The following is a 121915-nucleotide window of genomic DNA, read 5'->3' on the forward strand; positions in this document are numbered from 1 at the left end:
AGTAGTAGATCGTGGAAGGGAAAACATTACTTGAAAGTTGGCATATTTTTTACTCAACACCTCCGACAGGAAATACAATACTGTACAGTGTCTTCGGGTAATTGCATGAGCTATAATTTTAATACATCACTTGAGCATATGCATTGCTTGGAATTTCACATGTTACAAGTGTTTTCGCTTTTTAAAACGTATGTGTACACAACTTAAAAAATGAATTGCCTATGCTGTTCTGTATTGTAAAATATCAGGCATCAGTGGTGGTTGTGGTGCAAGGGTGAAATGGTTTTCGCTCTACTTGAGTGCCATGGTAAAGTGAGGTGGTGATATGTGTTGCAGGGTGCGGAATATGACCTTTGGTCATGAATGTGATGCGATGCAAAATAGGTTCAGAAGTTATGCTCTTGAATAAAAGTCCAATAATCTACTCCATGCCAAACTCTTTTACCCGTGCCTGTGTCCTGTATTGTGCAAAACAACTCCTTTCAGTTGTCTTAGTTACAAAGTATCGTTCTTACAGTATTATCATTCATGGCTCTGTATTTTTAATCGAGTTTCCTATTTGAAGTAGATGAGATTGTTCTAGATTTGAAGTTTTCGTGACTGCAAGGATCCATACTCTTTGGTTCTTTCGGTAAAGTCACGTAGGTGAAGAAATAAAAAAAATAGAAGTAACTAAATTAAATCACGACGTTTCGATTGCAACACAAGCAATCATCATCAGGTGTGACAACCACAGCAAGACATTTTTACTGAAGTGGGAGAGAAGCCGGAGTCAAGGGGTTTATACTGGGCAGGGTGAGAGGGCTACCATCAAAGATTTGTTCACGAAGCCATCCAGATATACAAACATTGACATAACTTCAACCGAGAAAATGGATACAAATTGAGCAATCATTGGAAGGATGTTATTAACCAAGTTAAACCTTAGCTGCTTTGTAGTTGACTTTCATATCCGCATCTCCAGTTTCTTCCTCCCAGCCCTGCTCACTCCCATCACTTGGAAATTTGCCGTGCATTGTTTCGAGCCTGCAGCTTTCCACAGACACATTTCCCCCCACCCTCATTTGGATCGTGTTGTTTGCCACTCTCCTCTGACCCATGCCCAGCCCCCTTGCCCCACCCCCCCTTCCTCAGCTATTTCCAGTAATCCCTTGTCACAATCAGCTCTTTTGCCTACTTCACCAATTGTTTCTTGCTGTGGTTGTCACCACCTGATGACGGACGGTTGTGTTGCGCCCGAAACATGATTTCATTTTTTGTATTTTTTTATTTTTTACCTACGTGACTTTACCGAAAGAGTATGTATCCACGATAATATTTTTTCTCCCAAAAGTTAATTGCAGAACTGATTCTTGTTAAAACTTGATTTGTAAAGATTCCTGTTGCTACTTCCTCCACATTCTGCCCTGGGACTGATGCCCGCTCCTTCCCACGCTCCCTGCCTGTTCGCTATCAAAAAACAATTATGTATTTTTATTATGAAAATTTATTATTTATTTTATTTTTTACCTACGTGACTTTACCGAAAAAACCTAAGAGTATGTTCGCTATCAAAAAACAATTATGTATTTTTATTATGTATTGTTATTATTAATTTTATAATTTATTTTTTCCCTACGTGACTTTACCAAAAAAACCTAAGAGTATGTTCGCTATCAGTCGCTGCCAATGCAATATTGGTGCCCCCTCCCCACCCTAACATTTCCCGCGGAACAAGAAGAGTTTCAGTTTACTTGCAAACACCGTAACAAACATCCCCAAAACAAAAAAAACGGCACGGTGCAAAACTCGCGCGCTCAAAAATGGGATGGGAATCCGGCGAAAAATTTCTCAAAAAACCAACACATCTCGGAAAATTCTGGTAAAGAAAAAAACCCACCGTGGATTTTGGCGTGACGGCTGCCACCGCCGCTGCCACTGCCTCCTCCTCCTCTCTATGCGTTCGCCCAACCCCCCAATGCCCGGCAACAGCGGCCGCCGGCGCAAGCGATGGGCGCGGCCTGAACGAGGGCACGGCACGCGCTGCGGCCCCTGTGACCAACAGGTGAGACCGCGCGCCACCCGTGTCAGGGGGTAGACGCGAACGTCGGGACGTCTCCTCTGGTTGTGAAAAAGAAGGTACCCTTTCGCATCGTTCATTTCATTATTTTTTTTTAAACTCCCTTCCCCTCACGCCACCCGCCCTTCCTTTCTCTGGGCTCAGGGAAATGGAGACGCAGCGCGGTCTGCTCGGCGCCATGTTACAGTGGGCGCTCGCGAGCAACGAAGCCTTTTCTCTTGTTTAAATGTTGTATTTCTTCTTGTTGTTGTGATCGTCGGAGGCTTACGCGGGGGGCGCAGGGGGGTTGCTTTTGAGGGAATTACGCGCGTTAAGGTAAGGTCTTATTTAGCGTTTTGTGATTTTTGTTTTGGCCGGCGTTTGAGAAAATGTGTGGTCAGGTTTAAGGCCTTGCTTAGGCCCCATGCGCTTTTGTTTTCGTTTAAAGGTTAAATTTTGTTTTTTTAAACTGTGCCGTCTTAAGCTGTGCAAAATGTACCCCGGAACATGAGGTGACTTGTTGTCATGAATGTTCGAAGTTGCGCGAACGAGCCGAAGTAAATACAATCGACGGGTGTTTTCGTGTCACCCCTGTTATGTAAACAAGCCGAGCGTTAATCGTTGTACAGTATCCGTACAAAGACGGTGAAATGTATCTGCGTACGAAACAAACTTTTAATTCCTTTTATTTTTCCCCACCACGTTTACGTACGTTTTAAAGAAAAACTAAACGCGTATGTTATGTATGTGATAGGCCCGATTGTAAACAATACAGCAACCACTTTCGATTTACAAATGCTGTGTATATATACATGCCGTGAAGGTGACGCCAAGGCCCTTATAAGTCGATTGAATGAAATAAAGTTTAACTTTTTAACTGGGACGAAATTAACGAAGGCAAATTGAACATGTAACAATGTGTAATCCTCTATGGACTGATAATCTGATAAGTACCGATGGTAATCTTAACCGTGGACCGATATGCTAAACGCATTATGTTAGGCAATTGGCATGCATTCTCTTTCACGCGCGTGGCGAATGTTGACTACAGACATTTACCGTGTTCTGCTCGGTGTGGATGTGACAAGCCGATCCATTGTTTTGACGATTTAGCGAATCCTTGAAAACTATCGTCGGCAAGCCACTTATTAAGACGCACATCATGTTTAATATACAAATAAATTACAGCCATTCTCAATTAACGATTGTATGAGAGCCACCCGATGCCCTGACGGTTTATTTATCCTTCGTTCACTCCAGTCCGTGTGGGTTGGTAAACGCGTGGAAATTGAAGAACCGGTTCACTTTGTTGATGTTCGCGTGACTTTGAATCGAACTCTGATCACGAGGTTCACAACGTCCCCCCTCCACTAACCACTGTGCATTCATCTCTTGGTTCTTTCGGTAAAGTCACGTAGAAGGGAAGTAATAACGAACCAAGAAGATGAATCCCTGCAGTCACGAAAGCTTTAAATCGAAATTTAACCGCCACTGTGCATTCGTGCCACCACCCATACATATCTGATTGTTTCTGTTGTTGTCGGTGGTGAAACAAACTCTTATATATCTAATAATCAATTTGTTTGTGTGTCTTTTTGTCTGTAGCCAGACACAATGTCGGCACCTGGAGATCAGGCCATGGGTGGCACCCCCCACCCAGGCCTCTCTCCAGGGCCCGGCCCGTCCCCCGGCACCATGATGGGTCCCAGCCCTGGCACCATGCTGGGCCACAGCCCTGGCCAGATGGTGGGGCCTAGTCCTGGTGGGGCCATGATGGGGCCTTCACCGGGACCCATAATGGGGCCCAGCCCAGGACCTGGACCCTCACCTGGCTCCATGCACGGAATGATGGGCCCAAGCCCCGGACCACCACCCAGTGGGCACCCCATGGGCATGCCAGGCGCTGCGGGCTACCCACAGGAGAGCATGTACCCCATGCACAAGGTGTGATGCTTATATTGGTCAATTTGAACGTTCGTTGATGTTTTCATAATTATTGTTTTTAAGGCACTTTGGGTCTTGAAGGTTGTTTTTGTAGGCATGTAACAATATGCTAATTTAGATTTTTAAGTATGCATCCAAATGTGCGCGTGAGAAGTATGTATGGTTATATATTACTAATGCACAGCACCTTGTCATTCTGCTGCTTGGATGTTATATGAAAATTCATATTTAGGGTAGTGTCACATGAGAACAATAGAATAAGACTATACAAATCAGACAAACACACTGGAGAAAAAATATATTGAAACAAATTGATCGTACTGTAGAAGACAGGAGATTGAATCATTACATTCCAAATGTCTTGTCACTGCCTTAAGATGCTGGTACTCCTACATTAAATATTAATGTTTCTACTCCCATCTGGACTTCCATCCTTTATGTACTAAATCGTAGCGTTGTGTTCCTATGCACTTCACATGATGTGTTTTAGAGTATGTTTAACTGCTGTTCTGCTGTATTTATGCATTTTTATATGTAAATGTTTGTATTTATCTTCCGTTTGCGTTTGACACGCAGTCAATGGAATCCATGCAGGACAAAGTCATGGTGGACGATCCGCGCTACGGACCGATGCGCCCGATGGGCATGAGGCCAACGATGTCGAGCCTGCCTCCACCGCACAGCCCCATGGATCAGCATTCCCAGGGTCAGACTCACTTGGCCTCGCAGCCGCTTAGCACAACACTTACTGCAGCCATACCATATCTAAGGAGTGTCCTTAAAATAACTTGAGCAGGTATATCGTGGTGTCTCCGACATGTAATGGGGTGGTTTTTTAGGGGGGTTCATGAGAGAGTGGGGGAAAAAAGGGACGGAACTTTTTTTTGGAATGTCGCACATGTGAAGCTCGAAAGTGTATCGTCACGCGAAGAAATTATCCCTTTACAATCTGTAAATTGGATAAATGTAGTCTTATTGGAAATAAGGGGGTTTTGGTAAGAATATGCCAGGACACATCACACCTTTGAATTAGTCCGTTGTTTTGAGGATACGCAGAATTACCGCTGATGTCATTGTTCCTTTGCAAATAATAGAAAGAAGGACATGTTTGACAGTTTGTGTGTAGCTGGCATACAGACACATCAAGACTAACTTGGAAACACTAACAATGTGATATTTTGTCATTTGTATGGGCAATAATGTAATGTTCACTTACAAGTAGACACATGCATCACTCATACTCTTAGGTTTTTTCGGTAAAGTCAAGTAGGTAAAAAATTTAAATTAATAAAAGTAAAATAAATAAAAATTTACCTACGTGACTTTACCGAAAAAACCTAAGAGTATGAATCCTTGCAGTCACGAAAGCTTCAAATCTAGACATGCATCACTGTTTTATATGGATATGCCAAAACATACCACTGTACAATTGTAAAAAGAAAAATATTTGCTCATTGTTGATGTGCTAATAGATAATATTTAAAATGTAAAAAGTTTTAGCTAGACCAATCAGTGGCCTGACCCTATATGTACCCTTATTACTCGTACATGGTTATGGCTCTTATCAATACCCACATTCCCATGCCACTTGATTCTCAAACTCATTTCTGATTGGTGTAAGTGGCAGTATTTTTCAGGGAATTATCTGTTCCCTACAGTGCCCTCCCACCAATTGTGACCAACTGAAAAGCGGCATTCCATTTAAAACTCTTCACGTTCCCCTTCCATGGCGGTTGGCGCAGGTTACCCGTCGCCACACCCGTCTCCGATGAGCGGTGCCGAGCACGCCTCCAGCCCCATGCAAGGCGGCATCGCACCTCCGCCAGCCGCTGGTCCGTCTGGGACGCCCGACCCAACACAGGGCGCCGTCGCAAGCAAGGGCACCTCGCCCTCCTTCAGCCCCCTCCAACTGCAGCAGCTGCGTGCTCAGATCCTGGCTTACAAGCTGCTTGCCCGGGGCCAACCCTTGCCCGAGAACCTGCAGCTGGCTGTCCAGGGCAAGCGGCCGCCGCCGGGACCACAGTCGTCCCACCAGGCGCCCCCGCCCGGTCCCCAGAACCTCCCGCCGCAGTTCAGCCGTCCACATGGTGAGAGAGCAGCAGAGCTGCGCCGTGAAGTGTTAGCAAGCGTGCATCAGCCGCCCGCATCCGTCTGTGTGCACGGACAGATTCACATGGACGCGTACAAAGGACAAAAGAAACATTAAGGGAGAGGCACGAGACAAGTAGTGTAGATATACATGAGACAAGACACGGGGTAGGGGGGAAATGTAAGGAGAGATAGAAAAGGAAAGACATCGGAAAAGGCACCTAACTTCACGTGAGGTGAGAGAAAGAAACAAGATTAGAGACATGAGAGACGCGTGTGGAGATTTAACAGATGAGGATATGAGAGGAAACGCGAGAGGCACAGGTATTGAAATATAGGATAGATAGACATCGGTTGAGAGACAGGAGGTACAAGTATGTATGTTGAACTTTTGCACAGTATGTAGCCAAACGTGCTAATTGGAGATGTGGGGAAGGACAACTATCTAAATACAAAAAGCAGTTCTAAAGAAGTGAGTTTTCAATCTGTATTGAATGGATATGTGGGGCATTCCAGAGGTGAAAGTCACATTGTCAAGAAAAATAACAGAAACTCTAAGTCTTTACACACAAAGTAATACATGAAGGAAGCAAAGAAACAAAGAAGACGTGGAGCGCTTATGAGAGGATGATGTGAGAACATTTCGGGGAGAGACGTAAGAGAGGGAGAAACGAGGATGGAGATTCAAGAGGAAGGTAACTGATGGAGGAACACAGGAATAGATGGAGACATGGGAAAGAGTTCTTTGAGAAACACTGCTATTGTGTGTTTAACACGTAGGCTTTCGCGACCAATGTTATTCATAATCAACGTTTTTGGGTTTAGATCGCGTTATTTATAAATGTGTCGTGACCCTCCACCACCCGACACGGCCAGTCAGTAAAAAAGTGTCACGTTGACAAAAGACAAATAGTTCACTGCTTTAGCCCACCGGTGTGTTGAAGCCACAATTTGAGTACAAATTGTAAATGTTGTGGCTTCAACACACTGGTGGGCTAAAGCAGTGAACTATTTGTCTTTTGTCAACGTGACACTTTTTTACTGATTGGCCGTGTCGGGTGGTGGAGGGTTACGACACATTTATAAATAACGTGATCTAAACCCAAAAACGTTGATTATGAACTGCTATTGTGTACTAACTGTAAATACTATGAATGATGGTTATTAAAATCTGCAGGCTTTTGGCAAAATACACATTCAGTAAGACTAGAGTTATGGGAGCATGAGTTCACTTGACCGTTTTTAAAAATGGAAATCATATTGGTGGATGCTAGTTGAATGTTTCCGTATGGTTTTCGCTGCATTGCTGAAAGAAAGTTGTTCTTTATTATGCAGGTAATTACAATTTTCTCCTCGCTAATATTTGGCGATGTCAGAATTTATTTCTTTTTTCATTTTGCAGCAATGGGTATTTCCCCAATGCCTGGAGGTGCAGTACAAGGGCCTATGTCCACTGGCAGTAGCAAGCCGTGGTCTGAAGGTATTGTGATTCGTTTAACTTGCATCAGTTTGTAGCATCAAGTTAATGCTTGAGAATGTTACTTGTGATACATTGTATAGACTTAGCGTTTCTGTATTTTACTTGGCAATGTAAATTTCACCTCTGGAATACCCCACATCCATTATCTCCTCTCCTAAGGGCTTCGTGATCCATGGCACATCCACTCTTTAGTGTGGTCTCACTGCCTCTCTCTCTCCAGTTCCCTCTTGCCATGTGTTGGTGGTGGAGGCCATCGGCACGTGACCGCTGTCATTTTCTTGCACTCCTCTTCATGGGCCAAGACTTCTATGTTCTATGGTGCTCGAAGCTCAATTTGTAAATCACTGATTTGGATTCCCTTTTATTCAATTCGAACGTTAAAATACCTCTGGGTCCTGGTCTGACCTGCATGCAAAACGTACAGTCGGTGCACCTCAAAACAGCAATTATGCACGAGGAGTTTGAACTATACTACTAACGCCTTTTGTTACTGCTTGCTTAAATGCATAAGTTGATAATAACGCAAACACTGCGTGTAATTGTTCGTTGAAGGTCCCTCGCTGAGTTCGGTGGTGTCGAGCAGCACGCCCCAACGCCACCCGACAGCCGGCCGACCCTCTCCTGCCCCACCACCCTCCGTGCCCCCGACATCCGTGCCGGGCGGAGTGCCGGGTACCCCGCAGGGGCAGTCGGCCCCCCACCCACAGATGACGCCGCAGCCTTTAGGGCCCGGTCCAACGCCACACGGACCGATGGCCACACCGGGCCATGTTGGGTCGAGCGTGCCGCCTTTCCAGTTACGCCAGAACCTCATCACGCCAATCGCCAAGCCACAGGGCCTCGACCCTGTAGAAATCCTGCAGGAGAGGGAGTACAGGTAGAGCTTACAGACTGATGATGAGAGCGGCAGCACCTCAAATCTTTTGCATGGAATGGCTATGTTTTTCTTCATATTCATTGGAAATGAATTCATATTTAACATGTATCATTATTTTCTATAATACATTACTGTCACAGTTTATTACTTCCATCACAAGAAAATCCATGAGACCCTAGGATGTGCTATTCAAATTACTTTGCCATATTCACAATGATCACATTAAACTTGATACATTATTGTTTTTGGGTATATCATTATTTATACATTAAATGTAGTTACATGCTCACCGTGCCAGCCTTCGGCAGGTTATAAGGTTCTTGATTCTGACACTGAATGCAGGTGTATTGTTAATTAAGTTTGTGGTGGGGGGTACCTTGTGTGCAGGCTACAGGCTCGCATCGCCCACCGCATTGAGGAGCTAGAGAACCTGCCTGGATCACTGCCGGGCGACCTGCGCAACAAGGCCACCATCGAGATCAAGGCGCTGCGCCTCCTCAACTTCCAACGCCAGGTACCACCTGACGCACTGGGTGATCCATTTTTAAGTAACCCACTAAACTAATGGCGAGAAATAAAACACATTCCTGCGGAGGGAGCTGCTAGGAACGTTGTGGTTGCTCGGTCAATGGCCAGGGTCAACGGTGGCGTGGTGTATTCCGCAAATATGGCCGACTGTGAGGGCGGGCACAAGCCGGCGTTGAGTTTTATAAGGGCACCACGAGGTGACCAGCCCCTCCCCACCCAGCCCCACCCTCCCCACCCAGCCCCTCCCCACCCAGCCCCTCCCCACCCTCCCCTCCCCACCCAGCCCCACTTTCCCCACCCAGCTCCTCCCCACCCTCCCCTCCCAGCCCCTCCCTGCACGACGGACACAATAATCCCCTGTGGGCTGGTGTAACCAGGAGGTTCCTACCAGTATAAATCTTCATCATCATGATCCATGGGCAGATAGCCTGTCGGTGACCACTGCACATTTCGCCATTTGCCAATATGCTCAAGTATGGCCACATGTTTCTGGCACCAACCTCTTTTATGTCGTCAAGCCATTATCTGTTCAGTATTCCTCTCTTTCTGCTTCCTTCAATGTTTCTGAACAAATAAATACATTTACATTTCCACCTCCTGCGATTCTGAAGACACGTGTTTGCATATTTTAACACTCCGATGTAAGATATAGAGCTGTCGAATTCACGACATTCAACCACCTGCTGAGAAAGAAGAGTGTCGTTAGAGATGAGTGAATGTATCTATAAATTCATCACCTGATGTTATTCTGCATCCGAGGCTGTCTGAGTTGAAGTTTTGTTGGTAAAAAAAATAAAAACGCTCAGTTATTTTGAACCACATGATTGTGGGATATGGCTCACGACTTCCATTTTCTATGGTCCGTGGCCACATGAGGGCATAGCACTTTAATAAAACGCACAAATGATATTTTTCTTTCACCGCAAGCATCTTAGCCATACGATTCAGGCCTTGGGGTGGAATATTTACCATCTTTCAACAACATCGTTTATAATGTTTGTGCACTCGGTTGCTTCTGTCACCACAAGGGACCTCTTCCAGTAATAGAAATGACTAAGGTGGTGTGTGTTTAATTTGTTTCCCACCAAAGGAATTTCAAGGACTTATACGAAAAGGTTCCGCACCCCCCTCACTGAAGTTTGATGACGACGTTTTTTCTTCATTCCCAACAATGTCCTGGGGGGGGTGGGGGTGTGCAGCTACGGCAGGAGGTTGTTGCCTGCATGCGGCGCGACACGACGCTCGAGACGGCGCTCAACGCCAAGGCGTACAAGCGCAGCAAGCGGCAGACGCTGCGCGAGGCGCGCATCACCGAGAAGTTGGAGAAGCAGCAGAAGATCGAGCAGGAGCGCAAGCGCAAGCAGAAGCACCAGGTGCGGCACCCTCCAGCCCCCCCCCCCAAAGACCCACTCGTGTGTTGGGCCGGTGTTGGATTCTCTCCCCCCCCGAAGAGCTTCGTTGTAAATAGGACCGGTGGAACAAAAAATGGAATTCCATCAGGATGAATTTATTGCAACGTTGTCACGGGTCAGAACAGTGATGCCCAAAGTTAGTATTTACACATGTACGTGTGTGTGTGTACCACTCTGTTTGGTTAATTTTGGGTGAAGTCGAGTAACGTAGATGTAGGGGAATGGAAGCGTAGTATTGCAATGGATTTTGCTGTAATTTTGTCTGCTGCCCATGACATGTAATCTGTTTTATACACGGTCATCCAAGCACTATCTGACAACTCGGGTATGTAAAAAAATTTAGATTAGTTCCGTAAGTAAAATTGTTAAACATTGGGGGTAGGTTATATCGGGCAGGTTATGCTTGGTAGGGTAGGTGAGGTTTAGGTTTAGAATCATAATATTTATACTGGAGGAATCCAGTGAGCAGATGTCCAGTAGATGCATTCAAGAACGTTACAAGAACAAACAATAGAAAAACATGAAATAGTGCAAAGTATAGGAAAGGTAAACAAATTTAATTCAATCACGACGTTTCGGGCGCAACACGTCGTGATTTAATTAAATTTATTTTATTCTTATACCTACGTGACTTTACCGAAAGAACCAAAGAGTATGGATCCCTGCAGTCATGAAAACTTCAAATCTAGACTGTAAACAAATTACTTAAAAATATACAAATACAACTAAATGATTTTTATCTGACCAGGTAAAGCCCACAGGTATCAACTTATTTTTCAGAATTGACTTGGCCACAAATGATAGCGCAACAAGGTGGCCTATCATGTGGGCATAGCAGCTAAATAATCTAAATAATCTCAATGAATGTTTATCATCATCTCAATGCATAGAGGGAAGCAATGCATATTAGTGAGGGTCCCAAGAAGAGTGGCTACTAGGCGGTTATAGGGGCACCCGTGTCCTCTGCTATCCGCGAACATACTCGGCATCGAAATAAACTCACGCACACGTTTGCTTGCCTTCTCCACACGCAGGAGTACCTGAATAGCATCCTGCAGCATGCCAAGGACTTCAAGGAGTTCCACCGGACGATGACGGCCAAGGTGCAGAAAGTGACTCGCGCCGTGGCCACGTACCACGCCAACACAGAGCGCGAGCAGAAGAAAGAGAATGAGCGCATCGAGAAGGAGCGCATGCGGCGCCTCATGGTCAGTGATGCGCACACCCCCACACTTCTCTCTATAACTGCCCGCAAGGGGGGAGGAGGGTGTGGTTTAAAAGAGACAAGCAGAGCCTCGCGTATTCGTAATAACATGGGTGGTTCTCTTGTAAGCCCGCTTGTAGGGCCACCGGTTTGTTTTTGAAAGTCGAGGGCTAAAATGCCGATTTCGAGTCCGTTTTTTTGGCCATTTCTGAGGTTCTGAGGTTCTCTCGGACATAATTAGAGCCTGTTTAGACCCCAAATCTCTTCCAAGGGAGGACCTGGCTTTCAAAAACCAAACCAAGTACAAAATAGGTACAGCAAACACAGTGTAACAATTGCAGAAGACAAACGGTGTTAAAAGCCACGAATTCATCCCTTAAATTCAAAATTTGCTTAGTACTAGAATTGCAGTTAGTTGTTGGAGGGACTTATCCACACAAAGGTGGATCCATTCATTTGGATAACTAATTTCTTTCAATATGCTTTTCGTGTTTAGTTTGTTGTCTTTCCCCACACCTGACTAGCACGGTTGGCTACATACGGTGCGAAATAAGTTCAATCTACAGTACATTCCAGCAACCTACAGGGCCTCTATTTGCAACTTGACCAGATATACTGCTGGACACTGGATTTAGCATCGCCACACGTAGGTGTCCATGCACACAATTGACAGGGGCTACATAGGTATCCAGCACTGTCGCATCGCATATCCTCTTCAACCCCCTCGCCTCCTCACCACCTCCGCTCCCCGCAATTGCATCGCTGACCAGTTAACAAAAAATACTAATAACGTGACTGACGTTGGCGTTGGGGCGTGCAGGCAGAAGATGAGGAAGGCTACAGGAATCTTATCGACCAGAAGAAGGACAAGCGTCTGGCCTACCTGCTCATGCAGACGGACGAGTACATTGGTAATCTCACGGACCTGGTGCGCGAGCACAAGATTCAGCAGGCCGCCCGTGAAAAGAAGAAAAAGAAGAAAAGGAAGAAGAAGGTGAGACACTGCACACTCGAACATTCCGTTTGGGTCATTTTCCCCATTTACCAAGAAAAAGATTATTCTTTCGGTAAAGTCACGTAGAATGGACATAATAAAATAAAATTATTCTCACGACGTTTCGGCCACAATGCAAGCAGCCGTCCTCAGGTGAAGACCAGGTCTGTCGGGGAGACAGCGTCTGAATGAGCTTTAAATCGAAAAAAAGATTATTGTTTTTTTTGCAACAAAATAAGAGCCCAGTATAAGGCACAGACCACAACAATGGGGTGGTAAAATTTTGATTTAAAGCTTTCGTGACTGCAGGGATTCATATTCTTGGTTCTTTTGGTAAAGTCACGTAGAAGGGAAATAATAAAATAATACAAATCTAAAACGATAAAATTCTCACGACGTTTCGACTGCAACGCAAGCAATCATCATCAGGTCGAAACGTCGGGAGAATTTGATTGTTTTATATTTATTTTATTATTTCCCTTCGTGACTTTACCGAAAGAACCAATAATATAATGGGATGATAGCGTCGGTGGGAGGGGGGGGGGCGAGGACAAAAACCTCTGCCAACAGAGGCCCGGCCTCAATACTCCTGGGTCCATAGATGGGGGAGGAGATTGGGCTCACTGGCCCACAGGAGAATAATTTCTTTTTTACACGCTTTTTATTAACTCACTCTGTCTGTTGTTGTATCCTCAAATCTTGTAGCTCAATTTTAACCCACTTCCCAATGGGGTATCGACTGCAAACTTGGTATAATTATGTCATATTGATGACAATACTATATTCTATCATAAAAAATTTAAACCTTTTTTATATGTTATGCTTCGGCTTGGGTCTAATTGTCCACGCTCAACTGACGTTGGCTGTAATTGGCCACGGCCCCTTACGTTGTGGCAAGCTTCGGGGCCACTTCCTGGAGTCGTGGAGTTCTGCCATTACGAGTACGGTACATTTCATGAAAGCGTGTTTTAATAAAAGTTGTTTTAAATATTACTTAATATTTAGTTCCATTCCGTGTTCACATCGGGTTCTCAACTATGGTCTATTTGTTTTTTTTTTCCTTATGCACATTTAATCTCTGATGGTTCTGAGAAGGTGCATCGCACCTAGTTTTGATAGGGGGCATATGAAAGGATTTCAGAAGTAGTTCTGTCATTCTAGATTTGAAGCTTTCGTGACTGCAAGGATTCATACTCTTAGGTTTTTTCGGTAAAGTCACGTAGGTAAAAATAAAGAAATAATAAATCATTTAAATCACGACGTTTCGGAGGCAACACAAGTCTCCGTCTTCAGGTGGGACCGTCACAGCTAAAATTACTGTATCAAGTAAGAAAAAATCCAAGAGACAAGATCTTATATACAAGTTAAGGGGGAGGGGGGAGGGGCTTATCTGAATGTGGTAACCAGGAAATGGAACGGTGGGGGGGGCGGAGCTAGAAGGGAACAATTGGTGCACCTCAACTTGGGGTTACGGCCGATGTTAGCTGACAAATACAAAATAGCAGTACTGTTAAACGCTGGGGATGTCAACACTCGGTAAAGTAGACTAGTACTTGTCAAATAGGTTGGTACAAATATATGTAGAGAATAGTTCTGTTATGTCGTCTTCCAATGGCTGTTCCCTAACATGGGCGTGATTGTTAAAACTGATTTCCGTGAGGTTTCAGACTGTACATTTCCTTGTTCTAGAATGTAGCAATGATTACACTGTTGGAAATTAATTGTGACAAAACAAACCAAAAATTCAATCTGAACATTTGATAAAGGAGTTTGAGTGCGCACTTGTAAAACTTACATTTTTTCTCTACTGCACATAAGTTGGCTTTTTTTTTACAAACAGTGCATTGATAGCTCTTTTGACATTTCAGAAGCAGGAGGAGAATGGCGAGAATTCTAATTCAGGGATGGGTCCGGATGGAGAGGTACGTGCCAATTGGTTACTACTTCAGCAAACCACTGTGTTTGAGAGTAAACCCACAACATTTGCAATTTGAGTACAATGTTTCCCTGGTGATTACAGCCAGCTCCGTCAGGCAATCGACTGGGTGTATTTACCATAGTTACATGCCGTCTGCTTCACAGTGGACGTTAAAGATCCCGTGGCTTTGTTTGAAAAAGAGCAGGCCATATCTACTGGAATCAAGGTCCAAATTTGTCAAATTTGAATAATTACCCACTAATTACCTCATTTGGCGAACACATAGTAATCATCGCCCCTGCTGAAAAACTACTGCAGACTATGTGAAACATGGTGCCTTTGTGTGCGATAAATGGTGCACATACGAAAGGGGCTAATGATATGTTTTAAGGCACGTGAATTATCCTGGTATTTCGAGGACGGACACGATGTGTGGCGTTTTTACCAATGCACTTTAATTCAGCCGTCCGTTAGTACGGCTCACCGGAGCAGCCAGCAGTGGACCACGTTTGTCTCGTTGTTTTGATACCATGTCTTGTTTGTCACGTAGCCACTGGATGAGAGCAGTCAGATGAGCGACCTTCCGGTCAAGGTCATCCAGACGGAATCGGGCCGCATCCTCACAGGCCCGGAGGCCCCTAAAGCCAGCCAGCTGGACACCTGGCTTGAGATGAACCCTGGGTATTTCACGCATTGCACAAAACTACCAACCTACCTGTCTGCGATGTGATTTTTCACGATGCAATTCCACTATATGGCAATGATGACATTTTTTTTATTTAAAGCTTTCGTGACTGCAGGGATTCATATTCTTGATTCTTTCGGTAAAGTCACGTAGAAGGGAAAAAATAAAATAATATAAATATAAAACAATAAAAATTATCACGACGTTTCGACTGCAACACAAGCAATCATCACACCTGATGTTTTAAATTTATGTTTTTTAATTAGTTCCCTTCTACGTGACATTACCAAAAAAACCAAGAATAATGATGACATTATTTTGCCCTAACTTGGTAATTGTGTTTCACAATTTGTGTGTATTGGTTTAGCGCTTTACTGTAATTCTAATAAGAACAATGAGGGAAGAAGTTCTTCAGTTGCAGTTAATTTAACATAAGCTTTGCCATAAGTCGTATAATCTTTGCAAATTTATCATCTAAACTAATACTTCATGAGCTGTCGGCTACACAAAACTAAATAACGTAAAAATCTGAAAATAATGAAGTCTTACAATTGTCATACTGTAAATTCTTCTGCTAAAAGCGTTTTACAAAGCAACATTTAAATGGACAATTGCAATTTAGTTACTACTTTCATTATTTAATTAGTAACTTCATAAATTCATCATGAGAAATTCTAATATTTAACAACAGTAAAATGAGCATAAGAAATTAAGTATTTATGGCAGCCAAATACTCTGAAAGGATGTTGATTCTAAATGTGTAGGGAAACAATCGGAGGGCCTGGATAAAAAAAAGACACGCTACCACGGGGAGAACGTAGAAACTCCAAATATACAGCAGGCATCAGGGTCAGGATCGAACCCACAACCTCCTGCGTACCAGGCGAGGGAGTTAACATCTCGCCACGGTGGCACGATCTGTCATGCTATCTGTGGTGTACTCATTCTGTTGCTTCGACCGAGAGGGGTGTTATTTAAGAAGCTGTATCCCATTGTGTCAGCTGCCATGCTTATTGATTGAACTGATTGTATGTCCAGTGTGCTTTCCATTACACCTCGGTAACATCCCAGTTAATTGATGACTTCAGTTTAACACGTAGGCTTTCACGACCAATATTATTCATAATAAACGTTTTTGGATTAGATCGCGTTATTCATAAATGTGTCGTAACCCTTCACCACCCGACACGGCCAATCAGCAATTTGTAAATGTTATGGATTCACTCTTCAACACACCGGTGGGCTAAAGTAGTGAACTATTTCTCTTTTGTCAACGTGACACTTTTTTTTTTTGCTGATTGGCCGTGTCGGGTGGTGGAGGGTTACACACACTTATAAATAACGCTATCTAACCCAAAAACGTTTATTATGAATTTATGACTTGTTTATAATAAAATGTTTCTACCATTTCGATTTTGATGTGCGCAGGTATGAAGTTGCCCCGAGGTCGGATAGCGAAGAGAGTAGCTCTGAAGAGGATGACACGGTAAAAGAGACCTCATGCACCGACATTCAGACTGTTTTAATGAGTAAAGGAATACTGATATTTTACAGCGCTTTCTCAATCCTCTGCTGGATCACAGCTACCCCATGGTACGTCTTATCATGGGGGCTGTTTGACTATACTTCACCATGCTGGACAATTCAGGTTGTAGAAGTTGGGGGGATTCAAGACCGGTTTAGGACCAGTAACTTTCTGGCCTGCCCCTGCTGGACTAATGTAAAATGAGATTCGGAACTCATCGGATTCTTCCAAGCTAAATGAAGATTCTGATTCTGAGATATCGCTTGCCACTCATTAGCCGTGGCAGGGATTTGAAGTTGGATCACCTGGTTCAAATGCACCACAGCCTCACTTGAATTTCCATAAATATCCTCACAGATAGGCCATCTATTTGTTATACTGCCAACTGCTAACCAGTAGAAGTCCTCAAGGTTGTGTGATTTGGATGCGTAATATTATTTTCGCATTCCACCAAAACCTAGTTCCAAATCTCTCGCGGCTGATTGTAATTCAGTTCCATTGAAAGGGCAAATGCAAGCACAACCTGCATGGGAACCTTTTTACAAAACACGCTGTACACTCTTCAGTAACAAAATTGTTTACACACTGACTTGTTATAATTATGGACAATAAAATAGTAAAGAAAGGTTATCTTTCAACTCATTGGAGTTGCATTTGTCCCATAAGCCTGTGGGGCCCTTTTGCACCGTGGTTTATTTTTGCGGCTTTTTTTTTTTTTCTCTTTAGCCTTTTGTGTTTGACGGTGTGTTTTATCGTGTTGTGTTTGAAGGAATATGAGGATGAAGATCTGCCTCAGCCGCAGGTGCCTCCTCCCGGCGAGGAGACCACGAAGAAGGGAAAGCAGTTGCCACACCCCGAGACTGAGGACGTCTCTGAGGACGACGCAAAGCACATCATCGAGTAAGCTCCGGCGTTATGTTTTGCTCGCGCAATTAGCGACGAAAGTATTCGTCTGCGAAGTGTTTGTTTTTTGGTCACCGACAACTGTGTGGACAAAACTCCATCAAGCGTGATGATGACTACGACGACCCACTGAAGACCTAGGTATGACAGACTCTACTGGGATAACTCATAACTGGTCTAAATTAAGATGCGTACGAAGATAATACATGTAGTCCCCGACTTACGATGGTCCGACTTACGATATTTCGATCTTACGATGGCGATAGCGATATGACAAAATTGTAAAATATTTGACATTTCGTGTGGCAAGCAAACGCAGCAGCGTACGAGGTACGATACTGTACGTTGGGACGCTGCCGGGATGTACTGTACGCATCTCCTGCCTTGTGTGATGCTTCACTCTCACCAGCGGTCGACGGAGTTAAATTGTCTTGGTGTTCAATGCATGTTAACAGTTTATAAAGCAGATAGGATAGTTTCCTGAAAAAACTTTCTATGAAATTGCAGTTCATTGGTAGGCTAAGAATGTACCTTGGTTTTTTTTACTTTAAATTTTACTGTGCAATACAGTATTGTAATTAATAAATACATACAGTATATAGTTTATACAGTACGGTACTGTAAATTGCTCTATTTTGCTAAATTATCACCATTCTTTAAGACTCCTGGGTAGGCTAGGCCTTCTTCGACTTACGATATTTTCAACTTACGATGGGGTCGTCGTAACGCATCTCCATCGTAAGTCGAGGACTACCTGTATAGTAATGTTGACACTGGCATTGCCACTGAGGAAGACCAAGAATTATAAATGGCTCTCTGTCTATTTACAAGTTGACAAGAGTTCACTGGTCATCTGGCATGATGATGTTGAGCGAGGAAAACTTTGTGTACCCCTCACCAACATTTAATAACACATAGGGGATTATATTTTTCACTGCTTTAGGTCTACCAGACCATTAGATTTACTCGGTGAAATCCACACACTAAGACGTGTCTATAATATGCCATGGGTATTTGTCGGCTACACTAAGACTGATCAAAGTAACAAATGCTGCTAAATTCACACTTGTTGGCATGCCCTGGCAACCTTGCTCACTTGTTTTTTCTTAATTGAAAACTAATTTCAATCTAGATTTGAATGTGTTGGAGCTTGCACTTCTCCACTCCCCCTACCCCACACCCCCACCCTCTCTATCTCTCCTCCCTGGCTCCCCCCCCCCCCTCTCTCTTACTTATATAGCCTCTTGTTACAAGCAGCCCCCTTTTGCCCACTTCAGCAATTGTTTCTTGCTGTGGTTGTCCCACCAGATGACGGCCACTTGTGTTGCGCCCGAAACGTCGTGATTTAATTTATTTTATTTTATATTTTACCGAAAGAACCAACGAGTATGAAAACGAATTTCTTTAGAACTGCTTTTTGTGTTTAGTTTGTTGGCCTTCCCCCCCCCCGCACCTCTGATTAGCACGGTTGACCTATGTACGGTGCGAAAGAAGTTCAACATGCGTACGAATAAAACTCGACTTTATATTTTTTATGAAAATGGTGGTGGTGGTGGTGGTGTTGGAGAGCAGTAGTGTCGCGGTTAGTGTGCTGCACTATAAACCCAGTAACCCAGGTTCGATTCCGCTTAACATAAGTGACGATTATCTGAACCGGTCCTAGGTCGATTCAGCCTCAAATGAGTACATGATGCAGTGTGTGATCATCTCCACTTGGGAGAGACAAAGGTGCCTGGCATGGTGCTGGCCACCCACTCCCTTGTGTACGGTGCATTCATAGGTGCTACACCCTTAACAGCACTTGCCCCAATATTATGTTAAGACTATATGGGGGATCTTTGTTTTTGGTGGTGAAGAGTGATTCCACACGGTCTTTTGTCGTTGGACAGGCACGCCCGACAGGATGTAGATGATGAGTACCGCAGGCAGGAGGTGAGCGGATCGCAGTCCTACTACACCATGGCCCACGCTGTCTCCGAGAGGGTGGAGTGCCAGTCGTCCCTGCTTGTCAACGGCTCGCTCAAGATGTACCAGGTCTGCATCTTACCTATTGCCCCTCCTTATGCTTTGAACCTTGTCCGCATAAAACTCTCTGTTCTCTTCGTTAAATGCACAGTCCTCTGTCAGTCCCACTACAAGGTGAGGGCCTTTTGATCGCTGTCGAGGTCTTTGAGGTTATTATTTGTCCATATTCCACCATGCTGGTCGCTGCGGGTTGTTGAAGACAGGCAGCATAGACGTGAGCATGAAGTATAGTACAACAATGGATTTTGTCGCACTGCCCTCTTCTGTCGACAACGTAGACCCGCAGCCTTTATCGTTCTTTCTGTGCATGGCTTTCGCTCTGTCCAAAGTACTGCGCAGGCTCAAGTTTGCTTCGCTTCTGAGATCCGACGAGATTGGGGGGGCTGCATTTTGGGTGGGTTGGGTTATAGGGTGTTGTCTCATATGCCACAACCGTGTGTTAAACTGCCCCCCCCCCCTTCCCGGCTACAGGTACAAGGCCTCGAGTGGCTGGTGTCGCTCTACAACAACAACCTCAACGGCATCCTGGCTGACGAGATGGGGCTCGGCAAGACTATCCAGACCATAGCCCTCATCACCTACCTCATGGAGCACAAGCGACTCAATGGGCCCTTCCTCATCATCGTACCCCTCTCGTGAGATTCATCGATATACAATATATAAAATGGAAATTTGTGATTGTGTGTCTGTTTAAAATGTTTAGCGTGCTTCCCGACATGCAACAAACTTTAAATTTGCCATGTGGGTACTTTCCAGACTGTACACCATGCACAAATTATAAGAATAGACTCTTGTATTTTTGGGGGAGGGGGGCGCAATAATGCATATATTTTGCACGGCAAGTGAGCTGTGACGTCACATCTGTCATGTGACCCGTATGCGGAAGCGTAACGGAGTGTGCCTGCTGATCGCGGCTAAAGTGAAATACAAATGTGTTGCAGGTCTAAGGCGTTCTTCGCGCAGCATTGCCGCTTTATTATTTCAGTCGTTTACTGCCGTTCGCACCCTGAAAGTTGTGTGTAGTGGTTAGCGCGCTGCGCTACGAACCCGGCGACCCGAGTTCGATTCCCGCTCACGGCCACCACCGGTGACAATTATTTGAACCGGTCCTGGGCCTCCCCTAGATTGACTCAGGCTCAAATGAGTAACTGGTGTGGTGTGTAAACATCGCCACTGGGGAGACAAAGGTGGCCCGGCGTGGTGAATCCAATTCGAAGCCGGGTAGTAAAGCTAGTCAATTATAACCAGCATTGGCTTAATTGTAAAGCTCAATGATGCATAAGTTGGATGTACTGCATTCTCCCGATTTGTAAGATGCTCCGGAAAATCAAGACTCACCTCAGACTTTGCCGTCATTTTTAAATAAAGTTTATTTTTACTTGGGAAAATGTGCTGCTACAGAGAGCTATCTGCAAGCAGATGATTATGAATGTTTTTGTTAAATATGGTGAGGTGTCTTTTGGAAAATGATCCTCAACAGCTCCTGGTGTCCTTCCATCCTCTGGGTGGTCATATATTGCTGTGGAACAACTAAGATTCAAAAAACGCATTCGTAACTCTTGATTTAAAATACAAGGAGTTAAATGCATCTTTTAATTTGGAGTACAGTAAAACGTTGGCTGGCGAGCATAATTCGTTCCGGAAACGTGTTTGTAATCCAAATCACTCGTATATCAGTTGTGCTCACGTGACGCTCGGCAGACAAAGCGTATACACGCGCTACTCGTATTGCAAGAGCTCGCTCGTTTATCAAATTAATATTTATTTAAAAAATTTGCTCGTCTTGCAAAACACTCGCAGACCAAGTTACTCGCAATCCAAGGTTTTACTGTATATGGTAATAGTATTAATAATACGCTTGCGAAACGTGCACCCCCTAATGGAACATCTTCGCCGGTTAGAAACATTTAGGCTGGCCTGCTAACGATCCATCCTGGGTTTAACCATATATGTGTGTGCGTCTTAGTCGATGTGTTTCTATGTGTGTGGGAAAATGTCTGTGTGTAAGTCCATGTGTGTTTCTGCCTTTTTCACCCGAGCAACGCCAGGTACTTACCGCTAGTTAATAATAATTCACAGCCCTTTGTCAATCCAATGCTGGGTGAAGGCCTCCCCATGCTGTGTCAGTCACAGGGTTTGTTTGGCAAAACTTCACCATGCTGGTCAGTGTGTGGGTTGGTGCAGGAGGCATTGGGCAAGGACCATTTCAGATATTTTACCACTTGGCTGGGAATTTAATTCGGGAAACTGGGTTCATGTTGCAGTGCACTAACCACTCCACTACCGCTCCAACTCCATAACATTTTTGGGAAGCTGTAAAATTCTAATGACCCATTGCTGCTGATGGTCCATTGAGAGTTGCTTTTGTGTATATGCATGTGATTTTGCTTATTGCTCCACTTTTATATCTGAAGTTATGCGTAGTATGTGATATCTTCAACTTTTCACTAGGATGTAAATTGAACCTGTCATGCATATCACACTAATGTGGCCTTTTTAATCTATTTTACAATCTTTATATTTTTCAACAGGACCTTGTCAAACTGGATGCTGGAATTTGACAAATGGGGCCCATCCGTGGTGAAGATATCTTACAAGGTGGCTATTGCTGATGCAAAATATACATAAAAGTAATATGGCTGCCTCCTTCATATCAGACAAATGAGCCGTAGCACGTCCATGCATGTAATGAGTGTGTGTACGTATGTTCTTGATAACGGTGGCATAAATGTTTAGATGTTCTTGGTTTTTTCGGTAAAGTCACGTAGAAGGGAAATAATAAAATAATAAAAATAAAACAATAAAATTCTCACGAAGTTTCGACTGCAACACCTGATGATGATTGCTTGTGTTGCAGTCGAAACGTGAGAATTTAATTGTTTTATATTTATATTATTTTATCATTTCCTTTCTTCTTGACTTTACCGAAAGAACCAAGAATATGAATCCCTGCAGTCACGAAAGCTTTAAATAAAAAATATTTAGATGTTCTCTAATCATTGTCGAGCCTATTGAGATGCATTTTTATTTTAAAAAGGAGATCTGGAGAACTGCATAGACATGTTTTATTTTTATACTCGCAAAAATGCACAATTTTTTTTGTTAATATGCAAGAAGATAAAAATGACAGTGAGTTGGCTGTTGACTTGCTGTGAGGTGTTGTCCATACGACGGGGTGTAATATTTCACAAGTCCATGAACAAGAGGCAGAATTTTAAATGTGCTTTGCTCACAAAGATCGCTCCGCCAATTCCTGCAGGGTTCTCCTCTTGCGCGGCGAGCATTCATGCCACAGCTTCGCAGCGGAAAGTTCAACGTGCTGCTCACCACGTACGAGTACATCATCAAGGACAAGCACGTGCTGGCCAAGGTAGCCATCGCCTCGGACATGTGCTGACACAGCCTGCTGTTACCTTTGCTCTTTTTAAATCCTTTATATTAAGTTCGCTTGCTTGCTTGCTTGCGCGCTTACGACCGTTCAAATCTTTCGGTTTTTTTTTAACCCACTTCCCGTGATCCAATCGAGCTGACATTTTGCACACAGACTCGTTGTGCGTGACAATTTCTTTTCGTGAAATTTTTTTTCCAAAATTTTCCACTTTTTAGGAAATTTTTTTTTTCATATTTAATTTAAAATACCAATGTGATAAAAATTAAACTCTTACTCAAGAAAAACAGAAATGAATAATAAAATAAAACTGATGCCACGCATATAAAGGATTTATAGTGAAAAACTTTGTTTTTACGGGTTAATTTTTTCCCAGTCGTATTCCATTCGTGTGTTGGGGTGGCCTCCGCCAAGCTTCCTCGGTGTGCCTGGCAAAGGCGACATTGAATTATATCTTGCCAGGACTTTTCCCGGAACACTAGAAGAATATTTGTTCCAATTGTACCGCGGTTACACACAAGACACGTGCTGCCCCCCAAGGCTGCAATCGTAACAGTGCCAATGGTTCTTTTGGTAAAGTCACGTAGGTATAAAATAAAAAAACTTTTTTTCATAAAAAAAATAAATAAATGTCTTTTTTATTTTTTTTACTTTTTTTTATATAAAAAAAGGTTTTTTATTTTACTTTCATTTTATACGTACGTGACTTTACCGAAAGAACCAAAGAGTATGGAACATTGCAGTCACGAAAACTTCAAATCTAAACTAGTGCCAATGAAGGCTTCGAGTCAACTTGTCTGCTGTCGTTGTGTCCAAGCTATGAACACCTTTGTACCGGTGTGCCCACGCAGCTCCGCTGGAAGTACATGATTGTGGACGAAGGACACAGAATGAAGAACCACCACTGCAAGCTGACCCAGGTATATGAATTTTGGACACTTGCTCCTTTATTGCTGGACTGTGTTTTGTGGGATAACGTGTGTTCAGTCGTGCAGAAGCTTTTAGTTTGACTGCACTTCAAATACAATCATAAGTACGTATGGTATTTGCCCCATTATCGTGCAAGGCTATCATAATAACATTTGGGGGGACGAAATCTTCCATTTGAAAACTCATTTCCTGTTTAAAATTCACTAACACATGGGATGGACTTTTTATTAATTTTTTTACAATGTCTACTCTGTTTTTTAGTCTTTTCATTTTCTTGTTTCATTGTATGTAATGGCTGAGATTAGGGATTAATACAGTACAACCATAACCACAATAATCTAAACAGAAATCTATGCACTGTTATATGAAGACAAGTCCAGATATTGTGGCCAAGGTTTAGCGAATTGTTTTTATTTACATAGCATAGCAATTATTATTTTTAATATTTTTATAGCAATATATTGGGGGGGGGACATTTTGAGCATATTTGAATATTGAGGGGGGGGGGTGTGTGTGTGTGTGTGTGTCCCCCAATATATATTATAATTACGTCCTTGGTCTGCATTAGTTTAACAGTCAGGTGCAATACTTTATTTTATCCTTGTGGTAATTTTCTTAGTAATTTTTGCAAACTTTTGACCGTGACTCACACACATGGCGTACCCATTTTTTAATAACGCCACTGGATCTTCGTGTCCTCAGTGAAAGTGTAAAGCATTGGGTGTGCGTTTTTTGGGGGGTAAAGCACCCGAGATATTGACCAGGGTGGCTGGCAGGGCTCGAACCGTGATCCCCTGCAGCAAGTGGGCAAACGTGCTCCAGAAAAAAACGCCACTTTTTTTCAAATTGTCTTGATGTGGTTTTCACACTTGATGATGATTGCTTGTGTTGCAATCGAAACGTCGTGAGAATTGTATTGTTTTATATTTTTATTATTTATTGTTTCCCTCCTACGTGACTTTAACGAAAGAACCAAGAATATGAATCCCTGCAGTCACGAAAGCTTTAAATAAAAATTTAAAACGTGCTACTGCCCGGCCGTGTCTACTGATTGATTGACAGCACACGTGTCCTTCTTCCGTCTAGCCTAGGGGTCGGCAACCAAAATAATAAGAGCCATTCTGTTTCGAATTCAGTAAAGAAACTCAATATTTCAAGAGCCGAAATGCACTTGGTGAATATGGGATGGCCCTTAATAAATGATGTCAGGAAGCAGTCCTTAAAGAGCCGTATGCAGCTCTGTAGCTGCAGGTTTGCCGCCCTCTGGTTTAGCCTCCTCTTAACTCTTGACCCCCCTCCCCCACCCGGTTCCTGACTCTCCGAACGTTGCGCAGGTGCTGAACACGCACTACATCGCGCCACGACGCCTTCTGCTCACGGGGACGCCGCTGCAGAACAAGCTGCCCGAGCTGTGGGCCCTGCTCAACTTCCTGCTGCCCACCATCTTCAAGAGCTGCAGCACCTTTGAGCAGTGGTTCAACGCCCCCTTTGCCTTGACGGGAGAAAAGGTTCGTTGTTCAGCTCTCTGTAGGCGGATTGAGTAGTTTGGTACTGGTAGGAACCTCCTGGTTACACCAGCCCACAGGGGATTATTCTGTCTGTCCGTCCGTCCGTCGTGCAGGGAGGGGCTGGGTGTGGAGGGGGGGGCTGGGTGGGGTGGGGAGGGGCTGGGTGGGGAGGGTTGGGGAGGGTTGGGCTGGGTGGGGAGGGTGGGGCTGGGTGGGGGGTAGGAGGGGTGGGGAGGGGAGGGGCTGGTCACCCCGTGGTGCCCTTGTAAAACTCAACATTTAACCTACTCACGCCAGCTTGTGCCCGCCCTCACAGTCGGGCATATTTGCGGAATACACCACGCCACCGTTGACCCTGGCCATTGACCGAGCAACCCAACGTTCCTACCAGCTCCCTCCGCAGGAATGTGTTTTAACACGTAGGCTTTCGCGACCAATATCCAAAATAGATATGACTACATTAACCCCCTTCTCTGGTGTTTGCACCTGAGGCTCACAGTGATGACGTCACCTCTACTCTATTTAAGACCGAAACAGAAAGAAGACTTCACAATTCTGGCTAATCGCCCTATGATGCTGGTTGTAACCGCCAGTGAAACGTCACACTTGTAAATGTGGGTTTACCCAACACACAACCGTTGTGCTAAAGGTGGAACTGATTGGCACGTTTTGTTTACGTGACCATACTAATTGGCTGTTTCGGTTGGTGGCGAATTTAACGACATATTTATAATTACGCATTTTAACCCCAAAAAAAATATTTTTTATGGAGTGAGTAACGATTGTGCTTGTGGATTCGGGGCCAGATATGAACACGGCACACGTAGTCTCTGTATGGTTCGAGTTAAATGTTGGCAAAGGTCACACTTGTCCGATTTTTTTCATGACATTGTGCCAATGTAGCAAATAGAAACGATGGTGAAACGTCAAGGCAATATATATCCCAGCCAGTATGTGATTCTGGCCGACGGTCAAGTGTCATAGGAAGGTTACTAAACTGTTGTGGTGGAAAGCAGTTTCCATTACTATACCAACAATAATCACCCAGGAATGTCTGTCCTTGACGCTTGTGACGTCGCTCCACATCGACCAGCCCCCCTCATTAATAATCATGAGCAGGTGACGTAACTCCACATCGAACAGCCCCCCTCATTAATAATTAAAAACAGGTGACGTCCTCCAAATGGACACCCCTCCCCTCCATTCATAATAATTAGCGGGTGACGTCACTCCACATGGGGGGGGCCGAGGTGCCTCCTCCCCCCTCCTCGGCGGCAACTTACAACCCTCACTGCAAAGGCAGAAGCCTCACGTCACGCAATCTCCGTCACACTGTTGAGACATCGAAGTAAAAGTAATATTTAAAAAAACTTTTTTTTAAACACGCTTTAATGAAATGTACCGTACTAGTAATGGAAGAACTCCGCGACTCCAGGAAGTGGCCCCGAAGCTTGCCATAACGTAAGGGGCCGTGGTGATTTACAGCCAACATCAGTTGAGCGTAGACAATTAGACCCAAGCCGAAACATAACGTAAAAAAGAATGTTAAAAAAAATTTATTTTGAATGATAGAATATAGTATTGTCATCAGTATGACATAAGTATACCAAGTTTGTAGTCGATACCACATTGGGAAGTGGGTAAAAATTGAGTTACAAGATTTGAGGATACAACAACAGACAGAGTGAGTTAATGAAAAGCGTGTAAAAAGGACGTCATGATGAGCAATGGATTATAACCTTAAGATGAAATAAGTCTGTGTCACCGCGCCCTTACAAATTGCACACGCATTGATGCAATGACTATCACGTCGCCGTCTGCTTTTCGCTTGCAAGTTTCAGATTTACTGCGTCCTTGGACGGGCAAAAGGCTCGTTGATAATAATGTTTGTATTGTTGTCAGCAATATTGGACAACTCATAATGTAATACATTCTTTAAAAACAGGTGTGGTATTCCCAGGGTACTCACAAATCGTCAATTAAAATCAATTTTTATGGTTGAAATATATGCATTGAATTGTACATGTAAGAGTCCGTTTTTATTTTTACAATATTACCTTTCGGCTAATTGAACAAACTGCAAATCAAACAAGATATGTATGAGAGAGACAATATGAATAATGGAGTAAACTACTAAAAATAAATATTTTACCAGGTAAGGCCCACTGAGCTATATTGCTCTTTTTAAGAAGCAACCTAGCCACAAATGATAGGTCAACAGAGTGGCTTATCACGTGAAAATGTATTGCAACCAAATCTAAACGCATGTTGATTCTAAATGTGGAGGAGAAAACCCCAGAGAACCCGGAGTAGAATCCGCGCGACCACGGGGAGAACATGCAGTCTCCAAATATACAGGCGTCATGGTCAGGATGGAATTCGCGAACCCACAACCTCCTGCATATCAGGCGACAGTCATGGTGTGACCCAGTGAAGCATTGGAAGCCTAGTATACAGATAGTCCCCGAGTTACGATGGTCCGACTTCGATATTTCGATCTTACGATAGCGATACGACAAAATTGTCAACTATTTTAAATTTCACGCGGCAGGCAAATGCAGCAGCGTACGATACTGTACGTTCAATGCATGCATGATACGTAGCTTTAGCGATTTCATTTTAGGGTTACCACGATACGATACGTTCAATGCATGTTAAAAGTTTTTTTATAGCAGAATGGATTGTTTCCTAAAAAAAATTTCTATTAAATTGCAGTTCATATACGTAGGCTAAGTATTTACCTTGTTTATTTTTACTTTACATTTTACTGTGCAATACAGTATTGTAATTAAGAAATACATACAGTATATAGTTTATACAGTACGGTACTGTAAATCGCTCTGTTTTGCTAAATTATCACCATTCTTAAAGACTCCTGGGTAGGCTAGGCCATCTTCGACTTGCGATATTTTTGACTTACGATGGGGTCATCGTAACGCATCTCCATCGTAAGTAAAGGACTACCTGTATATAATAATGGTTCGGTCGTCTCCCCGCTGGCAGGACTGCCAAAAAGTGTTTGGAGCCATGCGGAAAAATGCTACACCTCCCTTCTTCTTCCTGTCCCATCTCTATCATCTCTTGGGCTCTGCCTGTTGTCCGGGTTGATCTGCGGTCGTCCTTTGATGGTTTGCGCGTGGCGTGTTGGCTGCACAACAGGTGGACCTCAACGAGGAGGAGACAATCCTCATTATTCCGCCGTCTGCACAAGGTGCTGCGCCCCTTCCTCCTGCGCCGCCTCAAGAAAGAGGTCGAGTCCCAGCTGCCCGAAAAGGTAATGCTCACACGAGAAGGTAGTGCTCACACGAGACGGTAGTGCCCACACGAGACGGTAGTGCTCACACGAGAAGGTAGTGCTCACACGAGAAGGTAGTGCTCACACGAGAAGGTAGTGCTCACACGAGAAGGTAGTGCTCACACGAGAAGGTAGCGCTCACACGAGACGGTAGTGCCCACACGAGAAGGTAGTGCTCACACGAGAAGGTAGTGCTCACACGAGAAGGTAGTGCTCACACGAGAAGGTAGTGCCCACACGAGAAGGTAGTGCTCACACGAGAAGGTAGTGCTCACACGAGAAGGTAGTGCTCACACGAGAAGGTAGTGCCCACACGAGAAGGTAGTGCTCACACGAGACGGTAGTGCTCACACGAGAAGGTAGTGCTCACACGAGAAGGTAGTGCTCACACGAGAAGGTAGTGCTCACACGAGAAGGTAGTGCTCACACGAGAAGGTAGTGCCCACACGAGAAGGTAGTGCCCACACGAGAAGGTAGTGCTCACACGAGACGGTAGTGCTCACACGAGAAGGTAGTGCTCACACGAGACGGTAGTGCTCGCACGAGAAGGTAGTGCTCGCACGAGAAGGTAGTGCTCACACGAGAAGGTAGTGCTCACACGAGAAGGTAGTGCTCGCACGAGAAGGTAGTGCTCACACGAGACGGTAGTGCCCACACGAGAAGGTAGTGCTCACACGGGAAGGTAGTGCCCACACGAGACGGTAGTGCCCACACGAGAAGGTAGTGCCCACACGAGACGGTAGTGCTCACACGAGAAGGTAGTGCTCGCACGAGAAGATAGTGCTCACACGAGACGGTAGTGCTCACACGAGAAGGTAGTGCCCACACGAGAAGGTAGTGCTCGCACGAGAAGGTAGTGCTCACACGAGACGGTAGTGCCCACACGAGACGGTAGTGCCCACACGAGACGGTAGTGCTCACACGAGAAGGTAGTGCTCACACGAGAAGGTAGTGCCCACACGAGAAGGTAGTGCCCACACGAGAAGGTAGTGCTCACACGAGACGGTAGTGCTCACACGAGAAGGTAGTGCTCACACGAGAAGGTAGTGCTCACACGAGAAGGTAGTGCTCACACGAGAAGGTAGTGCTCACACGAGAAGGTAGTGCCCACACGAGAAGGTAGTGCCCACACGAGAAGGTAGTGCTCACACGAGAAGGTAGTGCTCACAGGAAGGTAGTGCCACACGAGAAGGTAGTGCTCACACGAGACGGTAGTGCCCACACGAGAAGGTAGTGCTCACACGAGAAGGTAGTGCTCACACGGAAGGTAGTGCCCACACGAGAAGGTAGTGCTCACACGAGAAGGTAGTGCTCACACGAGGACGGTAGTGCTCACACGAGAAGGTAGTGCCCACACGAGAAGGTAGTGCTCACACGAGAAGGTAGTGCTCACACGAGACGGTAGTGCTCACACGAGAAGGTAGTGCTCACACGAGACGGTAGTGCTCACACGAGAAGGTAGTGCTCGCACGAGAAGGTAGTGCTCACACGAGACGGTAGTGCTCACACGAGAAGGTAGTGCCCACACGAGAAGGTAGTGCCCACACGAGAAGGTAGTGCTCGCACGAGAAGGTAGTGCTCACACGAGAAGGTAGTGCTCGCACGAGAAGGTAGTGCTCGCACGAGACGGTAGTGCCCACACGAGAAGGTAGTGCTCACACGGGAAGGTAGTGCCCACACGAGAAGGTAGTGCCCACACGAGACGGTAGTGCTCACACGAGAAGGTAGTGCTCACACGAGAAGGTAGTGCTCACACGAGACGGTAGTGCTCACACGAGAAGGTAGTGCTCACACGGGAAGGTAGTGCCCACACGAGAAGGTAGTGCTCACACGAGACGGTAGTGCCCACATGAGAAGGTAGTGCTCACACGAGAAGGTAGTGCTCACACGGGAAGGTAGTGCCCACACGAGAAGGTAGTGCTCACACGAGACGGTAGTGCCCACACGAAAAGGTAGTGCCCACACGAGAAGGTAGTGCTCACACGAGAAGGTAGTGCTCACACGAGAAGGTAGTGCCCGCACGAGAAGGTAGTGCTCACACGAGAAGGTAGTGCCCACACGAGAAGGTAGTGCTCACACGAGAAGGTAGTGCCCACACGAGAAGGTAGTGCCCACACGAGAAGGTAGTGCCCACACGAGAAGGTATTGCTCACACGAGAAGGTAGTGCTCACACGAGAAGTTAGTGCCCACACGAGAAGGTAGTGCTCACACGGGAAGGTAGTGCCCACACGAGAAGGTAGTACCCACACGAGAAGGTAGTGCTCACACGGGGGCGGGCGACGCCGAATCCAGGGTGGGCGCGCGCTACTAAACTAAACTTTTTTTTTACCAGGAAAGGCCCACTGAGCTATATATAGCTCGTAGTAGGTTTTTAACCTTTAAACTGGTACAAAAACTGACACCTTTATACAAGGCATCATGTTTGCAATAACCACAACACAAGCAGTCAAAATGCAAACAAAAAGAAAACAACTCTGATAATGATATGCACAGTCGTTGAAGTTGATTGGTCCACACCCGAGACAGCTTTTCTTAGAGCCTAGTCTCACATGGTGTTGGACCAGATGACTGGTAAAGGAGGTCTCAGTATATATAGCTCTTTTTCAGAAGCGACCTACGGGATGAGCGAGGAGAGGGGACCTACAGCGGGGTGTTGGGGGGGTGCTTGCACTTTGGGTATGCCAGGGAGTGCAGCTCAGTTGTCAGTCCACCACTGGGTGAGGGCTACCACCACGCCACGTGCGTTGTACTTTATGCTGGCCTTTGTGGGTTTGTTAAAGCGGGGGTGGAGTTAGAGTTGGTGACTTGAAGGGATGGGCTTAGCCGCTGTGCCCTCTGCTGACCAACAACATCATCTCGCAGCACCCCGTCACCCCTGTTTATATAAATATACATGCTGGCACACACAAGGAGGATGCGGGTGCATCATTTTCAGATTAATACAATAGAAGCCGATTTAAAATCAAATTCATAATTGCTTGTAGGCGTTTGCATTTATAATATGGATGAACGTTTATGTCTTTTTCCCTGCACACGGTATGTTAATGTTGGTGAAATACTCGCAAAGAATTTCGCTAGTGTGCGGTGCTGCCTGTAGCAGATTTCTCGTAATGTTCTTTTCACTGCCGATGACAAGTATCAAAGTGTAATCAAATTTTCTCGCGTGGCTCAAAAAGAACAAATTTTATTCTCACTGATGTGATTTCTGGTTGTACCGTGTATTTTTCTGAATGACATCGGAAGTTTCGCTGCATGTGCTGGGAGCTTCTTCAGGAACTGCGAACTGTTTAGCGTGTAGTCAGACGATTCATTTTGCATGCTTGGGAGCCTCTACAGTATCTGTGGTTCCCGAGGAAGCTACCAGAACGTGGAACAAAATGTCAGACATGCTGAACAACACAGCACAACCTAAATTCGATTTAAAACTAATTTATTTAGAACTGCTCGTTGTGTTTAATTTGTTGTCCTTCCCTCGCATCTCAGAATAGCACCGTTTGCTACGTAACGGTGCAAGAGAACACTCAAATTATGCATCTGGAGCTATACAGCGCCACTGTAAAAAAACCTGCACCCTTCCGTTGTTCGTTTATTAAAACTGTGTGCGTTCCTGCAGGTGGAGTACGTGGTCAAGTGCGACATGTCAGCGCTGCAGAAGGTGCTGTACCGACACATGCAGGCCAAGGGCGTGCTGCTCACCGATGGCTCAGAGAAGGACAAGAAGGTGCCGCACCATTATTGCACGGGCGTAGCGCACAGAAATCCCACCAACTTTTGCCTTCATCTCACAGTTTACCAAATCCCCGCTTGTGTAAGCCACAGGGTGTGTGCATGTGCGGGTTGGTGTAGAGGTCCCCAAGACGGATTGACATTTTACTTACCCCTGATGTCAGCTGTGGCAGGGAATCAAACACAGGTCGGCAAGGTCATTGCACAGGACTAGAACCACAATGCCACCACACCATCTGATAATAATTTACAGACCTTTTGTCAAATCAATGCCGGATAAATACCACCCATATGTTAATTGAGATTTTTTTTACCCTTTTATCTGGCAACAATACGCATTTTGGCGTCATCTGGTCCAACACCATGTGAAACTAGGCTCCAAGGAAAGCTGTCTCGGGTGTGGACCAATCAATTTCAAGGACAGTGCATACTTTATCAGAGTTGTGTTTTTTGTTTGCATTCCGACCGCAGGTATTGTGGTCAATGCAAACATGACTCCTTGTAAAAAAAGGTGTCAGTTTTGTTGCCAGATAAAAGGGTAAAAAAAACAATTATTGTTTTGCTACTGGCAAAGGAGGTTCCAATGGCACCCATATGTTCTATCGTTTATGGTGTTTTACCGTATTTCACATGTCAATGTGTATTGATGAAGTGGAGACTTGGGGAGTTATCCATCGATATTTCTCCAATTGGCACGTTGAATTGTGTGGCTGGAAGCAGTCGCTCGCATATCACTGTCCGTTTTGAAGCAAGACTTGGTGCCGACCTTTTAAAAATTGTGAAACTCCCAAACTTGCTGAACTGTGACCGTATTGTGTTCACATATGGATGAGTTTTCTTCGGTTGCTCTGGTTTTCTCCTCCATGAAGAACACTCGTGAAGGTCATTGATCTAACGTCCCCATAACAAGTCCTTTAGATTCAGTTCATGATTTCCTGGATAAGAGAGGGCATTGTAGATGTCACACTTGCACCACTTGCTTCCCCCTTCAGTCATCCTCATTTCACCCACTCATGGTTGTTTAAGTCTCAACAGGGGCCGATGTTAGCACTAATAATTCTATCTAAGAAAAATCTGTTAGGAAAAAAATGAATTTATCAATAAAATTATAATATTGCTAGGATGATGCCAGTTCCCAAAGCTGAGGTTCGAGCATTGCAGTAGACGCATAACGAGGTTTGTTTTTGACCAGCAACACGTGTTACCCCTAACCTACAGGGCAAGGGTGGTGCCAAGACTCTGATGAACACCATCGTACAGCTGAGGAAGATTGCAAACCATCCTTACATGTTCCAGCACATCGAGGTGAGCGCGGGCCTGCTGCAAAAGAGACTCGGGGTTGTTACTACGTTTAGTTTTGCTTTGTGGTTTAGCACCGGCACTTGTGTGCTGGTGTATATCACCCCTTGGAATTGCCTGATTAGCGATGTTTACGTCGCTTTTAATGAAATACGCAATTAAAACATCGTTTTTTATTTGCTGTTATTGCCATAGTTCGTCGCCATTTTCCATGCGCATTCTGGTAAATTTACCTCTGCAGTTGCCTCGACTGAAGGGCCTTCATCCAGACTTTGGCGAGAGAGAAAAATCTGCCAATCATTAATATGTTTGAGCAGGCTCTAGTGTTGATGATACTCAGCATTCAAATTAGTAGAGAGTTGGTCACCTGCTTAAGCAAATAGTGATATAAAACATTGCTCCAGAAGGCATTGTAGGCTGATAGAACAAAATCATATAAATCGGGACGCATTGTTTGATCGAGGAGTCCGGGAGGCGCCGGAGCAAAGGATCAAAGTTCCTTGTATGCAGCCTGAACCAGGTGAACCGTGAACTGCTGCTTGAAGGTGTTTTCTTGGTGAAAGTAGACTTGTCTGTTATTTTATTACCCGTCATTAAATAAATGTTTGGCTTCCGGTTGCTGAACGGAATACATTTTAAGGCCGCACTCGTTGCACACAAAGTGCTTGCCACAAACGAACCACAATACATCGCTGCTCTCATCAAGGAGCGTAAATTGTCGTGCAAACTCTGGTCATTCTCGCAGCAGCAGGTTTTGGCTAACCATCGACTAAAGACGGGTCACTGCATCGCACGCTTTGAGATGCGCTTTTGCGGCAGTCTGAAACGCTCTTCCGATATTAGGAAGCCACTGGAGCTATACGCTTTTAAATATAGATTGAAAACTAATTTCTATAAAGCGAATTGTTGTGTTTATTTTGTTGTCCTTCCCCCCACACACCCTCCGATTATCACAGTTGGCTACGTACAGTGCAAAAGATGTTCAACATACAATTTTTTTACTTAATTAAATCGTAATTAATCGATTGCTTAAAACTGGCATTCAAAGTAAATGTTCTTTTTCCATTCAATGGTTAAACGGCCTTGCAAGCTGCTTAATGAAAGCCAGGATGTTGATGTGGCGCCCTGCTGCGATTGATTCAAAATGTGCCACTGGTTCGCGGCAACTTGCAAGTTGTGCTCAGAGAGCACGTGCCACCATTGGATTTTAAACTCTTCCAGGAGCAAGCGTCGCAAATAGCGCATTGTCAGCTGAGTTGTCTTGATTCGTGTATTGAAAGGCAAATGAGTGAACGTGCTTTGGTGTGGGGATGCAGGAGTCGTTTGCGGAACATCTTGGCTTCCCCAACAGCATCGTGCAAGGGTGAGAGTGATATTAACATTATTACGAGCTTCATACAGTTGCAATTTTAAATGTATCTATTTTAAGGTTATTGTAAAGGTGCAAAGCATCGGAACTTTTTGTTGTGAAAACATTAAGATTCAATTGCACTACGGTTTTGCATGTTTTTCCAATTGTACAACTTGGGAACATTGGATGGTCCTGCTTGTGGATGCTTCCCAAAAGCGCCCTGCTGCACGGTTCAATGTGTTTCGCATTCTGGAATGTCTGTCGGTGACTTACATTCAAGACAGAAACAGGAAGAAGACTTCACAATTCTAGCTCATCGCCTGATGAAGCGGGTTGTAGTCGCCAGCGAAACGTCGTGCTCGAATTGTTAATGTTGTGGGTTGACCGGTGGTTCCTAGATTTGAAGCTTTCGTGACTGCAAAGATTCATATTCTTAGGTTTTTTCGGTAAAGTCACATAGGTAAAAAATTTACATTAATAAAAGTAAAATAAAATAAAAAATCACGACGTTTTTATTTTTTTACCTACGTGACTTTACCGAAAAAACATAAGAATACCACCGGTGGTGCTGAAGTCGTCACTCATTGGCACATTTTGTTTACGTCACAAACCTTACTAATTTGCTGTCGGGTGGTGGTAGGTTTAATGACACATAATAATAGGGTTTTTCCCCTTTTTTATGGCAACAAAACTGAAACCTTTTTACAAGGATTCATGTCTGCATTAACCACAATACTTGCAGTCAAAATGCAAAAAAAAAACCACACTGATAATATATGCATTCATCTTCTTGGTTCTTTCGGTAAAGTCACGTAGAAGGGAAATAATAAAATAATAAAAATAAAACATAAATAATTCTCACGACGTTTCGGCCACAACGCAAGCAGCCGTCCTCATGTGAAGAACAGGTCTGTCGGAAAGACAGCGTCTGAATGAGAGAATTCTTTGGCCAAAATGTCGTGAGAATTATTTTATTATGTTTTATTTTTATTATTTTATTATTTCCCTTCTACGTGACTTTACCGAAAGAACCAAAGAGTATAAATGTATTGTCTCTCGCACACACATTCATAAGTTGTGTGAAGGCACCTTACCGCTGTCATTATTTTATTGCTGTTGCGTAGCAGTTTGGCTTCCTCAGATTTCAATTGGTTGCACCTGCTCAAGGGGCATTTTGAAGTGACCATCTGTTCTATGTTGATGCTACTTCTGTGCTTACAAGGGCAGATGGGAAACTGATGTAATTGTCTCCAACCTAGCCGTCAGATTTGACTATTTACGGGAGGGAGTATTTTTTTAACCAACGGTGATCGAATTGAGAGCTTTTATGACGTGGCTCTACATTTTATTTGAAAACATACGCAACCAATTGCAAATGATGAGGTCGCAATATTATTGTTGAATTCCTTACATACGTTTACAGTTGTACCTGCTTGTACATTTTTAAGTTTTTGTTGAGAAAAATCGGAAGTTAAACTTAAAAATGGAATTCCTTGTCTGGAGTTGACTCAACCCATCATAATGCCGAGGTTGACAAAATGAGCATCACTTTGTGGGAAACGACCAGCGGTGATCCTGGCGCCCTACCATATGAATTCCACCATGAGCTCAAGCTCGGCAGAGATGACTACTGCCTATGACAGTGGCCCGTTTGAGTTGGGTACACACTTTGATTTTGTTTGTGTGCTAGTTTGTTGCCCTTCCATTGCACCTCCTATCAGCACGGTTTGGCTACGTATGGTGAGAAATAAGTTCAACGTAAAGTCACGTAGAAGGGAGATGATAAAATAATAAAAATATAACATAATAAAACGCTGTCTTTCCGACAGACCTGTTCTTCACCTGAGGACGGCTGCTTGCGTTGTGGCCGAAACGTCGTGAGAATTGTATTATTTTATTATGTTTTATTTTATTATTTTATTATCTCCCTTCTACGTGACTTTACCGAAAGAACCAAGAAGATGAATCGCTGCAGTCACGAAAGCTTTAAATCTAAATTTTAAGTTCAACGTACTTGCGTGCATTGACTTCGACTAACCAATGTCTTCATTAACTGCTATCAGGGCTGACCTATTCCGCGCATCTGGGAAGTTCGAGCTACTGGACCGCATCCTGCCCAAGCTGAGAGTCAGCAACCACCGAGTGCTGCTCTTCTGTCAGATGACCTCCCTCATGACCATCATGGAGGACTACTTTGCCTTCCGTAGCTTTCGCTACCTGCGCCTTGACGGTGAGCCATCAGCTACCTCGCGACAGATTCGCTTGGAGTGAATGCACGCGTGATTTAAATTTATAACTGATGAGGTGCCATCGTAGCGGTGCCAATCTGTGCCCCACACCCTCCCACATGGCCTTGTGGAAGCCTTGGAACCGAGAAAGTTATTTTAGTTTTTCTTTTGGTTCCTCTACGAACGGAATCTGAAGATAAACTGATGACGTACACGTACGTCATCGGAACGGGAAAGTGTAAAGGACTACGGGCTGAAATAGCTGCCGTGGTAATACAGGACAATGTCCATAGTGCGACAAAGTGCAACTGCATCTCAACACACTGTGCATCAGTATTGTGGCTTGTGCCTCCGTCTTTCCACGTTCCTGCTTGTGGTTGGGGCTGTGTTGGGTGGGCTCACGTGGATGTCGCATCCCACTACCCTCCCCCCACCATCTCCTCGTGTGCCCCCCTGTATCTTACATGACTACTGTGACTCATGAACACAATACTTCAACCATTATTCATCTGGTTGCACAATAATTTTCTCATTGTTATCCAGTTGAATCCATATGTAGTGGGTATGCAGCGCACCCATAAATATGAGCTAAACAAATGTTGCCTGTAAGAATAATAATCGTTTTCGGAAATATTAACGCTTTTCGTATCACACTGCGCTTAATTAGGGACCAGCTGCCAAAGCCACTTGGCCATATAACTAAACCAAGCGGTCATTCAGCAACTGTAAGTCACAGTTGCTTCATCAGCACATGTTTCAACGTTGAGCAGCGAGGGCATGTTGTGTCGTATATGCAACAGATGGGGACTTGATTAACCCACTCAGAAAAGTGACGGCAGCCCGAATGAGGGCAGTGTGAGAGCAGGTTGTGCAATAATATTTAACTAAACTTGTCCTTGACCGCTTCACTCGTCACCACCAAGGGAGGGTTATCGCTAGGGCCAAGGTCGGCTAGTTGTTGTTAGTCGAAGATATTTGATTTTCTGTGTGGTAAGAAGCACATTTTTTATGTAATAATCGAATCAACAAAGTCAAATGCTCATGATTCATGCATCTAATGGTGCATTCAAGAACCACCGTCAAAATGTATACAAATTATATTTAAATGTTATTCGGCTTATTGAATTAATGACTGAGGAAATTAATATGAGATGGTACAGTGAAAACAAAATCTATAAAATGTCCATTAAAAATGATGACCCTGGAATTGTGACAGGATTAAATCGTTACATTCTCTCATTATTTTACTATCATTAAGTGAATAAGTTAAACCAAAGATTTTGATGGCATTTTTTTTGTCTCTTTAAAGGGTTATAATTATATGTAAAGCTTCAGCTTAATAGGTTTATTGTCCACATGCATGAAATGTATAGCAATATAATTAATTTGTTATCGTGCATTTACTTTGAGTTTAATTCAATCACGGATAAAATCTATATTCATTGTTGAGTTATATTCCCAGATGGTTGTTGCTCATTTACATATTTTTTATATTAAGCTTTTTGTATGACCTGGTTTGGAGTTGTGGTCATGTCATTATATAATATTATACATTTGCACTGCAATGAGAATTAACAAAAAATATAAAAAATGTACTATATATACTGAGAGAAAAATCCTTGACCTTACCAGCATGTATTTGTTCAGTAGCCTTTACACACAGCTAGCAGCAGATTATCAAAGGCAATTCAGCTGGGTGCTTTGGCAGGAGGGCTGGCACATGTGCATCAGAGGAGAGGAGAGAGAGGGCGTATGTCACCCTTTGACCAATGCAAAGTCCAAATGACGGGCCATGTGCTGCACAGGGAACCGCGTGCATCTGACTTGTGCTTTCGCGACTGCTAAAGAACAACAGCTCGTTGATGGTTAACTAAACAAGACCAGTCAGCTCTAGAGAGTTTTATTTTGGCATATATCGAGCTGTTTTTGACAATTGCTGTTTTTCTGTGTGGACAATGTGAGCTCTTTCGATTTAAAGCTTTCGTGACTGCAGGGATTCATCTTCTTGGTTCTTTCGGTAAAGTCACGTACCGAAAGAACCAAGAAGATGAAAGTGAGCTCTTTAAGCTATTTAGTAGATGTACCTTGGTAAGAGAATCTACACCTTGGAGAAATGTGCTTTAATTGGCTCGGGAAGCCAGCCACCATAGAAGCAACTCATTAGTGATCTTGACTTCAACTTGGGTCAGCCTCTGAATGCAATAACTGAATTTGGCAGGGGAGAAAATACATTTGCTTTTATGTCTGCGATAATAGGCGATGCCTAAGTTGGAAAAGAGACTTGTTTATACGAGTTAGCTCTTCCTTGGTTACAAACCTCATCCAACTTTCACTTCGGACTGACCTTAATCACTTGTAAGATGTCATCGTATGGTTACTGTAAAACGTATTTGTTCAATTCATAAAGCATTGGTTGTAACCGATGCTTACTTACAAAGAGCATGGTACAGTTTTATTAATTTAATATTCTGCACGGCTCTACATTGCATACTACCTGATATGACACGGATCAGTAACATAGGACATTTATGTTGAAATTTGAAGAAAAAAAATTAATTGCACCAAAAAAGTGTGGAAAGATGCTCGCTTGGAGTTGGATTGAGAGACGGAGAGTGTAACACGGATTAAAGAACGCATGCTGGTTAAATACATCGTACCTGTTGAGAAAAGGAAGTGTGCCTGGGAAGGACACTTCATGAAGGTTTGATAACCGATGGGGGACAGTAATGATGCACCTGCAGCCAAGGCATGGAATGCATCCGAGTGGATGTTCACCATGGAGATGGAAGCAATACATCAGCTCCTGTCCAGTTGCTAGGGATGATTGCATCATGGCACCGTGAGAGATTGTGGTGGCTTGGGTGGTGGTCCTTAAACTCTGAAACTAAAGAACTATTAAACAATTTTTATTTTACCAGGTAAGGCCCACTGAGCTATGTTGCTCTTTTTCACAAGCGACCTGGCTACAAATGATAGCTTATGTGGAATTGCAGCCAAATACTCTCAAACATACGTTGATTCTAAATGTGGAGGGAATAACCAGAGGACCCGGAGAAAAACCCACATCACCACTGGGAGAGAGAGAGAGGCATGCAAACTCCAAATATGCATCGGGGTCGGGATTGAACCCACGACCTCCTGCATACCAAGCGAGGTAGTTAACATTCCGTCACTTTGGCATCCCTTCATCCAGCAGTGATGAGTGGATCACGGATGGATGCTTGATGCTGATGCCGCTTGTCCACGCATTCCTGTGAAGGCACCACGAAGTCGGAAGATCGCAGCAACTTGCTGAAGACGTTCAACGAGCCCAACTCTCCCTACTTCATCTTCCTGTTGAGCACGCGTGCCGGAGGGCTGGGTCTCAACCTGCAGGCCGCAGACACTGTCATCATATTCGACTCCGACTGGAACCCCCATCAGGTGAGCGTCTGCCGAAGGAGCATTTCCGAGTCGCGGGGAGTAGGAGAGACCGGTTAGCTAGTTGGGATTTTCACCAGAGGGGTGATGACCCTGATAAAAAATATATATGTATACGGATAATATAGAACATATCTTAAGTTATGCTATGAAATTGTATTTACTGTTTTACGTGCGTAGAATGGGCGTTAAAGGTGTATAATGTAATCTCTTTATTTTACAACTTGCTTGCAGTCACATGGACATTGGGGGGACTTATCTGTGAATAGTTAGGAGCAGCTGGTAATTCAACGAGCATGTATGTGTGTAAAAGGTGTGAATGAGCATGGTTAATCTGCAACCCAGACAACATACTTAACAATATTATTCTTAGCCACTAAAACCGATAATAAAATCATCTTGGCACTACGATGTCATCTGAACTGTCATCACATGACTGTATTATTAATCTGGCTGAAGGGGCATCTTAAAAGCCTTGTTTTATTTTCCGTACCCGTTAATACGACTGTACAGAGCACATATTCGGATAAAGTTGGAACACAAAAGCTCCTACCTCACTGTTCGCACCTGATATATTTAAAACTCAACACGTACGTCAGTGAGCACTTTGCCCACGAAGGAAACAATATGGGCAACATTTTGGTCAATTGCCCCCTCTTCAGAACAGAGAGAACTCTACAGTAAGATAGAACCATCTGCTGTGAAGAAGGGGCCATTGCCCACTTATATATTTATTCCTTTCAGGGGACGTGTTGTTGGCACACGTGTTGTGTATTTATTATTTGTGCTCGTGCACCATTGCCAATGCAGTTTCACAAATAAATATATTTGCTAGAATTCAAAGTGAAGGAGTCGGCTCGATTGACGATCACCATCTCTCGCCGATTCGCTCCCCCCACGGATTATTAAGCGTTAACCGAATACGGAAGCAAGGGTCGCTCCCTTTGCAACCTCCCCCCCAACGCCTGACCTTCATGCCCGCTCGCGTTCCTCCAGGATCTGCAAGCGCAGGACCGCGCCCACCGCATCGGGCAGCAGAACGAGGTGCGCGTGCTACGCCTCTGCACCGTCAACAGCGTGGAGGAGAAGATCCTGGCGGCCGCCAAGTACAAGCTCAACGTGGACCAGAAGGTCATTCAGGCCGGCATGTTCGACCAGAAGTCGTCCGGCCACGAGCGGAGGGCGTTCTTGCAGGCGGTGCTGGAACACGAGGAGCAGAATGAGGTGCGAGGGAGGTTGGGGTGGGCTGGGGGTGGACCCTGGGGCTTTACTGCCTTTTAAACCCTGTGTGTGTTTTTTTCTCAAGTCCGTTTGTAAAATTGTTGACTCTTTCACTTCGGTTTAATTGCAGGTGGTTCCTAACCTTTCTGGATCCTTGTTGGACCATTGTTATTCCTTCGAAATATAACAGAATCTGTCAAATATTAGTTAAAAAGCTATGCAAACAATTAACTTCCTTTTTATTGATTTATATTTTATGTACAATTTGTCATGTCGTTGTCATATCTACAACATTTCCGTGGGGAAAAAAATTGTGCCAACTGCAACAGTTCCAAAGGAACAACTTACCAGGGCATTGAGAATCACCAGTGGCCGATGGACCACAGTTTGGGGTACCAATGGTTTCGTGCATCATCATCATGAGCAGCATCAGCCTGGATCTGTCTAACGTTACATCAATAATAATTTTAACTTGTAACGTGCACAATATTCGCTGACTGTCGGAGAAAAGGAACCACTCGAAGGCACACGGAGTCACAGACAAGCGGAAAGGGTGACTAGGTGGTGAGCTTGTGCCACATTATTTTTCCAAGCTCTGCAGTTCTCTCTATGAAGGCGTTATCAGCCAATTGATGAGGGATGTGCGGGGGAAGGTGCAAAATTTTCATCTCAGACAGATGGAACAGGTGGAGTCCACATTTTACTTCACCGCCTTCTGGCGAGCCAGGGTTTGGCACCTCCTCAACGCCCCCACAGGATTGGAGTTTCACTAAATTTGTGCTGTCATCCACCAACCCTCGTTGCCTCCACAGTGCTGGATGACAGGCATGCGCCACCACCACCCGGCCAAAAAACATGAAGGCTTGCCATAGCCGCCATCACCTCAAGCAGTATATATACAAGGACTGTTTTCTTGGAATTTCTCTTACTTGATGCAGCAGTCGTGCTGTGACGGTTCCACCTGAAGACGGAGGCTTGTGTTGCCTCCGAAACGTCCGTGATTTTTATTTTATTTTTATTTTACTTTTATTAATTTGAATTTTTTAGCCTACTGTGACTTTGCCGAAAAAACCTAAGAATATGAATCCTTGCAGTCACGAAAGCTTCAAATCTAGAATCACCATGTTTCACTGCCCTGCAATGCAATATCCACTAGCTCCGACACTCGGTAGATGTCCTCGAAGACACGTTTCATTACTTCGTTGCTACGCTGTCATCAATCCTTTCTATGTATCCTGTCCTCACCCACCCTTCTTAACACTTGTATTTAATGTCACCGGCGTGTGTTCTCTAATCCATTGGTTTATCTTCTTGGTTCTTTCGGTAAAGTCACGTGGAAGGGAAATAATAAAATAATACAAATAAAACATAGTAAAATACAATTCTCACGACGTTTCGGCCACAACGCAAGCAGTCGTCCTCAGGTGAAGAACAGGTCTGTCGGAAAGACAGCATCTGAATGAGCACCACCATGCTTGGCAGCGTATATTTAAGCTGGGTTAGAGGAGGAAGGGTGCCTTGACAAAGGAATTTGCATATCAACAGAGGTTTATATTTCTCTAAATGTGATTCCAAACGTCCATCTCTCCATGTTTCTTTGCAAACTTTTCAATTGGTAATTTTTGTTGTTAAAATGGCTTTTTGGGCTGGTTTACTACCGCCAAATGTTAATATACTTTGTGGCATTGGGCTTATAGGAACGTGTGGCACTATACACAGCAACAGTCAAAGTGTAAAGCAAGCTCAAAGTGATATGAAGTCCCAAAGCTTCGTGATGAAGCTCAAGCAGAAGGTTTCGGGTTGGGGTCGCTGAGACGGCAAGTGCTTATGGCAGGATGGCCAATTTGTGGTTTTTGGTTGTCGTTGGGAGGGGTAGCGCTAATGACTCCTGGCTAATTGGGACACATTAGGGTTGGTGCTTGTAGTTACATTTTCTGGTTGGTTAGGAGTTGGCTAGTATTTTGTTGCGTGCTTTGCCCACCAACTGTTTTCTGCCCCCCCTCTTACCAGTTGCAATGTATTGTATGTAATTATCCATGACATTTTTTTTTTGGGTTAGATCGCGTAAATATAAATGTGTCGTTAAACCCGCCACCACCCGACACGGGCCATTAGTAAGGTTTGTAAACAAAACGTACCAATACTAATTCAGCACACTGGTGTGTTGGAGAGTAGACCCACAACATATGGAATTTTCAATGTTTGGCCACTGTTTCGTTTGTGGTGTTGACAGTGCCACTTGAGTGATTGATGTAGTCGGTGAGGTCTCTCTGCTCCAATGGACGCTTTATTTTATTTTATTTTTCTTGCCTCCGGGGGTCATACACCCGCGAGGCTAAATCAGGAATGTAAATAGTGTTAGTGTGCGTCAGACAAGTTCAAGTATTTTAGTCTTTTGTAGCAGGATTTGTGTCGAATTTTGTCTGAATAATACGTCGAGAAATTATCTCGTTAAGGTAACATTTTATTTAGACGAGAGTGCTGTTTTTCCTGCTCGAGGATTAAACAGCACACCCTGCATAATTTTAACTGTTGATGTGAACGGAAAACACATTCTTGTCTCTCTGAAAAGCTTATCCGATTAATCAAAGCAACAACATCCCCCTGTATGAAGCAGACAGAACAGCCCACTGAATATAAAACTAAAATCTGGTGGCTGGCTGCATAGAGGACATTTAATTCTTAAATGGAGTAAATAATTTAAGTGCAGTGCGGTATATGAACGAGAATAAACATTAATCGTATTTTAAAGGTCTCCGCATTTCCGGGATTTTCTCGGCGAAAGGCGGTAGTCGGCACAGCAGGAGTGATAATTCGGCGGGGAGGCTTTTTGTTGCGTTGATCTCGCTTCACAAAGACCACAGGCGCTGCAGTCTCCCTCTGGCCGCGACGCTTAGTGAACCAGGAGGACCAAAAAAAAACTGCATCGACCGTGCCCTCCCTGGGTAGGATGTGCTTGTCAAGAGAGAGATTTTATAAAAAAAATGTTTGGCTTGAATTGACCTTGAAGAGAATCTGGAAAATGATTTTCAGCCCAGAGATTACTCTCACTCTCTGTAAGCTGTAATGAGCTTCTGCTGCTGCTGCTGCTGCTGCTTTAAGCTGCTGTTATTGCATTTTGTAAGGATGGCAGTGGATGTTTTAATAATAATAATGGTGGTGCTGAATGTGATGATGGCGGATGCAGGAGGAGGATGAGGTTCCGGACGATGAGACGGTCAATCAGATGATCGCCCGGAGTGAGGAGGAGTTCGAGATGTTCATGGTGAGTTTCATCAATGCTCACATTTGCGTCTCATTGCATCCACTTGTTTTTAATCGTGTGGCATTTCAACGTGTAAAAAAAAATACAATGGGTAATCTTATACTTTCCTGGTAAATGTATGTTTGTTTACATTTAATATTTTCGAATTGGCTTCGTAACATAAGGATCGATGCCTGAACGTGTGTTATCCCATGGACCCCACAACAACAAGATGCTAACCATCTGACAGCTCCAAATAAAGAAAGAGCAATTATAAATTGCTGAACTGTAATGCTATTTGCGTTAGATCATTTAACTCTCAACTGTGTGACAGCTGTACTTGGATGTTTTGTTCTCAAACTCTCATTGGGGTTCAACGCTCTTGAGTACCATGTGTCGCACACAATACTGCCATTGTGGTCGTACATGCCACATAGTCCATGGAAATTGGATGATTTGTTTGTATTGGTAAAAAGCAATACATGTGTTTTTTATGGCAAATAATGATGGTACAATTTTTTTTCTGAAATGTATATCATGTAATAGCCAAAGTAATCATCCGCTCAATCAAATGTGTAGCTATGCTCAACTCCTAAGCCGGCGAACAACAACTGTGGAGTTAAATTTAGATTTTAAGCTTTCATGACTGCAGGGATTCATATTATTGGTTCTTTCGGTAAAGTCACGTAGAAGGGAAATAATAAAATAATATTAATATAAAACAATAAAAATTCTCACGACGTTTCGACTGCAACACAAGCAATCATCATCAGGTGTGAAATCCACAGCAATAATTTTTAATTTTTTTCAAATTTTCGTGCTGTGGATTTCACACCTGATGATGATTGCTTGTGTTGCAGTCGAAACGTCGTGATAATTTTTATTGATTTATTTTGTTATTTCCCTTCTACGTGACTTTACCGAAATAACCAAGAACAACAACTGTGGAGGTTCACCAAGTGGCCCTCTTATTATCATCCCTACAGGAGTTATAGTCTGAGTAGGCCTCCCTAACCAAGTTTTGAACACGCAAGACTCCCATGAGCCTCATGTTATATCTCTAGGTTAATGGAATACACGTGTGAGAATATAAGAGATGACAAACAAGCCAGATTACTAGCGGCGATAAAGTGCTAAATATTACCAATGATGCGCTGACCAGAGTGCGATCGGCACTTGCGTCCCACCCGTAAAACACGTTGCACCCTCTTCGCTTCTCCCATTTGCCATCTACAATCGTCATCGCCTCCACCGCCATCGTCGTCTCTGCTCACCCGCCCGCTCGCTCGCTCGCCAGCGCATGGACCTGGACCGGCGGCGAGAGGACGCACGCAACCCCCGGCGCCGGCCGCGTCTCATGGAGGAGGATGAGCTGCCCAACTGGATCATCAAGGACGACGCGGAGGTGGAACGGCTGACCTGCGAGGACGAGGAAGAGAAGCTGTTCGGCCGGGGTTCCCGGCAGCGCAAGGAGGTCGATTATAGCGACTCGCTCACCGAGAAGCAGTGGCTCAAGGTATGATCGGCTCGTGGAGGGTTTTTCCGCGGTTGTATATTGCGGCTCTCCGATGCGTTTTTGTCAGTGTGTGACCCCCGCGCGTTGATCGGCACTCGCTCACCGAGAAGCAGTGGCTCAAGGTATGATCGGCTCGCGGAGGATTTTTCCGCGGTTGTACATTGCGGCTCTCCGATGCGTTTTTGTCAGTGTGTGACCCCCGCGCGTTGATCGGCACTCGCTCACCGAGAAGCAGTGGCTCAAGGTATGATCGGCTCGCGGAGGGTTTTTCCGCGGTTGTACATTGCGGCTCTCCGATGCGTTTTTGTCAGTGTGTGACCCCCGCGCGTTGATCGGCACTCGCTCACCGAGAAGCAGTGGCTCAAGGTATGATCGGCTCGTGGAGGGTTTTTTCCGCGGTTGTACATTGCGGCTCTCCGATGCGTTTTTGTCAGTGTGTGACCCCCCGCGCGTTGATCGGCACGATGCCTGATGTCGCCGTAAACAGCGGTATGATCCGAAAACTGCTGGAGAGCTCAATGTACGCCAAGTCCTCACTTAACGCGTGCTGTTTACACACGGCGCGTTCTCCCGTAAGGGGACACTTTTCACACTACGCGGAACGCACGCCGTTCTAACGTGTTTTTTGAGCGGTCGACAACGAACTACTTTCTTGAGCTGCGCGGCTGAGCGGAAGGATACAGGATGTGGAATGTTGCAGTAACGCCGCGGCATACCCCAAGTTATTTATCCCGCCACCTCGCTGCGTGTGCGTGAATCGTATCTCGCCAAACTTTTATCGATACATTATTTATGGGGAAATTGTTTTTGCTGAACGTGGAAATTTTCACGAACGCAGCTTCCGCATTCAACGAAGACTTCCTGTAATGGTTTACGTTTGAGTACATTATGATTAGTCGATTTGTTGATTAAAATTGCTCGCTATGCTCTCAATGTTCGTTTCATCAATCTTCCGCGTTCAGTTCCGATTGGAGCAGAAGAGATGGGTAACATAAGAGATAACAAATGAGCCAGACACTGAAATTAGACATCTTTATCTTTTTACTTTAATCATGATGTTTCGTTGCATTCCTCGAGGGGTTATTCATTGGTTGACAAATGTTTTATATATACGTGCGATAGTCTTTATGCAAGCTACTAATCATACAAAATTGAGTGAATGTTGACGAACGTGGTCTCATTACATGAGGAATTAACAAGAGACGATAATGACAATGTAAGGGGTCAGTGGACTTTGACCTACTAAGAATAAAAATGTATGAAACGCATGGAGTTAACCATCTTAAAAAAATTAATGTTGGCACACCTTAGTATGACATTATGTAATTAATCACCACATTGACATGTTTAAATTAGCATATACGTGTCCCATATTGCGTATTTTTCCGATCCTGAGGCCAGGCATCCATCTAGTTTTAATTATAGTTATTTACCCTGGTGAAGCTCACGGAGTCTCAACACCTCTTTGCAGTGTCATCCTGCCTGGGATGTTTGACCGTGTCCTTTTTATGAGAGCACGGGATTTTCCATTGCCAACGCGTTTGTGTGTGTTCCCCATTGTCTTCCTCCTTCTTTGGATATCGTGGATGCAGTAATTTTAGCTGTGACGGTCCCACCTGATGACGGAGACTTGTGTTGCATCCGAAACGTCGTGATTTATTATTTTATTTCTATTATTGCTTCTATTAATTTTCTTTTTTACCTACGTGACTTTACCGAAAAAGCCTAAGAGTATCGTGGAGAAGAATGTGTGCCATTTGCATGCTGTCAACGTTAGCTACGTCACGTGCCTGCACGTTGATTTTGCAGCCTCTGCCGTTTGTCAAGCCTCCAACAGAAATTTTACATTCTGAATAATGCAGCTTAATGCAGGAGTCTGGAAGTTACAAGGGGTTTGACGTGTTTTTTTTTCATAGTACAGTGCTTGTGTAAATTGTATATTTGCATTAATTTACCATGCCAGAGGTGCATATGCTTATGGAACAAAGAGCTTGAGCGTTGATTAATTTTTCATGTTTACCATCTCAGCAGGAGGTATTAGCATGCATGCGATATTTTATGTTTCCATGCCGTGTGTCATAATCTTTCAGCAGCGCGCGGTATTTCAGGTTCCTTTTGTTAGAGAAGCATTTTGGAATGTGGATTGCATACAATTTTAACAAAGGCACATTCTGGTAACAAAAAAAAATCATGCCACAGAAATTATTCTGCAGAATATCTTGTGTATGTGTGTGGTTTTTATTATTTATATCCTGCCTCATTGTAGTATCGTTGAGCTTTGCGTGCTATAAATATAACACTAAACTGCATGCCCGGCATTGCACATTGCCGTGCACTATTTGACTAATTGTGTACAGTGCCTTTTAAAAAAAATCCTGCTCACTGCAATATGGCTCTCCTCAAGCAGCCTGCCTCTTGCCATCTCGGCACGCATGACTATGAATTCATGGACCAGCGCTGCCCGAAGTTAACCGTTTCTAAATTACAAATGAGCAGCCGGCTATGAATGCGCGCCAAAAAAAATAATTTAGCCCGATTTCTGTGGACTGTGCCGGATGTGGGAGCCCCTCGCCATGACCCTCGTTCCAGTCATCCCATCGGGGGCAAACGATCACCTGCAGGAGGCCCTCCGATCCTAATTGCGGTCGGTCATCGCGTGGCGCACCCCCCCCCCCCCCCCCCCCTCCTTCACAGGCGATTGAGGAGGGCAACTTGGACCTGCTGGAGGAGGAAGTGCGCATGAAGAAGGCGCGCAAGCGGAAGCGCGATCCCGACACGCCGGGGCCGAGCCGCGAGCGTGTGGGGGCGGCCCCCGAGCCGGAGGAGAAGGCGAAGAAGAAGCGTGGCCGCCCCCCCGTGGAGAAGCCCGTGCCCAACCCGCCCGCCCTCACACGCAAGATGAAGCGGATCATCGACACCGTCATCAAGTACCGTGACAGGTGGGTTATGCCCCCCTTCTCATGAGTTTTGACTGCTGGCGCAGTGTGATGTTAGCCGTGTGTATGTGTGTAACGATTAATGTTTAACGTGCTATGAATAAGGGCTTTCGCCCCAAATCGTCACCTATTATTATATACTGTAGATTTTTAAGGCAAGTGTTATCGATGAATGAGTTTTTCGCGTGTCAGTTAATGAGTGTGAAACGTTGTTTTTGTTTTGCCAAGAGTGATACTCTGTGCGCCTCGTGACGTGGCTCTTAAACGTGACGTGTCGCAAAGAAAGAAACGGCACGATTGGGACGATAAAGAAACCAATGCCATGGAGAATCTCATGGATCATAATAATTAAGTAAAAGTTAATGTATAAGCCCGCATCCACTGCTGGATAAAGGCCTGCCCATGCCTTAATGTCATGGGGATTGTTTAACCTTTCTTGTATAATACAGGTTTTTTGGGTTAGATCGTGTAAATATATGTGTCGTTAAAACCCGCCACCACCCGACACAGCCAACTAGTAAGGGTTGTCACCTAAACAGAACCTGCCAATTCGTCACTAGTACAGCACACCGGTGTGTTGGAGAGCCAAACCACAACATTTACAATCTGAGTACGATGTTTCACCAGTTATTACAACCAGCTTCATCAGGCGACAGACAGATTTGTGGAGAAGTCCTCCTGTTTCGTTCCTTATATAGAGGCGTAGACGTGGTGACCACGCTTCTGTGGTCTTAAGTCGACGTACATGATGCATGCGCATTATGCGAGCCCTTTGATCTTGTCTTTCCTGTCCATTGTGTGTATTAAAATAGCCGTAGCAACGGTAATCCCTTTTGAAGTATAGTGGCCTATATCGGCATGCATTTAAATAATGTATTATTTGATGATTCACTCCCACGCAGCACTAATTCGGTAGCTATCCGAACGGTTAAAATAATTTTTATTTATTTCGATAGATTCTCTAATTAGTCTTGGCCAGTAGTATCTAGTTTTTTCACAGAACTTCAACATTATCAAAATCAATTGAGTGTCCTTGTTGGCACGCGTGTTCTGCTACTGCTGACAATTGTATTTGGGAGTATTTAATATTTATCTGATGTTCTTTTAGTCTCGAGCTAATCATTCGTCCTGGTTGCCCAACATAGCATTTTCCACAAGTGCAGTTAATCCTGTTAACAACTTCTGTTGATAGCTTCGGTAATATATCTTTTGTACCAGATATTAAATTCTGTATTTTATGTACCGTGGCAAATCTGACTCGGATGTTTTGATTTTCCAAACATCTGGCTAGTTTATCAGTTACTCCCGCAGTGTACGCTATTTGATCGTTTTAATTACTTGGGCAGTTTCGATGCTCGTATTATTTTATTTGGTTTTGGCATTCAATTCCCTGTTGATTTGTGCATCCTTTTAACCGTTCATTTGCAGCGCTTCTTTAACATGTTTAATTTCACGTCTCAGACTGTCACCATCTGACACATTCTTAGCTCGATGAATGAGCATCTTGATAAGAGCAGATTTCTGTGTGCGGTGATGGTGTGACTGCATTCAAATATGTGTCAGTATGCGTTTTATTTCGGTAAACGCTGTGTTATTTTACCATTTCGACCCTGTCCGAGTTGAATGTCCAGAAATGGTTGACACACCGGTGTGCTGTACTATTGACGAATTGGCCACGTTCTGTTTCCGTGACGATCCTTACTAGTTGGCTGTGTCGGGTGATGGCGGATTTTAACGACACATTTATATATTTACGCGATCTAACCCAAAAAACCTCTATTATGGATGATATTGGTCGCAAAAGCCTCCGTGTTAAACTGACCTTACTTGTGTTTAGCTGGTTGCCCTTCCCCCTGCACCTCTGATTAGCACGGTTGGTTACGTACCGTGCGAAAGAAGTTCTACATACATATGTGCGTGCGTGTAATTTCCCTTCTTGTGTTCGCATGCGCAGCTGTGGCCGACAGCTGAGCGACGTGTTCATCCAGCTGCCATCACGGAAGGAGCTTCCGGAGTACTACGAGCTGATCCGCCGCCCTGTGGACTTCAACAAGATCAAGGCGAGACATCGCAACAACCGCACCCTCGTTCAGGATGCCCCACCTTGGCAAAATTAGTGGGGACGGCCTACAAAGTATTGCATTTGTATATTATTAACTAGCTTTACTACCCGGCTTTGCCCGGGACTTGGATTCTTGTCTTGGATTAATCCACGGCCTACACGGAGGGTGGGGGGGGGGGGTGACGTCAGCAGGCACACTGCGTGACGCTGCCGCATGCAGGTGACATCACAGATGTGATGTGATGTCACCGCTCACTTGCCGTGCAAAATATATCCATTATTGCGCCCCCCTCCAAAAAATACAAAAGTGTGTTTTTATAATTGTTGCATGGTGTACAGTCTAGAAAGTACCCACATGGCAAATTTCAAGTTTGTTGCATGTCGGGAAGTACGCTACACATTTTGAGCAGACGCACATATTCTCAAATTTCCCTTTTATATATAGAAGGTATGTACTTATGTTGAACTTTTTTTCGCGCTGTACGTAAGCCAACCGTGCTAATCGGACGTGCAAAGGTATAGCCCCTGCAATGTGGCCTACTCTCTTGCACTGGCCACACGTCTCAGAAGACGTGGGGGGGTACCCACACTTAATCTCACCACGTGCAACACATACTGTGGTGTACGTATTTATGCTGCTGGGTGTTTAGACACTTGCCCATTGTTACCACTGTCATGAGACTGATTGGAACTGGTGGCCACTGGATTGCAAGTCCAGTGTGTGCTAACCATTACAACAGGGCAGCATCCAATTTTCTTGAACTTTTATAGACTCGAATTTAAGTGATTTTTGGCACCATGATTATACGGACGAAAAATGCTGCATCTAATAGTATTTTTGGAACTACTGAACAGCGGCTGCTATCTACCATAAGATAAATGTATTCCAATGTATTGATAGGCTATACAGTTCAAACACGACCTTATTAAATGAACCAGCAACACATTTGTCTGGCTGGTGCCTGACAATCTCATCTGACACATTTCACTCTTTTGATGTTCGAAGGAAGCCATGCATTTTATTCTAAGAGGCAGATTGACATTTCGACAAAACAACTGTAACACCGTTGCCTTGGCCATTTTGCCCTATTTATTGGTTGGTGTTGGAGGCATTGGTGCATTTTTGCCAAAAATCGGAAATATGCCAGCAGTCGCATTGGGTTAATGTTAGTTTAGCCACCCTGCCTGCTGTAATTTAATTGGCAAGTGCAATTATATTTTTTGGTTTGTCTTATTGTTATTGTTTGTGACTTTTGGCCGGCTACGGTATCCTCAGGAGCGGATCCGAATCCACAAGTACCGAAGCATGGACGACCTGGAGAAAGATGTGATGCTGCTTTGTCACAATGCACAGACTTTCAACCTGGAGGGTTCCCTGGTAGGAGATCTCACGTCACCACACACGCTCACCATATCTGCTTGCCGCTCCTACTGCTGATGTTGCTGTTGCCGCTGATTCATGCTTGCTGTCCAATTAAACCTCCGGCACAGTGAAGAGAGAATCGCAAGCCACGATGAATCTGCCTTGCTCCTTTTATTGCCCGTAAGAGTTATAGGTGAGAACCCGAGGGAGCTCAGTGCGACGATTTGAACATATAATGGTTCACAATGACGGTTTTCAACTTGTCTAATACCGGACTTAACTGCAGCAAAGTATGCATTTTCTTGGTTCTTTCGGTAACATCACGTAGAAGGGAAATAATAAAATAATAACAATTCAACAATCAAATTCTCATGACACGTTTCGATTGCAACACAAGCAATCATCAGCAAGAATTGCTGTGGTTTTCACACCTCATGATGATTGCTTGTGTTGCAATCGAAACGTCGTGAGAATTTTATTGTTTTATTTTTATTATTTTATTATTTCCCTTCTACGTGACTTTCCCGAAAGAACCAAGAATATGAATCCCTGCAGTCACGAAAGCTTTAAATCGATAACTATGCATTGTTGAACTTCTTTCGCACCGTATGTAGCCAACCTCGCTAATCGGACGAGATTCAAAATGTATTGCAATGGTGCAGAGGATGTGCCATTTTTCTCCAGGGATAGTTTTTGTTTTTCAAAATGCAATTCCATCAGAGCCTTGAAAGGAAACGTATATAATAGTTGACATTTCAAGCAATTATTCTTTGGTTCTTTCGGTTAAGTCACGTCTAAAGATAAAATAATAAATTAAATAATAGCATACTACGACGTTTCGATTGCAACACAAGCAATCATCATCAGGCATAAAAGAAATAGCAACAAAAATCTAACTAGAAAACTATAGACAGACATACAAGCAGACAGACATCACAAGGACACACAGAGAGAGGACACATATCGGCACAAAGAGAGAGGTCGTTTCTGTGACGGTGCCTTAAATATAGAGAGGGGGGCGGGGGCGGAGAGAGGGAGGGGGCAGACAAAAAAATTAGCATATCAATGAGTGGACGGCAACGTGATGCTGCTGCAAGTAAGATGACGATGCGGCACGGCAGTCACGAAAGCTCCAAAATTAAGATTTCGAGCAATGGCCCTTCTTCAGAGCGCATAGCGAGAGAGGACGGATAAATAGAGTGAATAAGAATTGTATCCTGTACTATACACCATGCGGCCAGATGAAAATTACATTTCTAAAATGTTTCTTGAGGAAATCTGAAAAATTAACTTGTCCCATCATGCTCCATGGTGTAAAGAGCAGTCTCCAACTCGTGTCCACTCTCTGACCTCTTGTGTGCTATCAATAAAGGACCATTGCCCTTCTTGTTAGGAGTCCAGTACCCAACATCACCTACGATACAACTTTCCTGTTAAGGCAGTCTTGACGAATGTGCACCACTGCCAACGCAGTTATCGCCAAATAATGTGTTTAATCCCATCAAAGGCCTTGTTAATTTTTTTTTTTATAATCCTTATACGTTTCAAAAGATTATGAGCTAAACATTTTAGTGTTGCACACCTCTCCTGAGAGAAAAAAAAACTTTATTGTTATTATTTTGTTAGTCACCACATTAAAAAGGACTTTTCCAAACATCCCAACGTAGGAGCCATCCCTGAAAAAGAGACTTAAGTGAGGCTTTGGTCAATAGATATTGTACATGTACAGCACTTGTCAATCCACTGTTGAATGAGAGGCACCCCACACCCCCCGCTATTTGTTATAACTCTTATTTTCCCATACTTCACGCTGGTCAGTGGGCATTGGTGAAAGAATATTCCTTATTATTTACGGAAAAAAAACATGCCGTGTGCTCGTGCACAGCAGGTGCTTGACGTCAGAGGTCACGCCTGCAGCGCTGCCAGCGTGCGTGAGTCAGGTTTTCCAATCGCTCGTGCAGAACATCGACTTGAGCTGCGTGTGAAACGTAAGACCGGCCTCATGTAAGCGGTGTTGTTTGTGTACCGCTGTAGTCGGCAATCCAATTTTTTCCCAGTCCTGCCCAACAACAAATGTCCACCTTGCGCGCACAATTTTCTTAGCGGAATGAAACGCAAACTGGAAGATGATCTCTTGACGCTTTGATTGTGCCATTTTGATGACCGAGAGGAAAAGAAAAACACTTTTTAGTTTTTATTCTTGGTTCTTTCGGTAAAGTCACGTAGAAGGGAAATAATAAAATAATAAAAATATATTGTTTTATATTTGTATTACTTCATTATTTCCCTTCTACGTGACTTTACCGAAAGAACCAAGAATATGAATCCCTGCAGTCACGAAAGCTTTCAATCAAAACGTTTTAGTTTATTGTTTTTAGTTCTTTGTCCTTTCCCCGCACCTCCGATTAGCACGCTTGGCTTACGTACGGCGCAAAATAAGTCCACATACTTACGTGACGTCACGTCTCTTTCTCTCCGACCCCCATCCCCCCGTTCCTTCCAGATCTACGAGGACTCCAAGGTCCTGCAGGGAGTGTTCCGAAGCGAGCGCGAGAAGGAAGAGGAGAGCGAGGAGGAGAGCGACAGCGGCGAGGAGGACGAGGGTGACTCCGACAATGAAAGTCAGTTGCGACACAGCTCACGCGTTATCCGGGGATGGGGGGGAATGAAAACCATCGTTAGTAACGAGTGAAACACAAAGACAAACACCCCCTATTTCCACCTTGGACCGTGAAAGCAAGCCCTGTTGGCATGCACCAATTATCACGACTCACGCCGCACTCGAGGTTGTTGGGCAGTTAGCACCATGCCCAGCTGCTGTTAGCTCCCCATTGTTGATGTTTGTATTGTTTGCACACTAGAACATACATTTATTTAAGGCCGAGTTAACCTAGGGGCGGTCCAGAACAGGTTTAGGCACAACTTGCCACCAATGTTAGCTGTGATTGGAGAACATTGCACGTGTACCACTCATCGCTGTGACAGAGCTCGCCGCAATGTCGAAATGTACACGGGATGTGGTGAGGTCAAGTTGTGTGCATGTCAGCGTCGTTAAATCCAACTAGACAACACAGGAAATAAGGCTGAAGCCCCCCCAATTAAGGAAGGCCTGCATGCCAGCCGTCAATACTGATCATAAGGGCTGATGCCGTACCCATCCATACAATGGGATTTTATGGATGTATGTTGAACTTCTTTCGCACAGTACGTAATCAACTGTGCTAATTGGAGGTGCGGGGGAATGACAACACATTAAACACACAAGAGCAGTGCTCAAAGAAGATGTCAGCATATTCAGAAGTAATTCTGTAAGCCTCGCACAGAAAGATTTACCAGCCTATAACCATTATAGCAGACACTGTAACAATTACAGCAGCTTCAGCTTGGCATGGCAATTCGACGGTGTATCATTAATGTTTACTGCTTAAGGAAATAATGAGCCTATACAGAATAGCAACACCAGGGTTGTATCATTGATCACTGTTTGGTCGACATCTGAATGCCCTGTATTGATTCACGATAAAGAACGCAATCGAACAAAACAAATCAGCCTGCCAATTGTACTGTGTAGCGTCATTTAAAGTTTATCTGTGTAGTTTAACATATGTTGTTTATCTTCTTAGTTCTTTCGGTAAAGTGTGAGAATTATTTTATTTTATTATGTTTTATTTTTATTATTTTATTACTTCCCTTCTACGTGACTTTACCGAAAGAACTAAGAAGATGAATCCCTGCAGTCACGAAAGCTTTAAATCGAAAAATATGTTGTTTATCAGTATTTACTGTTGTTCATTGACAACCAGGGGAGAGCCTATTGAGGTTGACACAGCACTGCACACATGAAGACTTACCAGTAGAAAGATATTTCGCGCAACAGAGCTTGTGTATACAATACAGATGTAATGATTCACTTCGTGCAAGGGGGCTTGTGTTGACTACAGTAACGTAAGTGGTCGTGTTAAACGTTATAGCCATGTTGAAGGGCCTCTTGAGACTCAAGGTCCTCTGTTTCAAGGTAGATCTGGGTCTTGAAAGCTATACAAAGATTAAGTACAGTTATTATTGAATCCGATATCGGGTGAAGGCTTTCACGTGCTGCATCTGTCGTGGAGATTTCTGGAAATAGTCAAATACAGCACACAGTTTTAGATTTGAAGCTTTTGTGACTGCAAGGATTCATATTCTTAGGTTTTTTCGGTAAAGTCACGTAGGTAAAAAATTTTAATTAATAAAAGTAAAATAAAAAATCTTACTTGAAACAGCAATCGTGCTGTGACGGTTCCACCTGAAGACGGAGGCTTGTGTTGCTTCCGAAATGTCGTGATTTTTATTTTATTTTTATTCTACTTTTATTAATTTAAATGTTCTACCTACGTGACTTTACCGAAAAAACCTAAGAATAGCACACAGTTTACCAAAAACAGAATCCTTACGTTGCATATAACAGCATGACCATTACCTAGTTCTAATGAAGATAACTTGTCTTGAAATACCAATAACATTTCGTGAAAAAGTAGTGATGTTAAAAAGCACTTAGATTATTATTGCCTAAACATTAATGACTGGAAATGGTTGAACATAGAAACGGGTGCTAGACATAAAAAAAAGATGAGATTATGGCAAGACCAAGGAGTATCTTGATAAAAGGAATGGGTCTTTTGAAAGTGGCATTTGACTCGAGGTAAGAAAAAGGTTCCCCACTCTTTCATTGACAACTTGATATTTCCGTTGCGTCCCCGTGTACACAAACGCGAGTAAATCAGTGCACTGTGATGCAAAGCTACCCTCCGCCCACCTCCGCCCACCGCCCAGGTCACAGCGTGAAGGTGAAGATACGGCTGGGACGGCGGGACCGCGGGCGCGACAAGGGCAAAGCGCGCAAGCGGCCGAGCCGCCCCGCCAAGGTCAAGCCCGTGATCAGCGACGAGGAGTCCAACGAGTCTCAGGACAACCAGGTGGGGGCCGCGCACAACGCGCCGCCCGCCGGGAAACCTGGGCGAGCGTCGACTCCGTTAACGCCGCCCGCCTGTAACAATGACATGGACGATTTGAAAAATTAAGCTTCAAGCAAAGGTACTCGTTTGCCTGATAATGAAAGCCAGCTCGTGTCCCCCCCCCCCCCCCCCGCCGTGCCGCCCAGACCCTGCTTATTAGAGACTCTTCCCCCCCCCCTCCTCTATCAATGTGATGAAATGTGCGTTGCCGTTAGATAATTTTTCTCGGGAGTTAAATTTGACGCAGCGGTCTTTTGCTGCTGTTGTCGCCGTGGTCTGCCGGGCAAGTCGCCCTTAAAGAGCTTCTTAGATCAATGGGCTTTGCTCGGGAAATCAACTTCTGATTCTGACTGGATAAAAAACTAATTTGAAAATGTTTAACAGTGGGGGGGGGGGGGGTATGTTCCATATAGTGTAATGATAGCCTTGTAAGGATAATACATTAACACATGTTTTGTCATTTTCTGTCCATAAAAACCAATGGAGCAATACATTTTTTTGATGTCCCACTGAAGAGGTAAAAGTGATACCCTTCGTAGCGTGTGTTTTTGAAGTACAAATGTTATCGTCGTTCTGCCGTCATAAAAAAAACCATTGCGTAGGCTGTCCTCCTTTGTCTAGTTTTTGCATCCCTATAAAATAATATGCACTTGCAGCAAATGTGGTTTGATGAAGATGAATGTGATGCTCGACAAATTCGTTTCTTTGAAAATGTTTTTTTCTCCTACGGTCCAGGAACGTTCGGAGGGAAGCGGTGACACCGAGGAGGATTGAAATCGGCCGACAGTTGGATTGTGACCATCCCCCGGGCTTTGCAAACTTTGTGATAATGTACCACTTTCCTGGATGGCGTGGAAGGCCTATTAATGTGCATTTTAGAACACAAATACGATTTTCACGCCTCTGCTTATTTGCTTTTTTTATGCCCAAAGTGAGTGGCTTTCAATGCTTCATTTTTTCGTGTGCATGTGTTACAGTGAGTGTCCAAAAAAAATAGCTGTTGTTTTTTGGTTATGAGCAGCCTAGTCTAGCAACAATTACCCTTCGGTCGGATCTTGGCATTTGGGATGCGTCCTCTTTACCAGTGAACTTGAAAGGCATTGCAACAACTTTTTCGTGTACATGCTGACTCTGTGCAGACTTTGACAAAAATCAATTGATGCACCTCTGCAAGCTGCGGTATGATGATATCCCACCAGCAGTCGAACTTTCAACACGAGGCACTTTTTCACGTCATGTATCAACGCCCAACTTCGGAGCACATTTTCTAATCCACCGTGGCAATATAAGCATAGCTGATATGCTTTCTTTTGGGCTGGTTGCATAAGACACCTTTAAGTATAATGTTCCCAGTTTGTCAATATAGTAGTTTAAAGGGCAAAAACAACTTTAGGCGTTTTATGCAACTGGTCAGAGGGCATACAATGCACGGTGCGACTTTATGGAATAAAACCATAGTACTGTGGACAGCAGTTTGGTAGAAGTGTTGGTCAGCCAGCCATGCTGTGGTAGATTCATGTGCACTGTAGCATGACTTGAGCCTTATCATACTCGGCACGCCAAAGTGACATTAGTTTAATCCTGCAACCTTTGCAACCAGGTTAGAGTACATGAAGACAAACACGTCCTGCCGTGAATAGTAGACTTGATTTAAAATACGTGGCATAGGGTACCGTACACAAAAGAGAGGGGTGGGGGGGGGGGGCGGTTTGCATTGGAGCGATTCTACTGCAGCAACTTTTGTGCAACGACGATGGGAAAAAGACAACTGCAACGTAAATGTTAGTGCGTTGCTGCAAAACTGCTTGTACGGCATAGAATGTCAATGGATTTGACTCGTATAGCTACATTGGCCACACGGGACGTTGAAATCTTGAGAGGAGGGTTGAAGTAGCGAAATAAATAGGCTGAACAATCAAGACTGTACCAAGCTGTAGCCATATAGTAGGGTACGCAAGAATATTTGTTTTCTTTAATTGGGTCTGTATAGCATTTGTCGCTGTAGGAACGTAAGGTTTGAGAGCCGTCCGTTCGATCCTTTTTTAGTTCAGTGTGTTTCGTGAGAATGAACAGTTGGATGGTGTTAATGGGATCAACTGTGGATGAATGGGGACGATGTTTGGGTAACTCATTAAACTGTTCAGTAGCTCATCCTATTCTTTAGTCAAGCCATGTTATCTATTTACCATATCTCTGTAGCGTAACTTTCCAATACTTTGATGTATGGCACCAGTCATTTAATAAAAAATAATATTATATTTGACGTGTTTCTGACTTGTTATGTGACTGGCCCCAGTTGACATGACGTGTGCTTTTAATTTGCTTTGTGAACGAATTAAACCAGCCATCAATGCAATAACGTGACATTTATTTGTGATTGTCATTTGATTATGCACGCATCCGTGACGGTGAATTCTGGGCTAACAACGTAAATTTGGTTTAAAAATAAACCGTGTAAACGGCACCATGTCCTGTTTTGTATCTGCGCTAACGTTCACTGATGACATGCATACACATCAGTGACGTGCGATGTGGTCAATGTCTGGGGAGGCACTGGCTCGTGTCAGAGCCAGATTCACACACTGAGGGGGCGTGGCTTCACTGAGGGGGGCGTGTTAGACACGTCCCCCTCAGTGAGGCAGATGTGACAGCTGCCTCCCCTGGTGCTTTTTTATTGCAGTTTCATGACGAGACCAGCGAGCCTAAATATATTTATACACATACGTGAAATAAGTTACCTGGAGTATGGAAGACGAGGACATGAAATGAAGGGGTCTACAAACATCACATTGGTGACATACTGAGATAGTAACAGGCACGCGGTTATTGCCTGCGCTCCAGTTACTGAGAGGTTGCGCAATCAGAAGGGAGGCTGAGCTTGTCGCCGCCTCACTTCTCGTCTCTTCCTGTATTTGCTTCGGGGCTCTGCAAATTTGGCGATTTTGACTATAAAAATGATTGGAATCGTACAGAAATGACTTTTTATAACAGATCAGTGGGAAAATGTTAATATATTTTTTTACCTTTCGTAACAGCTATTTTCATTGGAGTATGGCAGGTGAGGCTCTGCCTCCCCTGACCGCACGTCCCTGATACACACAAAAGATAACGTCACATCAAGATATAGAAACGTCCAATGCCTTGGTCAGGATCCCTGAAATCATGAAATCTAACCAAAGCCCTGACCCATTGGTGTTTTCATCGGACTCGACCAGGTCAATAAAGCAGAGGTAGTTCCCGATTAAATTCCTCTACAACTCTGCTGTAGCAGACTGTTCAAAAACCACATCTGTGCCTGGCAAGGACACGCATATCGCATCGTTGCCCCTCGAGCGATGCAGGACATCTTATGCCAGTAGCCTCAGTTGTTGGCCCTCTGGGCCAGATTTCCCATCCTTGGCATATTGTCTGGTTTCCGCTGTACCAAAGTTACCCACGCCAATACTGTTGGCGAACCCTACTGCTGTGTCCTCTTTAAACTCAAGTCAGGTCGTCTGTGCGGTTGTGGACGCAGCACGCCATCAGGTGTGTGAGCTCGGCTCAAGGGACAAAAATAACAATCGTTTCTGAAAACGGCCAACTCCAAATTCAGCTTCTTTCATAGGCGGACCTCCATTGCCACATTTGGCCCGTCCAGGGAGTTTCCCCGCCGTTCGCCTTGAACTTGGGCTCATTGTTCTCATGAACGTCCTGCTTGATGCACTGCTTGAAGATTAACGGTGACTCGATGGTGTCTGCAACGTGTCGGGTAACCAATGAAGTGCGGCTGCCCTCAAATTCGATCGCCGGACCATCGGCGGACGTTCGACGCCGTCTCGATTGTGCGCAGCCGCTCCCGGGCGACGGCGCGAGCTTCGTGAAACTTTGGAATCACGTGGCACAAGTGTCACGTCCCCCGATCGTCCCTTGATCCTGACACCACGCGGTTGTAATTATAATATATTGTAATATATATGGACACATCCCCCCCCCCCCCCCACCAATATTAAAATATGCTCAAAATGTCCCGCCCAATATATTGCTATAAAATAGATTTATAAAATAATAATTGCTATGCTATGTAAATAAAAACAACAATTCGCTAAACCTTGGCCACAATATCTGGACTTGTCTTCATATAACAATGCATTGATTTCTGTTTAGATTATTGTGGTTATGGTTGTAATTTATTAATCCCTAATCTCTGCCATTACATACAATGAAACAAGAAAAGGTAAAAAAAACAGAGCAATATAATACAATACACTATTAGACATTGAAAAAAAATAACTAAGTCCATCCTATGTGTTGGTGAATTTTTTTACATTTTAGGCAGGAAATTCGTTTTCAAATTGAGATTTTTTTTTTCTGGGGGGAGTGGACCCCCAGACCCCCTGGATGATTTGGTCCCCCCAATGTTTCTCCATGGCTACGGCCTTGTATTCCCACCATCGTAGTCGTCATCTTGTCCGTGCTGTCGGCGGCCTCGATGAACGACCGTCGTATCTCCCTGAAGACACCGGAGTCTGTGGCTTGGCTGCGGTTTTTCCGAAGTCGCTCGCAGCGACGGCGAACGCAGATTCCGTCAACACCGCAACACGGGACACTCACTCCTCGCAAAGTCGGGGTTCGAATCGTCTCGGCGGATTTCTCGCCCCTTCTTCAAAGTTCATCACGGTGACGACGTACTATCGGGTGTCAGCCGGAGCACGAAGACGTCGCACATTCTGTTCCTCTTCCCTCGGTCCTTCCACTCTGTCCCGTCCTTCCCCTGCCCTTTCGTGAACCCCCATGTGTACTGTGCTGCAGTAACTCATTCCTCGGCACTTGCACATCCCCTGCGATCTAAATCACAGTTTTGTTGTTACCGCTTTTTAAACTACGTAAAGCACCTTCAGCTAAGGCGCTCTATATAAATATAAAACATGAGATGATCCAGTGGTCCTTCTTAATCGGGATCAGATCAGAATGTGTATTTATACTGCAGGAGAAATCTGATGACATTTACAACTCTTTTTCACAGATGTCCAGTAGGGGCGGGTCAGAAAGTTACAACAACAAACAATGCAAAAAACACGATAATAGTGCAAAGTATAGCAAAGGTAAGCAAATCACAAAAAAATATAAAATCCAACTCTTTTTTTATTTCACCAGGAAAAGCCCACAGCGATTCGCTTCCTTTTCAGAAGCGATCTGGCTATCACAAATGAGAGCTCAACGAAGTGGCTTATCACGTGGACATTTATAGCAGACAAACAATCCAAATACTCTCGCCAAAACGCATGTTTATGACTGTGATAATGATGAAGATGGAAGGAAACAATGGCACAACCATAAAAACAAGCACACAAAAAACTATACTCTTTAGTTCTTTCGGTAAAATCACGTAGGTAGAAAAATAAAATAAATTTTTTTTATTTTTCGGTAAAGTCACGTAGGGAGAAAAATAAAATAAAAATAGATTTAATTTTTCTACCTACGTGACTTTACCGAAAGAACCAAAGAGTATGGATTCCTGCAGTCACGAAAGCTTCAAATGGAGCACAAAAAAACTCTACAATGGCATTGCAGCACATAAAAAAGTGTAAAAATATGAAATGCAGTACCGAATTATAATTGAATTATAAAGAGCTAAGGGCTTCCGCCGAAAACGTTGAGTAATGAAATCATCTCGAACAGATGTGATCCCGTGGTGGCGAGATGTTAACATCCTCACCTGGTATACAGGAGGTCGTGGGTTCGACACCTTGAACCTCTGACGCCTGCTACTGTATATTTGGAGTTTGCGTGTTTGCCTCGTGGTCGCGTGGATTCTTATCCGGGTCCTCCGGTTTTTTTAAATCCTTAATATTAAGTTCACTTGCTTGCTTGCGCGCTTACGACCGTGCAAATCTTTCGGTCGTTTTTTAACCCACTTCCCGTGATCCAATCGAGCTGACATTTTGCACACAGACTCGTTGTGCGTGACAATTTATTTTCGTGAAATTTTTTTTCCAAAATTTACACTTTTTAGGAAAAAATTAATTATATTTAATTACCAATTGCTTAATGGTGGCAGGCAATCATCTGACCCATAGGTGGCAGCCATCTCAAGCCAGAGGACGAGAGGACTCTAGCCGCCACGCATATAAAGGATTTATAGTGAAAAACTTTGTTTTTACGGGTTAATTTTTTCCCTCCACATTTGGAAACGACATCACGCGTTTCGAGTATTTGACCGATATACATTTGCACATGGTAAGCTAACTTTGTGGCCAGATCGCTTCTGAACAATACAATTGTTTGGTTGAATGTTTATTTAAAAACTGGTATATCGCGAGAGACCTTCGAAAATTGGGGAAAAGGTGTATAAGCACAATTAATAAAAAAAAATTCTTTGGGTCTTTCAGTAAAGTCACGTAGATAGGTTCAAAGAAAATAACAACAAAAACTACGACGTTTCGATCGCAACACAAGCGTTCGTCTTCAGGAAGCGATCGAAACGTCGTAGTTTTTTGTTATTTTCCTTGAACCTATCTACGTGAATTTACCGAAAACTCCAAAGAATATGAATTCCTGCAGTCACGAAAGCTTTAAGTCAGGATTTAATAAAAACTCCACACATTTCTCAATACCACTGGCCTCAAAAGTAAAACATTTCAGCAGTCGACGTTTCGGGGAATGGCCCTTCGTCGTAGTTTTTGTTTATAAAAAATGTTTTAAGTCAACTGCCCGGGATTAGACAAAACTTAGTCCACTTTTCGCCCAGACAACTGGAGATCAGAGACTAATTGTTTCTAGCACATCAATGAAGGGTCATTTCCCGAAACGTCGCCTATTATATATATTTTCCCTTCAAATTCACCGTGTTATTGACGAATATGTTAATATTTTACAGTAAGTGGGTTGCTGTCAAATTTGTACGATTTGTTTTGTCTCCAACCGACCACAAATTCAAAATCAAATCTATCGTAATGTAACAAGCTAAATAAGAAGACAATTAATATTGCAAACCTGTACCATTATATGTCCCTCCACGTAAATGAAACAATGCTCTTTGACGTACGAATAAGTAAAAGTTCTAAAATGTAAAGGAACATTACGAGTAAGACACTGCTATACTGTACTCTATTAAAATGATGACAGTGACGTGGTAATATTGTTTTGACGTTACAATTTTAGTTGAAACGTTACGCTATCATTAGTCATTTCAGTAACTGTATAACTCAAATTTCTTCAGAAACCCGCACTGACTGGCGTGGTGAAGTATAGTCAATCTCCGTGACAAACAGGGCCACGTGGTTGCGGAGGTATCCATCGAGCAGCGTCTTGACACGGATTTTAAATTACATTACTAATATAATAAGCCAAGTATGTGTGTCCCGCGCGTGACGTCACTCCACATGAGAGCCCCCCCCCCCTCATTAATAATTATGAGCGGGTGACGTCACTCCACATGCCGCACCCCTCCCCAATAACCATGAGCGGATGACGTCACTCCACATGCCGCACCCCTCCCCAATAACCATTAGCGGGTGACGTCACTCCACATGCCGCACCCCTCCCCAATAACCATTAGCGGGTGACGTCACTCCACATGGGGCAACCCCCTCCCCCCATCATTAATCAGCATGAGCTGAACAATTTTTCTATTACATTTTTCAGATTTACTTCAATATACACCCGTCCTTGGGCAAAAAATCTAGTTATTGCTAATATTGCAAGTGAAATCGTTACAACTACTCCAATGGCTTCATATGTAACGATCAATAACGTCATGTAATCACTGTACTGTACTACTTAATTGTATCCGTCGTGATATATAATTGGAAACGTGTGCGCTGATCAGGCGTGTGAACTAATTCGCGTTAAAGAGCCTCTTTGGGCTAATTGTGTGCAATGTTAGAGGCGCTTTCACGGTGCATTCCGAGTCCTCCAATTATAGTGATTGGTTCACAGAGCCTCCCCTTCCCCTCCGCGACTGATTTACAATTATTGTACGCGCTTAATTTCGTCTCAAACAGGTCATTGGATAATTTTTAAAAGATGCGTTTAAGGTGCATTGAGATCGGTGAAAGACATCCCAGTAAACATGCCCAACGTTGAGCCAACGTTGCCATGTGGTAGAAACCATTTGTCTAACGTTGGCCCAAAGTGTTGCTGTGTTAGAGGCTTTGAAACAAATCAATACATTTTACTTTGTACTGCCGTATAAACATTTATCTCCGTGTATTTTAGTGGGGTATCTCTAAATGGATCACGCATTTATAATTTTCTTATCCGCTACAAACGTCGGTCGATGGCTCACTGATGGCCTCGAGTCTGCCTCTCCCGAGTGAGTGTGTGCATGTTTTGGTGACGTCTGGCTAATTGCTCGCTTGAAAGCGCGCGGCAACAAACACGATTTGGCGCGTGCATGAAGAGCGGCGCACGTGGTGAGCCCAGACACGTGGTGAGCCCTGGAACACGTGGTGCTACCTGGTCTCACGTCGCCTGGGTGGGGGGCGGATGGGATGGGGGTGGATGGGATGGAGGGCGGATGGGATGGGGGTGGATGGGATGGGGGGGTGGATGGGATGGGGGTGGATGGGAGGTGGATGGGATGGAGGTGGATGGGATGGGGTGGATGGGATGGAGGTGGATGGGATGGGGGGGGTGGATGGGAGGTGGATGAGATGGAGGTGGATGGGATGGGGGTGGATGGGATGGGGGTGGATGGATGGGGGGGTGGATGGGATGGGGGGTGGATGGGAGGTGGATGGGATGGAGGTGGATGGGATGGGGGTGGATGGGATGGAGGTGGATGGGATGGGGGTGGATGGGATGGGGGGGTGGATGGGAGGTGGATGGGATGGGGGTGGATGGGATGGGGGGGGTGGATGAGAGGTGGATGGGATGGGGGTGGATGGGATGGGGGTGGATGGGATGGGAGGTGGATGGGATGGGGGGTGGATGGGATGGGGGTGGATGGGATGGGGGTGGATGGGATGGGGGTGGATGGGATGGGGGGGTAGATGGGAGGTGGATGGGATGGGGGTGGATGGGATGAGGGTGGATGGGATGGGAGGTGGATGGGATGGGGGTGGATGGGATGGGAGGTGGATGGGATGGGGGTGGATGGATGGGGGTGGATGGGATGGGGGTGGATGGATGGGGGTGGATGGGGTGGGGGTGGATGGGATGGGGGTGGATGGGATGGGGGTGGATGGGATGGGGGGGTGAATGGGATGGTAGGTGGATGGGATGGGGGTGGATGGGATGGGGGTGGATGGGATGGGGGGGTGGATGGGAGGTGGATGGGATGGAGGTGGATGGGATGGGGGTGGATGGGATGGAGGTGGATGGGATGGGGGTGGATGGGATGGGGGGGGTGGATGGGAGGTGGATGGGATGGGGGTGGATGGGATGGGGGGGTGGATGAGAGGTGGATGGGATGGGGGTGGATGGGATGGGGGTGGATGGGGTGGGAGGTGGATGGGATGGGGGGGTGGATGGGGGTGGATGGGATGGGGGTGGATGGGATGGGGGGGTGGATGGGAGGTGGATGGGATGGGGGTGGATGGGATGAGGGTGGATGGGATGGGAGGTGGATGGGATGGGGGTGGATGGGATGGGAGGTGGATGGGATGAGGGTGGATGGGATGAGGGTGGATGGGATGAGGGTGGATGGGATGGGAGGTGGATGGGATGGGGGTGGATGGGATGGGAGGTGGATGGGATGGGGGTGGATGGATGGGGGTGGATGGGATGGGGGTGGATGGGATGGGGGGGGGTGAATGGGATGGGAGGTGGATGGGATGAGGGTGGGTGGATGGGGGTGGATGGGGTGGGGGTGGATGGGATGGGGGTGGATGGATGGGGGTGGATGGGGGTGGATGGATGGGGTGGATGGGGTGGGGGTGGATGGGATGGGGGCGGATGGGATGGGGGTGGATGGATGGGGGTGGATGGGATGGGGGTGGATGGATGGGGGTGGATGGATGGGGGGTGGATGGGATGGGGTGGATGGGGGTGGATGGGATGGAGGGTGGATGGATGGATGGGGGTGGATGGGATGGGGGTGGATGGATGGGGGTGGATGGGATGGGGGTGGATGGATGGGGGTGGATGGGGTGGGGGTGGATGGGACGGGGGTGGATGGGACTGGGGGTGGATGGGACGGGGGTGGATGGGGTGGGGGTGGATGGGGTGGGAGTGGATGGGACGGGGGTGGATGGGACGGGGGTGGATGGGATGGGGGTGGATGGATGGGGGTGGATGGGATGGGGGTGGATGGGATGGGGGTGGATGGGATGGGGGTGGATGGATGGGGGTGGATGGGGGTGGATGGATGGGGGTGGATGGGGTGGGGGGTGGATGGATGGGGGTGGATGGGATGGGGGTGGATGGATGGGGGTGGATGGGGTGGGGGTGGATGGATGGGGGTGGATGGGATGGGGGTGGATGGATGGGGGTGGATGGGATGGGGGAGTGGATGGGATGGGGGGTGTCTGGTTTCGCTTATCGAACTTCGAGTTCACTCTGATAAACGTTACGATGACAATTATCCACAATCATGAAATTCACCGGGTGTTGGAGTGGGACGGCTGTCACGCTGTACGGCGTACACGCGCGTGCCTGACACACACACACACAGAGTGAAAGCTCGTAGATTAATTGGCTCCCACTGAGTATAAATACGACTTCCATGAGCACGTGCAGGGCAGCGTTCCGCACACACCCCCCTCGTGACGTCAAGCCGGAGAGAGCCCGAGGGCTGCCGGAGCAGCTCATTGCTACGACGAAGAAGACAGCAGCAGGCGGCAAGCAGCAAGCACGCTGCCGCTTCTTGCCCCCCACCGCTCGTGTTCTAGTAGCAAGGCTTGGAGACAACAACAACAACACCACCACCACCAATTCATCGTGGTTCATTGATTCCGTCCTCCGGCTTGAGCGATTTGTCACGGCTGTCTCTCCAGCATTACTGGCCGGAACACGTGGGGGTTGACCACGCCGGGTGTGCGGCTGTGGGGTCTTGCTGCTGTTGTTGTTAATACCGATTTGGAAGCCTTTCACACACCCCCCCCCCCCATCTCTCCCCGCTACATGGAGAAGCATGCTTCGTCTACTCGGGATGCCCGGCAATGTTCGCCTGTCACTGCCGCCCGTGTCGTTGTTGTGTTCACGGCTTCGTCCCGGCGGCTGCTGATGATGATGCTGATGATGATGGCCGTGGCCTTGCCGGGGCTGCTCCCCTCGGCAGCCGCAGCGCCAGGTGAGTGCCTCGCAACACACACCACACACACAACGGGGTGAGCCACGGTGGGGTGTTAGTAGGTGACTGGTGTGTGTATGGTGTTAGTAGGTTATTGGTTCTGTGTGTGTAGGGTGGGTGGTAGGGGTTATTGGTTCTGTGTGTGCAGGGGTGGGGGGGGGGGTAGTGTGTGTGTGTGGTGTTGGTAGGTTATTGGTTCTGTGTGTGTGTGTGTGGTGTTGGTAGGTGATTTGGTGTGGGGGGGTGTCAGTAGGTGCTTGGGTATGTGTCGCTTGGTGTTGTGTTGGTAGTTGGTGTGGGGGGTGTTGGTAGGTGATTGGTGCAGTGTGTGCGGGGGGGGGGTGCGGTGTTTGTAGGTGATGGGTATGTGTCGCTTGGTGTGGTGATAGTAGGTAGTGTGTGTGGTGTTAGTAGGTGATTAGTGTGGTGTGTGTAGGGTATTGGTGCGGGGGGGGGGTGGTGTTAGGTAGTGTGCGGTGTTGATAGGTCGTGGGGGGGGGGGGATGTGTGGTGTTTGTAGGTCACTGGTGTGTGTGTGTGTGGGGGGCCGTGGTGGGTTGCGGGTTGCGCCCTGACCCCCCCCCCCACCACCGGCAGTGGCGATTATCGAAACCGGTTCTGGGCCTCTCCTTCCCTAGGTCGACTCGGCCTCAAATTGGTGTTCATCTCCTAGGGAGACGAAGGCGGCCGGGCGTGGTGCTCTCTAACAGCACTTGTGCCCCTACAGCCTGTTAAAGATACACGTGTGTGTGTGGGGGGGGGGGGGGTATTAGTCTTCGTTGTTTGTTAGGCAGATGCAGCATTGCTGGTGTTGGGCTTGCTATGGCAGGGTAGATCGGTAGTGAAGGCAGCTAGACGTGTGGGGTAGTGACTGTGGTGCTGGAGACACGCAGATGCGGAACTGCGCCTACCGGCATGAAGGTGACTGGGTAGGTGGTGACCTAAGGTCGCGTTTGCTGGTGGGTGGTGTATGGGGGGGGGGGGCATTTATTGGTAGTTTTGTGGGGTTTAAAGGTGGGGGGGGTATTTGCTGGTAATTTTGTGGGGTTTAAAAAGGTAGGTGGTGTATTGGCGGGGGTATTTGCTGGTAATTTTGTGGGTTTAAAGGTAGGTGGTGTATTGGCGGGGGGGTATTTGCTGGTAATTTTGTGGGGTTTAAAGGTAGGTGGTGTATTGGCGGGGGGGTATTGCTGGTAATTTGTGGGGTTAAGGTAGGTGTGTATTGGCGGGGGTAATTTGCTGGTAATTTTGTGGGGTTTAAAGGTAGGTGGTGTATTGGGGGGGGTATTTGCTGGTAATTTGTGGGGTTTAAAGGTAGGTGGTGTATTGGCGGGGGGGTATTTGCTGGTAATTTTGTGGGGTTTAAAGGTAGGTGGTGTATTGGGGGGGGGTATTTGCTGGTAATTTTGTGGGGTTTAAAAGGTAGGTGGTGTATTGGCGGGGGGTATTTGCTGGTAATTTTGTGGGGTTTAAAGGTAGGTGGGTATTGGCGGGGGGTATTTGCTGGTAATTTGTGGGGTTTAAAGGTAGGTGGTGTATTGGCGGGGGTATTTGCTGGTAATTTTGTGGGTTTAAAGGTAGGTGGTGTATTGGCGGGGGGGGTATTTGCTGGTAATTTTGTGGGGTTTAAAGGTAGGTGGTGTATTGGCGGGGGGGTATTTGCTGGTAATTTTGTGGGTTTAAAGGTAGGTGGTGTATTGGCGGGGGGGTATTTGCTGGTAATTTTGTGGGGTTTAAAAAGGTAGGTGGTGTATTGGCGGGGGGTATTTGCTGGTAATTTTGTGGGGTTTAAAGGTAGGTGGTGTATTGGCGGGGGGTATTTGCTGGTAATTTTGTGGGGTTTAAAGGTAGGTGGGTGGTGTGTGTTGGTAGTTTTCTCTGCGGTATTCTGTCGGGAGGCGAGAAACTTGTATGTGCAGTACAACATGTCTCAGGGTAGGGTGGCCAAGCACACGAATAAGCTGTAAGGTGGAGAGATGGGGTGTGATGGTGTTGGTGTCCAAATCCGTGCAGAGTTGTAATTGCAAGTCCACCATGTGCTTGGTGTGGGGTTTAAAGGGCCGTGTTGTGTTTTTCAATCGGTGGCGTTGAACGTGTGAAATTCTTTCGCACCGCACGTAGCCAACCTTGCTCGTCGGAGTGCGTGAAGGACGACCACAATCTGTGAACTTACGATGTTGTGTGTAAGTACACGTGTCGTACTATCCTATTGAATGGTGCATCCTTGCAGCTCGCGTTAACCACGTGGTGCTGGGGAGCGGTGGCGCAGTGGCCGGCGCACTGCGCTACTAACCGGTTCGAGCACGTGAACCGGTTCTTGGAACCCTCCTCGTAGGTTGCACTCTGCCTCCCCAGATGATTGACCTGGTATGGCAAGTGGGTCTCCCCAGTCTTCGTTTTACACGCACAAAGGCGGCCGATGCTGTGCCCTCTGCACTTGCCTCGGCAGTGTTACAGGCTATCTGGGGAGTCTTTGTAGTTGTCATTCATTTGCGTGTGTTTGTGTATACACTTGTGTTTATATAATGTGCCTTTAGCGTACGTTGCATTGGAATGTGTAACAATCTTAATTCGTATACTGACATTTGAGTACTGTATATACAGTCTGCGTATCTGTACAAAGTGTGTCGTGGGGAGCGGTGGCGCGGTGGTTGGCGCACTGGGGGAGCGGTGACGCAGTGGTTAGCACACCCGCGTTCAAATCGTCTCGGCCACGACCAGCAGTGACGAGAGCTATATCTGGGGACCGGTCATTTAACCCCAAACTCTTCTCCCCAGATCAACTTTACTCTTTAATTGACACTCACCTGCCCAGGGTGTTGTGTAATAAACATTGGCACATGGGGAGAGACAAAGGCGGTGTTCGGCCATCCGTTTTACACAGCCGCGCCTGTAGTACAGTCTGTACAGAGTTAGACTGATGGCCTTAATCTAAGTTGTCTTGTGGTTGTTGTTTGACTTGCATCCCACTGGGATTTTTGCAGTCTTGGTGTACGGTGGCTTTTTCTGCAATATTTTGCGGTCTTTTCTTGGATTTTCTGTTTGCACAGTCACTTTTAAGATGTTTTCTTGTTCATGTTTTAGTTTTGCGGTTGCACCCGATTCAAGAGCCGAATGGCTCGCAGGGATATACCTAATATATATAAACTTGAACTAATAGGTGCTCGCTAACTGTTCCAAGCTGCAGTGCTTTGCCCCAATGTGAACCACGTGTGGACAAGCAGTCTTAGTGGGATTCTCAGGGTCAAATTAATGTTAATTATAATTTCGCAGCCACGAGTGCGTGCGACTTTAACTTCTGTTCTTGCTGTGTAGTATTGTTTATTATACGATAAAAACCGGCCGCCTTTGTCTTCAACACCGGGAAGACAAAGACGTCCGGGTGTAGTTGATGTTGGCTGCTCTCTAACGGCCCCTTGCCCCGCCACTTTTGCAGGCTACACGGGGGATCTTTACCTTTGTTCTGTGGTGAGGGTGATTTAGTTGCCGGGTGTTTACTGAGAGTGGATTAAGTGCCGATGTACACTGAATGAGGTCTGTGTCCTTGAGTGTTTGCTTGAATGAAGAAAGACTGCATCTTTGTACGTGTACTGGTTGGTGTAGTTAAGTTGTGAATATACCCTTTGAGGCGTATACTGAATGGGTGTTCTGTATGTACGTTTGTGTTTTGTGAGTATTGGTGTGATACATGCTGCGTTGTGTACAGTGCACTGTACACGCACGTGGTTTGTGTGTCCTTGAAACGCCACGTGTGCGGTGTACAGTGCCTGCATGTAATGCAATCGCGAACAATAATCGCACCCATTGTGTTTATAACACTACGGCACACAATTAATACTGACATGCAATCTGTACAACAGCGCATGGTGATGAATACGTTAGATGATCCATTACTGCTGTAACTGCGATGTGGTTGATGGTGTAACAACCATTGCGGCTGTGGTCATGCATTTAAGCCTGCTCGGATGTTTTATTCATGAGCTGTAATGAATTATGACGAGTTATAATAATGATTATCGGCGCTGGTGTTAGTTATTGTACCACAGAATTTCGTGATGCTGACTATACGGTGTACAGTACTTTGTGATGTAATTGTGGCATTGTAATGGTCCAAACCTAATTTAAACGCTACCATATTAACTCTATAATGCAATGATCCTTTCAAGGCCATGGTCCATGTAATACAGGCTGTGATTTGTCACCAGACCTAGACCGGAATACTCTACTGAAATTAGTGACCTTGTACTGTATTGTTTAGACTAGCTTCACTTACAATGTATTCGTAAAATACCAAATGGTCAATATAACTGCATGTAGCAGTGCCCAATGTGATGCATTGACTTGTAAGAAGAGACCCGCTACGTTAGGGGCTGGCCAGATTAACTAACCAGAATCTCACACCACGTGTGTGGCTAGATAATGGTTGCAAGTTGACCCATTAAAAACAAAACCGAACGGCGTTTAATGTACAGAGTGTCTTTCGGTAAAGTCACTTGGATGGGAAAATAAAGACATGATAGATCACGATGTTTCGATCGCAACAACAAGCATTCGTCTTCGGGTGAAAGAAACATGCCTCTAACGAGGCAATTGTATAGAGGGGGGGGCGAGAGAGGGTTGGGATAGAATTCAAAGAGGGCTTTGGTGAAAGAAGAAATGTGACCAAGGAAGCTTTGATATCAAACTTAACCAAATTTAGAAATGTGTCTATGTGACTTTACCGAAAACCTAAGTGAAATCCTGCCTTCACGAAAGCTTCTAGTCAAGATTGGTGTGTAATATATGCACCGTGTAAATATTCGTGTCACTCCTCTGCCGGGATGAGTGACATGGGGTAAGTTTTAAAGCTAAGAGTAGGTGAAATGCATGTGCAAAACATCTTAATTACTAAACTTTTATTGTCTTCAAAAGGACTTCCATTATATGCTGTTGCTGGAAATGGCTACAATGCTTGTCTTCCAAATACACAAGGTATATCAATGGCCCTAATATCCACGTTTCCCACATTTGTGGCATGTCTTTGCTAAAAACATGTGCATGGACATGTCATTACCGCATTCATCTTACTGTTTTTATTCGAAACTGTGCTAAATCAAACTTATCATTTCTCTACACACCCCCCCCCCCCCCCCCCCATCAATGCGGTGAAGAAGCCGTGTCTTGTACTGCAAATACGTCCCTGGGTAGTAAGTGTTTATTTCCCAATTGCTTATGCCTCGATGCACAGAAAATGGCTACTCCCTGCAAGCTTTGCTTTTGTGACCAGGACTGTAATATTTTAAAAATTACCTAGTTTCCAGATTCGGTGTGAGGTAAACGTGGCATAACTTCGAGAACTTTCCAGTAATATAAATACAGGGGCCTTAAGGCCCACAAGTTCATTTTAGTTCCAGCTGCCCAAGTGGATACAAATCTGCATTTTTCTGAGATGGCATCAAGTGGCTGCAAGCATCCGGCAGACGCATGTCTGCGGCCAATTTATCAAGACAAGAGCGAAAAAGTATTCTGTGGAAGCATCTGCTAAGGTGTGAGGCCAAGAAGGTAAGATGGACAATTGTTGCTTGGCATTTTGTTCTAAAATTTGTTTTAGAACTTTTATTTTCAAATGTTTTACAATTTTCAATGTTATTGAGAAAAATATATGACAATGTTGCGAGAATCTTACACGTCATGGGTAAAAAAAAAAAAATTGTAGGATGGTAGAGGGTAAGAACCATGAAGTTCACTATCCCGATTAATTTGGAAACTCGCTGACCACTCGAGCAACTGCTACTTTGACGTTTGGAAGGGTCCATGCAAGACTGGCAAGAATGCAGCTGCTATAGTGTATCAACCTTCCTTCATCCATTGCCCCGGTGCCACACTGCCATGAGTGTCTTGTACCCACTCTGGAGAGAGCAGCTGTCTTTTAGAGGACAGCAAGTCGGAGTGAGGAAGACTTGGATCCAGATGACAATTACAGAGGTGGAGCTGAGGAGAACCCAAAATACCTAGACTTAATCAGATCTTGGTCTCACAAAGTCCAATGCCGAGCTTTTGACATTTAGGCTCAAGCAGTGGAACTTGTTGGATGAAAGTGCAAGTCGCAGATCTGAAGCATCGCCAATCTTTTTGCAGCTTCTTTACCCGTCAAGATTGGCTCTGCTTCTGCCACAATGTGACCAGTCTGTTCGAGGCAATAGGAATCGTCTGTAACCAGAATGAGTGGCGCATCTTCATTGACAGCTCATCCAGGAGCCTCAAAGCCGTGCTGCTCCATAATGGTAACAAGTACCTGGCTCACTGGGTGCACCTCAAAGGATTACAACAGACCTTGCTTGGACGCCTTGAAGTATGATGAGCGCAGCTGGGAGGTCATCGGACTTCAAAATGGTGGCATTCCTTCTTGATTTGAAGCTTTCACTGCAGTAATCCATACTCTTTGGTTCTTTCAGTAAAGTGATGTCGGTAGAAAAAATAATAGATCACAACACGCGCAATCCTCGTCAGGTGAGACAACTACTCGCCTACTTTGGCAGAGTTCTTGCTGTCATCTCACCTGATTGCTTGTTACGATCAATGTCGTGAGCTCTTGTTTTTTTCTACTTGCATGACTTGCTGAAAGGAACCAAAGTATGGTGGTATTCCTGATGGGTCTCCAAGGCAATTTTGCACTACCACAGCTGGGGACTGGCCACAGCGGACTGAGTTCTCTGTGGGCAAGAACAACGTCAAGTGGGAGCCCACTAGTGGACCCCTGGAAGGTGCTGATGCCGCCACTGCACATCCAATTTGGCCTTGTGAAACAATTTGTCGGAGCTGTAGATAAGGAGTCGGCAGCCTTCAAGTACCTTCAAGACTTCTTCCCTAAGCTGTCTGAGGCAAAGGTCAAAACTGCTGTCTTTGTTGAACCACAGAGATGAAGAATATCCTGGAGTGCAATGAAGTCCCCAAGAAGCTCACTCATAAGGAGAAAGCGGCTTGGAACAGCTTTGTCGCAGTGGCTCGTGGCTTCCTGGGCAATCACAAGGTCGACAACTATGTGGAGCTGGTTGAGACTGAAGAGCTACGGCACAATGGGCTGTAGGATGTCCCTCAAAGTTCATATCCTTGATGCTCATCTTGATAAATTCAAGGAGAACATGGGAGTGTACTCGTTCGGAGCAAGGCGAGCGCTTCCACCAGGATATACTGGACTTTGAATGCCGCTACCAAGGACAATATTACGAGAACATGATGGGAGACTACATTTTGGGGGCTGATTCGTGAAAGTTATTTACAGTATAATCGTAAATCTCAAACTACTCTTCTAAATCTTTCGTAGTAATTTTTGTATTACTTTAGTATAAAACATGTTACTTTTCGTTTGTAGGTTCCGTACTATGACTAAACAGACAATTTACCCGTTTTTGCCATTTGAAAATAAGTACATTTTAAAATGTCACAAGCAAAGTTTGTGGGGAATAATAGCCATGTTCTTTACTTTTTGAGACATCGCTATTGAAAAAATAACTTGCTACCCAGGGACAAATTGTGTTTTACTATAATCTATTGCCCACTGCTTATTGTATCGTCATTTTACAACTTTGCCACAGTTAATTTGCAGCTCCCCCAGATGACCTCTGCCGTCTGTCCAAAACAAACCCTGGACTTTGTGCGTGGCATCGAGTCTGAGGGGCATTGGTGGATCGCCAAGAGCTTTTGAGTGACATCCATGTTACAGGGCAATGAGAAGCCGCCCCCCCCCCCCCCCCCCGTGTCATATGGCAGGGTCTCTATGGGCCCCATTTTTAGGGTTCATCCTGGGACGAGGTTGGTGTGGCTGGCACTGGACTGAAGTCGTATGACCAAGGACAAAGAGCTTCCCTGTATAGCCTTTAACATGCTTTTAGGGCAAATGCTGGTATTGAGCACCGACTAAAGGCTGGCACACTACAGCTGGGTGGCCTAACACCACGCCTGGCCGCAATTCTCCCCCAGTGGCAATGTTTACACACCACCAGGTACTCATTTGAGGCAGTCGGCACCAGTAAAGGCCCTGGACCAGTAATGCAGTGTGCTCGCATCTATGCCACCACTCGCCACAACCGTGAGCCCTCTGTGCTACCCATCTGTCTTTGTGCTAATCGTGTACTGATGTGCTGGTGGTCTGTTTGAAATTAATTGAGAATGAAGTGCTTTGTTGCACTGGGTCTAAGGCCATGCCTGCTGTCAAGTGGATCGTTTTTTTACTTTCCACTGCGCCTGTTGCCTATGGCCGTTTTTGAAATGGTTTAACGTGCAATAACGTTTGTCTTTAAAAATAATAGATGTTATTTTGCTCTCTTACACGGTGCATCCACTTATCCTGCCCATTACTCTTCGTGGAGGCCTGTTGGCTGATTTGCATTGACAGTTTGGATTTTTATGTGATGTGGCGCAGGCATGTAGTTTGGCGCAGTGGTCTGAACCCAGTGGAGGAGGTGAGTTTGTCCTAGTCGTGGCTGAGTATTTTAATTGGTCGGTGTATGCCGGGCCTCCTCCAGCTTGTGCTGACCATTGGGGTACAATGTGGTCCACTGGTTGGAAATGTGCCGGAGCCACATGCGGCTCTTTAAGGACTGCTTTGGTGTTGGCTTCCTCGCCTGGTATGAACAAGGCCGGGGGTTAGATCCCAACCCAGACTCTTGTCTATTGGGATTTGCATGTTCTCTCTGGTCGTGTGGGTTTTATTTCTCCTGGGTCGTCTGGGGGTGTTTTTTTTCCCCCTCCATTTTAGAACCCACATGCATTGATTTTTATTAGCTGCTGCACATGTCCACCTAAGCCACTTCGTTGCGCTGTCATCGGTGGCAGGTCTCTTGACTCGAGTTGATATAACTTGGTGGGCTTTACCTAGTAGGATGGCTTATTTTGGAATGTTCGGTTTGTTTACCTTGTGCTTTGGTTTTCCTGTGCTTTTGTATTTGTAACATTTTTAGCTGCCCCCACTAGACATCTGTTTACAAAGCTTTAGCTCCAAGTTGACCTCCAACATAAATTGTTTTATTACAGGCCAGTCTTATTTGGGTGCATTGCAACTCTTACTATTTTTAGTTTACCAAATTCGAAATAAAATGGGTTTTTTTTGACAAACCCCCATGACTCTCCCACAGAGCCCTTGGAGCACGAGTTATTTTCACAACTGCCGTATTGTCCCCAGCTATTTGACTAACACTGGCTCGTAACAAATAGTGTTCTGTATTAGGTTAACGATTTGGGCTAATGGCCCCTTGAGATACTACAGATCAACTGGCTGAAGTCACTGCACATCACCAATCTTGTGCCATGGAAAATAATCATGCTTCGAATTTGACCGATGTTTTGCCATGTTGGTGTAGGGGGGGGAGAGCTTCGTGTAGCAGTGGATTGATGCAGGGTTTTAAATTGCATTACATTTGCCTTCCCCCCCATGATTTTTGTCACTACTGACCAGCATTGTACAATTGCCAGTAAATTGGACTGCCCAGCTTTGCTTGCAATGCTGTTGATTAAACATTCGGAATGCAGTATGAAGGCTATAATTTCATGTAAATTCTGTTGGACTGCTGTGAGGCTTTTATTAGTTTTGCCCTTGTGCTTATGATCAGCCGTTAAAATAATGCCGTTTTCACTGCTGTGACAATTTTATTACAGGTGTGGCATTTAAGTGGTGCTGGAAACACTCTAAAATGTAGAATTGCTTCAACCGCATTCTGCCTTGGGACATTTGGTTGAAGACCATTTTCGTTTTGAACTTTATTTTCTGCTTCAAGTTTTTAAAGGGTGTGGTTGCAGACCTCGGCTATTATGACTAATATACACAATGCTCTTTTCAATTCATAAAATCCTTTCAAAGGATTGCCCCCCCCCCCCCCACACATTGCTCATTTTGAAGGCAAATCATTTGTGGCTAATATGGTATTAAAAGTAAATATGAATTAGATTATTATTAAATTTATTTCTACGTGACTTTACCGAAAGAACCAAAGCATAATTACTTTGATTATTTGACGATTGAGATCTTTCCTGAAATATTTGGCGCTAAAATTCGCAACTGTTCTACTATGATCATGTCTTTATGAAAACGGTATCGTGCCTGGAATACAGTAATTGTGATGCGTTTACATTTTTAGAATGGATGGTTTTTGATATGTGACCCCATCCAATGGGTATGCTCTGAAAGTTTGAAGTCAAATTACTTTACCGTACCATTTGCATCCTTCATGTTGGCTTGACTTTTGTCTCAATGAGTGTATCTTGTAAAAAAGGGGCTGAAGTTTGTGCTGAAATACGTACAGCTTGTCACACGCTTGATCGACTCTTACGTTTTCCCTTGCCCCCCCCTTCACTGAAACAATTTCCCATCCGTATTAGTCACCTTTTTGCTCAACGCATTTTCCCTTCCACCACCCCTTAACCTCCCCCCTCAACTGCCACCGTTTTCCCTCATTCTTACATAGCTTTCACTCAATCAATTTCGCTTTCAATTCACGCATCGATTTGCCCATAGCGTGTCCTATTTCACGCGCCGCCTCTCCACCATTTACATTAATGTACTATTAATTCTGTGTAAAGCACCTTAAGGCACTATAGAAATACTTTATAAGAATGGGATGCGTCAAATCTTTCCCACCCATACAGACAACGTAGTAATCAGTCTGGGGGTTGAATGGCAGATTTGGTTTACCTTGACCACTTCAGTTTGGGCTGCTGAAGAGTGGTGAGGTGGGCACGGCATCGGTTTCATTATCTACTTCTGACGTTGGCCATTGTGGGCAATGGAGCTCTGGTCACCCAGGTTCATCGTGCAGTCCACACCCACTGCGCACCGCCTGCTCTAATGTTGCACTTTTCTCGACCGTTCGGACAAGTTTTTGTTTTGTCCCCTTTATCACCACCAATTCATTGCTTTGGGTGGAGACTCTTCCCCAGGCACACTCGTGGTTCTTTATGGTTGCTGCAATATTTTTTTCATGATGTGACACAATTATTACTGCTATGATTGTCGTTTGCTTTCCCCCCCCTATTTTTAGTAATCTGTACCGGAAGTACAAGTTCACCTCCCAATTCATTCGTCTTGTCTGCCATGAATATTATAATTGTGACCTATTTACAATTGCAATCCACCTACAGATTAACACGGTTGGCCATGTATAATGCAAAAAAAAAAAATCTGTTTTGCAACCCTGATTTTAAATTCAGGAAAATACTGGAAGTTGCAAAACCACCATTGTCTGGAAAAAAATTCAAATGCACCAATTTCATGGGCAAATTACTATTTCGAACCTTGATTCAAAAATAAGGCCAGTTTTTATTGCTTTGCACAACTTGTCTTACGAGTGTTCTTGTCCTAGGAAAACCTCACCCCCCCCCCCCCCCCCCAATTGTTCTGTTGCTGCAGGCGAGTGGACTGCTTGCTTGGATACTCAGTTCCAGTGCCGTAATGGCCGGTGCGTGACTCTCGCCTGGCGCTGTGATGGTGACCTTGACTGCCCGGACAACAGTGACGAGGAAAACTGCCGTGAGTTTACGCTGCGTGGTTGGAACACGGCCTTCTACAAAGGGGGGTGTGGAGTATGTGGGAGGGGGGGGTGCGATGCAAAAGTGCCTACGAGGACGGATTTTTGCTGGGCCTCTTAAATTTGTACCTGTGGCCAACATCTATGCTGGAATGTGTGCATGTTGAACTTTTTACAACGTACTTGGGCAATGGTGCTAATTCAAGATGTGGTCTGAACTTGGCCTGCATTGAGGCATTTGGTTGGTTACACTGCTTTGTGAACCACCCCAGGTGTCTTAACGCCCACCTACTGATACCGTAAGTGCAGCGTAATCCTGAAGCTGTCCGTCCTCCCCTAGGTCGGCTCGGCCTTAAAAATGGCTGAACATCTGCGCTACGGTTGGGTGCTAGCCACATTGCCTTTTACGTGCCATCCTGGCCTTTCCAGGTTCCTCCAACGGCACTTCCCCCAAATATGTTGGCCTATGTGGCAGACCTTTGAAATGGCACAACCTTTTTGGGGTGTAACAGTGCTTGCCTCCTATAAAAACTCTAAGTTTCATTTTGTGGTCATTTCGGTTGTAAGTGAAGCTACCATGAGCCTACCCTAGGTAGTATTTATCTTGTCTAATTGCTTCATGGTGTGCATTTGTAGTGGATTCAACAGTCGCGGATGTACTCTTTGGAGGCAACACATTTATTAACACCAACACACGGTAACTACCCCTTGACACTATCAACCTGTGGTGGTGTACCACGAGGCTAACTGCACTAATTACACTAGCTACAACTGACCGGACCACAGCTTGGGTCCAGGTCCACGTGTTGGCGATTCTGTAGGACTTAAAACGTAGATTGTTCAGGATGAACAGCAGCTGGTCCCTTCTGGGACCCAGCTTGTATCCTCTGGCGTGGCTGGCTCTGCCCTTAGCCATGCCCACCTTCGAACCCTCGAGCAGGATCTTGGCCCTGACACATGACCACCCCTAGCCCCCACTTGGGGGGGGGGGGGGGGCCCTGTGTAGACTTGACTGCTCACGTGTCCTCTGGGGTCAACCAGAGTGCCACGGCCTATAGTAACCCCATTCTCCGAGGCTGACACTCGCACCCTATCCTGTAGGGGTTAGCACTGCACGCAGAGTGGTACCATCCGGTGCTGTTGGTCAGCGCTCGCCACGCCGCTCCAGGGCCAGTACTGCACCCACGAGTGGTGCCCGCGCTGTTAATACACCGCACGCCGTGCCCGTCTAGGGCTGGCATTGCAGTGACATCCGCAATGTCACCACATTTAAGAATGGTATTACAAAGTCGGCCTAGCGTATAATGCTACTTGGTCAACCCCATGCGTTATGCAGCTTTCCATTTACTGTGTAAAAAGGTCAAATGGGATGTCTTTTTGTGGTAAGTTGGTCAATTAATAATGCCCCTTTTGGGTTTCATAAGGAAGTCTTCAAAGCTACATGTTGGCATTGCTCTAAATGATAAATATTTGATTATTCAGACTTTAATTATTCCTAGCAGTGGTGCATGAACCCCACAACTTGGCATCAGCTGGCTGTCTGGACGTGGCTAAAGATATCGTGCCCCCCCTCCCCACACTGCCAGGGTTTATTCTGGGTTTTGGTGACGCGTGACTGCGTGTCTGAGCCCAAAGCACATGTGACAGCAGAAGCTGCCGCTGTCCTTTTAGTGAAATCTGGCACTCGGTGGGTTGCACTCGTGTTGAGGGCATCTGAACATTGGCGTGGATTTAAAGGTTGGCCATGATTTTACAGCTGCCTTTTGTGCTCCTGAAGCACTTTTAGTTTTACGCCTGATCTTTCGGTTCCAAAGTACATACCCAAGGGCCCAAAATTCCAAGTAGCCACAAACAAATTTTAGAGGTATCGTGTTCGTGGTGATATCGGACACTGCGCCCTGTGCTGGGAGTTTAAAACTCGACTCCTGTGGGGAGTTACTGGTGCTTGATTATTCTCCCTAAATTTAAAGTTGGTTCTGTTATGAAAGAAACGTCCATCCAGAACTTTCACAATGGGATCGTATTTGTATAATGTTACATTGTTGGGAAATGGGTCCTGGGTGGTGCATGGCTTCTGGGGTCACACGAGTTGGCCATTTCTAATCCCAACACTGTAGGGGCGTGCTTGATGACAGTAGTTGGCACCAGATTTTTATTAAGTGTGCACTAGATAATTTTCCAACCTGCATTTGCAAGGACATTGAAACCTTTGGGCTTGTGTGAATTTTAACCAATTTGTGCCACCATCACCTGGCCACTTCATATTTCCCAAGTAGCTTTGGGGATTTCACGAATCTGTATGATCCCACTGTCCTTGAGGGCTCTTTCACAGGCCATGTACGATGTGTCTGATGTGACTTGAGCAAGAGTCCATTTTACTGACAATTCTGCAGAAATGCCACTCGATTGAACCTCCTAGGGCACCCAAAGTCTTTTTCCACAGAAAATGTCCTCTGCTTGTTTGCACTGTTGCCTTGGATTTTTAGTGTAACTTGCACTAGTGTGCTTGGTTAAGTAGGAATGAACAGCATACTTGCCCAAAGGGAAATGTACTATAACAGAGGAGGTTGGTGTTTTAAATGGATCGATTTAACCATGTTTTTAGTTCCTCGATGGATGCATGGACTTGTGCCAATAACCACTTTACAACAGGTGACCCAGTGGATTAAAATCCCTAGGCACTAGTGTACCAGAATGGGGGTTGGGGATTAACAAAGTTTCTCCCTAGAACACGACCTTGAACTGGAACGGCTTGTAAATAACCAGTGCATTATTATAGCCCTGCCCCTCAATGCCTCACCCATTAACCTCCCGCTTCTTGGTCTCTCGAGGCTTTGGAAGGTGTTATGGTGTTTAACCAGTGGTTTGTGAAATGGCTGTGGCTTCTGGCAAGATGCAATGTTACCTGGCAGAAACTAAACACTGCAAAAGTGGTTTCGGATCCAAACTAAAGTACATTGGTGAGGGATTACATCCATTTCTGTATTGCCATCTCCTGGCCTACCTCGCATCACCTGTTTTTATTCCTGGGTAGCCTCGCATCTGAACCCAGCCGAGTCTTGTTATAAATGTCTGAGCCAACAATTAGGCAGATCTGGCTGCAAACTAATTGTGGTCTCCTTATTACATTGCGATTATTCCATGAGTGACAACTTACTGACGTGCTTTTTTTAGTGCGAGTGTAGCATTTGTTATTGCCTTACGATGGACGACTAGGGGTTATCCTTTACAGACTTCTATGGAATGTCAATGATACTTGGTGATTGTACATCTTAACACCGGTTTCATTTCCAGAAAGGGGTAAATGCCTATTTTTATTGTTTGCAAAAAGGTCCCATTAATGTTAATGCTGTGTGGTACTTGACAAATGTTGACGGTTTCAGATCGTTCGAAGGGGAAATCTTGCAGGTGTAGGAGTCTTTGCATTTAAGTCGCTGCGACTGGGCTTTACTCTGGCATATCTTGCCCAGCAAGGCCACAGTTTGGCTTTAACCATGGCAGTGATATGATGTTCAGTTGAAGTAAAGCAAGAGAAAGGTCTAAAAGGTCCTTTAAAAAAAAATCTCATTACCTGGCTTTTTATTTCAATGCTTAAAAAACAGTTACGTATTCGAATGTATGCTTTGTGGTGGTGTTGCACATTTTATTCGAGCATCTGCTGTCAATTTCAACTTGGCCTGCATCTATCTGGTTGATTGCACTGCTTTATGAACCCACCTGGTGGCTTGTTCAACGGCCCACCTGATTCCGTGACTGCCGAGTAATATGAAGCCACTAGCATTTTTGTGCAGTGTTCCATTTGAGTAATTTTGTCTGGTTGGCCATGTCGGTCAGAGCTGGCACTGTCCCTAATTTGCACGTGGTAGCAGGTAATAGGTGGTGTCAAGACTCCTAAACCACCACCCCCCCTTGGCAAAATTTTAGGTCTACCGTTAATACAGTCACGGCACATGAACATTGCTTGGTTGCTCGCGTTTGCCTTTCATTTTTAGCAGAGGGTACAATGTTATATTTTCTGTGCAAATGGCCTCTAAATGCCCTTGGCCAAAATGGACATTTTGGGTTGCGAGGGCTGGTATGAAAGCACGCGCAACGATCGTACGATCTTAAATTCCTAACAGCCGTGCAAGTTAGATTCAACGTTGCCCCCCACCGATAACGCTCCAGGCTGCCAGTCAGCATTCCAAGTACTGCAGGCGACCCGGCTGCCACTCTTACAATAATTTACAGCAACCCCTGCTATCAAAGAGTGCCCTCTGGCCTAAATGCCAAATGTCATTTTGTAGGGTGATGGAATGATGAATATGGGTAGGGGGGGCTATCCGAAAAGTGTTCCGTTTAATCTGAACCCCTTTGATGTTTAACATGAAGGATTTTTAGAACTGAAGGAATTAAGTTTTCTGTCAAAGGTGTTAGGTGGTTGTCCACAAGGGGATAATGGAGAGGTTAACCCCCCCCCCTTTTAGTTTCTTTACTCTAAATCGTCCAGATGCTCCGGTGGTCTCATGGTTGGCACACTGCACCTGCAATACTAAGGTCATGGGTTCTAGCTTCTGAACCGATCATATTCTTTTGACATTTAGATATGGCAAGCAGTGCATGTATTGAAAATAATTGCAGCTATAATCCCTCTTCCCTGTTGGGCCATATGGTGTTAATGGTACCTCGTGTGCATTAGACTACCAGTTGGCTATGTTTTATATTAATATAATTTTATTATTTCACTTCTACATGACTTTACCGAAAGAACCAAAAATATGAATCACTGCAGTCACAAAAGCTTTAAATCAAATTTACCGGTTAGCTGTTGGCAGTCTAGTTTTTACAGGGACGGCTATCGTTTTTTTTATTATTGCAGCAGATTGTCAGTCTCTTGTTCATTGTTAAGTCCTGGTGCTTGCATGAACGGGTTGCCCATCTATCCGCCTGGTGATTCTTTGGTGTAACTCATTTGCAGAATGGATCACATTTTATCCGTGATTGTGAATTTGCTGCACTTGCAAGTGAGGAAATGATTATGGGAATTATGCGTTTCATCTGCCGTGATTCGTTGGCTAAAATTGCATGGGAAGCTACACTGCATGATGGGGAACAACTGCTGCTGATGATCGAGGTGAAATGTAATCTACGTTATTGCAGACCCCATGGTTAACTGGTGCCGTGAATAGCAGGGTCGCAGATTTGTATTTTTAAAATCTTTTAAGTTCCTGTGCCTGCTTGCTTAGGACCGTGCAAATCTTTCGGTCGTTTTTTAACCCACTTCCCGTGATCCACTCGAGCTGACATTTTGCACACAGGCTCATTGTGCGTGAGAAATAATTTGCGTGAAATTTTTTTCCACTTTAGGGGAAATAAATAAATATTTAATTACCTATTGCTTAATGGTGGCAGACACTCATCTGACCCATAGGTGGCAGCCATCTCAAGCCAGAGGACGAGAGGACTCTAGCCGCCACGCATATAAAGGATTTATATTGAAAAACTTTGTTTTTACGGGTAAATTTTTTTATCAGTGTTCCCAGTGTTTTTATGGTTCCATTCACGCTGCCTCCCACCATTCCCCCCCCCCCATCACAACCGGTGGCTTTTCGCAGTCTCTGGCACCTAATAACCACGCGTTTTAAGGCAAGTGCTGCACAAAGCCCCATCGCTGCTGTGCTGACCCACGGGCAGGGCGAGGTGCGTGCAGGCCGCAGGCACCACTCCTCCTCAGTCGTGGTTCCCATGGTTACGTCGTCCTCCACTGGGTGCTAGTTCGTGCCACCTGCAGTGTGGAAAATTGAGATTAACGCGATGGTTCCCGTCCTTTTTATATTGCAATTACAACCAAGAGAACCCCAACAATGAGCACGTTTTTCTTTTGCCCACTCCTTTTTAAGGCAATTGATGCCTGGCATGGATTTTTTGTTTATGCAGTGCCTGGTATAATCACTTTAAAGCTTTAAAAAAAATCACACCTTTTTGGGGTGATGGTTACATTTTATTATATCAGCTCTGATTCCACAAGCACGGGTTTTATAAAGGTTTCATCAGTGTTACATAATGGAACTCCTTGTCCAATTTGCACCCAGTTTTAACTGCTGCGATGAAATCCACGTCAAGATATTTATTCTATCCACGATTTTTTGTTTAGTAAAGGACCCGAGGTGGATGAAAATCCTCGGGCATTACCACGTTTTATGTCTAAAATACGGCCTTGAGATAGTTTTGTAAGATTGGACCACAGCACACAGAGGAAGGTCACGGTGTTAATTGGCTTTATACATGTACAGTAGAACGACACTACTGTTAGCTCGGTATGGGGACTGTAGACGTATCCGGCTGTGACACTCTACGTGAACCCAACAGGGCACGTGACTAGATCGGGGGGGGGGGGGGGGGGAAGGTCTCCAGGGGGGGGTCCCGTGGTTGGGGGGGCTCTGGCCTTCCCGAAGGATCGGGAAGGGAGGCGTGGCCTGGGACAGACAGCCACGCTGGAGTGGTTATAAGCGGTGTGTGGACTGAGAGCTGGCCTGTTCTGCTGGGTCAACTCTGGGAATGAAGCCGCTGTTCACGATCCTCGGTCTCCGCTAGTGGATCAGGCAGCGTGTTGAACTGTCCTGGTCCAGTAATGTAGTATCCCTGTGTTAGCTAAGTTGGGAATGGTGGCTACCACCCTATGGCGTTAATCCTGTTAATGCTAGGTGTTACCTGTTGTGTTGGCTAATAAATAGTGTTGCCTCCAAGGTTCCACTGTGCCTGAATTTAATGCACTGCAACCTAAACCTTTTGCACTTCACCGATTTTGGCTGAACTTATAGCACTGGGTCAAAATTGCACAACTTCCAACAGGGGTGGCCTAAATCCTATGTTTGGCGAGCCTAAGTGACCCTAAATGAGAAATCCACATGCCGTGAGATGCAGCACTTTGTCTAAAATGGCCAACTTCAACTACATTACCACCACTCATTAGTTTAATTTATTGTCGCGTGGAAATGGTATTTAATTGCTTGGTTGCTCTTCCCTGTTTAATGGTTAAATGTAGAGCCATGTAACCCTGCCACTGCTTTTGTTGGGATTTGTTTTGCTTGAGTTGAAAGCCACTGAGGGTTGGCATCGCAGGGGTTAGGAGTTGGTGTTCTGGATTTCTGACGAACGGTTTTGCAGTGCTCAACAGTGCCGTGTTTCTTGGAAATCTACAACCCATTTCACTTTCCTAATGAAACGTACTTTGGTCGCATCTTGAAACTTGCTGGAGATAAAGGCTAGTCGGATTTGTCAACATCAACAATAAAATGTTAGATGTGTACAAATGCTGCACCTAAGTGGGTGGCTAATTGATGTGGTCGTCTGACATGTTCTTTGCCCCGATGGTCTTTTTTAGCAAAAGGCTTGACGTGGGAACTAAGTTTGTAGTGGGCATGTGGCGAACTGTCACGTAGTGGTTTACATGCGCTGCTAGTATCCCGGTGACCAGGGTTTGTTTCCCTCGGCAAGTATTATAACGCGGTCGATTTGTGGGTTTAAATTTGCTTTTGCGATGCATAAACACGAGTACTGAGAGGACAACAGCTGGGCATTGTGCGGGCCACCCTACTGCCTTGTGCCGACCTTCACAGCTACTTGCTACATGGGTATCACTGTTAACCACCTTACCTGGTATACAGGAGGACATGCGTTTGAATCCAGAGGTCACAAAAGGGGTTTTGATTCCTTACCTGTACCCGGCCGCACCAGGGTCGCGTACTGGTACCCGTACCCAGCTAGGTAGGGTACGGATATCGGGTACCCGGTTGCAACCTCTGGTTGAATCCCAACCCTAACACCTGTGTATTTGGCGTTTGCTTTTCTCCCTGGGTCCTCCTGTTTGCCCCACTTTTTAGAATCTGTTTTACACTTTGACTGCTGTGTAAGTTACCATTGTAAGCCAGTTTAGCTATCATTTGTGGAGAAGGTCTCTTCTAAAGCTATGGTAGCTCTGTGCCTTAATTGGTAAAAGTCTTTGTTTTTCGTTTTGATACCCTTAACCCTAAACAACATACTGGCTAAGTGGGAAACCTATCATGTGGGTGTGCGCGTGTTCTGCTCTGCAGCGAAGCACACCTGCTCCGAGCGCGACTTCGTCTGCGGCAACGGCGACTGCATCCCTCTGCGATGGCTGTGCGACGGAGACGTGGACTGCGTGGATCGTTCAGACGAATCGCAGGAGCATTGCAGTAAGTGGCCGTCAATCAACCGGAGCTATGCGCGCTCGCAATCGGCGAAAGCACTTGTGCTGCTGCAACCCGAAATTGTTATCGGTGGGCTTTGTGAATAGTGTTTATGTAAATGGGTAGCTAGATTTATCGAGGTGTGGGATGGTGAAGGGCACGCAGCAGCCCAGATAACCAAAACACGTGATTGAACTTGTGACGCCTTTGCTCCACTGCTGGTGTAAAGGCCCTTGCATTCGGGTAGAAGCTCTTGAGATCCTCTCCTGGATGTACGAGTATTTTGGTTTTCACAAATTATTTCAAGGTAGGTGAATAGGTGTATTTGCCGAGGGGGAAATTTTTGTTTTGCAGAGGAAGGCAATGTCATCTGGTTAAGTGCTTCATAATGTTTTACTTTCCGACCCCCATGTTTGGTTGCACAAGGCACATTGTTGAGGACCCCATACGGGTAAGTAGCTTTTAATAGATCTGCCCAATCAATGTAACTTTGGCAAGTGACTTTTCTGCTACCTGGATAGTCGTGCAGACTGGCCCAGGAGTGGCTAGTACATTGAATTGACACATGGGGTTGACAAGTGTAATACTTCAGTGTTCGACATGGAGTGCCAAATTATTCCCCATACAAGATATTTACTGTAATGGCCAAATTCCGTGGAAAGACTCCTTTTTAGAGGGTTTATTTCTACGACGCTTGCTTTTTTGCCCCCACTTATTTTCCACTCCCTGGAATTCTTGCCTAGTGTACCACCCTGTAAGAGCATCATGCCAGTAAAAACCTCTTGGTGTTACTGTAGAATTAGAATATTCATTTTATACTGGAGGAATCCAATGAGCTATGAAGATATTTTACATGTCCAGTAGGGGTGGGTCAAAGCTGCACCCACAATACAAAAACGGTGCAAAGTATAGAAAGGTAAGAAAATCGCATGTACAAATGAAATTAAGCTCTTTATTTGACCAGGTAAAGCCCACTAAGTTACATAGCTTGACTAAGTAGCTTGTGGAAAATTATACCAGCAATCGGTTTTTACATCCCATTAGACCTCTCCACATGCAGAAGATGCCAAAACATTTCAATTGTACATAGCTGGTGATCTGCCCAAGTGGAATAGCCAAATGTTCACGTACCAGTTTTTGGGCAGTTATGAGTGACCATGGTTTAATTAGCAAGTGGGCAAAACTGTTTTTTTTAACTTGGGGGTTCTGCGCTCTTGACGTCGGCCGTTTGGCCTCCACGAAGGGTTTGTCACCTTGGTGAGAAATTCCCCAAATATTCCAAACTCTCCTTTGCCCGTCCAAGGACGGGTGTATTGCAGTAAATCTGAAACTTGCAAGCAAAAAGCAGACTGACGTGATATTCATTGCATTAATGAGTGAAATTTGTAAGGGCGCGGTGACGCAGACCTCTTTCATTTTAAGGTTATAATCCCTTGTTCATCATGACGTCCTTTTTACTTGTCTCAATAGCGTGATGGAGATTGTGTGACGTGCGAGTTGAAAGTTGACGCCAGGGAGGGGGGAGGAGGTGCCTTGGCCCCCCATGTGGAGTGACGTCAGCCGCTAATTATTATGAATGGGGGGGGTGTGCCTTTGGAGGACGTTACCTAATAATTATTAATGAGGATCCTGTTCCATTTTGAGTGACGTCACTTGCTCATGAATATTAATTAGGGGGGCTGGTCTATGGAGTGACGTCACGAGCGTTAAGGACCGACATTCCTGAGTGATTCTAGTAGGTATCGTTCTGGATGTTGCTCGTGCTAATCTTCAATTAGCTGCACTGGGTTTTAAGATTCTTGCAATCTACAAGTGGTAGAATTCTGTTCTATTTACATTTGTTGCCTTTTAGATGGATAGTCGTTGCTTCTGGACTTTGTCCCGCCACTCAAAATATACACGGTCCATTAGGGTATCCGCAATTTAACAAATGAACTTGACGCAAGGTTACGAACTGTAGTGTGGCTGTGTAAAATCGTCAAGTTGTAATGCTTGGAGATATTCAAGAGGCATTTTTGAGATACTCAAGGATTTTGGCAAACGCTTGACTCCCAATCTGTCTCCATTGCAGAGTTTGTTTTTTATTAACCTAGTGCCGTCTTGATAGACCAGGATTGCCGCCTTTGCAGGAGTGACCTAGGACAATGGTCTGCCAGTAAGGGGTGATTGCTGTTGATCCCAATTTGGTAATTAGCTGTGGTGCTGGCACACGGTGGCCTACTCTTTGTGGGTGAAGTGATAGGTAACGTTAACCGAGGCAGGTGGCGTGCAAGTTATCGCACCTGCAGGAGTTGAACCGGGAACTTCTGCAAGTGGTGCATGTACCATCACTAGGCATTCGCAGCCTAGTGGCAATGTAGAGGAATGTTGTTTACGCCACTATCCACGTGTGCTTTGGATCTTAAACTGATTTCTAATTATCCAATGGACAGTGTACAACCATGATCTATCCACTGCTGGATGGTCTCTATTCTATTTCCACTTTGTGCAACCCCCCCATACGGCACCATAATGTCTGAACCTGTACTGGGTCTGCCCAAGATTGAAGCGTCCTTAAGTGTGATCCTGGTGCATTCTGTGAAAGATTTCATTACACACTTGTCCACTTAAGGAGATAAAGGCCATGATTTTCTGACACTTCCTTGTGGTGTGCCATGCTTGCCCCTCAATAGATCCCCCCCCCCCCCTCTGCCTACCTCGTCTGTGAAGCTAAATAACAGGCGGGTGTGCGTGCATGTGTAGGCCACCGGACATGCCTCGCCACTGACTTCAGCTGCGGGGGCAGCGTGGCCCAGTGCATACCCCAGGCGTGGCGATGTGACCAAGAAACCGACTGCAAGAACGGTGCCGACGAACTGGACTGCGGTGAGTGGGACTGCGGTGGGAGGGGGGGGCCTTTCGTTGGGTTAACGGTGCTGTGCAACTTGTGCGGCGTCCATGTAAGTGCTGCTACATCTCCCCCAAGACCCTGTACAGGAACCCCGTGGGTGTTAGGCCATAGGTGGATAAATAATGGGTAGGTCTGGTGGGGGAGTGGTGGTTCGCTTGCTGCGATAACAATGATTCTCGCTCGCAACCACCAACAATTTGACTTGTCTGAACTGGCTCGGAGCCTCTCCTAGGTCGACTTGACCTAAAATTATTACCTTGTGTGGTGCGTAAACATCACTAGGGAGACTTGGCAGCCACTGACCTTGGTGATGTTACTGGCCTTCATGGTGTTCATCGTAGTACTTGCCCCAGCAGTCTAAAAGCTGTATGGGAGAGCTTTTGTATACATCTATGCTATGCAGATATATTGGGCAATTGATAAACTTTACATTTGTATAACTTTTGAACATAATTTGGCCATTTGTAAAAGTTGGCATAGAGGCAGGTCCTAAGCAGAGTAAACGAGGGGGTTTGGCCTGGATGGTGGGGAGTTCGGAGCATGGATGACTAGGGGAATGAGTTTCGGCGTATGGGCAACGGGAGGAGCAACGTTCTAATATAGAAGGGTGACTGGTGGTTTTTGACAGCCTTGGGTACTTTTAGCACTTTTGCATCAAGAGGAGGGGAAGTTGTAGATGGGGGTCAGGGTTTTGGCATTTGGGGCGTTATTTTGATTCCCTTGACTCATCGAAATTTAATTGACTATCCCATATTTGGCACCAAGACGTGCAGCGAGGAAACGTTTGGCAGTGTTCGTCATGGGCAGTCAAGTTGAATGTTCACGCTGCAGCATGTAATGATTCGCCAATCTCGTGACTCATTTGTCATGCTTAACTCGTTCGTCCCTTGGTCTAAACGCAATTTCCATATGATGTGCATATATTCGTCACTTGGTGTGAACCTAAAGATTAATTTTAGTCTCCAAACTTCTTGCCTACAGAAGACTGGAGAGATTTTGACCCCACCCTTGGGCTGGCAAACATTGATTTTGAAGCCAAGGATGTTGATCTCTATCTTAATTTTGCACAAACTTGTTGGCCAAGCTAACCCGTTAATACAATCCCCTTGCAGTTGGGGGCGCTGTAGGATTGCACTCAAGTTGTTATAACCAAAGACACAACCCAAAATCTCTCCCCTAGATGCTTTGCCGGACTGTTCTTTTATCTCAGGGTTTCGAGCACCCTTGACCCCAGACACTTGCACTGTTTGGAGGGCTGAACTAGCCCACTGGCATAGCTCCCTTGCTCGGTCACCACCTGGTTTGAGCGAGGCCCTTCTCAGAATATCGCAGGGTCAACACTAAAGACGACACGCATGCCATTGTAAAAAGCATCCTCTTTGGAGTAGGTCGCCTTCAGGGGGACCCCCGCAGTTACGTTTTATCTTTGTAGGATGGATTGGAAATGTAGACATATGCGTGGAGGTGGGAAATAGAATGAAAGCTAGAAATGCACCAAGAAAGAGGTGTACATATATGTTTTACTTGGACAAAGAACACGCGTGCGTTGTCAAACTACGCAGATTATACATTTTATTCAGCAGTGTAAAGTGGGCTCTGGGTGGGTTCCATTGCACTTGAACTGCTGGTGGTGGTTGATGGATTGTGGTGTCAGCTGAAGGTTGATGTCCTTGGAGTACATCCACCAGAGGGGGAGCGCCTTTTTGTGCGGTAGATGTCGTGTTACAGAACTCCTGTTTGGTTGCCTTTTTTAATGTGGCTGGCAGTGTCGCCTTCCCCCACGCTTGTGGCAAACCCAGCTGGGCGAGGGGCCTCTCCACACTGCAAGGGGGTTACTTGGCCACTGCTTCACGCTGACCGCTGTCGGGTGAAGATGAGAGCATGGCATCAAATGAAGTGAAACCACCGTAGGTCTGTCCAGAGCCGGTGTCGCCACGTTGTGTAAACGTTGGGTAGGCAATGTCAGCCACGGTACAATGACTAATGACGTACCGGTTTTTAAGTCCGTCAGTCGCGAGGTTTCTAACGTCACGGCCTATAGGTGTCTACCATTTAACTAGTTGTGCAATACTCCTTGGGTACCTGTACTTGTCTGCAATGTTGTTGCTACCGTGCTCGCACGCCACTCATCTCCACTTATAAATTAGCTGGGCCACTGGTTAAACTGCATCATCCATGTAAAAAAATTAACTCAAACGGCCTTGGTGTGGGTTGTGCATTTGAATGCAGACATTCTGTGTTCTATTGAGGTAAATCAAGTGTTTGGCAAATATGCTTATTTCGGTTACAACGATTCAAGTAATTTTGTAGCCACGTAATGATTTTGCACATCGGCTTAAGGGCTATTCTCATGCTAATGGAACATGTATGGAATGTCGCGATAAGAAAACCCCCATTTTTATAACGTGTCCAAATCGGTGCAGTGGTGATGCGTTTGGTTACATGCAGCATTGCACTGAACCCAGATACCAGCGTGATTCCTGGCCATGGATAAAATTACTTGTGCACTTCAGCTGATTTTGTGGCCCTGCCTTTTGCCAATCCTGAACTGACCAGCGTGATGACGGATGGTCAAACCCCCCCCCCCCCCCCATGACTTGTACAGTGGTGGAGGCATTCCTCCATGGTTGAATGACAAAGTGAAAATAAAATGTTATGCAAAATGCCTCTAAGCTAATAGAATAAACAAGGCTAAACACGCAAAAAACAAGCTTGCATCCATGTGATTCATGCAATCGCTGGGTGGGAGGCAATAGAGTTCATGTTTGATTTAAACTACAAATGCTCTTGTTACCCAGCCGCTGTTTTGCCGCTTGAACAAAAACTTCAATTGCAGAGCAAACACCAGGGTCTTTAAGAAATATTGCATAACTAACTAGCAAACGAGGTGTTGACGGTCATAAACCAAATGCACATGAATGAAAAGCGTGAGATATAATGACGGCAAGAGGTGACCCCCCCCCTCCCCGAGGAAAGTTCTGTAGCATCCTCACAGCGGCCTCCCGTTTGGTGTCCACCTCTTAAACATAACTCGTGCGTCCATTTTGGCGACATGGCCGTTAATTCGCAGGCAGCTACGAGCTGCAGAGATAATGGTCCTTTTCCAAAAGTCCATAAACCAGATGGTTGGCATCTAGCTCCTGAACGTGTCTTGCTGGACACAATAACGGAGTTTAGTCTGGAGGGGGTGGAATGATTTTGTGGCGAATAATGAACTTGTTGTTTGAAAAAATCGCTTGACAACACCCCTTTGGGAAGCTGTAGTGATTACAATAATGGCATAATTCCATCAATTGCACAAAAATGGATCACGCGCAACCCCTGCCGGTTTTTAATATGCCTCGTCCTCCACCTTCCATGTTTTAAATTGAGGGAATTTGCTCCTAAAACGCAGTTGCTAACTTGTGCGTTAGTGCTGCTCCTACCAGCTAAACTATAAACAAAACTTATCCGGTAAAGCCCATAGCTCTTTCAGAAGTGACCTGGCCACATGATAACTCGACAAAGGTAGCTCGTCGAGGAATGTTTTGCCACCAAATGCAATAAGTGTGGCGAGGGAAACTGGAGGACCCAAAAAAAATCTACAACTGCGGAGAACATGCGAACTGGATATACAAGGGCTGATTGCTGCCAAAACAAAGGTGGTGTGCGCATTTCCCATGGGTGGGAAAACCTGATTTTTTTCCAGCGGCAGGCATTGGGTTTTTTCTTGAATACAATTAAACCTGATTTTCGGGGAATTAAAACCTGGGTTTAATGAAAACGAAACGCTGATAGGCTTGGGCTGCTATCGTACTCGGGGCTGTTGGGCACGGTAGTCGTAGAATTCAGCGGGCAGGTTGGTCTTGATGAACACGAGCTTCTCCACAATCGTGGACACCGAGTTCCTTAGCTTGGACTGTATGAAGCCCATCGTTGAGAAGTTGGCGAAGTGCGGTTCTGCAATTAGAACCAATTAAACCGGATTTCTCCCAATTTCGGATGATCAGGTTTAATCTAAAAAGACACTTAAACCCGATTGTAAAAAAAACCTGACTGTGCCACCCTGGGCATTTCCTGCGGCCTCACTCATTCCCCCCCCCTCCCCCACCTGACCATGCGTGTGCAGGCAATGTAACATGCTTGCCAGACGAGTTCACCTGTGCCAACCACAAGTGCCTGGCAGGCCGCTTGCGCTGTGACCGCGATGACGACTGCGGCGACGGCTCGGACGAGATGGGCTGCCCCCAGCTCACGTGCGGCCCTCACGAGTTTGCGTGTGCCGACCTCCAGCAGTGCATGCCCCGCCGCTGGGTTTGTGACAAAGATCCCGACTGCCAGGTGCGGACTGCCCAGCCCAATGTTTGGGCGTATTTTGGCCTGCTATTAATTTCCACACTCCAGGTCTCTTCTGATAGCTGTGTGGGAATGTGAAGTATTTGTACGGTTTAACTTCTGCACCTGGATTTTGTTATGTCACTAATAACAGTAAGTGATCTTTATTAGTGCTAGATTTTGCACCATCTAATAGATGGTGACGGCGGCATCTGTCCCACACGTGGACATGTCTCCGGTCGCTGTCTGACAGTTTGTCACGTGCCACTAGCGCCAACGGTGACCAATGCTGCTGCTGTGCGGACAGGATGGCTCTGACGAGTGGGCACAGCTGTGTGACAAGATGTCGGGCAACCCAGAGTCGATGGCGATGCCGGACTGCGAGGTGAACGGCTACCGCTGCGGCAGCGGGGAGTGCGTGCACGGCAGCTGGAAGTGTGACGGCGCAGAAGACTGCAAGGACGGCAGCGATGAGCACAGCTGCCGTGAGTCTGTGCACGTGCCACGGAAGCCCAACTCTTGCACATGGCTCTCGGTCAGTAAATCCTCCTAATCTCTGGGTAATGAAGACTATCGGTGACCTTTCCCCGACCCTCCCGTGTCTCCAGAATACCAGGCGTCGATGGGGACGTGCCGCCCGGGCGAGTTTCCCTGCGTCAACAGCTCCGTGTGCGTCCCTGCGTTCAACTTGTGCGACGAGCAACTGGACTGCCCTGACGGGAGTGACGAGGCCCGGTGCCCGCCCAACGGTGAGGCTCGCGCCACCGGATGAGTTTTGTGCAAACCCACTCTGCTACATTTCTGGTGGCCCAAGATTTGAGTCCAGGATTGTTGATTTGCACCGGTGTTAAAATGTCAATCTCTTTGGGTGGGTCAACTCTGCCTCTTCAGAGGTTGGATGTTCGGTACAGGTGTAGCTAGCACTGTGCACACAAAACACTACCCAGCATGTTCCAGTTCATTTATTAGGTATAGCTCTGTGAGCCATTTGGCTCTTGAATCGGGTGCAACCGCAACCAACAGAAAACATGAACAAGAAAAAATCTTAAAGTGACTATGTGCAAACAGAATCCAAGACGATAAGACGGCAAAATATTGCAGAAAAAGCACCGTACACCAACACTGGTGCTCATGGTGCTCTCCATATGTTCCTCTCGTGCACCGTACTGGTCTGACCTACGTGCTTGCTATACAAGGCACGCCCCCAACAACAGTTCACGTGTGGTATACATTGTTTCTTATTTTTTTTGTTCCTTCAAACGATTCTCTCCTTTTTTTAGCGACGGACTCGTGTGAACCGGGCCAGTTCCAGTGCGGCACGAAGGACTGCATCGACGCGAGCAGCGTGTGCGACGGTGTCGCTCACTGCAGGGATGGCTCTGACGAACATGGCGAGAAGTGCGGTCAGTTCACTTGCCTGGGTGGGGAACCCCCCACCAATGTTTTTTTGTGCCATTTGCTACCCAAGGTGAGAAGTTCAATATACTGTCTGGCAAAGGTGCAGCCCTGCATTTATGGAGCTGCAGGTAAAAGGGCCACCTAAAAATCCTGTAGGATATTTCGCCACATCTTGCAGGAGGGGGCCAGGACCCACAATGGGGGGACCCCCCCACCTGTACGCAGCCTGCTGCTCTACCAACTGCTGGGCACCCATTTTTATATTGCTGGGTGGACGGAGGAAGTTCTTAAGAAGTTTGCCTAATTTTACCATCTCCACCAGGAGATTGAACTATTGAACTGGTCAACTCTGGCTGAGGGTCCATTGTGCAAGTCATTACACCACGTGCTGTATAGGTTTTTTAATAAGTGGGAGTACTCATCAGGGCTAGCTCCTGGAACTTGAGTGAATCTTTCTGCTTGTTTTCTGCAGTCACTACAGACGGTCTCATTGTCTCATCTCCCCATGCAACTTTAACACCATTATTTTATTTGAAGGGGGCCCCCCACAAACGTTTTTACATTTGCCCAGGCTTTTGAATTAAATGCTTCTGACCTAAAATAAAACCGCGTTGCTTTGACTGACCCTATTTGAAAGATGAATTTGTCCACTATCCCTGGCCTTCTTGACTCTGTTAATCTGCTTCCCACCCCTTCCCCGCCGTGTGTTGCTCCAGGTGTTAACGAGTGTTTGGTGAAAAATGGTGGTTGTACCTCAATTTGTCGGGACCTCCTGATCGGCTACGAATGTGCATGCCAGCCAGGCTTAAAGCTCCTGTCCTCTGGGAATTGCGTCGGTGTGTTTTTTTGTTTTGTTTTTTCCTTAAAAACAAGCACATCCACATCGCTGTTAGAACTTTCACTCGCAAATTTGACTGGGCACTTTGTGGCCTTTTGCAATGGTAGTTTTAAAGTGTGTGTGTGTAAATATATATCTATGCAATGTTTTACTTACTATTTTGCATGATTTGCCAATGGGAAATGTGTGTTCAGGAGGGTGGAGGGAAGGGAAGAGATACTGGGGAGTGTCTTGGCAAAAGTGATTGTTGGGGAAATGTACACTAATTGAGCATATTGATACAAGATAAAGGAAAGTGAAAACCAATTACAATGTGCAGTGGACACCTAATGGGCTATCTGCCCATGGATTGTGCTCGTCTGTGTGGATCTCCTGAACACCATTTTTACCCCACTCCATGACCACAGCCGAAGACTGTGAACCGGACCAGTTTGTGTGCGGCAGCAAGGAGTGCATCGACCCCGCCAAGGTGTGCGATGGCACCAGCCACTGCAGGGATGGCTCTGATGAACCCAGCAGCCAGTGTGGTGAGTGCTGCTCCCTTGTTCCTCACCGCCCATGCACTGCGGCGCGGCACTGGAATGGCTAAAAGATCTGCTCAAACAAAGTGTAAGGGGGTGGAGAGGAAATGTGGCCAAATGTGACTTGTGGGGATGGGTCATGGGTGCTATTATCCTGCTGCTTTGATCGCAAACAGCTTGCCACTGTCGGCTGTGGCCAGGAATTGTGTTGTGCTTGGCTGGTTTGTAGTTCAAAGTGAACAATTTTACCACTCTGCCTACCCTCCCATCCTATAGACTGGGCACAAAATCATTTACTGCAATCAGTCTTGTCCGTTCTTCCCCTGCCCAGGGGTGAACGAATGCCTGCGCGACAATGGAGGATGCTCTTCGATCTGCCAGGATCTCAAGATTGGCTACGAATGCCAGTGTCTGCCGGGATTTCAGCTCGTAGATGGGAAAGTCTGCGTAGGTCTGTATTGTGTGGTCTCTACTGAAATGCTTAAGTGCAACCCTTTTCTCCAAATGATTGAAATCTTATTTAGATATCTGTCCAAGCTGCCAAATTGTAATTTTTTTCATGTGCTATTTATCAGTCCTGGATGTTTTTGGATTTGTACAATCCTGGTATCCGAGGTTTCCATGGCTTTCCACCGCTTGGCTTTTTCAGTTTACACCTGGCCTTCAGGCGGCCTTGCACGAATCCATTGTGGCTACCGCAGTGAACACTCGTGTAGCCCCACCCGTATGCGATTCGCGTTTTAGCAGATGCATTTTGGTGGATAAGATTTCTAAATAATATTTTTTATATTTGAGTCTGTGGTTATGGTGTTTATTTTCTAGGTTTACATAATGTCCTTAACATTTGGATTCTATGATGGTGCGAGGAAGGTATAATCAGACTGATTAACATTTATACACCAATGAGGCCCTTGATCTTCTGAGGTCAAGGCTCCATACTTGGGATGATTGCAGTTCCAAGACTATAGAATTCTGAATGGCAAAGTTCCAATGCTATTCAAATTTGCCATGAATTCGCCACCTTTTTTAAAATGACCTTATTCTTCCATAGTTTTGGTCTTCCACTCTTTCCTGCTTTAGATGAATGGCGCATTGGGATCCTTTGATAAAATGCACCTTAAAAATATTCGTCATTGTAATTGGCATGCATCCTGTATTCGCGTGCCTGCGCCCACCCCCTCTGTGGTTGCTGGCGCTCAAGATGTGGATGAGTGCCAGCGCGTGGGCGTGTGCAGCCAGGTGTGCGTCAACCTCAAGGGAGGCTTCAAGTGCGAGTGCCTCAACGGCTACCTCCTGGACCCCAAGACTGGCGCCTGCAAGGCTCTCGGTGAGGGAGATTGCGGCACCCTAACCTATTGCTCTGACTTTTAGCTGTGTAGGCATGTGGTTTTTTTAGACACGGTAGGGTAGCATAGCATGTTGCACTACAAACCCAGCAATTGGTTTGATTCTCACTCGTAACCAACACCGGTGACTATCTGGACTGGTCCTAAGCCTCCCCGAGGTCGACTCGGCCTGAAATGTGTACCTGGTGCAATTATATAAACATTGCCACGAAGGAAACAAGTGGTTGGATGCAGTGCTGGCTACCTACCGTGTACAATACTGGTCTTCATAGGTGCTTGCTTAAACAGCACGTACCCCAAAAGTCTAAGGCTATAAGGAGGATATTTTTCTTTTGGATGTGGTGGCATGACTGGTAAGGGGGGGGGGGGGGGGGAGGGTGTAACATGTTGGTCTTGTCCCACTCTTCATCTGCGTAACAGATTTCCCTTCTCAAAATTCACTCGAAGATTACTTTTGGGCCATCTCCAATCTCGGCAGATCACGATGACGCATCTTGTCCATTTCCACTCGAACGTTTCTGCATTTAAAAAACAATCCTTGTGAATCCATTTCATAATGACACTGGTGTTCCTCGCGCACATGCGCTCCACAGGCAAGGAACCGTACGTGATCTTCACGAACCGCCATGACATCCGCAAGCTGGACACGGCGCGCAACGAGTACTCGCAGGTGGTGCCACGCACGCGCAACGCGGTGGCGCTGAGCTTGCACGTCTCCAACAACACCATCCTGTGGTCTGACCAACACCAGAAGCTCATCCTCAGGTGTGTGTGTACCGCTGTTGTGGTCCCTGGGATGTGGCGGAATTGCTCCGTGGTTCTTAGACTGATTTTTTTGTGACGCCAAATTGCTAGTGGGTACCAGCGGTGGTGGCCAGACGTGTGTTTTGCCCTGCTGGCGAGTTGATAGCATGCTATGAACCTGGCAACCCGGCGTTCACTTCCTGCTCGTGACCATAACCCAGTTAAAGATTAGCCGAACCTGTCCTGGGTCGACTCGGCCATGAGTACCTGGTGCAATTAACTTTTTTTAAACGGTAGGACTGGAGATGAAGGTAGCCACGCAATTTTGTTGGCCACCCATCCCCTCGCGTGCCATGCCGGCCTTCATAGATGCTCTCCTTAACAGCACTTGCCCCAACCGTCTAAGGCTATATGGGGGATTGTTTTGTTTTCAACACACTGGCAGTGCAAGGCCTCGACACCTAATGAGGAGTGTCAATACGTAGCCACGTTAGTTGAAGTGGCGGGCTGCTGATCGATTGTGACGTGCCGTTGTTAGCTAGAACTCCGTTTGCTCAATTCTTCAGTTCCATCCACAAGTTGTTGCATCACTATCCTCACACATGCCATGTCAACTCTCTAGTTGATGTGGTTGCTAACATTCTCTGCCCCCCCCCCCCACCCCCAGCAGTAACTCAGCACTTCCCCTTTAAGCCACAGACGTTTGTTTTAAATTCGAATTGACCGGTGCTCCAAACGAAGTCCTATCACTGCTGAGACTGAGCGTCTCCTGTCCTTTGCCCTGCCATTCAGAATGGCAGCCCCTGCACTCCGTAACATCGGTTCGGTGACCTGGCCGAGTGGTGGCGCAATTGCCACTTGTGGAGGCTGGCTGTTTAAACCACATGCCACGCCTGTTTTTTAACAATACAAATGTGTTAATGAAAATACTCGCCCGTCCCCCTTCTGTAAATTGAGTTAAAATGAGCAATGCATGCCATAAATTACATTTCGCCGTACTGGTAAGTTATACGAATCTGCAAAATACTCTGCTATATAAGAATGGCACTTGTTGACATTTGTGCCAACGATTTGTCAAATGTAATTTTCGTAACACTCATCGTGATCACGTGACCTCGGTTCTTTCGTTTTGCCCGCGTGCAGCGCCGTGATCGGCAAGGCCAGCGACTCTAAAAACCACGCGGTGGTGATTGCGCAAGGCTTGAGCTTTGTGGAGGGAATGGCGGTGGACTGGATCCACAACACTCTCTACTGGTCCGACTCTGGCTTCAAGACCTTGTCAGTGGCCACCATGGACGGGCGGCGGCGCAAGTTGTTTGACAGCGGCCTGCAGGAGCCACGTGCTATTGCGGTGGACCCCATTGCTGGGTCAGCCCTCCCTTGCTGCCTCCCCACTTGTTTTTCTACGGGGCATTTTATTCCTGCGATTTTTGCCCCCTTTAACTGTTTCCATACTTTCGTGACCATCAAATTCTGAGTTTCCACTCATTTTTCTTTGGAACGACCATGGCAGGTTAACTTTTTTAAGCCGATTTTTTTTTTTGTCTCATTGGGCCTTGGCCATATTGTTTAAAACATTTACGGTCTCTGCCTTGTAGCGTACGGCGTATAAAATGTTCATCTGAATTCATGGATTTTAAGTAAAATGTATAATTGTAATACCCCAAGTGGTTTGATCCATCAACTCTCCACGAGAAACGCCGTTTAGTTAAACACCTGCCTTGGAGCCCAGGGTGAGGATCACAGCAGACCCATTAGCCACCTGGATGCATAAAATTCGGCATCCTGTTAACCGTTACTTTTTATGCCGCCTCTCATGTTTAGATGGCTTTACTGGTCGGACTGGGGCGAGCCGGCAAAGATTGAGAAGGCCGGAATGAATGGCGCCAACCGGCACGCGATCGTCACCCACAACATCCAGTGGCCAAACGGGATCGCTCTGGGTGTGCTTTGCGCACTCTTTCACCCGTGCACTCGTGTACACCCCCAGGGGGCGTCCATGAGCACAGGTTGATGTCTTGGGCATTGAAGTGTTTGTTTGCGAGGGAAGAGATTTTACCCTTTCCTTGCAGTTCTAAGTTGCGTATGTGCTTTGGGTAGGAGTTATTTTCATTTTGGAACGCTTTTTTTAACAAGCTGCTTTTGAGATTACTAAAATACTTAAATTATAAAAGAAGATTTCTGTACTCTTCACCTGCACCTCCCTGATGCATTCTGGGTCTCTGCAAACTCACTGGGGAAACTGGCTATAATTAGATTTGCCATGTAACAACAAACATTTGATAACTGGTTTGGCATTACCTAAAAAGAGGGAGGGGAGGGGGCAATCGTTTGCTTAATTATTATTACTGCTTTTGTGCAGACTTGGCAAACCGTCGTCTCTACTGGGTGGACTCGAAGCTGCACACTCTCTCAAGCGTCGACACGTCTGGGCAGGACCGTGTTACGGTGCTCGCGTCCTACAATGATCTCCTGCACCCGTTCTCGATCGCCGTATTCGAGGTGAGAGCCATCTCTGCCACCCTCTCGCTCACCGCATGGTTGAATCTGTAAATCAGACGTGCAGAAATGGGCCTTTTACCCCTCCTGGTTCTTTATAGCCTACTTTGCATACAGTGGTGCATTTGGAAGTCTAATGGATGAAATGCACCACTTTACAGATGTACACTTTCACGATTCGTGTTTTTATAATTGCTCATTTGTTCAACTATTTAGCGTCTGCCCGCTACGATTTGAACAGTTTACAATTGTGCCGCTTTGTACCTGACGGCAAGAATTGGCATTTCAATTTTTTTATCTGAACCTTCCATGGGTGGGCCCCTCTGCTAGATTGGAACAAGTTGTTTAATTTGTTCTGTTCGGAGTGAACGCGAAGTAATTGGTTACCAAAAACAACCTGGATCACGATTCTGTCGCCCCACCCACCCACCACCGTCTGCTGCTGTGCTGCTCTGTACGTCCAGGACAAGGTGTACTGGACGGATGGTGAAGAGGAGGCCATCTTCAGCATGAATAAGTTCACGGGCGGCGGCCGCCGTGCACTCGCCGAGAACCTCCACAGCCCTCAGGACATCGTGGTGGTGCACCCCCTCGTGCAGCCCAGCGGTAGCCACACCACCACCCACGTCACGCCTGTGCTGTGCTGCCACTCCGTGTTAACGGGTTTTTTTTTTTTTTAAAACAGATTTGGACCTGGCTCGTATAGTGTTCCAGGTGAAGTGGCTCGGTTCAAGTGGTTGGCACTACAGGAGTTCCATGGGTTCAAATCCTGGTCTTTGGCTGCCGTGTGAATTATTTTTAAATAAGGCTCTCAAATGAAATGAGTTTATCTGCCGAATCGCCAATGACTGCGTCAAGCAAACACTTACATTTGGTAATATGCTTAACGTTGGCTTTAATTACCTCTTGTGAGGTGAGACGTGGGTTGAAATGCATGCTTTTGCAGGGTGGGTGTGCAAAGTGATTCCCCTTTACTGGGAGGTCACTTGAAGGAATCTGCTGTGATTCTGTAGTATTGCTTCCATGGGAATTTCCAAAAATATGAAATGCTTGTGCTGCCTTGCAAGAGATCTGGAGGAGTTGGTGTTTAATGGGTTCAATTGGGTTCTACATGGTTGGTTGGTGCCGAATTAAAAAAATATTGATCACTGGTGAACATTGCACGTGAGGCAGCGCGTATGGCAATGTGCTGCTCTGCTAGTGCACGCATCGGCACTCGTTTTGAAGGCAATTCAGGGGTCGCTCTGCCTGCTTCCACAGACTCTCCAATTACAAGTCCGACTTCATCTCGTGCTATCACACTGCCGCTAATTTGAATAATTTGGGAGAAAATTGTCTACGGTATTAGCAACTCCTTGCTTTCCCATCCATCGCCTGCTCCTGTTGAACAGGACTGCCATATGCTTGTTTTTAAGCACGGTCAATTACTGCTAATGCGTCTAACCACAGTTGAGCGCTGAGAAACAGCTGGCGAGAACAGGCCGGTGCCAACGGCTTGTTTCGTAACATTGAACAGCTGCCAGTGTTATCAGTTATTTAAAGCTCCTCTAAAAGTCTTATTGCGATTTTTTTTTTTACTTTAAATGTTGACTTGTCTAAACCAGTGCTTCCCCCCCCCCCCAACTCGTGCAGTGGTATGCAATTGATCTGCCAGTGAGCAATAATACACCATCATATTGTGTATCAGCAATCTGTTTAGGAGCTAAGTGACACTGTTTGCTCGCTACAATGAGGACTCCAGGAGCTCATAATTTGCTTTTCTTCCTAAAGGAGCACAGACTACATTAATTTACTTTATACAGGTAGGAACAACAGTTCCACACTGCCCACCAGGGATTATTTGTCTGTCTGTCGTGCATAGCCACGCCCTCAATTTGTATTTCATGGAGCGCTTCGGGCGGGCTCGGCACCACGTGACGCGCCGCCCCACGTAGCTTGCGCCGCGTGACACGGATCGCACGAATGCGCCGTCCAACCAAGTTCCTACCTGCCCACTCCGAAGGAACGTGTTTTGTCAGCCCATAGTTTAGGTTGCTTGGCCACAGTTGCACTACCATGGCTTTGTTTTTTTAGTTTTGCCATTCTACAGACCAGATTGTACATTGGCCTACTGTTCCGATGTACTGTGACGTTGCTCCTGAAAGGGATGCTGGTGGAACCATAGCCTGGAGGGTGTGATTTTGATGTTTTCAGTCTTGTAATGGGGCGTTTTTATTTTTGTATGTTAGCATTGGTCCACTGTTTGCCAGCTTTTCCAGATCTGAGATTGTAATGATGGCGACCCAATTTCTGCAATTGGGAGTCAGGACTTTGAGTTGGCAGTAAGGTACACCTGAGATCTTGTCTGGGTAGATCATTTTCATTACCAAAAAAGTGTGAACTCCTGTTTGCACTTTCCTGTTTACCGCTAACAAAACTTGTTTCGTCCCTGGGTATGTTTTGCTAATTTCTTATGCCTCCAAAGTAGAGAAAAAAATGGCTATTCCCCACTAACTTTGCGTTTGTGACCAAGATGGTAATATTTTGACATTTGCCTCTTTTTCAATGAGCACGTGTGCGTTTGTCTTTCGTTTGCAAAGTTTGTGGGGAATAATAGCCATTTTCTATACTTTTCAGGCATAAGCAATTAAAAATAACACTTGCACTACTCGGGAACAAATCGTGTTTTACATCGTGTAATTCAAACCGCTTCAGGTGTTCCGGTTATAATGCACATTACGTTTTAGTGGTGGGGGGGGGGAAACAACTCCCCTGGAGTGCTGCGACTTCCACAGAGTAGATTACGACTGCAGCAGTTCACAGCATCTTCAGCAAAGCTGCCCCAGGTCATTTCTGTAAATTGCCATCGAAGGGTGTTTTTATCTAGTATTTTCAGATGTGCAGAGTCTTAAAGATCAGGTGTCTATCGCCTGATCATCACTATCTTCAGTAGTATCGTTATGTACTGCTGATACTACAGAAGGACACATCAAGGCTGCTATCTGCTGCAAGATTGTTCAAATGCAGTGCTTGCGGTAGTTTTTGCAAAAATATGCCTCCCAAATAAAGTTAGACTGGTGGTTGGTGTAGTGGCAACGTTTAAGATTTGTTCTTGATTTCAGGTTTGTGCCATTCGTAATGGTATGCATGTACTTTGCATCAGGTGAGTTACACCTGTGTACATGCATTAATATGTTACACGATGTGCTGTTTTGGGCAGGCAGTACTACCTGCATGTTCAAATGTGCAAAATTGTATAGTAATGTTGGTTTAAAATTATGCTGTGCCGTACATTCGTTAGACATCTTTTCAATAATGCAAGTTGGCAGCAACTGTATAATAAGGAACTGCTGGTCTGGAATTATGCACTTGTAACTCCCCAATGTTTTCAACCACCCCTACACACACACCCTGCTGTGCACCTGTAGGCCCCAATCGTTGCGAGGGCAGTGGCTGCGAGTATCTCTGTCTGCCGGCACCACAAGTCGGTGCTGCATTGCCGCTCTTCTCCTGCGCGTGTGCCGACAATTCCCATCTCAACCCCGACGGAAAAACCTGCAGCGCCGGTAACCCCCTTTCACTGCATTTGTGCCCTGGCAAACATTCTTTTGTATTTTTGTTTTTTGAAGAAAGTGAAAGTAGTGGTAGAGAAACTCTATACAATCGATGCTCGTCTTGTGCAAATATTTTTTTAATTTGGTAATCTCAGCCATCTGGTCCCATGGACCAATTCACCTGCACCTGCTTTGAAAGCCAAGCAGGTTTTTTAAGCCTGGGTATTGCTTGACTAGGGGATGGCCAAGGCTCTTAAACAAGTTGCGTCTTGCCTTGAGGGACTCTGGGATGTGGACTGCCAATGGCTCAATCCGTTGTACTTATGCTCCCCCACTAACCAGTGGCTTTAAATTTAACACTCAATAACGGACATGGTATGTGGGGAGGCCCTTGTCTGGCAACTGACTTGACCAAGAGCTATACACCAAATAGTTGTGGTTTTTTATAACGGACTCCATGATAACCCTTGTGCTAACACCATTTTTTCTGCCTCCCCACCCCATTAACACGAAGCCACCATTGCAGTGTCCACCGCAGCGCGACCCACCAGCAACGCCGAGATTGCCCCAATCCCAGGTCCCGCCGTCGGCCCAGGTAGTACGGCTGCCATGCCCGCCATGGAAACAACCGCCCCCGGCATACCCACCCTGCGTGAGCATGGCTTGCTTTTTTTGATAATTGACTGTCTTGAGGCTGGTGCTCTTTGATCGCATGTGTAAACACCCCCCCCACCACCATTTCAATGCCATTGTCATTTTTAAGGTGACTCCCCTCTTGCCTGTTTGTACAGGAGGTCGTGAGTTCCATCGTGACCTTGACGCCTGTATTTGGAGTTTGCATGTCTCCTAAGATTCTAAATACACGTACCCCTCATGTGGAGGAAGGGGGGGTTGGTCTTGAAAAGTGGCATATATTAAACAAGAGAGATTCACGTGGACTATCTTTCAAAATGGCTTGTGGAGAGTTGCTGCTTAGTTTTATTACTGCACCTCAGACGCCACTACTGACCTCTGCTGCCTGACTACCAATTGGCTCGCAGCACGTTCCGTGCACACAATGGCCAACACGCTGGAGCGCTATTACAATAATGGTGTGAAAATTGATCTTCCGTGTCACATCAAAATCTCATTATTTAAACTTGACTTGTAAGTGTGCCTGTTTAACCATGGTGCAACAAAGTGCCCAGTGAGCTGTCTTTCCTACCACACCCCCCCCCCCCCCCCCCCCCCCACCACAAATCCACTGCTTGCCATCCATGCTGCCTGTAATGAAACTGACAGTTTTGAAACCCTTGCCAGGTTAAGTCACCCTTGGCTAGAAGACAGATATTTTATGCACCTAAAAGTGCCGAGGTGGCAACTGGTGGGCAAAAATCTGCTTCAATTGCTTCAAAAAGGGAAATGCCACAAGCAGTCGGTGGGTAACGAGGGAGGACTTTCCATCCCCTAGCTCAAGCCAGTGGCGCTAGGAAATGTGGTTTTTTGGCTTGTGGGGCAGTCCTAGAACTAAGAGAACCAAATTGCAGCTTTGTTTTGACATGCAGGAATGACTGCTTGCCCATGAACCACCACATTGCCTGAAATTTTTGTATTTTTCACTAAAGCATCTACTGCCAGTCACTTTCCCTGCTGCTGCGGAAAACCACCTATTTCATTGGTTGCTCTTGTCAAAAAGGGGGGGGGGTAGCTCCACTCGCCATATTGCCAGTGCTTCCACTGCTTTTGCCATAATTAAACGTGTTCCATCTCTTGCCTTTTCTCATTGTTTTGAGGCCTTGCACATTGCCACGGTTGCTTTGGCTAAGGTGCATAGGCTGGTACGATGAATGTTTTTAACATAACTGAGGATGACGCATGTCACATTTGTTTAAAACATCTCTCCGTACCCTGCCACTGATTACGAATATTTTAATCTTTGCGTAGCTGCAGGCAACAGGGGCTGGCTGGGGGCCTGGCTGTCGACGGAAGCTCCGTCAATTTCCACCAACGCGGAATCGGAGAGCGGCTCTGCCTCCACGGTGGTTGGGGTTCTTATCCCTTTGGGTGAGTGGCTGCCTGCCCCAGCCTCCCTCCCCTCCCTTGCTACTCTTGAGCAGTGAACAAGCATCCTGCTACAACGTTGGTATGTTTTGGCACAATGTGAAGAAACTTTGAGTACCCAGAGAACCTGTGTACATGTGACTTTTGATGCTCTGCACAGATGCATTTCACAAACTCTATTTACTCTGGCTCCCCTTTTGGATCTCTGACCAACACCTCCACGTGCATGGCCCAACAATTGTGCTTCCCAACCCTGGCTCTACTTCTGAAATCAGACCCCAGGGTTGATGTGGTCATGGGCATATTGATTGGTCATGCACATGTAGCAGCAGCTTATTTGACTTTTTTTTATCGTGCACAGACTTCTTGACCCCCCCCCCCCCCATTCTTTATCTTGATGCCGCCTCACCCTGCTGTGGTATTCATGTACATGAGATTCTTCTGTCAACCCCTTGTTGGGTTCTGTTCCATCCATCCTCTGGTGGCTAACAGCAAGTCTGATACCTTAACACAGTACATGCCGCCCCACCCAACCGCAGCGATCTTGGCCATGGTGTGCGTGGCTGGCTTCTACCTTTGGCGGAACTGGAAGTTGAGAAACACCAAGAGCATGAACTTTGACAACCCCGTGTATCGAAAGACGACAGAGGACGACGACTTTGCGCTGGACCACAACGCGTCGCTCGCCCCCTCTGTGGGCCACGTCTACCCGCCGGTGAGGCTCCCTGCCGTCAGAGCCAAGCTCGCCAAAACAGACGCAGACCGAAATTATGTAATGACCCATCCAACCATATCCTTGACCTTTACCGAAAGAACCACGAATATGAATCCCTGCAGTCACGAAAGCTTTAAATCCAGACCATCCAACCGTTTGCTGAAACAGGAATTGAATTGCAGGTTGTCTTTGTATTTGGGTTTTTGGGCATTGGCTCAAATTCCGTGAACCACAACCTTGCCTGTTTGTGTGCGTTGCAGCTGCCTTGATTGTCGCTGCTCTATTCCCAGCTGGTGGCGGTGAGCACAGAAGACGATGAGTGAAGAGCGACGCGTTCTCCTCCTGTGGCTGTCGGCAGTGACATGATGTATCAATTCAACCCCTCCCATCCCTCCACACCTCCAACCTTAACAAAGCACTGGTGGTTTGTGTTCATGTGTTTGTTGCACTAGCAGGGAGGAAGTTTGTCCTTTGTTTAATAACTTGGTTGAAAAGGGAACTTTTCGGGTAATTTGTCTTATCAATTATATCTATACACCCAGCTGGCTGCAACATTGAAGCTGTGTAGACTAGTTTCATGCAACAAAAACCAAATCTGCCTCTTCCCTCCAATTTAGTTTTTTCTTCCCAGTAAAAATATTGTGCAATTTGAAGGCTCCGGCAGGTGCATTTCTAGGGGCTGCGATGCAAGGTGCACGATTTGAGCCGTGGCCACATCCCATGCTAGAGAATTTAACTCCTGCATAGGTTCTCACTTGGGCCTTGTGCCTCCTGCATGTTGTGGCTTTTATTGTTTTGAACCTTGTGCGTTTTTGGCACTGGCCGTTTCACTCCGTATGCCTGCGAGCCTCTTTTTAATCCATTCTGGACGCTTCCCAGTCTGTGGGGTGCATTTGACATGAAATCCATGTGGTGCAAGCAACCTAAGCTCCCGAACTAAATATGCCAATGCATCTTCTATTGCTAGTATACGAAAATAAAATTTCTCACCCCCCCCCCCTTACGTTGAGGTTGATTCTAGTGTGGTACAGTATTTATCAGACTGCCTTGTCTTGCAGTAGCCTACTCAATTCTTGTTACCTCCCTTTTCCAGCTGTAAATTGAATGGCTTGTCTTTTGCTCACCAAACGCACGTAGTTTTTCTGGCGCTAGTATGTCCACGCATGTCCCTGGTGGCACCCCCCCCGCCCTCCCTCTCTGGTGCGAATGCAGCAACAATCTTAACTGGAGAACCTTTCTCCAATGACATTGTTTTGTACACGCAAGCTGCAAATGCCTTGGGCTGGTACACCCCCAGTGTGCATTGCAACGGTCAACCCTGTCATTAATTGCAGTCGGTTGTGGCTCACAACTTCAGGTTGGGAGGCTTGGTCGTTCTACCTAGAGGTTTTTCCAGCCTCCTGCAGCAATAAGTTATTGACGTTAAAGTGTCTACCCACTGGATAATTGTACACATTTTTAGCCGCGTAATGTTGGTCTGCGAAGCCACTGCACTTCGCATACTTAAATTAATCCACCTGCACGGATCTCCAAGATGGTGATGCCTGCTTGCAGCCTCAACCTGATGCCACGTGGCCCATCTTAAACCTCCACTGGTGGCGGTTAATCGGTGGCTTTGACCAGTGGTGTGCATGGTGAAAGTAATGGGTTTGGACAAGGGATAACTTTTTTTGTACGAAAATGAAAAAATAAATGACTTGGTGCTTTGCTTGTGCAAAAAAATTTCAATTTCTGCTGTACATAAACGTGGCTTATCGCTGTACATTGTTCTGTGAATCACTGAAAAGTTTGGCAATTTGAAAACGGGTGGATTTTGCTTTTTGCAAATGATAATTCGCCATTGACTTATTGAGCCAGAGTGTATTTATTTGTGCTTTGTGTATGGTTTATTTATAATTTTTGTCCTGCCATGATTTGTGCAACTACTGGAATCTACACGCTCCCCTACCGTTGGTCCGAAAGAAGCAAGCGGCGTTGCGCACAATGTGAAAAATTGACACCCGTGTCTGTCCTTCCTTCGTCAACTGTACAAAGTTCTTATTAAAGAAACGGTTTTCACTTCTGTGGTCCCCGGTGCTTTCTTTTGGGCTTCACGGAAGACTGGACAACCCTGGGGTCTAGTTATTTTAAAACAAATCTATGGGTGACCCTCCGCACCCCCCCCCCCCCCCCACCATCCAGAATCAGAATATTTCTGTTGGAATCAGATTATTTACTAAGACAATGTCTGTTTCGTGTGACATCACTGCACGTCGACCAGCCCCCTAATTAATAATCATGAACAGGTGACGTCCTCCAATGGACACCCGCCCCATTAATATTAGCGGATGACGTCACTCCACGGGGGGGGGGCAAGGTGCCTCTCTCCCCTCAAGGTCAACTTACAACCCTCACTAAAAAGGCAGAACCCTCGCGTCACGTGATCTCTGTAACGCTCTTGAGACGTCAAAGTAAAAAGGACATGATGAACACGAGATTACTGTATAACCTTTAAATTAAATAGGTCTCACTGCGCCCTTTACAAATTGCACACGCATTAATGCAATGAATATCACGTGGCGGTTTGCTTTTTGCTTGCAAGTTTCAGATTTACTGCAATCCACCCGTCCTTGGATGGGTAAAGGGCTCGTGCTATATAATGCTCTTCAGATGTTCGATGTTCAGGAATCCTGCATCCTGAAAGCAGAAACGCCAAGCCCGACTCTGGTACAATGGCACGTCCCCATTGCATCACCTGCCCATCCGACAACACACCGGAACAGGATTTTATCCAACTGTTTTGGTCAAGTGTTGGGGCCGCTGGTCCCCGGAGTCCCTCCCTGCTCCGTGCCTATGGCAGGGGCTCCGCCGTGCGCCGACCCCTCGCTGCTCTGCGAGCAGCTGCTGCCGTCGCTGGGCTCATCGCCCGACGGCTCCCCTCCCTGGTCCGTCCCTCCGCGAGCTCGTGTGAGAGGCATAGCTCGCCGCACGCCCTCGTTCACCTGCAGACGCTGCGTTGTCTCTCCACGGATCACGCGCTATTAAACGGGGGTCGGGGGCGAACGACGCTGCCCTCACACTGCGCGAGTCCCGGCGGCGACAGACGGATCGGGGACCTGCGGACGCACCGACCCCTTCACCCACACTACGAGCGCACACACCTGCACACACGCGACACCCACTCGTGCGCCGCTCTACGCAGCGCTCACTCACGTGGTGAACCACAGTGTACACACGCGCACCCACACGCTCACACTGCACGACAATATCACGCGAGACCACGCTTCGCTATTAATGATTTATTATCTGATACCTGGTAATTTAATGTTAAATCAGTGAGTCGACGAGGCTGGCCTACGCTGATACCTTTATACCTATTCCCGATTCATCTGCTATGATTCTAATTCACCTACTTACTTCCTGCTGGATGCCCACGGCGGTTCGTTGATCCCGTGCTCGCAGCGCATCTCGATGCGTCTCACGGACAATCGGGTCGCTGGACTGGAGAGCGTCCTGTCGCCTGGCGCTGGAGAGAAGAGCTATTTTCCCTCTGCGCCCCTCTATTTATCCTCCCTACCTCAAAGGGGATGCTGCGCTGAACAATGGGCTCGTGCACCCCAAGCCTGCGCACGGCGGTTCCCGGGCGCTGTTGATATGCTAATCAGTGAGCGACGTTGGCGGCGTACATCCTAATTGCTCCCTTACCCTTCCTAACAATGGGGCCTGCGCGCTCAAGCGCAATTATCCCAACCCTCCATGCCTATGCGCAACAGCCCCTGTGACCCCGCTATTCATGCTGTCTCGTGCCTCCCCTGCTTGCCCCGTCGACCCGTGGGAGTGTGTGTGGGGGGAAATGCGCCTCAACCGCGGTGGCCGAATGCCCCACGCCGCGACCACACCATATTAAGGCCGGCAGCAGCGCCGCGGTGCCACGTAGCACGAGGGAGGTCATCCAATTCCCTGATCGCCGGAAACCGTGAGAATTAATCCCGATAAGGGTCTCTCGGATAAAAACCGGTCGGCCAGACGACCTCCCCTCGGAGCTCTATGGGGGGGGGTGGGAAATGAGTGCGGGTGTGTTCATGTGAGGTGAGGTGAGGGAGACGCGGGGTCGGCTCCGTTGCTTGGTGGTGGCGAGGTCGGGGATTTGGTGCCTGCCGAACGGCTTCGTGGCGGCGGCATCACACAAGCAATCCACCAATTAATTGGTCGTGCAAAATCCCCCTGAAATTATCTTTCCCATGTGATGGCCATCATTTGAGCCAATTTTATATTTTCGTATTAACTTTTCTTTTCACTGGATTGGCCATGCCGATGGCCTGCTTGCTCTGGCTGGTGGCTCTGCATGCCTGAAAATAAACCAGCGCTGGAGGCAGGGGGAGGGTATGGAGCGTCAACATTTTGTGCAATTCACTTTCCCGTGGGCATTGCTCAACCCTGACTGGTCAGGATCAGGTACAGCAAAGGTATAGGTTTTCGTGTTTATGTTTTTATTGCGGTTGCACCCAACTCAAGAGCCGAATGGCTCACAGGGCTATAACAAATAAATGAAACTGAAACAAAGTCATTGGTAACATGGTGTTCCCTATTCTTATTCTTAGGTTTTTTTGGTAAAGTCACGTAGGTAAAACATTAAAATTAATAAAAGTAAAATAAAAATAAAATAAAAATCACTCCGTTTATATAATGGTTGGAGATGGGGGGGGGGCACACTTTTTATTCATATGGTAAGGGGAGGCTTAAGAGGGTGAGCCTTTGTTATGGAGAGGTACGGTTTGTGACAACCTGTGAAAAGGAGAAAACAACTAAACATGGTAAACCTGTAATAGTTGTCTGTCAAATAAGATTGGCCAAATAAGTGTAGTTAAATCTTTTTTTTCCCTCCTTGCCCTGAGTTGGTTGTAATGGTTGCTCCCACATAAATCGCTATTTTAATTGGCTGTCTAAGACGACTACAGAGCCGAGACAATTGTTGGAGGCTGCGTGGCTGCCTTCCAATCTGGCCGTGTAGTTTCGCCAGATTTTCAATTATCATGAGGTGGGGGTAGGGAGGAGGGGGTGACAAGACCCAAATGTTTGTAACGTGCTTTTTAAGTGATTTAAAGGACGCGTTGCAATTGCATTCGTGCAAGAAAACAAATGCACGGATTATAAAGTGTGCACCAGGTAAGTCTTGCTGCTCGCTACAAACTTTTAGAATGGGGCGGCGGGGGGACTTTAAAATGGTACAAATAGAACATTGGGAGCAAATATGCAATTAAACAGATTTGTTTAGACGGGTAAAGGTGCCAGAACTCTGCGAAGTGCAGCAGGGCTTCCTAGGCTTGACCCGGAGAGCCTAGGTCCAGACCTGGGTTTGAGTGACCCATGAGCGTTGTGCATCTCCGTTGTCGTGAAAGGCGAGCCGGCAGCCTCTGCAGTTTGTCCCGTTGCAAGCCGAGACCAGAGTGTCGGATTCGTGTGGTGGACGAGACCCCTGCCATAGGGATGTGACATTTTCTCTGGACGGTCCATTTGTTGATAAATTGCCAAAACTTTGCCTTTCCCCATTTTTTTTTATTAGAGCATGACGCGGGCTAACTGGGGGGTTGGAAAAGTATTCGTACGGCACAGGATTTTTTTTTTGGGATGCGCGGCTTTAACCTGTGACGCATGCCCATCGAATCGCTGAATGTGACCACCGTTTTCATGTCTGAGCTCCCTTGAGGATCTTAAGTATTTGTGTACAGTGATGCAGGGATGGTGGTGGTGGGTGAGGATGTGCGTTTTTATATTTAGCCGAGGTTCGAGGCATGCTCTGCGTCTCGTACAGAGGTGTCGGGTTTGTGTCCTGCCCCAGTGCCAGCGAAGGTATCGAGTGAGAGGCGCTTCGCCTGTGCCGAGCAAGATGCTCCTCTGCGGGGTTTTGGGGAGCAGTCAAAATAGACAGGCGCGCGCGAGGTCTTTACACGTGGTGCATTTTTAACGTCGCACGGTGGTAGCGGTGGTGGTGGTGTGGATTCTAAAACCTCTTACCCCCTCCTCCACCGACCCCTGCAAGCATTTTAACGGTCGTGGTTGAAATGCTTTAAGTTGGGCGGTGTTTGGTGTTGGTGGCGTGCAGCACGCTGTGCTACAAACCCACCGAGTTGGCTCTGCTGTGGCTAATAACGTAGGTGGCGAGTGTCTGACACCGACCAGCAATGTGTGTACAGCCAGTCGAGAACCGTACGTATCCAACCGCGCTAATCGGAGGTGCACGCGTTTGGTCAAACAGGGTCTCCCACGACCAAGAGGTCTTCAATCAGCAGTGGATCGACGGTGACGCACATTTAAACGAGTGCTACAAGTCCTGATGCTTTCACGTGTTTTGGTAATACAAAAGTTTTGGATATTTTTGAAGGTGTCAACCCCCGTTCCCCTCCCAAATGATATTTGTGCTATGGGTACCTTCGGGCAATTTAACATTTAAGTCTTCCGTCGACGTAAGTAGTGCACCACCTTGTGCTGGACAGCGCAGACAGAAGCAGTGGACGCGATGCCCCGTGTGAACCTGGTGACCTGAATTTGAGTTGTGGCCGTTGGTTGAGCCAGGGTGGCGAGTGAGATCGGAGCTGGTCCCATGCTGCTGCTGCTGCCGCACGAACCCACCCTGGCGAGAGTGAAGCATTCATGTTGAACTTTTTTCACACCGTACGTAGCCAACCGTGCTAATTGGAAGTGCGGGGGGGGGGGACGACAAACTAAACACGAGTTAGGTCAAACAATCCCCATGACCTTTAAGCATGGGCAGGCCTCTATCCAGTAGTGGATTCGGGATTATAAATGCACTTATACTTAATTATTATAATGCAATATTACACATTTTGCGTAACGGTGTTTCTATGAGGCTATACTGGCATGTAAGTACCAGTATGATACTTGGGATAGAGTGTCTTAACCTCGTTTTGTGGTTGCCAAATTGCTCCACCCCTGGTAATTTATTATCACATTTTATAATCCGCACAGTAGACCTTTTTTAGTATTACAGGACACCAACATTCACTCGAGCACTGCCCTGCAGCGGGATGTTGGCGGTAGATCTTCATAGCCAAGAGATTTCGCGGTGAAGGAGCCTAATTATAACACATTCCTGCGGAGGGAGCTGGTAGGAACGTTGGGTTGCTCGGTCAATGGCCTGCAGGGTCAACGGCGGCGTGGTGTATTCCGCAAATATGGCCGACTGTGAGGGCGGGCACAAGCCGGCGTGAGTAGATTAAACGTTGAGTTTTATAAGGGCACCACGGGGTGACCAGCCCCTCCCCACCCAGCCCCACCCCTCCCCACCCAGCCCCTTCCCACTCCACCCAGTTTTATTTCTCCCATTTTTGGATGCACGACGGACGGACGGACACAATAATCCCCTGTGGGCTGGTGTCACCAGGAGGTTCCGACCAGTATTTACTAAAGGTTTTTGTGGCCCTATGGGCCCTCATCTGCAAAGTCCTGTGGAGGGTTTGTGGGCCTTCGGGCTTCAGTTCTAACCAAGTGAACTACGCTTCAGTAAGAAAATGACAACATAAGGATTGTGTTTTTGTATTACTTCAAGAACAACATAATTTAACAAATTGTCTTTATAAACCATATCATTCGTGGATTTTCCATCTTCGATGGCTCAAAGCGGGATTCTTACGTTCTGAACACGGGCTATAGACACTCAATTTTTTCACAAAGGCGAAAAATATGGGATGTTAGTCCAGTTGTAAAGTATTGAAATGCATATTTCTAAATGGAGGGAATAACAGAAGGAAGCAATCCACGTGACCTCGGGGAGAACATGCAAACTCCAAATACTGTATTTAGATTGTTTTGCTGCTATACATTTCCACATGATAAGCCACTTTATTGAGCTATTATTTGTGGTAAGTTAATACCTCCAATGAGGTTTAGCTGGTAAGATAAAAAAAGTTAGATTTATATATATTTTTAAGTGATTTATTTACCTTTCCTATACGTTGAACTCCTGACGTGTTTTTATATTTCTCTTCTTGGTTCTTTCGGCAAAGTCACGTAGAAGAGAAATAATACAATAATAAAAATAAAACATAATAAAATACAATTATCACGACGTTTTGGCCACAGCGCAAGCAGCCGTCCTCAGGTGAAGAACAGGTCATCTGTGAAAAAGAGCTTCATCGCTCATCGGATTCCTCCTCCAGTACAAATAAATAATTATGATTCTGATAACCCCGTGGCAGACCCCTTCATGCTTGGAAACCTTCATTTGTCAATATTTTTATTGGTAATGAACAATTTTTTTTTCATGCAACCAGTTGTGACGGAAAATAAGATGCCGTAAATTTCATACTCGTCTCTTGTACTCGTAGCACAAAGTACAATCATCTTACTTTTTAAAATTCCAAGCTAAAATGTATTCATCTTTTTTTGTATAATCGCAAGGATGCAAAGAATATTGTGGGCGAAAGATGTAACGCTCATAGGAGCACAAATTGAAAAGCGCTCCAGCATTCTTCTTGGTTCTTTCGGTAAAGTCACGTAGAAGGGAAATAATAAAATAAAAAATATATATTATTTTATTATATTATTATATTATTTTATTGTGTTTTATTATTTTATTACTTCCCTTCTACGTGACTTTACCGAAAGAACCAAGAAGATGAATCCCTACAGTCACGAAAGCTTTAAATCGTTACAGCAATGTGACATAAATCGTGTCCGTCTTCTGTGGTCGTTCCTGCCACCTCTTCAACTAGTTGTCTTGCATCGCTTCGGTGCTGACGGTCCGCAGTCACTAACAGAGTAGGGGCGCCACGCTTAGCGTGATGTTAACGACCTCGCCTGGTATACCGGAGGTCGTGTGTTCGATCCGGACCCCTGACACCTGTATCCAGTATTTGGAGTTTGCATGTTCTTCCCTCTGGCCGCCCCCACTGAGCGACAACACATTCCTGCGGAGGGCGCTGGTAGGAACGTTGGGTTGCTCGGTCAATGGCCTGCAGGGTCAACGGCGGCGTGGTGTATTCCGCAAATATGGTCGACTGTGAGGGCGGGCACAAGCCGGCGTGAGTAGGTTAAACGTGGAGTTTTATAAGGGCGCCACGGGGTGACCAGCCCCTCCCCATCCCTCCTAGCCCCACCCTCTCCACCCAGCCCCTCCCTCCCCTCCCATCCCCACCCAGCCCCTCCCCACCCAGCCTCTCCCCACCCTCCCCACCCAGCCCCTCTCCACCCAGCCCCACCCCTCCCATTTTTGGATGCACGACGGACGGACGGACACAATAAATCCCCTGTGGGCTGGTGTAACCAGGAGGTTCCTACCAGTATAACTCTTTTCTCAGAAGCGACCTGGCCACGAATGATAGCTCAACAAAGTTGCTTTTGTGGACATTTATAGCAGGCAAATACTCGAATCGCGCGTGACGTCGATTCTAAATGCGGAGGGAAAAACCGAAAGGACCCGCAGAAAATTCCAGGCGATCTCGGGGAGAGAGAGCGAGCGAGAGACACGCAAACTCCACATATACAGCAGGCGTCCAAAAGTCGGGATGGAACCCACGACATCCTGTATACCAGGCGAGGTAGTTGACACCTCGTCATTCTGTAACCACCCCACCTTGGGACGTTTCTAGACCCCCCTTTGGCGATGAACGTTGTTGTTTTAGTTTATAAATATATACAAACGCACTGATGATGATGAAGAAAGCAGGCGGTGCTGACTTACATGCGTGCTTGTGTGTGACACAACCACGGCTGGGGGGGGGGAGCACGTGGTGGGGGGGGGGACTGATGCCAAACGCCAGGAGGCAGCTGCTATTGTTGCCAGCTATTTAAAACACCCGCCCGCCTGATTACATTCTCGGAAGCGTCTATGCAACTTTGTGAATCTCACGGCAAATTATAAATTACGCAAAGTACCAAAATACACACGCGCGCGCGCAGGCGAGCGATGGAAAATAAAAATGAAATCTGGATTAATTAACACTGCCCTGAATGTTGGGTATGTAACGTTGACCTTCTTTCGCACCGTAAGTAGCCAACCGTGCAATGAATCCTTAACTTGCCGAGTACAACGTCGCATATCCGACTCGCTGGCAACTGCGAGGCGAGTCGGATTTGCGAATAGTCGGATTTATGAACTGCTTTTACAGAATAAGTGAACTCCACGCACAAATAAATGGGTCAGTGGACAAAAACAAAATGACGCACGCATTCATTTAAAACGGTGTGGGGGGGGGGGGGGTGCTTGACCATTCATTATAAGTCGGCGACTTTACGTGACATTAAGAAGAACTAAGTGGCTGTGTGTTGAGGTCGGATGTTGGATTCGGGCTCACGGTGTTGCCAACACGAGGTCACGATTATTCCTGAAGCGGTCGTGGGCCCCCCCCCCCAGGCCGACTCGGCCTCAAATGAGTACCTGGTGCGGTGTGTAGTAAACATCGCCACTGGGGGAAACAAAGGCGGCCGGGCGTGGTGCTGGCCACCCGCCCCGATCGTGCGCCGAACCGATCTTAATAGGTGCGACTCGCCAAACAGCACTTGCCCCAGCAGTGTGTTAAGGCTATACGGGGGATCTTTGTCTTTGTGTGAACATTTCGAGAGAGAGTGACTGTGTACACCATGGCCCCCCACAGAGAGAGTGGGGGGCTGTTTGAGCGGTTTTTGGGTTGGCCCCAGTATTGCATGCGGGACGACTTCGTTTCTTGACCTGCCCATCTCATTTACGCAACTTATGCGCGATTTAGACAACGCTGGTTCGATAGAGAGAACTAAAACAATGAGAGAAGACTGAAAAGTGTGCAAAGAAGCTACGATGGGTGCTCTGCGTAGAATTGCAGTGGCGCAGGGAAGAAATTAAGGGGAGCGATACGCAAATCAGAAACGTATTTAGAGTTATTTTTAAAAAAGAGTAGGCATTATCCTTTCGGCAAAATAATACAGGAGGTGTTAAGATGATTAAACACAAAACAGACGGCTATTAGCTGCATTAACCACACACGCTTGTGGTAAAACATCCAAACAAACATGCTCTTGTCCGAGCTATTGATGCTTTGATATTTGCATTTACTTTGTGCCGTTCGCCTTTTAGCGTTGTTCTCCGGTCCAACACGGCCGGCGGTAAAGTCACGTAGGTAGAAAAATAAAATAAAATAAAAAATAGAATATATCACGACGTTTCGATCGCAACACAAGCGGCCGTCCTCAGGCGGAGAAAAATAATCTGCCTGAGGACGACCGCTTGTGTTGCGATCGAAACGTCGTGATATATTCTATTTTATTTTTCTACCGACGTGACTTTACCGAAAGAACCAAAGAGTATGGAAAGCTTCCAATCAAGATTAAAGCACGTTTGTTTGCATGCTTTACCGCAAACTCGATGTGCGGTGAATGCAGCCTTGATTCCTTTGCAATACGCGTGTTTATTTGTGGGATCGATAGCTATGGAAATTTGGTGGATTCGGACCCAACGAATCGTGGCTAAAAGGGATGTCCGATGGATAAGACGAGCAATGGAATGCCAGCCAGAGGACACAATGGACTGCATGCTTTAAACTAAACTGTTTTTATTTTACTGTACAAGAAGCGACCTGACCACAAATGATAGCTCAACTAAGTGGCTTATCACGTGGAAAAGTATAGCAGACAAATACTCTAAACGCGTGGATTTTGATTCTAAATGTGGAGTGAAAAACCGGAGGACACGGAAAAAATTCCGCGCGACCCCAGGGAGCGAGCGAGACACGCAAACTCCAAATATACAGCAGCAGGCGTCAGGGTCGGGATCGAACCCACGACCATCCTGTATACCAAGCGAGGTAGTTAACATCTCCTAGCCACGGTGGCACTTAACTGCCATTGACATAGGATGTCCCCTAATACGAGTTAGATACATGGTATGTGGACGATGTGTCGTCCGAACAGTTGAACCGATCATTATTTTTATCAGTAGTTGACTATAAATGATCTGGCATCCCATCTCTACTCTCAAGCCAAATCAAATCGATAAACGATGAGAACATTTCATGAGAATAATAACAACAGAATAACAAGTGGAGGCTGGAAAACCACACGTTTAAAACAGGACGCAAAAATGTGTACGTCCGCGCGCACATCGTT

At 46.0% G+C, this 121915-nt stretch overlaps 2 protein-coding genes across 5 annotated transcripts; both read left to right on the forward strand.

The window, feature by feature from the left end:
• The first annotated feature begins 1952 nt into the window (after positions 1-1952).
• Positions 1953-59233, forward strand: LOC133349297 (probable global transcription activator SNF2L2). Its single transcript, XM_061562676.1, is given in 36 exon segments — positions 1953-2044; positions 3644-3982; positions 4559-4688; positions 5725-6069; positions 7473-7550; positions 8103-8427; positions 8815-8941; positions 10155-10328; positions 11402-11575; positions 12392-12565; positions 14434-14487; positions 15034-15164; positions 16597-16654; positions 17463-17593; positions 19486-19630; positions 20093-20256; positions 22153-22219; positions 22881-22991; positions 23861-23929; positions 25274-25447; positions 28607-28642; positions 28644-28721; positions 32357-32464; positions 33688-33774; positions 35085-35131; positions 37183-37349; positions 40607-40770; positions 41764-41991; positions 45176-45253; positions 46530-46748; positions 49443-49687; positions 51639-51744; positions 53023-53124; positions 55613-55730; positions 57922-58064; positions 58839-59233. Coding segments are annotated over 36 exon segments (5022 nt in total). The 5' UTR covers positions 1953-1957; the 3' UTR covers positions 58878-59233.
• A 9591-nt stretch (positions 59234-68824) lies between these two features.
• On the forward strand, positions 68825-111898 carry LOC133349307 (very low-density lipoprotein receptor-like). 4 transcript variants are annotated; one of them, XM_061562685.1, is made up of 22 exons: positions 68825-69315; positions 80696-80815; positions 88886-89008; positions 91745-91867; positions 96001-96212; positions 96514-96691; positions 96815-96955; positions 97487-97609; positions 98321-98440; positions 98850-98969; positions 99295-99414; positions 100165-100290; positions 100903-101074; positions 102197-102421; positions 102878-102996; positions 103416-103555; positions 104017-104158; positions 106960-107097; positions 107600-107737; positions 109009-109128; positions 109665-109840; positions 110101-111898. In XM_061562685.1, the coding sequence occupies exons 1-22, from the start codon at positions 69147-69149 to the stop codon at positions 110107-110109; spliced, it is 3054 nt and encodes a 1017-aa protein (XP_061418669.1). In that variant the 5' UTR covers positions 68825-69146; the 3' UTR covers positions 110110-111898. The 4 variants fall into 4 exon arrangements, with proteins under 4 accessions (XP_061418669.1, XP_061418668.1, XP_061418673.1 ...); XM_061562684.1 differs by having other exon boundaries at positions 110131-111898; XM_061562686.1 differs by having other exon boundaries at positions 68826-69315; positions 107600-107680; positions 110131-111898.
• The last annotated feature ends 10017 nt before the right edge of the window (positions 111899-121915 follow it).

This window comes from Lethenteron reissneri, chromosome 4 (genome assembly GCF_015708825.2).
Source record: "Lethenteron reissneri isolate LAM-NWPU_2019-01 chromosome 4, ASM1570882v1, whole genome shotgun sequence".
Classification (NCBI taxonomy): domain Eukaryota; kingdom Metazoa; phylum Chordata; class Hyperoartia; order Petromyzontiformes; family Petromyzontidae; genus Lethenteron; species Lethenteron reissneri.

Excerpts from the sequence above, each read along its gene's own strand:
- LOC133349307 (XM_061562684.1), top strand. The coding sequence starts at position 69,147 with ATGGAGAAGCATGCTTCGTCTACTCGGGATGCCCGGCAATGTTCGCCT. Across the intron at positions 96,956-97,486 it reads GGCCCGGTGCCCGCCCAACG|CGACGGACTCGTGTGAACCG; the intron begins GTGAGGCTCGCG and ends TCCTTTTTTTAG. Across the intron at positions 104,159-106,959 it reads CCCCCTCGTGCAGCCCAGCG|GCCCCAATCGTTGCGAGGGC; the intron begins GTAGCCACACCA and ends GTGCACCTGTAG.